Below are 122,397 nucleotides of genomic sequence, written 5' to 3' on the forward strand. Positions count from 1 at the left end.
TGTGATAAGAGGTAGTGCACGCCGATTATACACTTTCCTCATTTAGCACGTTGCTACGTTACTTTACATGACCAAGTTCAGCTTTCTAAAAGCATGACAAACCTTCTCTCATCCACCTCGTTGCAGGCATCTGAGAACAAAACACTGGGATGCGATATTTCTAAATCGCACCTTGAATTGGAATTCCTACGTGGAGAAGATGCTCAGTACCTTCCTCTTATTTGTATGCAAGGATTCGTGACTCCTTACAGAGGGAAGTCATGCGTGGAGCCCGTATGCCCTGGTGCGAAAGGCTGACTTAACAGCATAAATGGGAACATTGTGCTCAAGTTTATTTCCATCCTGGCTGAGATTTTAGGTCACTCATGTCAGGCACAAATGCTGTGGAGGTCTAGTGGACCAGTGGCCGTAACATTTAACTGCAGTGTCTTCAAAAGTGGTTTCCGAGTGTGTGGAATAACTGTACACTATTTAACTAAGGTTAGCGGATGAAAAATGTGATGGAATTAAATGGAGTCCCCAACTACCATTAAGTCACAGACAAATGCATAATTAAATAAATCAATAAAATCTCCTGAAAGGATTTAGATGCTGGTTTAATCGTGGAAGGAAACTAAATGACTCCAGCTTCAGAAGCAATCTGCAAAGGTCATTCTTTCACATGTTTCATACAGCAGAAAACATCAATTGAAATGCCATTTTAAAGGTTATTTGTAAGTGACATTTTCTTTTCAGCAGTGTATTGAGTGTCCTCATTTCAAAGTTAATGTTGACAATAATTGTTTAGGTAGTTATTATTTTCTAGGAAAGAGTGTTTCAATGTTTTAGACAACATGTCTCTTTCAAGACTGAATCTTCCTATTGGAAGATATCAGAATCATAATCAGAATCTGTATTTAGAGTGGAGGAATCCGATGAGCTATGAAGCTCTTTTTCACACATGTCCAGTATGGGCGGGTCAACAAGTTACAACAGCAGATGTCCAACATCCCCATTGGCAACTATGATATGCTGGATTAAGGCTCCCCATGCTGTCGCCATTCTTTCCGTGTTTCCAATGCCACAATTTTGCTTTACTCCTGTGCATAGTAGCTGATCTCATCGCTCCATCTCTATGCTGGTCAGAATTTTAGGCATGTTTTCTCCTTTGGCTGCCCTTATATCAACAGTCTTGCCTTTCGTCCATCATCCCTTCAAGCAGTGAGTCCTGCCCAAGCCCACTTTTCTTACACGTACGTCATCACTTTTTCTTCTGAAGAAAAAAATAAATTTACTTTATGGGTACCGAGGCTCCCACAAGGCCATGCGGGAGGGCGTTTGGCACAATTTGGCGCCAGCTATCATAGAGTGCGGTTATGTAGCTGCAGTTCTCTGCAGTGAGTACGATGTCTTTAAAACAATGGCTCTATGCCTCTCTAAATCAAATGAACGCTGAACCGCGCATTCCGAGATTCAACGGAGAACGGGACCCACCCTGCAACTTGCAGTCATCTCGGAACGGGAAAGGGTTAATAATGTCTCTCATTTCTGTTTTATTATCTGAACCACATTTTCCTCTTTTTATCCCTCAGTGTGACGGGAAGGTGCACTTCCAAAAAAAATGCTCCCTTGCCTATTCATTCCTTAGTTGTCAACGAGTACCACTTCACGTGACGAAATGTGTGACGATCTTAAGGATTCTTCCAAGGGATTAAGAAATTGCCAGCACTGGGTTACCAGGGTCACTAATAAAGATTGGTAACATCACATTCCTCTGTTGAGCATTGAAACACTTATTCTGTTTGCCTTCAACTGCTACATCCTCATGCATAAACATGATAGCTAACTCATCAAGTGCTGAGAACATAACAAGAACATGCATGTGCTCTGACACATGCAACATCTTCCAAAATGTAACCACACGTTTTGTAAGCAGATGCGGCAGAGCAATGCTCATTGTAGGTTCTTTCATTCATCTGTGTCCCCTTCAGTTTACTTCAGACGTAGAGTGCATCCTGCTAAAGTGTCTACCCGACTTTAATGTTTAAAAGGGCACTAAAACCCTGGCTGACAAGAGCCTGCTGCATTTCCACAAATATTTTCGAAACACCCGCAATTGTGTACGTGTGAAAACGCGTGAGTACATTCAACTTATCCAGCCCACCATCACCACCCTTCCGAAAACCCAACATACACAATGTCGCTGCAACCCACACTGACAATTATAAAGTTGAAGACAATGCTGAGGATGTCCTTGTGTGCAGCACATTCTGTAAAAAAATGTTTTACATATAAAGTATGATAAATACGATTGTTATGCACATGATTGATAACATCATTGCCAAATAATTTAGAAATGAATCCAAAATCCAAAAATTTCAGGCATGACAAACTCATTTACGATATTGACGATAAGTTTCACAAATTTTGTCCAATTATCTACGTGTGTACATAGGGCTTCCGTTTATTCAATTTAGATATTACATTCAACAAAATAACTATTAAGGCAACTACATCATGGGACCTCCTTTGCCAGTGTAATAAAGGACTCTCAGCCAATGTTGTTCTCCGTGTCCTTTATTGGGGTCTTGCTCGCACCGGGCGATGTCTCTGCTCCGACCGGCACCTTCTGCTTGCACCCCGCGATGTCTCCGTTCCGACCCGCACCTTCTGCTCGCACCCCGCGATGTCTCCGTTCCGACCCGCACCTTCTCCGCCTCGTGCCTCCGCACGTCGTCTGAGTCCTCCGCTCCCGCTCTCTCTCTCTGCAGCCACACCGCTGCTCGTGTGCTCCGCACACTCCGCAGCCCCCTTGCTGCTCCGTGTGCTCCCCGCGCACCCAGCAGCCACCCTGCTGTTCCGTGTGCTCCCGCACACTCTGCAGACACCCCCGCTGCTCCGTGTGCTCCCGCACACTCTGCAGACACCCCCGCTGCTCCGTGTGCTCCCGCACACTCTGCAGACACCCCCGCTGCTCCGTGTGGTCCCGCACACTCTGCAGACACCCCCGCTGCTCCGTGTGCTCCCGCACACTCCGCAGCCACCCTACTGCTCCGTGTGCTCCCGCACACTCTGCAGACACCCCCGCTGCTCCACGAACACCACTGGCCGACGGTGCCGTGACTCCTGCCTCGTGGCAATCGCGTCACTCCGCGCCAGCACTCCACGTGGCCTCTCCCTTCTCTATTCTGTCTCTACTCCCGATCCCCTTCCGGTTCTCCCCCTATATCCTCCCCCTCACGTGACCCTGACTCCTCCGCACGTGACCCTGACTCCGCCCACACTCACGTGACCCTGTCATTGCTCGCATTACACCAGTACCAAAATATGAGAATCGGTTTTCTCCTTTTTTCTGGCAACAAAACTGGTATTAAGATGTTAAAACACCAAACTTAAACCTTTTACAAGGAATCATGTCTGCATTAACCGCAATACTTGTGGTCAGAATGCAAACAAAAAACGTACTCTGATAATATATGCATTGTCTTTGAAACTGATTGGTCCACACCAGAGACAGCTTTCTTTTGAGCCTCGTCTCAAACGGTGTTAGACCAGAGGACGCCAAAAGGCATACAGCCCAAAATCAATGCACTATCAGAGTAATGAGGGCTCGGGGTGAGGTCCCATGATGTAGTTTCTCACCCCGAGGCCTCATTACTCTGATAGTGCTTGTCTTTGTGTTGTACGCCTTTTGGCGTCCTCTGATCTGACACCGTTTTGAGACGAGGCTCAAAAGAAAGCTGTCTCTGGTGTGGATCAATCAGCTTCAAAGACAATGCATATATTATCAGAGTACGTTTTTTGTTTGCATTCTAACCACAAGTATTGTGGTTAATGCAGACATGATTCCTTGTAAAAGGTTTCAATTTGGTGTTTTGACATCTTAACACCTGTTTTGTTGCCAGAAAAAAGGGGAAAACCTAATCTCAACTATTAAGGCATTAACTATGAGGAAGGATAGTGCATGGTGTAATGGCTGGCATACTGGACTTGCGATCCAGACATTTACCGGTTGGATTCACTCTCCCGGCAAGGTACTTGAAACAAAGGCAAGCTTCTTAAATCCTGCCCGCCTCTGTCCAGAGGTCGCAAACGGGTTTTGATTCCTTATGGGTACCCGTATTGTACCTGGCCGGGTACGGGTACCCGTTCCCTACCCGTACCCGTTGTTGTATGTGTCGGGTTATGAAATTTTGATGAAAATAATAAAAATTAATAATTTTCCAAAAAATGCGCAAATCGCAGTAATTATGTTAATGTGTGAGTTAATATGCATAAATTATGATAATGTGAGTAATTATATGCATAAATTATGATAATCACGGAGATAATCGTAGTAATTTATGCGGATGCTTGCGATTATGTTAATGTGTGCAGTTATGATAATTAGGCTCAGCTTCGTTTATCCAGAGTTATCAATCAGGATAACACGATTATCATCGATTAAACGTTTACCGATTATCCTAGTGTGTGTTATGATATTTTAGGTTTAATTTTCATATCTCATCACAGGATACAGTTATCAAGAATAAGATAGTTTTGCATGGACTTGGAAGGAACACTCGATATGCTTCTGTGATAACAATTTTATTCTAACAAGCATGTGACATTCTATCATGCAGGTTAAACATGCGTCCATAATTCATGAGCAAGATTATGCAATTAACGAACATGGATAACTAAAATACTTTTTCATTTGCGAGACTATGCATTTAACTAAAATGAATGAATAAACACTTATGCATTTGCGAGACTATGCATTTACTAAATTGAATAACTCAAAACTCTTATGCATTTGCGATATTGCGCATTTAACGAACTGAATGGCTAAAACCCTCCTAACAATCGTAACCTCTACCTTTCCACCAGGCATCTCATTAGTTCGTTTTTGTATCGATCACAATCGGTGACTGGCCGAGTTTGAAAACAAGCATGACACACTTCATTTTGCGGTAATAAAAAGCACTTATTGTATCCCAGAGGCGAAAGTATATGTCAATAGATTCATCGGCAAGTATAAAATTCCTTTAACGGAATGTTTGATATAATGGAGGGCGTGTGTGTGGGAGAGCGAATCTGGCTCTGTTTTAATTAATGCTTCGGCGAGACTTTATGACAAAGGAAACTGGTTTGACAAGATTTTCTCTGTGCTTCCTTGAGTCTGGATGTGGGGAGCGATACGACCTCTGTCCGTGCGAGTTGCAGCCGAGACTTTCTCCGCGGTGAGGTGAGCGGCGGCGCTTGGTTGTACTTGGTAGCTGACGGCGCGATGGCGCCTCTCTGCAGCTCTGACGGCGGCGCTCGTTCGGAAGACTTTGACTCTCTTTCTCCACGGCGGGATGACGAGTCGGTTTTGGTTGATGCTGGTCGATCTGGGTGTCGCTCGGTGTCGCTCGGTGTCGCTCGGTGTCGCTCGGTGGCGCTCGGTGGCGCTCGGTGTCGCTCGGTGGCGCTCGGTGGCGCTCGGTGGCGCTCGGTGTCGCTCGGTGGCGCTCGGTGGCGCTCGGTGGCGCTCGGTGTCGCTCGGTGTCGCTCGGTGGCGCTCGGTGGCGCTCGGTGGCGCTCGGTGTCGCTCGGTGGCGCTCGGTGGCGCTCGGTGTCGCTCGGTGGCGCTCGGTGGCGCTCGGTGGCGCTCGGTGTCGCTCGGTGATGCTCGGTGTCGCTCGGTGTCGCTCGGTGTCGCTCGGTGGCGCTCGGTGTCGCTCGGTGTCGCTCGGTGGCGCTCGGTGTCGCTCGGTGGCGCTCGGTGTCGCTCGGTGGCGCTCGGTGGCGCTCGGTGTCGCTCGGTGGCGCTCGGTGGCGCTCGGTGTCGCTCGGTGGCGCTCGGTGGCGCTCGGTGTCGCTCGGTGTCGCTCGGTGGCGCTCGGTGGCGCTCGGTGGCGCTCGGTGGCGCTCGGTGGCGATCTCCGCCTTTCCTGCGGGTTGTTCGCTGGTCGTCACTCTGACGAGGGGCGATGCTTCGTTCGTGGCAGGGGGGAAGTTGGCGTCTTTGTTGGCTTCACTCGCAGCTCGGCGACTCAGGGTAGCGATTCTTCTCAGGTGGTGCAGACCTCGGCTTGTAGCGGCACGTCGCTACTCCGCGAACCTCGTCATTCTGGATGACGAAAACTTCTTGACGATCTCTGGTGGGGCCCGTGGCCCGGACGATCTGTTTTGGATGGATTTTCCTTTGGCTTATATCTGGGAATTCCACTCAGTTTCCCGAGTTGTTCAAAGTCTGTCATAAAACATTCCTGTGGGTGTGAACCATCTGCGTCCGTGTGTGTGTCGTGTGCGTGTCCGTCCGTGTGTTTCGCGTGCGTGTTTGTCCGTGTGTTTATTAGCTTTGAAGACACAGCTGTGTGTCGTTCTGGAAGAAGGGGTGGAGGGGGGGCCTCGTGACGGCGCCACCTAAGTTATCCATTAATCAGCCCGATGATTCGCGTCGAGTTATATATATAAAAAAATATTCGAATCCATGTTTTTGTTACTGAATAATATTTGTCGCGAAAACCTACGCGTTAAGCGAGCTTAATTATTCCCCCCCTTGCTCGGGGATAATATCTTTTGTCTCACACAGCTTAAGTTGTTTTTGGTTTGGAAGTTGAAATGCGACTTATTTCCATTATGCCCAAGTTATGCCGAAACCGTGTTCACAATGTTTAATCTTGACCTGATCTCCCATGGAAATATTATTTGCTCGCGTGTGCAATTTTTGCTGTCCGTGTTGCGGGGAGACAAAGACGGTTGTTTCCCCGGTGGAAGCACCCGGCGCATGCGCTTATTTATTATCTTCGGAGGCATGTGTTCCAACCTTTATTGGGGCAATTTCCTGGCTTTGTGCCTGCGTGTGGAGATGCTCTCGGAAAGACAAAGACGGCCGTGTTGCTCGCTTCCCATGGGGTGTTGTGTTTGGTTAATTTTGAGAGGCTTCTCCGCCCTTAGCTCCTCTAGGATATCCACTTTAATTCCGTACTCATCATTTGACTTCTTGTGATTTTTTAATCTGATATCCCGGCTAGGAATTTTGTTTTGGAGCGAAATAGATGCCATAATTATTCTTTGATGCTTTCGGCCCGGCCGCGTAGAAATTATTTAAGGTAAATCATGTCCGTATTTAATTAACAATTGATGAATCGCGACTCTGGTGCAGACTGTAGTCTGGTTTTCAATTGGAGTGAGGATGGATACTGTTTGCTTACTTCATGGCTAAGTTGGTAACTTTGTGTATCTAACATGGTTCAAAGACCCGTCTGTGCTTTTTGTCGTCAATGCTGTTTCTTTGTTAAGAATATAATTATCTCTTCCTCCGTGGTGCCTGGTTTTGTAAGGCTTTTTAACGAAAGGGTGTCATTCTAACCCCCCCCCCGCCTGCAATTCTCCCCTCTCTTGTTCCTCTTGTGTGAAATTCGGGGAGTTTTTATGACCTTGATTGCCCTCTTTCATGCCCTCTTTCCTTTGAAATGAAGTATGCGCGCATCTGTGGAAGTGTGGGGGCGTGTTCATTCCACGTTGCCCCGTGTCTATTAAAAAACGATATTATATATGTTGGCAGAATAATTATTTAAAAAAATAATATAAAAAAAAATAAAAAGGGGGCATATACACAACAGTCCGCCCTTTTGAAAATTATCAGGGGTCGATTTGGCCACTGGCGAATTTTCAAACAAAGTAACGCCCCCTTTTTTGTCATGAATCCCATCAGCCGCCCTTACTCTCGGCGGTTATTTCTTACGACGCTCGTGCACGTATTACGATCTTAACCTGGTTACATTTGAAATTAGCAAAGAAAATAAACAACACGTTAAACATCGATATTGCGTTACATCGGTTCTCATCCATCATAACTACGGCGAATATTCATTTTTGTTTTTGTTAAATCCTGGGAAACGCTAGGTTGCGGTTTCGGACGCATTTCTTACGACGCGCGCGCACGTATTTCGATCTTGATATGGTTACATTTGAATTGAGCAAAGAAAATTCAACAAACGTTAAACATCGATATTGCGTTACATCGGTTCTCATACATCATAACTCCGACGAATATTCATTTTTGTTTTTGCTTAACATGGTTACATTTGAAATAAGCAAAGAAAATAACAACACGTTAAACATAGATATTGCGTTACATCGGTTCTCATACATCATAACTCCGACGAATATTCATTTTTGTTTTTGTTAAATCCTGGAAAACGCTAGGTAGCGGTTTCGAACGCATTTATGCGTTACCTTCCTCATATTGCCTGGTTTACCACTTATCACTTTGATAATTCGATCACGGTTTTCGGGTTCGTTTTTGTAGTTTCCTCTCTCACTCTCTCGCGTCGTGGGATTGTGTGGTGAAAAATTGTGCTGCACATAACCAGAATTCGCGCACACGACCCACTTTGACACTTGGTTCGTGGCATTCGCTCTCTCTGCGATGACATGCACATTTGCCGAGTCAGTGTGTCGATTTAATTCTGTGCCTCGTAATGTTGCCCTCTTTGTTTTTACGAGTGTGTTAGATTCCAACACCATTCCCGATATGTCATGAACATTCGTCTCCATTTTAGCACTCCGATCCGCATAAATTTTGGTTTCCCTTGGATATTTTTCATTCAAAGGCTCGCGCCTGTACTCCTCAGGGCGTGTCCCTGCTGTCTGTTTTTGTCTCTGCTGTCTGTTATCTACTTTCCGATCACACTTCAATTCAGCCCTGTCCATACATTCGATTTGTGCGTCATTTACGGGAGCACTGTCCACGTTTTTGCCCGCTCTGTCACTTGCAGCCTGCTTGTATTTCCCATTGAGCTCAGGGTTTAACAAAACCTCGGCGGGTGGGGCGGGTGTTGGCCGCTCGCTCGCGCTCACTGTGGGTGGTTCATCATGTATTTGGACCGCATTCTGTGTTATTCCTATATTCCCTCCTGGTATAGCCGGTGGAGGAATTGGTCGGAATTGGATCGATTGTGTTTGACCTCCCATCCTGCGATTCTCCTGAATGTTCGCATCCATACCTCCGCAGTCTGTGTACCACCTTCCCGCTAGGTGGTTATCTTGCCATCTCTGTGCGTAATTTGAACCTTGCGTGTGTCGTGGGATGGGGTGTTGATATGGTTCTGCTCTGAACCTCTCCCTCCTGCGATTCTCGTACATTTTTGGCCCAGTGTTTTTCCCATTTGGCTGCCAAATTTTTCCTGGATTGTTACTTCGCCATCTTTGTGCGTAATTTTGACCTTGCGTATGTCGTGGCATGGGGTGTTGATATGATTCTGCCCTTGGTCTCCACATTCTGCGATTCTCCTGAATGTTCGCCTCCGTACCTCCGCAGTCTATGTGCCACCTTCCCGCTGGATGGTTATCTCGCCATCTTTGTGTGCAACTTTGACCTAGTGTGTGTCGTGGCATGGGGTGTTGATATGGTTCTGCCCTTGGCCTCCACATTCTGCGATTCTCCTGAATGTTCGGCTTTGTGCCGCTCTCATTCTCGTGCCACCTTCTCTCTGGTTTATTTTGCCACAGGTGTGTGCGTATTTGCTCCTCCCTGCATTGTGGGACTGCTCGGTGATTTTTATTCCTCTCTGAGAGGCTGGGTTCCTTATCCCTCTCCCTGTGTTCTGGATCCGAATTATGATTCTTAGCTCTGTATAACCATGCCATGTACGCCTTGCTCTCTATGCGGCGTAAGGATGCAGTTTCTGGATTCAAAACCATTCTCACCCTTTCTGTAATCTCTGGGCTCAAGGATTCAAAAAACATAATTTTGAACATTTTATCTCCTTCGTGGTATTGATTCACATCGCCTGCGTAATACGCTCTTTTAAATTGTACGAGGTAGTCGCGTGGATCTTGGTCCATGCCCTGGGTCATCGATTTTACAGCATAAAACCCTTCAGTGAGTGTCGAATATTCTCCAAACTTCCGAATCACTGCCAGGCTCAGTTGTTTAAAATCATTTCTAACCTTGTGTGGTAGTGAATTTACCCATGGTATAGATTATTTATGTAAGCTTCGTTTCAACAAACTCGCTTTTTCATCCCGTTTCATCAGCCCTCTAATCATTGCCTCCTCTTCTACTGATGCGATATGTGTGTGTATATCCATAGTCTGATTGTGTGGGTCAAAATCGGGAATTCTGACTAGAGCCTTGTCCATCAATTTAAGGGTTTTACTGTTGAATAAGTATTCCGAAAGTTGATTGCCGTCAGCGTCATCATCAAACAAGTTATCATCAGGCAATCTGTCACTTTTATCTGTGCTGTGTCGGGCGTGTTTTAGCGGCGTGCATTTTTTGTGTGATCGCTCAGTGCTGTGTCGCTCGTGTTGCCATTTCCCTTCAGTTTTTGCCTCTGCCCATAGAGAAGGATGTCCTGTCGACTTTACTTTAACATTTTGCCTCCCTCTAGCTGTGAAGTTGTCAGTCTCACATGTTATTGTTTGCATATGTATCTCTCCATCCCTTCTCTCGAATTGTGAGGGTTTCCCTTTGTCAAGGATTTTTTGTTCGATATCCATAATTTTTGTGTGATCAGTCCCTGGACTCTGTCCACGTACCCAAGAGTGTGATTTACTGTGACTTCCATATTTATTCTGTGGATCCACGTCTGTGAGTTTCGCTGGTGTCGCGAGCACTGATTTCTCTTCCCTCTCGAGGGTGTGAGGACATTTTTCCTCGTTTCTTAGAGACGATTTCTCTCCTGTTTCCTTTCCGAATTTTTCCTCATTCCACAATCCCTGTCTGTATGCCTGTGTGGGAGGGCATAAGTCCTGTCCTGCCTTCTCTGCAGTTTTTGCATCGTGTTCGCCTTCATTACATTTTATCCAGTCAATTAGTTTCCCCCGATGTGTGTTCGTGTTATCGATACAGCTCCCTTCCCATATGTCTCTCTGACTGTACTGCTTTGTAACAGATTGGTCGGTACGTTTTAATACGAGTTCCCAGTACCCCGTAACCCATTCAAAAATTATTCTTAATCCCAGCATCTCAAAAGTGTGGTGGGAGTTACTTTGACATTTCCTTTCAGAGTGCATATAAAACAATTATCTCACAGAGTGTAGTCAATTTGACTCGAGCTATCTGTTATTTTCCGATTCAGAGTGCATACCTCTAACCCCATTTATCACAGGATGCAATCGGTTTAATACGATATTATCTTAATTCCACTGTCTCTGTTTCAACCTGCTATTCTGGGTTTTGACCTTAGAGGGCGTTTTTTTTTGTTTTACGCCCGTTTACAATCACAATGCAATGTTTGGTCACGATATTCTGGTTAACACGTAGTGATTCATTCCATCATCCATGCAAAACACTGTCTGCGAGAGATCCCGGACGAGCCCCCACTATGTTGTATGTGTCGGGTTATGAAATTTTGATGAAAATAATAAAAATTAAAAATTTTCCGAAAAATGCGCAAATCGCATTAATTATGTTAGTATGTGAGTTAATATGCATAAATTATGATAATGTGAGTAATTATATGCATACATTATGATAATCACGGAGATAATCGTAGTAATTTATGCGGATGCTTGCGATTATGTTAATGTGTGCAGTTATGATAATTAGGCTCAGCTTCGTTTATCCAGAGTTATCAATCAGGATAACACGATTATCATCGATTAAACATTTACCGATTATCCTAGTGTGTGTTATGATATTTTAGGTCTCCGTTTTCATATCTCATCACAGGATACAGTTATCAAGAATAAGATAGTTTTGCATGGACTTGGAAGGAACACTCGATATGCTTCTGTGATAACAATTTTATTCTAACAAGCATGTGACATTCTATCATGCAGGTTAAACATGCGTCCATAATTCATGAGCAAGATTATGCAATTAACGAACATGGATAACTAAAATACTTTTTCATTTGCGAGACTATGCATTTAACTAAAATGAATGAATAAACACTTATGCATTTGCGAGACTATGCATTTACTAAATTGAATAACTCAAAACTTTTATACATTTGCGATATTGTGCATTTAACGAACTGAATGGCTAAAACCCTCCTAACAATCGTAACCTCTACCTTTCCACCAGGCATCTCATTAGTTCGTTTTTGTATCGATCACAATCGGCGACTGGCCGAGTTTGAAAACAAGCATGACACACTTCATTTTGCGGTAATAAAAAGCACTTATTGTATCCCAGAGGCGAAAGTATATGTCAATAGATTCATCGGCAAATATAAAATCCTTTTAACGGAATGTTTGATATAATGGTGGGTGAGGGCGTGTGTGTGGGAGAGCGAATCTGGCTCTGTATTAATTCATGCTTCGGTGAGACTCTATGACAAAGGAAACTGGTTTGACAAGATTTTCTCTGTGCTTCCTTGAGTCTGGATGTGGGGAGCGATACGACCTCTGTCCGTGCGAGTTGCAGCCGAGACTTTCTCCGCGGTGAGGTGAGCGGCGGCGCTTGGTTGTACTTGGTAGCTGACGGCGCGATGGCGCCTCTCTGCAGCTCTGACGGCGGCGCTCGTTCGGAAGACTTTGACTCTCTTTCTCCATGGCGGGATGACGAGTCGGTTTTGGTTGATGCTGGTCACTCGGTGTCGCTCGGTGTCGCTCGGTGTTGCTCGGTGGCGCTCGGTGGCGCTCGGTGGCGCTCGGTGTCGCTCGGTGATGCTCGGTGTCGCTCGGTGTCGCTCGGTGTCGCTCGGTGTCGCTCGGTGGCGCTCGGTGTCGCTCGGTGTCGCTCGGTGGCGCTCGGTGTCGCTCGGTGGCGCTCGGTGGCGCTCGGTGTCGCTCGGTGGCGCTCGGTGGCGCTCGGTGGCGCTCGGTGTCGCTCGGTGGCGCTCGGTGTCGCTCGGTGGCGCTCGGTGGCGCTCGGTGTCGCTCGGTGTCGCTCGGTGGCGCTCGGTGGCGCTCGGTGGTGCTCGGTGGCGCTCGGTGGCGCTCGGTGGCGCTCGGTGGCGATCTCCGCCTTTCCTGCGGGTTGTTCGCTGGTCGTCACTCTGACGAGGAGCGATGCTTCGTTCGTGGCAGGGGGGAAGTTGGCGTCTTTGTTGGCTTCACTCGCAGCTCGGCGACTCAGGGTAGCGATTCTTCTCAGGTGGTGCAGACCTCGGCTTGTAGCGGCACGTCGCTACTCCGCGAACCTCGTCATTCTGGATGACGAAAACTTCTTGACGATCTCTGGTGGGGCCCGTGGCCCGGACGATCTGTTTTGGATGGATTTTCCTTTGGCTTATATCTGGGAATTCCACTCAGTTTCCCGAGTTGTTCAAAGTCTGTCATAAAACATTCCTGTGGGTGTGAACCATCTGCGTCCGTGTGTGTGTCGTGTGCATGTCCGTCCGTGTGTTTCGCGTGCGTGTTTGTCCGTGTGTTTATTAGCTTTGAAGACACAGCTGTGTGTCGTTCTGGAAGAAGGGGTGGAGGGGGGGCCTCGTGACGGCACCACCTAAGTTATCCATTAATCAGCCCGATGATTCGCGTCGAGTTATATATATAAAAAAATATTCGAATCCATGTTTTTGTTACTGAATAATATTTGTCGCGAAAACCTACGCGTTAAGCGAGCTTAATTATTCCCCCCCTTGCTCGGGGATCATATCTTTTGTCTCACACAGCTTAAGTTGTTTTTGGTTTGGAAGTTGAAATGCGACTTATTTCCATTATGCCCAAGTTATGCCGAAACCGTGTTCACGATGTTTCATCGTGACCTGATCTCCCATGGAAATGTTATTTGCTCGCGCGTGCAATTTTTGCTGTCCGTGTTGCGGGGAGACAAAGACGGTTGTTTCCACGGTGGAAGCACCCGGCGCATGCGCTTATTTATTATCTTTGGAGGCATGTGTTCCAACCTTTATTGGGGCAATTTCCTGGCTTTGTGCCTGCATGTGGAGATCCTCTCGGAAAGACAAAGACGGCCGTGTTGCTCGCTTCCCATGGGGTGTTGTGTTTGGTTAATTTTGAGAGGCTTCTCCGCCCTTAGCTCCTCTAGGATATCCACTTTAATTCCGTATTCATCATTTGACTTCTTGTGATTATTTAATCTGATATCCCGGCTAGGAATTTTGTTTTGGAGCGAAATAGATGCCATAGTTATTCTTTAATGCTTCGGCCCGGCCGCGTAGAAATTATTTAAGGTAAATCATGTCCGTATTTAATTAACAATTGATGAATCGCGACTCTGGTGCAGACTGTAGTCTGGTTTTCAATTGGAGTGAGGATGGATACTGTTTGCTTACTTCATGGCTAAGTTGGTAACTTTGTGTATCTAACATGGTTCAAAGACCCGTCTGTGCTTTTTGTCGTCAATGCTGTTTCTTTGTTAAGAATATTATTATCTCTTCCTCCGTGGTGCCTGGTTTTGTAAGGCTTTTTAACGAAAGGGTGTCATTCTAACCCCCCCCCCCCGCCTGCAATTCTCCCCTCTCTTGTTCCTCTTGTGTGAAATTCGGGGAGTTTTTATGACCTTGATTGCCCTCTTTCATGCCCTCTTTCCTTTGAAATGAGGTATGCGCGCATCTGTGGAAGTGTGGGGGCGTGTTCGTTCCACGTTGCCCTGTGTCTATTAAAAAACGATATTATATATGTTGGCAGAATAATTCTTTAAAAAAATAATATAAAAAAAAATAAAAAGGGGGCATATACACAACACCGTACCCTACCCGAAATGAGTGACAAACGGTTACTCACCAGTGACTCACGGCCTACCCGTACCCGTACCCGGCCGCACCAGGGTCGCAAATGGGTACCCGTATTGTACCCGGCCGGGTACGGGTACCCGTTCCCTACCCGTACCCGTACCCTACCCGAAATGAGTGACAAACGGTTACTCACCAGTGACTCGCGGCCTACCCGTACCCGTACCCAGCTGCACCAGGGTCGCAAACGGCTACCCGTACCCGGCCAGGTATGGGTAGCCGGGTATCGGGTAGGGTACGGGTATCGGGTACCCGGTTGCGACCTCTGCCTCTGTCCCACCCAGCAGTATAAATGGGTGCACCACAGTGTAAGTCTAACGGCGGGTCACATTCGGTGGGTTAAAGTTAAGATTCACCCACTGCTTCAAATATGCCTGGCCAGCATGGAAGAATAGATCACATACTCTCTAAGTAGGCTATCTACACCTTCTGCAAGTGGAGACCTTCTGCAAGCAGTAGCATGTGTAAGAAATTACAAGGGGGTGGGGGCAGGGGGGAGGACCATCAGTTAGAACTGTAAAAACAACACAATCTATTAGAATATCAGAACGACAATGCATCGATCAGAATGTGACCTGATGAAGACTGGGTCACTTCGTGCTCATCTGATTGGCTTTACAGTACAAAATACCCAAGCAAGTTAAAGGTGGCCAACAGTCAGTGCCACTGTAGTAGAGGTGGTTTATATAACCTCTTCTAAAATTGGATTTACAGGGTTCGATACGCCAACGAAACTGCGTTTTACATTTTTTGACATCAGTATAGCAAGCAATTTTTTTGTACGTAAATAGTATCCAGTAAACTAAAAGGGAGGATCGCCGATGGTCAAAATAATACGAGAGTGGCAGCCAAGAAATGGAACGTATCTGAGAAGACGTCCACCATGTCACAGTGGCTCGGAAACTGCACTCTGCACTCGGCAACTTGAGTTGGAATCCTGGCATTAGCTAACATTAGTGATGAGTGACATCTGAATCGGACTTGGAACTTCCCCAACCCCCCTGCCTTCACCAACCCAAACTGACCCGCGTGGCTAAAACAACCCCTATGATCAATATGGCATTAATAAACCTTCGCTTATCAGTGGATTGTCAAAGAGTTGAACGTTATTTTTTTATTTATTCTTCATGGGTATTTGTTACGAACTGTAAAACATGAATTGAAGTAAAATATATTCCTTACTTGGGAATTTAACCCATACTTCAAGAGAGGGGTGGCTATCTCTCTATAATAAAGAAGCATTGACCATCAGCACCTATTTTTATTGTATATACTGTACACACAATCGGGATTGGATTTTGCGGTTGAGCAATCCGATCTTATAAAACGTGAATTAGATCCTATCAGCTCCGAATTGGACTTAGGTTTTGATGCAACCAAGATGATTGGATTCATAGGACCCATACCATGAACCCAGAATAAATACTCAATGTTTATCAATTGTGCTATGAAGAAAGGCCATTGTCTGAAACGTCCCTTATTACATTTTCTTTTAGGCCAGAGTATAATTGACAACTGCGTTGAGTTTTTTTGTTATTTGTGTTCATGCACCACTGCCAATGCAGCATCACAAAATAATTTGTTTCATAATAACTACTGATCATTTGCTTGTCACGGAACATTTTAAGAATATATGATAGAAACTATACAAATGTTGAAGGCGTTATGATGCAATATATATGCACGAATATTTTCCTATTCTATTTTCAATAACATTTTTTTTCATGTCTTACTGAGGAATGATACGTGTGCATAAAACAAATAACAAACATATTTTTTAAATCACAGTTGCCATTGCAATGCACCGCAGATACATTTATTTCCACTCTCTCCGTGTCTGTGTTTGTCTCTCTCTCTCTGTGTATGTGTCTCTCTCCGAGCTTGCATTAACATACAGTTCTCACCTGATGAGGGATTCTTGTGTTGCAATCGAAACGTCGTGTTCTATCATTTATTTAAAAACTTATTTCTACGTGACTTCATCGAAATAACCTAAGAGTAATTCCTGCAGTCACGAAAGCTTCAAATCAAGATTGGAATATAAATATACACACCACACGTATTCCAGTGGCAGTGCACATGTGATGGAGTAAAGTGTGGGCACTCCCACCTCTTCCAAAACTATTACCAAGCGAGTTGAGGCCATTCCGCCTGCAGTGGGGTGAGCAAGAAATTGCAGGGCAGAACCTTTAAATGTTTATCATAGACACACGCTAAACATATCTTATGCACAAGAGAAAGATACATCATTCAGATGCACTTCACAAAATTGTCAAGCGTCACAAAACACAATTATTCTGCAAAGAATAATAATACTTTATAAAAGCCTGATTTGCCACATTGTACATCACAAGTATTAACTAAAATGCATTACAATAATATGTATTCATCAACCTCGTGCATCCACATACACCAAAGGTAAATACATCAATGGACTAACAAACATGCATCGCCATGGTAAGTACCAAGATCTATGTGAAAATAATTTTCTATGTGTTTTAATGAGGCTGATCCATTTATAGATATCCCACTCGTTCTTAACGACCCTCTTTACTTTCCTCTCAACAGGTTATTGATTATTGAGAAAGCGATGACTCCATAGCTTACAGTGGAACAGAGAAGGAAAGTGGTGATATGGACGGAGATTCACGGATCTCTGGCATACACGTATCAATTACCTCAATTTACGAATCATTTAGTGTTGTAAGTGTAATAAGAGCCTATGTCGGATTCACGTGGTGATCGGCTTTGCCGGTCCCGCTTTACAGCCAATGGGGGGAGAGCCTGGGAGCATGGCCTCGGCGTGATCACGGGATGTCAGCTAGGTGATTGGTTTTGCTGGTCTTGGCCTCAGCCAATGGGAAGACAAGTCAGGGGCGTGGTCCCGGGAGTTGATGGGGAATCTGGAACATTCGGTGCAGGCTATTGAGGATTGGCTGGAGTGTACCACGTGACCCAGGCGTTAAATAAGGGGAGAGAGGAGAGACACGTAGTCAGACATGGAAAGAAGAGAGAGAGAGGCCACGCGCGAGTGGGGTTCTGGGTGCCACGTGGCGGTGTCTCTGGTGGCTGTCTGCCCGCTTCCCGTTGCCTGCCAGCAACGGGGAGTGTTTGTGAACTGCAAAGAAGTGAAATAAAAGGACCGATTCCACAAGCCGTCTCCAGCGTGTTATTACATAAGCAAATCTGACCGGGCTACGTTGGACGAATTGTTATCAGTAAAGATAAAATATGTAACATGTGTATTACGGTTGTTGGGAGACGTATTGATGATTTAAAACACGATGTTGTTTTTAATCTGTCTCCCTATTATTTCCGTGGGGTATCTATAAATGGATTACCCTGTACTAATGGTAGAAACAAACATTTGAAAATGAAATGAAATAACAATCCTCCTTTCCTCTGCAGAGACACATTGGATAAATAAGACGAACCTCCAACGTGAGGATCGTTTGGGAAAAAAAAAACCTAAAAATAAAACCCCTATCTGCCCCTAATCCTTGGCCTTAAGGGGAGAAAAGACAGATATCAGCATTCAATGCTCGTGCATTAGCGGGCTCAGATCCCCCGTTCCCCCATACAACCCCGGGAAATCCCAGGACGTTATGGGGGGAGGAGATAAATAACCCTGTTCCTCCCACTGTGGAGCAGCAACCCTATCTACTTTTACGGGGGTGGGGGGGGGCTTAAAAAAACAAATTTAGCTAAATTACAGCTTATAATGTTGACACCGTGTTGTTCTTAATAGTCTCGTGTGAAAATATAAAAAAGCAATGGAAAAAAAGGTTAACAAAACACCATGATCCTGCTGTGATAAAAAAGAAATAACAACAGTGAGTCCACTAAAGTATTCCGTGAATGTACAACCTCACACTACGGCACAGACGTTAATGTACTGGAAAGTCATGAACTGGGACTGCCCTGGTGAGTGCGAATTATATTCTTGCGAATATAAAATCAAGGAAATATTGTGGCACATTAGGAATGGACCACTCTTTTAATTATTTCCTCGTGCAGCAAGGGAGTAAAGTGTGGTTTTGTGAAAGTCCTGTTGTGCTTTGCAGTGGTACATCGATGCATGTGTGTACACCAGCATGCGATAACGGAGTTGGGCCTGTGGGTGGCTGGCAGGGTTATTGATTAACCGCACTTGTACACCAGTCACGTGGTTAATGGCGACTCGGTTGAGGATTGCTGTGTGTGACACACGTGCTGTTGCATTTTACAGATTAACCACAATAAATGTGTTTGACCTCGATTTGTAGCATCTGCCCACTTCCTTAATTTCGAGTGCGCAACAATATTTTACTTGTATATGGATATAAAAGTAGCCTACAGTAGTCAGCACAAATTTGAAAAAGTAAATATCTGTTCATTTGCAAAAGTGTACCTTTTCCCCCATTTGTAACGCACCTAACAAAATAACTTTCTTTGAAAATATTATACATATAGGTGGGAAAAGAGGAGGTTATTATGCAAACGTAATAACATGCATTGATGCTTTATAAATGTGAGGTTCTGTTGCAAAGTTTGAGCAAGTGGAATAGTTTTGGTGACAGATGGATATTGGCTTTTGGGAGCACACATATTCCTCACAGCTGGAGATATGTCCTCAACAAAGAAAACAAATCTAGATTCACGGTGCCAGCACATTGTGATAAGACATCCTGACCTTCGCTTTCACATTCTCAAAAGTAGAAACGGACTACAAAAATATAGTGCTTTGGGATTTCTTTGCGTGTTAATTCTAGCCATTCTCAATCCGCAAACGGCTGAAGGCTTTATCACGCCATGTTGGTCACGGGAGCTATTTAACCATATTTCATCACGCTGGTAAATACAGGCTGGTAATGGGGGGGGGGTGGAAGTGAGGGTGTGGGGGCAGGTTGCCACTGATGTTAGCCGTGGCCGGGACTAATACTTGGGCTGCCAAATTCACAGCACAGCACGCTAACAACTGTACCATCACTCCACCCCTCTGTGCTTATATGCTACTGTAAGTAAAGCATAAATCTGATCATTTACAGACCTTTGGCAATGCACAGTTCAGAAATAACTCACCACTGATGTTAGCCGTGGCCAGGAATCTAACTTAAGTAACTGGGATCACAGTGCAGTGCACTAACCACTGCAATACCCTTACCCTCATATTTTCTTTCCAGTTCAGCTGCCAATACAAGCCATTATGTAACGGCAAGCTGGCCGTAACAAGTGTCGTTATAACTATTCAGCAATTATTTAAATGCCAAGGGACTGTAAAAAGGTAAGATTCACATTTATGATGAACCCTTATGGTTTAAGGGGTCTCCAGTTCCTGTGACAAGTGTGCATGTGTATGGTCACCAGAAGTATGTTTATACACTGTTGAATACTAGCATATTGACATTAACTGGACAGTGGTGGCTCTGCACGTGGCCTGTGATCCAGCACTATGGAGGTGAGGGTTGGCAGATCGAACAAATGTTGTAAAACTCCTTTTCCGTGGACATTGAGGTACCATGTCCTGGCTTTCCAGGAGAAGGCAGTCCAGCAAGCGGACTAATAGTAATCTTCTTGGTTCTTTCGGTAATGTCACGTAGAAGGGAAGTAATAAAATAATAAAAATAAAACATAATAAAATAAAATAATTCTCACGACGTTTCGGCTACAACGCAAGCAGCCGTCTTCAGGTGAAGAATGAGACACTACCAAGCTAGGAGCTTATATATAAGCTGGGTTGGAGGTGGAAGAGCGCCTTAACAAAAAGAATGTGCATATGAAGAGGAATTTAGCATATTCATGGGAAATGCGTAGGAGGTGGGTGGGGGGGTTTCATAGTCATATTATGCCCATGCATTATGCAGGATCAACAGCACCAAGGGGGGGTGCAGGGAGTAGCATTAACAAAGGAAAGGAATGTTAATAGTATGTAGCTGCAGTTACTAAACAACCACGTAGAAAACTAAAGTATAAACTACATAAAAAAAACTAAAGTATAAACTGCATAGCACCATCAGTATACTTACTATACTCTACAATAAGCTGAGTTACTAACAGCAAGTAATACATTACAATTCTACGTCGTAAAAATTATATAATATGCTTCCATCTAAACTTTATTCTCTTACATCACACGAGCATACACCGTACTATATACTGCCATAGATAAACCCAACATTAAATTATATACTGTATTGCTATAAACCACCTTATACATTTTAATATAACACTATGTATTATTCTACTCACCCTAATGTGTATCACACTGCTATATGTTTACTATACAATTACGATACTATATATTACTTTGTACATTGTATTAAGCATATAAATGTTATACTATTTGTTATTATACGCTGTACCATTGACCGTCGTGTCAATGGGTGAGTCGTGGTGGGAAAACTTGCAGCGGAGCAAAGAATCCATTCCCTGTGGAGAATACAATGCCAGTGAGTGGAACGCGGTCTGAAAGTCACCGTAAACGTGAACACAATCAGTTAAGATCCGAAATGGTTTATTACGTCCTTCCAATGATTGCTAAGCCAGAATCCATCTTCTCGGTTAAAATTGTCTCTGTGTTTGTATATGTGGATCGCCTCATGAACGAATCTCTCATGATAGCCAGATGGCTTGTAGAGAACCTCTGTCTTGGAGAAGTCAATGTCATGTGAGCCCACTGAGTTGTAACAGTGATCTGCCACGGCTGAGGTGTTTGTCCTACCGTGTTTCAGGTCTGCTTTATGTTCACGGATGCGGTCCGAGACATGTCGTTTGGTTTCCCCAATGTAACTGCTACCACAGAGGCAACTTAGTTTGTAGACGCCAGGGTACTGTATGTCTGGAACCACATCTTTTACAGACGGTACCAGATCACGGATTTTATGTACTGTGTTGAATCGGACCTGGATATTGTGTTTAATCAGGATTTTGGAGATCTTTTTTGTGACCCCAGCAATGTAGGGTAAGGTGATGGTCTTGAAAGGCTCCTCAATAGGATCCTTCTTGATGGTTGGAGTGATGGCTTTGCGGATTGTGTAGTCGGAGTAACCATTAGCCTTAAGAGCTTGGCGTACGTGTTTGAGTTCACTGGCAATGTGTTCCTGGTCGGAGATGCATTGGGCTCTATGATATAGAGTCTTGATGAGGGAATTCTTCTGGGATGGATGGTGGTGGGAATCCGGTTTTAGGTAAGCATCCGTATGGGTGGCTTTCCTGTAGACAGAGTGGCTCATTGAACCATCAGGTCTCCTTTTGATTAGGACATCCAAAAAGGGTAGCTTGCCATCTTTTTCGACTTCCATGGTGAATCTGATGGCTGGGTGTATGGAATTGATGTGGTCGAGAAATTGGTCTAGAGTAGGCCTGCCATGTGGCCAGATGACAAAAGTGTCGTCTACGTACCTCTTCCATAAGGTCGGGCGTGACATTACCGAAAGAACCAAGAAGATGAATCCCTGCAGTCACGAAAGCTTTAAATCGAAATTTAATAGTAATCTGTTTCCCACTTGTATAAATTCTCATTGACTGAAAAAATATGATAATAAAAAACAATGCATAACCCTCATGAAAATGAGGCCTACGACTCAGTGTGGCTATCCCGAAAGAAAAAATAAATAAATACACTCCAGAAGGTAATGTACTCCCCAATAAACAGATGAAAATATTGCATCTCATAACCTGCAGAATTCCATATTATGAGGCCTGCACAGCTGTAATCCATCCAATATTATGCCTTAAAATTGCATATCATGACGACGACATTAGATAAGGCTAGGGTGGCAGTACATTGCATGTTGCATTATTGATTACATTTTGCTTGAATACAAATGAAAGCAAATTTAACAGGGAAAAAATGTTAACGTGGAGAAATCCAAAATATAGTACAGGGTATCATTAAAGGTATCATCAGTTATTAAAGCATTATAATTAGACGGAGGTTTTAAGCTAGGCTGATAAAACTGTACCCACACACACAGCATATGAAGATTACATCGTACAGGCCTCATCCCTCTAAACCCTCCACGTGTCTGCCATGGTGTCGGTGGCGTGCATCATCGTGAGATTGAGAGAGTCCCACCGGTGTTCACCAGCATCTCCGTTGTGATTGATTGTTTCTGTTATGTGCTGTTGAAGATTACTCAAACGTTTCAGTTTTTGCTTTAGTTTTTTTTATCCCAACATTCGTCCACGCGGTTCCAGCTGCTCTGGTTATAAGTCCTTAATAGCGGATGGTATCTTTACAGACACACCATTTTTGAGGTTGGAGTTGGTCGTATATACTGAGTACAAATGTTAATGTATTTAAATGCCCTCCATTATCTCCATTATGGGCGAAGGTTTAAAGGCTAAAATTGATATTTAAATGTAAAGTCAACGATTTATGAGCAGCCATTTTGAAGATCAATTCCATATTTTACCAGAAATTATAGCTTCGCAATGAAACTCAATGATTAGGGTAAACGCAATACACAGTATAAGAAGCCACCAACAGTTACAGGCAAAATACAAATGGTATTATCAAACCATTTCACTAATCCAACATTAAGCATTAAAATATTTTACAAGGATTTTATAATGATGCTTAACCTTGGCATTTTAGAACACCAAGTAGTATTTTCAGGCAGACCCCGCTTTCACGACACAATGCATTCCTCGAAACCCCGTCATAAATCTGACCCAATGTTTTCCATAGACTGTAGAAACATCACATGTCGATGTGTATTCATTTTATCAGTCATATGTAACATGGTTTAATAGGTAAAAATATACGAAAACACTTGAGAATAACAAAATCTCCACGCCAAGTCACATCGGAACCAGACTGACTGTTCAAATGTGTTCAATCATGTACGAAGATGTGTTGTAAATCAAGTTTTTGCGTCACAAATCGACCCATGGTGGCATTACATAAACGTCGTAAATATGGGTCGTCATAAATCAGACCGTCGTAAAAAAAGAGAAGGCCTGTCTATACAATTAACCTGTTCTTCCATCAGTGGTTCTGTAATTGGATGACATAAAGGCACATGAGATTGAATTTGTTGTCAATGTGTGATATGTAAAAAAAAATGTACAGCAGCCAAAAGTTACTTTGAGACTGTACACGAAATTGAACAGAAGTTGTCATAATAAATATGGATTGCAAAGGTCAGAAGTTCCTAAATATATTATAATACAGTAAAAGCCTATCGCATTTCCCATACACATTTGTTTTCAATATACAACTGTTCATCTGCCAACTTAGCTTAAACATATACAGCGCAGCGACGGCGACGATGAGAGCCTTGCAGAAGATCAGCCACATGGCCGGACGATGAAGAGAGATGACGGCGATCAGCGACACAGCCAGGACCCAGGACCTGCAACAGCACCAAACCTCTGGTTCGGTCCCACTTATATACACCCTGGCGCGGCCAAGTCCCGCCTCCAGCTACGCCCCCTTCCAGAACCTTCGAGCAGGTGCCCGGAGCTTCCCGACTGACTCCGCCGTTCACCTTTACCCCAGATACACCCACCTCATAATTAGACATTACGTAACATGCCCATAACCGCGATTACCCCTTCAGACCGACAGGTCATTACATATGTATAATACAGTCTATTAATTGAACAAAATACAAATTTTAAATGATTAAATGTAATCTGTGTCACAAACGTATCTGTACACATCAATATACACATGCATGTTTATAAATGCTCTTAATTGGCAAAATAGGAGGCATTAGCCCTCACACAATTGTTCTCGTTTCAAGCAATGTAAATACATGTGCATAGAGGATCACACAAAATTTAAACTCTCTCAATTTACTTCACACCACGTGTGAGTGAGAGTGGCTCCACACCTCCACATACACTGAGGGGTTTGTTTCTTCAAAAGTAAAATGGCCAAGGGATGTGGCACAATAGAGCAGGCCATAACCTTCAAAGTTTTATGATAAGCTGTCATGGCGGGGTTTATGTACCGAAAGCTCAGCATAAAACTAGACATACAGTCAAAACATTTTTTTTGAAATATAGCTTTCATTAAAAATACACACACTCCTGAGTCAGAGCTACGGAGGATACCTTATGAATCCCATGACAAAATTAAAATGGCACTTTGCGTACCATTAATAAAGATTACTACAGTATCACATCGAGAATGTGTTTAAAAAATGTGTCACTTAAATCTCACAGAACACATGCTGTAGTATCCCATCACACTTCAGCATATCATTACATATGAGTTACTGCATGTAGAACTGCAGCATTACAACTTGTACACGGTAACAATGGTCACCATTTATAAAATCCAAATGTTTTATACTCTACAGTATTAAAACAAGTATGTTTTGTACATACCGTTCTGTAATGATAAAAGCACATCGTATGTAATTGCCTCAATTTATATAAATGTACGTTTTTTATTGCAATTCATATCCGAATCAATACATATAATAAATGAAATGTCAATTTGAAATTCCTATGGGCAACAGCCTTTCGAAACAGTCCCGGAAGATAACACTACAGAACTAAGGGGTAGCTCTTCAGACAGACCCTCACGCAACACTTGCATTGCTGACACAGAGCTCATAGCGTACATTAGCATGCGGAGTCACACAGCCAGATGGTATGATGACAGCTGCTACCTTACAAGGAAGTCAAAATTATCGGGACAGTTGTTTTTAGTAAAAAAGGAAAATGTCTCCCTCTCATTTTATCTCCGAAAATTTTAGACATCATAGTTAATACATGTAATATCATAATAATCGTCGTTATCAGCAAATATTATCTATCCACTACTGGATGAAGGTCTCCCCATACCAATGCCATCGCTCATGGTCCTGAAATGCCACAATCCATCTCGGTCCTGCACATGAACAATGCACCATCTCCACAGTGGATGTTGTCTTGGGGGTGTTCGTCTCCTGTGGCTGCTATTCTGTGAAATGTTTTGTCCATAGGCCATCTTCCCTTCTAGTGATGTGTCCTGCCCAAGCTTTCCTTAACATCTTCTTGGTTCTTTCGGTAAAGTCACGTAGAAGGGAAGTAATAAAATAATACAAATAAAACATAATAAAATAAAATAAATCTCACGACGTTTCGGCTACAACGCAAGCAGCCGTCTTCAGGTTGTAGCCGAAACGTCGTGAGAATTATTTTATTTTATTATGTTTTATTTGTATTATTTTATTACTTCCCTTCTACGTGACTTTACCGAAAGAACCAAGAAGATGAATCCCTGCAGTCACGAAAGCTTTAAATCGAAACTTTCCTTAACAGTCAACATGATGTCGCGTGTTTACTCGATGATCAATGTGTTTCGCTTTTTGGTCTCTCAGTATAATTAAAAGCATGCATGTCTAGATGCTCATTTGTGCACGTTTCAGCCCTGATTAAACTTTGAGCAGTTTCCATGTTGCTGAATGATGTCATAACATATGAAATGCAGTGATTGTAAACTTTGTGTTTTAATCTGTGCGTTGCTTTTCAGGATAAAATGTATCTTTCAAAAGGGACTCCGTCCTGCTCTCACTTGTACATTTATACGTATTGGTTCTTTCGGGAAAGTCACGTGGGTGAAAATAAAATAAAATAAAAATCACGACGTTACGGGCGCAACACAAGCGCCCGCCATCAGGCGGGGACGACCACAGCAACAAAACAATCGCTGAAGTATGTCAAAGAGATGGCTGTGACCAGGGATTATATAGCTGAGGGGGGGGGGGGCGAGGAGCCAAGGTGAGCGATTGTTTTGTCGCTGTGGTTGTCCCCACCTGATGACGGACGCTTGTGTTGCGCCCGAAACGTCGTGATTTTTATTTAATTTCATTTTCACCTACGTGACTTTACCGAAAGAACCAAAGAGTATGGATCCTTGCAGTCACGAAAACTTCAAATCTAGAATTGCACATTTATGTCATCAGTGTGATGCTCAGAATTCTATAATTGCCCGATCTATGTCCACCCAAAAATGTTCTTGCAAAGACATGTTTTTTTTTATAATTGTTATTATTTAGTACCGCATACTGTTGACAAAATATCAAAGTTGTTTAAACAAAAAAAGTAGTGAATTACAAACTAATTTCGGAATCAGAAAAACAGCAAGTGTATCAATTGTTCAGGATATATTCACGAAAATATGTTTAAATATCTATGGACGTAAATGTTTTCAGGAATAATTGAGAAATTAGAATACAGAACATTTTGGGCCTATTAATTTGAAGCCTAAAAAAACTATTAATTATTAAATCACACGCTCTGCATTTTTCGGCACTTTCCATTTAAACTGTTCTTGTTAATTGGATTTCACTTGTTCTGTTTGTTTTTACAAAAGCAGCCAATGAAAGCTCTTCTGCTGAATGCAACCCACATGTTTTTTTCACAGAATCTGTGGATGTGGCCCTAAGCACTGCAATTATGTTTCGTGCATTTAATAGTTTGTATTCAATTTATTTATTGCTCAAACATGTTTATAAAAAACAGGCACACTGCTTGTTTAACAAAAATAGAGCGACTATGATTGCCTTTGGGAATGGCCAGCCAGAAGGCACCCTGTGAACAGCATTATGTTGGAACCTTCTCAATGTTACATTTATTCAACAGCGTACACTTTCCCATCACTGTGACTGCTGTGCAGCAAACTGTGAAGAGGAAACAGCCAACCTTGGGCTCGTATAAATGTAAGCTTCCATGTACGCTAAAATCTCCTCATACCACAGGAGAAAGGATGATGATGAATTTAAACTGAACGAGAAGCAATTTTCATGACATGAACATTGCCAAAATCACAATAAAGTGTAAATATTATCTTACTAGCATCTTTGCCCGTCCTAGGACGGAAGCTGTAATATTTACGAAAAAATTGAGCAAAGTATAATTGTAAATTGTGTAAATTTAATGGCAGTGAATCTTGTACAAACGTATGTCATCGAACACTTCACTGCATTTCACTGTAGCACTGTATTAATGGCAGTGAATCTGGCACAAAACGAAGTCATATAACACCTCACTTTATGTCACTGTAGCACTGTATATAACTGACCTTCAATTTGTTCAAATTCACTGCTCTGATACTTTATTCTCTTCTGCTTTCAGTCGCTGGGATTGAAATAAATTGAAAATCGATACAATATCTGGAAAATCACCAAAAAATGTCTATTAAACCACAATCTAGAAGCCTAAATTAGACTTACCTTTTGGCTCAAATGCTGAAGAAATAAATAAATACACCAAATCGACTTTGTTGCTGCGTATAATTATTTATTAGATTCACTTTCAATAAAGAAACGTCAAACTTAAAGTGAATTTGCGAAAAAAATTTCCGCTCGACCTTCTGCGTGAGTGTAAAAATCCACCCGCTCATGAATATTAATGATGGGGGGGTTGCGCATGTTCAGTTCAGTTCATTTATTTGGTATTGCCCTGTGAGCCATGCGGCTCTTGACTCGGGTGCAACCGCAACAAACAAACACATGAACAAGAAAACATCTTAAGTGACTACACGAAACAGAAAAATCCAGGCAAAAACAGCAGAGTCTTCCAGAAAAAGCACCGTGTATTAACGCTGTGTGCAAAAATCCCAGTGGGATGCAAGTCAAACAATAACAACCATAAGACAATGTAGATTAAAGTTATCAGTCTAACTCTGTACTACAACAAACAAATATGGCTAAACCAAAACGTTTTAGAAATCACCAAAAAAAATGTGAAGTGACGTAACGCAACAAACAGACATTCACTCCACATGGGGGGGGCGAGGCACCTACTCCCCCTCCTCAGCATCAACTTACAACCCTCACTACAAAGGCAGAACCTTCACGTCACGCGGTCTCCGTAACGCTATTGAGACATAGTAGTAAAAAGGACGTAATGATGAACAAGGGAATATAACCTTTAAATTAAACAATTCTGTGTCACTGCGGCCTTACAAATTGCAAGGGTTAAGACTGGTACAATTAGGGTAGCTAAACGTGGTATGGTGAATAGGGATGGGGTATAGGCAGGGTGGTTTGTGGGTACCGGAATTACGGGGGTACCTGGGGATGGAGGTAAGGATGAGCCAGGGAGAAGACGTGGTGGTCTTGAGGAAGGAGCAGAAACCAGACAGGGAGGGGGCATGCTGATTAATGTGGAGGGGAAGTTTGTTCCAGTGCAAGGGGACAAGTAGCACAAAGAGAGGGGGGGGATGGTTAAGAGTAGGAGAGATTGAGAGCGGAGTGGGCGGGAGGGAACATAAAACGATGTTTCTGTCTTGTTAAAAAAAACACAAAGAATCATCATTCATGGGTTGGCCAAATAATTAAAAGTTTCACACTACAGTATATTAGAAGAAAAAAAGTGTTGCTGCCTAGCTACCTGACCGGTTGACGCTTGGATGAGCGGACGACTGCTCGTGTGCGGTGGCGACGTCACCCTGCGCATATCTGCGCGGCGATGTACCAGCATCCCACAGCATTGAGCAGGGTTCTTGTGGGCCGACGTTTCGCCTCGCCCGCCTGCCCCCCCTCCTCCACCCGCCCACCCGTGGATCCCGCGCAAATGCGCGGGCAGTGTTGACTGGCAAAGAGGGGTGGGAGTGAGCCGGGGTGTGGCTGACACGCGGGCGGGCACTCGTGCGGGTTGCGGAGCGACTGGGGGCCACCTGGGGTGGGAACATTGGGGACGGAGAGGGATCGTCATTTAAGGACGGATATTTTTAAAGTGCAATACATACAGGAATACCCTCAACAGCGCGACGAATGTTGAAATGACATAAAGCAAAGCGATTTGCGGGATAGGTGGAGGCGACGGCTGAGAGGCGACGGATAAGAGAAAGGAATGGGGGGGGGGGCACTGTCATCGACGTATGTGTGGGTTGAGGCGATGCAAATCGGGTAGTGGTGTTAGTGTAGTGACAGCGCTGATTGTTGTACAGCAGCTGCAACTGCAGGTGGCCACTTAGCGTACATGCCGCTGAGCATATACATGGGTGTGCCGGCAGGGCGGAGGAACTGGGGCAAGGGTCACGGTAGACCTCGTGGGGAACCCCCTGGAACCCTCTGGAGGATTCGAGAAGGGAGAAGCGGCTAGGGCGGAGCCAAGCCATGCCGAGGGCAATAAAAGCAGTTGAGAGCGAGAGCTCCGGGCTGCTGGTTCTGGGATTAGTCTCGTCGTCGCCGCCCTCGTCGCTGCCGCCTTCACCCAATCATTGCGCGGCCGGATAGTAGTTTGCTGTTCCAGTCGATGCCATTGGTGCAACGTGGACAGGGTCGTGTCTGGGCCGGGTCGTGCGGCAGCGTGGTCGTGTGAGAGAGACAGAAGGGGCCCGAGTGGTGGCGTGAACCCAACAACAACAATAAAAGGGGAGGAGGGTGCCTCCTGCGACTACCTCGTCTCCGACCGAGTGTGTGTGCGATGCACGCCACCCGTACACACAGACGACGCTACATTAGTAAAGTGACGGCGGATTTGCGAAAGGACGTAAAAGGGGGAGATGTTAACTGGGGTATTAATGTATTATATTATTTTATAAAATAGTTTTGCTGGCTGGCTGGCTGGCTGGAGGGAGGGAGGGACGGATGGCCCCACCCAATCGACATGCGGGCTACTGTTTTCTCTGGAAAGAAGAGCAGCAATGTTGTCCAAGCGTAGTGGGTGTGGGAAGCCGCTTCAATATGCCGTAATACCTCAGTATACGAAGTAGACGCGTTCCTGGGGCTTCGTTCATATGTTGAAACTTTTATATTGTATAACTTATGACATTGCTATTATGAGGATGCATTCTCAGCTTTCGCAAGTTATCATTTCATACTAGAAATACTTCATAACTCATCGTGTAAACAAATATATTTTATGTTGAAAATAATGTTATGTTTGATACTGTACAACATTAAAATAAAAAAACTGATTTACATAAAATAAACATGGTGAATTCTAGATTTGACGCTTTCGTGACTGCAAGGATTCATATTCTTAGGTTTTTTCGGTAAAGTCACGTAGGTAAAAAATTTAAAATTAATAAAAGTAAAATAAAATAAAAAATCACGACGTTTCGGAGGCAACACAAGCTTCCGTCTTCAGGTGGAACCGTCACAGCCCGACAGCTGTATCAAGTAAATAAGAGATTACAGGAGGTACCACTCCGTATATATAATGGTTGAGGGGGGGGGGGGGAAGGGCCAGGAATGGCCCACTTTTTATTATTATGGTAAGGTGCGGCTTGAGATTATGAATAGACTGCATAACAAAAGACTGAGCCTTTATTATGGAGAGGTTCGGTTTGTGACTACGCCTAGCCTACATAACAAAAGTGTGAAAAAAGAAAGCTAAACCTGGTAGAAAGATAAACCTGGTAAAACAAAACTGGCTGCCCATCAGTAACCTGCAATAGTTTTCTGTCAAATAAGATGGTCCAAATAAGTGTAGTTAAATCTTTTTTTGCATGGTTGATCACATCTTTCCAATGATTAAAGGTGCTGCTTGAAACTATGAATAGACTGCATAACAAAAGACTGAGCCTTTATTATGGAGAGGTTCGGTTTGTGACTACGCCTAGCCTACATAACAAAAGTGTGAAAAAAGAAAGCTAAACCTGGTAGAAAGCTAAACATGGTAAAACAAAACTGGCTGTCTATCAGTAACCTGTAATAGTTTTCTGTCAAATAAGATGGTCCAAATAATTTAACTACACAGATTTAACTACACTTATTTGGACCATCTTATTTGACAGAAAACTATTACAGGTTACTGATAGACAGCCAGTTTTGTTTTACCAGGTTTAGCTTTCTACCAGGTTTAGCTTTCTTTTTTCACACTTTTGTTATGTAGGCTAGGCGTAGTCACAAACCGAACCTCTCCATAATAAAGGCTCAGTCTTTTGTTATGCAGTCTACTCATAGTCTCAAGCCGCACCTTACCATAATAATAAAAAGTGGGCCATTCCTGGCCCCCCCCCCCCTCAACCATTATATATACGGAGTGGTACCTCCTGTAATCTCTCATTTACTTGATACAGCTGTCGGGTTGTGACGGTTCCACCTGAAGACGGAAGCTTGTGTCGCCTCCGAAACGTCGTGATTTTAATTTTATTTTATTTTTATTAATTTTAATTTTTTACCTACGTGACTTTACCGAAAAACCTAAGAATATAAAAACATGGTGAAAACACGTATTTGATTCTTATTTATATAGCAGTGTATATCGGTCAATGTATTAATTTCAGTGCATTTATTTACATCCTTTCATCTTAGCTTTGTGTGTAAAATCATGGTAAAAAGTTCAAAGTTTGATATAGCGATACTTTGTTTATTGAATATATGTATATCGAGGTTATGCTGTACATGCACAAGGTGCATATGAAATTATCTCTTAGCTTCACTGGTTTGGTGCACAGCTTTACTTAATACTTTTAGATATTTTGTTATTGTGTTTGATATTGGAGCCTGAGACCAAAGATTTTACAGAGACCCATTCTTTCACAGGCCACTATCCTCGTCTTAACTGGATATTTTCCAATCAGAAGTCTGTCACTAAAACCTGCTAAATATTATACCTGCACCATCGATCAAATCTGGGAGATATGACAGGAATAATCCCGCGTTTTAGACTGTAATTCTCCAATAATAGCAATTACGTTTGTCAAGTTCTTGTTTAATATAAATCTTAATTTAAATGTATACTGCATTGTTGCTATCGTTATTGGAGGAAGAGTGTTGCAGTGATTACTACACTGCTCAATGGATGTAAAGATTAAAGTAAAATTTCTCATCATGTTTAACATTAGTGGTGGGGGATATCTGAACTGGCCCTGGGCACTGACCACCTCTACACCAACCCACACTGACACATGTGTAGGGAGCCCTTCTTGTATGTATGTTGAACTTATTTCACACCATACCGTGATCAGAAGGACAACAAACCAAAAACAAAAAGCAGTTCTAAATAAATGAGTTCTCATTTTAGATTTGAAAGCGCACAGCTCCAGTGGCTTACTAATATCGGACGTTTAACTTCCTAATGATTACACAGCATTCATTTGCATTAAAACTCCACAACACGGACAGACATGAACATTTCAGAATGTTGCCTTTATCAATCATGTGAACAAAGCGTTGAAGCAAACTAATCCACGGACGTGAGGATAGGATAACATACTGTAATTATAATAATAAGCAGCAGGACGGTGATAGGCATGGCAACATGAGCCAACTCACCACAAAAGGATGCCACAAAACAATTTAAAAAATGCAGCAGAGTTGTGTTTGGCTTAACGTTCCTTCTACAAAAGCTTTATTGTGTGATACTGCATTGCATCATATAGAGCAGAATTTAGAAAGATTAGTGGAAAATAACGTCAGCCATTAGTGATCATGCCACTAATGTTATTTTGACCGATGGATGTAGTCGCGGATCGGGACAGAGAAAGAGCATTTGTGTGTTGGGAAGTGAGCTTGAAATACTGTTGCCTGAGCCCAGGCCCGAAGGCCGAAAACACCAGTAGTTTAGCATAAAAACAGAACGATTAAAGTGGTAATAGATAAGAATGAATACGTTTCTTGAGTGGAGCAAGATTGTAAGATAATGTAAAAAAAACTATTGCAGAAAATGCCAAAGTCAAGCAGCGCAAGAAAACAGAAAGAGAAGTGGTTGGATTTGCATTGTGCCGGTTGAACACAGTATGGATGAGCGCAAACAAGTCCTCAACATGGGAGGAGAAATCAATGAGTGACGTTCATGGGAACAGAAACCATGGTAGTAGTGATATAAGAGTGACAAGGAGGCAATTGACTGCCAGAGAATTTGTGACTGGAGTGAATCAGTGTGCATAGTTGTATTTACTTGGTTTTTCATTATGTTTTGAAAGTAATTTTTGCATCGTGTATGCTCCATCATTGTTTAATGCCAATTTTGAATATTGACATTAACGATTAAATAATGTCAGCTAATGCGTGTAAATACCATTTGAATCAGCAGAGTGTAAATATTTGTTCCGGTTATGTTTGCAGCATGTACAATTTGACAATATAGAAACCATTACAAACAATAATACGCTTACAAACAATCATACATTCATGTTTCATTGTTTTAATGAAATACAATGCATTCCAGTGTTATTGCGATCAAATATGCAGGCACCTTGGGCTACAAAAGAGGGAATTCCAGAGGGGACTGCCCATTTTAACCCATGCACCAGGACCCATGCCAACGACACAACACCATTGATGCATTCGCACCACGTATCCATCATAAGTTCACCTGAAGCAGACACAATCCCTCAATGCCATCCTTTACGGACCCCATGCAATCATTGTAAGCAAGCTCCATCTATCTTCTCTTACGATGAGATTTTAACAGCATTGCAGAGAAAGCAACGGGAAATACATTCATAGCAAGGAGGAAGAATAAGGAAATCCTTAATAAAAAAATGTTATCCATCTAAGCTTGCGGATTGTGAACCGCAGCTAGCTTGTGAACACGAGCACATGTTCTGATTTATGCGAGACGAGAATGAAAGTGCGTTGAGGACATCAATGTATGGCTTCGTTTTAGAGGTTGTTTTTACGGATCTGCAAGATTCAGGTCAATAGCAAGATGCAATTTCCAGTGAGGCACAACGAGCTTTAAAAAAAAACCCCAGGAACTATGGAAGCGCAAATCCTTTATATTGCTTCATGATAAGTGCTACGGGACATCGGTTCTCAAGGTCTGCTCTGTTGAGGCTAAGTGTGCGTTTTCATTTTCATATGGGTCTCACATTGTTTTATCTAGCAGCGTGAAGCAAAAGTACAACGTGAGTACGTGAGCAAAGGAGGCAGTCGGCGCGAGAGTGAGTCACCCATTCAGGGATATGCAGTTGCGCATGTATGATCGAGAATGCCAGTCTGATTACAGGGACGGTTACTTATACAACTTAGTCGAAATTTCCTGAGCCACGTGGAGGTCCGAGGTGAGAAAATGGACCAAAGCTTAATGGCGAAAATTTCGCCGAAAATTTGGCGAAAATTTCGCCATTAAAATGCCATTGTTATATTTATGATACATTTCCACGAAAAACATCTTAATCTATCACACCCAATATTGAATGTATCAGGACTAAATTGTGTGCATTTACGAGCAATTTATAATTTCGCACACGTGCCAAATCCGTCGCATTTATAACAGATGGCGACGTTAGGACGTTACTTGTAGATGTTGTATTGTATTTATTTGAATGAATGTATGTATGATGTAATTATGCATATAATTTACTATGTTTATTTTGTTTTCATGACCGTTGCTGGGCATAGTCTCAAAGGCCCAACTTGCCAACACAAAACAGCACTATTAATGTTGTCCAAAGTGGAGCAGTGCGAAAGAAGAAGCAGAAACACATTCCTGCGGAGGGAGCTGGTAGGAACGTTGGGTTTCTCGGTCAATGGCCAGGGTCAACGGCAGCGTGGTGTATTCCGCAAATATGTGAGGGCGGGCACAAGCCGGCGTGAGTAGGTTAAACGTTGAATTTTATAAGGACACCACGGGGTGACCAGCCCCTCCCCACCCAGCCCCACCCTCCCCACCCAGCCCCTCCCCACCCTCCCCTCCCCACCCAGCCCCATCCCCACCCTCCCCTCTCCACCCAGGCCCACTCCTTCCATTTTTGAATGCACGATGTGGTGTATGTATGTTGAGTTTTTGTCGCACCTTACATAGTCAACCGTGCTAATCGGAGGTACGGGAGAAGGACAATAAACTAAACACAAAAATCAGTTGTAAGTAAATGAGTTTTCTGTCTGGAATGAAAGTGCATAGCTCCAGTGGCTTCCTAATATCGGAAGAAAGAGCTTTCAAAACGGCCGCAGAAGCGCATTTGAAAGTGCGCGATTCAGTGACCTAATTTTGTTCTATGGGCAGCCAAAAGCCGCTGCGAAGATGACCGGAGTTCACGTGATGGTTTTATGCTCCTTGAGATCAGCCAGGAATTGTAGTTCATTTGTGGCAAGGACTTTGTGTATAATGAGTGTGAGATGGTTAAAAACAGATAGATAGAAGAGTGGTAAGGAAAAAGAGTAATATAGATGAATAATTGAGAACATATATACCGGCTAAAAAGAAAAATAAAGTTTGTCATTTTCAATTTTAGTCAAACTCTTTACAATGATTATATTTAATAATTGAGTGGAAAATATTAATTTTGTGCAAACAAAAATTACCCAACAAAGACAACATCACATCTGAAATAGTTTGTTTGACATATATAACAACACTCAATATATCCTGGCACTGTGGCACAAAATATTTTTTTTTCTATTGCAAAAAATGGATTAGCATGGTTGGCTACGTACGGTGCGAATGGAATTTAACATAAATACATACTCCACATTACGTTGTCGAGACGTGGTGACCTGAGATTATTTTTGGCCATGGTATCAGTGGCGAATGATATCTGAAACACCCCTGGGCTCCAACACTGGGCTGCAACACTGACTGGCATGGTGAAGTATAGTCATACAACTCACATATCTGACACAGTGTGAGGGAGACCTTCACCTTTATTCAGATTGGAAAAAAGCTTGAAGTAATTGTATTATTTTACAATCAACACTTGTATAAAAAATATCTCTCAAAAATTATCTGAATGAGCGGGTCATTATGACATTTACTGGCTGCCAAATGAAACATGTGCCCACACCTTGTGTTTTTTGCTATCTTTGAAAATTAGACAGAAAATGGCAACAGCCGAGCAAGTGCATAACACCGAATTCCTGCTCATGCTGCTCTGAAACAACGGTTACTGTGGCAACTACACTCATGGCCATTCCAATCCTAATTATATCACGTGCAGGCAAGCGCCAGTGCGTGGGAGGATGACACCAACTGTATCTACAGAAAGTGCGAATTTGTGCAACAGGGTTTTGCTACACTGCACTAAAGCCAAGCTCTCAATCGCCCAAAATTATTCAGGGAAGTGGATGTGAAAAAACACGTTTCGAGAGCTTTTGCAGAAATTATACATCCACAAAGTCGGAATAAATGATGCTATTAACTTTTTTTATTTTACCAGGTAAGAAGGCCCACTGAGCTATATACCTCAACGACGCGGCTTCTGTGGAAATGTATAGCAGCCAAATACTCTAAACGCATGTTTCTAAATGTGGTTGGAAAAACCGGAGAACCCCCCAAAAAAATCCACGCGACCACGGGAAGAACATGCAAATGGCTGTGACACCAACAGTGACATATAACAGGCATTTAACCTGACATTATTTTCTCCCTGCTATAGGTAGGCAGAGCAATGCATTACAAAAATTGTATTTACAATTGTCTTGGCTGGAGCACTTACAAAACCCAGACTACTTCCAAAAACAGGGAAAACAAGAGGTCTTTCGGAAAGCACAGTCGATGAGCACAATGTGTGGTTGCTCAGCTCCATACGCCCATGGGCAATGGCCGTCGGTTTGGTGGTGCAGTGTTTAGGGTGCTGTGCTGAAAAAAAGCTGGAACCCTAATCAGCTTCCATGGCTAACATCATCAGTGGCGAGTGTTTTTTTTTAAATAGTCATGGGCCTACTTTAGGTTAATTCAGCCTTAAATAAGTATGTGGCGTGGCGTGTAAACATCATCAATGGAGAGAAAAATATTGGCTCGGTGTGTGGTGCTAGCCACACCTGGCTAGTGAACTGTGCAGGCCTTAAATTGTGTTCCCAAATAATAGTTGCCCCGACAGCCTACAAGGCTATACGGGAGAAATTTGTCTTTGGTTGTTAAGCAAAATCACCAGATTTTGTAAACAGCTTTATTGACGTAACACTTTCCCCCCCTCCCCCTACATTACGTTAAAAATGTAGTGCAGAGCAGCTTGTTAGGACAATTTTCATCAGTATTTTGCACAGCAGGGAACGATCCTAATTAAAAGCACAGCAATTTAACTAACCACTGCCATTTGTTCGGCAACTTTCAAAAGACTCCCACCAACTGTTCGAGGTTGCAGTTACCAAGGTGCCTGTGAAAATATCTCCAATTAAATGGCTAATAAACAAAAATATGTAATGCACTCGAATGCATCACGGTAAATAAGTACCAGACGTCCTTCTTTAAAATGTTATTTACGTGCAGCATTTGGCTAAAGCAAAGTTAATTAATACTGTATAACACTTTTTTTATATATACTGTACTGTGCATTGTTTTAATCATGCCAAGCACAATAATAACAAAATCCTGAGTTTCAATGCACTGTCAAGGAGTTCCAAATGAAACTTTATCACTGGAAAATGTAGTTGTCTTACTATACAATTACATTTGTCATGATATGATATAAACTGCATGTACTGTTTATAGTTCAACTGGTACGCACTCTACCCTCGTTGAATAAATGGTAACATGGTAACACATGTGCCAATTCCATTACGACGATAAATAAAATGGGGATTTGTCGTTTCACTTGCTGCACACTATCAACAATGTGTCATAAATTCAGGAAAATCCTCTACTTGAAACCTGATATTAAATGTGCCAAGTAGAAATAATCTTCCTGGCATAGCAAACTTTAAATTAATACTGATTTGCGTTTTCTTGTGAGTTCTACTCCCAATTGACACAATGTGAAGCAGTCGCACTAATGTGATGTACACCTCTGCACATGATGTAAACACGGGCCAACTGCCATGGCCAAAGGCATGCTGCCACCACACTAATGACTGGTGCTGCAATAATAATCATTTACAATTCTACACACGCATTTGTGCGATGCTTTGTTGAGGCTGTTATTCTTATTTACTGGTGTACACAAGTTATGCCACGAATTAAATATGTCTCATCAATGTAAATGCATTTGTTATCCCACCAATGGCAAATGAATGCATAAATTCATCATTATAATACATAATAGAGGTTTTTTGGGATAGATCGCGTAAATATATGAATGTGTTGTTAAACCCGCCACCACCCGACACAGCCAACTAGTAATGGTTGTCACGTAAACAGAACATGCCAATTCGTCACTAGAACAGCACGCCGGTGTGTTGAAGCCACAACAATGTTGTGGCTTGGCTCTACAACACACCTCTTCAGTGTGTTTACCTTCACTGGCTGCCACTTGGCTATGCTCTGTAATCCATGTTTTCTTGTCTCAGTATAATAACAAGCATGCACCTCTCCATATTTCCTTGCACGCTTTTCAGATTTTGTTCTATTTGTTTTATCAATGGCCACGTTGGTGATCCATATGTCACAGTAGGTAAAATACATTGATTTTAACCCTTCGATTACACTATGTAACACGATTTTTGTCCCTGGGTAGTAAGTGTTATTTTTTTTTACTGCTTATGTCTAAAAATGATAGAAAATTGCTATTATTCCCCACAAACTTTGCTTTTCAGTTTTCAAAGAGTGCTCCAACCTGCTGTCATTCACCTTTTATTTAAAAATTTTGATCTCGGTCTGAATTCAATAACTGCCCTATGCACATTCTGCTGTATTATCCAGTTGTGTTCCTTTGACATTGACACTTTATATAAACTATTAACACCATTGCGTTCATGGTCTTTAATTATAAAATTTTCTTGCAAATATCGACAAAATGTATAACATTCAAAAGTGAAATGTGTGTTGTAAAAATGAGTGGGATCAATATAGAACTCATACATGTTAAAGATCAATGTCAAATTGATGAATTGGCACCGGATGGGGTCAGGAATATGTCGCAACACATACAGCATGTGATAATCACAATCTCTGCCCTGTGCCACGAACCTCAATAAATAGCCAATTAAAAACTTGTGAATGTCGGAGATGCACAGAGCAGAAATTGTAAGTGAATCGTACATTTGTGTTCCATTAATATGCGTAGTGTATCTTCACAGTTGGGGTTTGCACAAGTATTTGTGTGAAAATACAGTTGAATCCGCTGAAGGAATCACTTTTTTTTGGATGAAACCAGAAGCCACAAATGAGTCAAAGCTCCCGCAGCCCTGGTTGAGATTACCCAGATAGCAAAGCTGCTGCTCAATTAAATCATGTGCTCAGCACTGAACATGACCAATAATTACGTCCCAATATTTCATCTCGGTTTCATGCAACAATCTCGATGCTGAACATAAAGCAGGGGGCATAAGTGTGCAACATCAAGAAGGAGCCGCATGTGCTTCAGGTACACATTATGGCAAATAGAGTGCACAGGGCAGATTGACCTTTGCAACCTCTCAATAACATATATTTTAATTGGGTTCATTATCTAAAACAGTAAAAGATCAGGCAAATATATTTGTTAACTTTTGACAGAAAAATATGAGTACAGTATTAATAAGACTCATGATTTGAACAATTAATCATTTTATACTTTTTAATATAAAAGGAAAAAAAAATGCAACAATGTCATTACATGCATGATATATATGTATATTTATACGTGCATGCATCATAGGCACATTGTAATCGGCACTTTATTGTACTTTGGTATTTTCCCACCACATATCACTCGTGTTGATCACACAAGCCTTATGACTTTATATGTGTGTAGTGTGTATAGGTTTACAAATTGTATTCCTCGTAAACAAGCCGTGTTCACCTCTTCGTTGAACGAACCGGGTGAACTTTAAGGTTGGGCATATGCACTCGACAGCTAGACTCGTGTTACCTACAAATGACAAGAGCATTATATCTGCATCTCAAACTGAAAATGTTAAGTGCTCAAATGTGTAGTCAATGTTCACAATGAAATTGTGTTTAGAAAAATCCTAACCTTTTTTCCTCAAGTGAAAACATTCATTACTTGCACGCAAGTCATTTAAATGCACAAAAGTGAATGAGGGTTAGTGGAGGTTAAGCCTTCAATTCCTTTTTGGCCCATATTGCACGTCAACAGCTTATTATAACATTTTGATGACGTCCGGTGTAGCTCAGCTTACATGAGACGAGCATTCATTTCACATTCTTGCGAGAAATAAGGTTGCTCATTAGGCACCCATCACGTTCCGGTTCGGGATGCTCGTAATGTAGTACAATTGAGCTGTTTTCGTCGATACACGAGGTAGCATGGAGCTCACGTCAGCACAGAAGAGGACGGCTAACAGCGCTTTTTGTGTGCGCTTGATTGCATGTTCCTTCACACTTCATTTTATGGTAAAGCGCACCATCCATATTGGCCTTTTTCTCTTTTCCTGTAAGTGACCATTAAGACATCAACCTGTGATGAGAGAGCTTGTTCTGATAATTACAAAGTTGAACATAAATCATTACAAAAAGATGGAACAAAAAAATATTAATTGCCTGACTATATATTTAATCAGAAGCATGTTTTGAGTTTTGCTAATTAGGATATACACGTTGATACACGTGGCTTCCTTACCAATAAAGCACTAAATACAAATGAGTGAACTGTTGAGAAAATGCCTGCAACAGAACCCACTAAACCTGTTGATATTAGTTTACCCAACTCCAAATGAAGCTATGTCTTTAAGCAAGATGCTCTTGAAAAAATAACTCCAACATTTTCCTAAATTTAATATGCATATTGAAAACCAGGAAAACGGTGCAGGGAACATTGAATCTTGTAAGCGTGTTGTTCAATTTTTATACGCTGCCAAGCTTAGCAGTGTTCATTAGGACGCCGTCTTTCCGACAGCCCTGTTCTTCACCTGAGGACGGCTGCTTGCATTGTGGCCGAAACGTCGTGATCATTTTATCTTATTATGTTTTATTTTTATTATTTTATTATTTCCCTTCTACGTGACTTTACCGAAAGAACCAAGAATACGTGTTGTTCAAGTTTGATTGTCTTATTAGTATGATCTAAACAGTGCAAAGACACGTGATGGTGGCTCGTAAGAGGAGTAAACATTCATTTAACTTTGTCAGTGCTCACTTATGAACATATTTTGTCTGTGCATCTGCAATACAGTAGTTACACAGGTCTAATCAATGGCACAGTTAGAAGGGGTACGAATGAAACCAGCCCGATGCAAATTGTCTTGGCACAATGCCTTTAAAATGCCATTGCTACTTACTTTGCAGCATATTTTTCCATGTTGACAGTGAATACATAAATTGCACTATATAGTGAAATGTATTCTTTGGAATGTTTATCAGTCACTAGGAAAGTGAAAATGGACGGCAAAATTACTTAATGGGAATGTAAAGGAGAGCCGACACAAGGTTGCAGGGGGTTCGTATTTTAGTGCTTCTGCCAGTCCACTCTCGTCACCAGCCTTCTCGATCCGGTTTCCGACAATTCTCCCCTTTTCCCTGCCCGGTCTCTTTTTTATATCTCCTCGCCTGCTCCTCCCCCTTCCACTGTCACCGTCCGACTCCCCCTCCTTTTGACGGGAATCCTTCCCCTGACATCCCTTACAGAAACATTAAAATCTGCAGTGGCGGATCTGATCAATTTCCAACATTGCTCGAGTCTCTACATCTCAACAGAGAGGTCAACTTCTCCCCATGTGCCAATTAAGTATGGTCCTGCCTGTTACCCATCTCAACTTTTTAAGTGGCTGGTGACATTTTTCATTGAATGCCATTTATTTAACCACACTGGAGCTCTTTTGGACCCACAATTTCAAGGTTGACCTGGGTGTTTAAATTTAAATACTGACAGGTGTTTTTTTTTTGTTCACACATTTTAATAAAAAAAAACAAATCTGGGTTCGGCAGTTAAGCTGGAATAATAGTCTACTCTTCATACAAATGCCAAAGCCTTTGATGCACATTTAGAATGTATATGTAATTACCTGATACAATTAGAGCAGCAGGAATACAACCAATAAAAACTCCGTGAATAGTGGGTGAGTGGCAAGCACATTTACAAATAAGCTGTCCCAGCTGCCCAATTTGTCAATGGCTTGCTTGTCATTTTTATTTTATAACCAGAGCCACACCAAAGTGCTGTCCAGAAAAAAACGAGAGCTGACCTTTTAAAAAAAAATCTCCTTTAACAACCACCCATGCATACATACACATCTATTTATGTTTTTAAAGCATGCCGTACATGCATATCAGAAAAACATTTTGATAGAAGTCACTCAAGGGTTGAGCCAGAGTAGGAATTGAGCACTTTTAGGGTTTTGCAAATAAGCAGCTTTTGAGTAATGATTTCTGGTTACATGTTTCTTTTCCTATGAGCTTGTTATAGTCATCCGTCATAACTACTTGGTAAATGTTTAAGGATATTTTAGAACACGGCATGTATCATTGACCATTTTACGTGTTTTTTTATTTAAATGTTGCTTGCAATTACTTGTGATGTATTATCGACAGAGTATTATACAGTTATCTAATTACCCTGGGGGTCAGTATTAAGGTTAATGAACAATTGGAGGCAGGATGAGAAACGAGAAAGGCTATTGAGTAAGAAGTCACCGAATGTATACAATGTCTTGGAATCTAACGACTAACTCAGAGACATGGAGATGGAGTTAGTGCAATCCTGTAACGTGACCTTGTTTTAAGGGGAAGGCGTGCAAAAACACGTGAGGGTATCAAAACACAGTCAATGTTAAACTTTAAACAAATATTGAACACGAAACAGAATGAATAACAATATGATCTGATGTTTCTCTGGCTTTTAATATTTATGTATACGAGCACAGGCTGTCTCAACATTTATTTGACTTGACTAGAAATGTATAAGGCGGCTGAGTCCTCTCCACACCCCCCCCAACCCCAATAGGACAGTCATCGACATACGAACATGTTCAACTACTTGGCCTCGTTCGTAAGTCGAACAGTTCGTAAGTCAGAACACAATAATTTACTGTATTTAAATGCACATATTGTCAGTGTTATAAAATGTGTTGCAGTTAAAAAATCAGTATTTTTAAACTTATAAATACGAATAAATATTGTAGATTTGCACGTATAACGGTAATGAATATGTTATCGTAAAAAAAAACATCAAATAAAGTAACATCAATAAAAAAAATTGGTGATATTTTCACTTACCTTGAGTCCCGATGCTGGCTTGCTTGTCCGAAGGGGCGCAATGAGTCTCCACAATTGCAAACACACAAAAGGGGGCACGTGCACACGCATCAACAGACACATCGTACCAGGTACTCATTTGAAACTGAGTCGACCTAGGGGAGGCCCAGTTACCGATTCAGTTAATCATCACTGGTGTTGGTCGTGAGCGGGAATCGAACTCGGGTCGCCGGTTTGGTAGTGCGGCGCACTAACCATTGCCACTACTCGGAACACACAGGGTTTACTTACTCTCGAAGGGAGAAAAAGACTTAGAGGTACGAGCAACCACAGACAAGCGGAAAGGCAGCCAGGTGGTGAGATGCTGCCAACAACTGGCCAAGCTCTGCGGTCCTCCATATATGTGTAGATGTTAGAAGCCAATTGATGAGTGAAACCGGAGCACCTGGAGAAAGCCCACGTGCGTGAGGCGGCGCAACACTCTAACCCATGCAGATTGAACTGTTCGATGTGAAAATGTTGCCGTACTGCCTCCTCCTTGCAAACCAGGGCATAGCACCTCAAGCACCCATGGGAAGGGAGTCTCACAACAATTGTGTGATCCACGCACACTGCTGGATTAAAAGACGTGCATGGCCACCGCCGCCTCACTGCACTCTGTCACTATTAGGGGTGCACAACATGGTGTGGGGAGCCCTTCATCCAGGTTGACAAAGAGCTGTGAGTTATTTGAGGGTTTTTAAAATTATTATTTTGGGCTTCGCACGGTCTACCCACGTGTTTAAAAAATTAAACCGTTATCACAAAAACAAACCTGATAAATTATACTTCAGGCAATGATTTGAAATTCTCGTATAAAATGACAAAACAAAATATTGACTTGAAGCTTTCGTGACTGCAGGAATTCATATTCTTTGGGTCTTTCGGTAAAGTCACGTAGATAGGTTCAAAGAAAATAAAAAAATAAACGACGACGTTTCGATCGCAACACAAGCGGTTGTCATCAGGAAAAGGGGGTTAGCCTCTGAAGGAAACTGTTTATAAAGGTTTAAAATGGGCGTAGCCCAAGTGTCAGCAGAATGGGCTGATGTTCATGTAAGTGATGGGCAGCGACCACGAAGGTGGGGGGTTTCCCCAATTAAAGGACTGCCATGTAAAAATTTGCATGTTAATGTAAGAATGGAGAGCAGCCTCCACGGCGAGTGCACTGAGGTGGCTATGTTAATGCGAGAGATTAGCATGTTAATGTAAAATAACAACTAACATCGGAAGGTGGCAGGATGGGAACATCACAGCCAGTTATGACTTAAACTGGTTGATAACGTCCTTCCAATGATTGCTAAGTTTGTACCCATCTTCTCGGTTAAAATTGTGTCTGTGTCTGTATATATGGATGGCTTCATGGACGAATCTTTGTTGATAGCCAGTGGATTTGCAAAGTACCTTCGTCTTCGAGAAATCAATTTCGTGTGAGCCCACCGCATTAAAACAATGATTAGCCACGGCTGAGGTATTGGTCCTACCGTGTTTCAGATCTGCCTTATGTTCACGAACATGGTCCGACACATGTTGCTTAGTTTCCCCAATGTAACTACTGCCGCAGACACAGCTCAGTTTGTAGACGCCGGAAAATTGCATGTCAGGGATCACATCCTTCACAGATGGGATCAAATCACGAATTGTATGTACTGTGTTAAATCGAACCTGGATCTTGTGTTTGCTCATGATTTTGGAAATATTTTTGGTAACCCCTGCTATGTCTGGCAAGGTGATGGTTTTCATTGGTCCTCAGATGGTTCTTTCCCAACGGTTGGGGTGATAGCTTTACGGATTGTGTAGTCTGAATATCAATTCGTCTTGAGAGCTTGGTGTACGTGTTCCAGTTCACTGGCTAGGTGCTGATGGTCGGAAATACATCGTCGTAGTTTTTGATATTGTATTTGAACCTATCTACGTGACTTTACTGAAAGACCCAAGGAATTGGACAGAATGAATCTTTCGCAAAAAAAGTATTTCAGTGTCCCTATTGCTCAAAGAAACATAGGGGACAGCCGCAGGTCAAAATTTCCACATTGTTGTGGCGTGGTACAGGTTATCCTGAGGGAAATTCCCGTTGACTACTCACCAAACTGGTGCAGCCAATGGCATAGCTATCGACTGTGCAGGCATTGCAACAGCAGCAGCGACCACGGCCCGGAGGGACCAGGCACCGGGCCGTGAAGAGAGAGAGACGGGGTGTGATTGTCCAGAGGCCTCCCAGGTCATGCCTCACACCAGGGCCCATGCAAACGACGCTACACCACTGGTCGTGATTGCTTTTTTTTCCGTAGCAGTTCAGGAGGATGGGTGGATTGAGTTGACACCGAATTCAGAGCTTGCTCTCTATGTATACAGTACTGACATTTTTTTCGCACCGTACATTTCCCACTGCGCTAATTGGAGGTGGGGGGTTGAAGGACAATAACCTAAACATACAAATAAGTTATAAAGAAATGAGACTTTAAATCTAGATTTAAAAGTGCATAGCTCCAGTGACTTCCTAATATTGGAACAGCGTTCCAGATGGCGCGATGCAGTGACCGTCTTTGTTCAATGGCGAGCCAAATGCCACTGCAAAGATGACCGGAGTTCACGTGATTGTTCATGCTCCTTGACGAGATCAGCAAGGTATTGTGGTTCATTTGTGGCTTTTGTATCAGACAAGCGTTTTCCTGTCTATTGCACGGATTGCTCCATGCTTGTTTTTTAAATATATACAGTACTAATTTTTACTTTCTAGGTTATACATTCTTGTGGTTGTGACTTGATTTAAATAAACAATTAAATGTTTGAGAGGGTTTTTTGTGGGGGGATGGGGGTGGGGGTGATAAATGTAAAAAAAACATCCATATGTGCCGCTTGTGCATGGCATTTCACTTTGTATAAAAATACAGGGTGCGTCAAAAACATGTTAACGCTTAGATGGGACTATCGTTTATAATGGAAAAAGAACGGATAATACACTGTAACATGATAACAAATGTATGTTAATAGCTTCAAAAAGTCAAAGAGTCTCCACTTGTTCGCCATCATTCTCAGCACGTGTCTGGAATCTTTTCCAGGTGGTCTCCAGAGCCCGGAGGCACATTTCTCGTGGTATTGGTGCAAAATCTCAAAAGTGTTAACATTTTTTGAAGCACCCTGTATTACTTAATGCCAGCTTTCTAGCAAACCTCTGTGATGCTGTCCGCAGTGCACAATACTGGGATAAACATTAAGATAGAAACATTGGTCAGTGTCGCTGTTTATAAAATATATGACTTTAATGTCACATTATTATTGGTATGGATCAATTCTTGTCAGCTATTACGTCCATTTGCTCTGATTCATTATAACAAAACAGAGGGACATTTGCATGTCAGTGTTATTTTCTCAATAGAACAGTGTTTTATTGTAACATTCATGTTACTGTATTCACTGGATTAAAAGGTGCACATTTTCCCCTTGTTTTTTATAGCAAATCTGAGTTGCGATTAAACGGTGCCTGCCCAATGCAATGTGCGTTTGTTTGTTAAATAACTCAGTTCTTGCTTTCATAAGCAATAGTATTAATGCACTAAACAATTTTCATATACACAAGACAAAGACACCCAGTATAGCTAGTAATATACTAACAGCATAGTAATATACTGTTGGAGCAAGTGCTGTTAACGAGCACCAATGAATGCCAGTACCGCACACGAGGGCATGGGTGGTCAGCACCACGCCCGGCCGCCTTTATCTCCCTCATAGCAATGTTCACACGTCGCATCAGTTACTCATTTGAGGCTGAGTCGACCTTGGGGAGGACCAAGACCGTTTCAGAGAATCGTCACTGGTGGGTTTGTAGCACATGGAGCTAACCACTGCACTACTAGACAAAGACATCGCCCATATAGCCTTAATAGACTGTTGGGGCAAGTGCTGTTAGCGAGCACCTATTAAGCTCAGACTGCACCACTAGCACATACCAACACGCGCACATATACACATAGTGATACACAACACATATTCCCCATTTTGTCTGATAGACCGTTGCGGCAAGTGAATGGTCCAGCACTAACACACACGCCCGGCAAATAGCACGTGTGTGTACACGCTATTTGTACATAGCAACACGACATTGCACTCATTCTCCAAAGGTTTCAGAGGAATAGAAAAACAATTGCAAGCAGGTGCCGGGTACTGTAACCGTTGGAGAAAAAAAAATCAAAGCGTGGAGGTGCAATCTGTTGCGTGTTTTGGAAACTGGCTTTGAAAGTAGCTCTGGAGGTAAAGACCTGTCGACCACGCAATGATGGAGCACTTGCATTACTCTTAACCTCAGAGCAAGCAAGCTGCATGTGCTGATAATATAATTCACCACGTTTATGCCATTCGATGCGGCGGGCCGTATCGCCACAGGATATCCTATCTTCTTGGTTCTTTCGGTAAAGTCACGTAGAAGGGAAGTAATAAAATAATAAAAATAAAACATAATAAAATGAAATAATTCTCACGACGTTTCGGCTACAACGCAAGCAGCCGTCTTCACCTTTCATTTTATTATGTTTTATTTTTATTATTTTATTACTTCCATTCTACGTGACTTTACCGAAAGAACCAAGAAGATGAATCCCTGCAGTCACGAAAGCTTTAAATCGAAGGATATCCTATGTAGGATATTCCTCGCCGTAAACCAAGGCCGTCGAGGTTATTAACAAAAAATAAGAGTAATAACTCCCGCAGCAGTCGTTCTCAAACTTCACGGTGACTCGCATTATTTCTCACCTGGTAAAATAAAAACGAAATGTTTTCGTTTAGTTGTATAGATAATTGAGTGTGATATGAGGCCAACTAAAAAGCTTCTGTTTTTGCACATTTTCAAGATTAAAAACGACTTCACGTACCAGTGACGAAAGAGTCACGGCTTCATTTTGTCCACGTTTAATGAAGCCAGCAACATAGAACACAAGGCTCCATCTTTTGCAAAAAAAAAACCCACAAACAATGTCACTGGTATTGGTCAATCATCCCAAAGCTGAAACATTATCTGCAAATGACTAAATTGGGATTACACAAAGCAGCAACATTGCCCCCTTTATTGCGAAATCTTGGCAGGAACCTCCTGAAAAAAATGTCTCGTACTGTATATGCATTTTGAAGTTTAGAAAATTTAACAAAAATCAACTCCAGTGCGTTCATGTAATATGCAAACCCATAATGCATTTGCAAAATATATAAAGTTTCTCACATTTTGGAAACTGAAATATGGTTGTATATACCCTGTGATGGTTAAAGATTATGTATTATAATACGTAAATGGGTGGATCAAGTATATGCAAATGCAGGGTTTTTTTCAGTCAGTCTTTGAGCAATTTTACACCAACACAGCCTTCACAGTATTAATGAGTGCTAAGCATCTATTGTAGATCCTACGCAGTACAGCACTACAAGATAATTATTATCATATTGTAATAATACAAAAATATATTTAAACCATTCGGTTATTTAAATAAATGTATGATGTTAATTAATGCATATTTTCTGATTAACACTGATTTGTATCATATTTGCAATATAGTATTGTAATATTCTTGCACTATGAAATTCTGTGAAAAACACTCAGCACTGAGATTGATTTTGCAATGTAGAGAATTTTTTTCCAGAATTGTCGGAGATCGCCATAAATAACATTCAAGCGGAGAATGTTTAATTTAGTGCTTTTTTAATCATAGCCATCTTGCCAAATCAAGGAGATTCAGGGACGCTACGAATAGATGAGCACAGCAATCTGTGAAAAACCAATCATGATAATAGCAACTATAGCGAAAGGAAATCCGAACAGTTATCCACACTTATATGTTATAAGTAAATGCACCACCAAATCAGTGGTGCTTAAGGCTTTCCCATTGCTTTAGGTTGAGACGACAATAGGGAGTGGATTTGAAGGTGCACCAGGAGTGAACATTTGCAGTGGTACACCATTTGGCAATTCATCAAACAGCTTCAAAATTGAAGATCTCTTAAATTATACTCCCGCACACAATACTCTAAGCATGGGCGCCATGGTGGCGAGATGCTAACTACCTCACCTGGTATACAGGAGGTCGTGGGTTGGATCCAGACCCTAACGCCTGTATATTTGGAGTTTGAATGTTCTCCCCGTGGTCGTGTGAAATTTTCTCCTGGTCGTCCGGTTTTTTCCTCCACATTTATAAACATGCGTTGAGAGCATTTGACTGCTGTAAATCTGGAAATTTCCACATAAGCCACTTTGTTTAGCTATCAATTGTGGGCAGGTCGCTTCTGAAAAAGAGCTGTATAGCTCAGTGAGCCTTACCTGGTAAAATTACACTAGTTTAGTTTTAAATATAGATTTGAAGTTTTCGTGACTGCAGGGATCCATACTCTTTGGTTCTTTCGGTAAAGTCACGTGACTTTACCGAAAGAACCAAAGAGTATAGTTTTAAATAGTTGAGGCACAACGTCGGATTTAAATACTACGGGGCTACTCCTCACCGCCCTGTGAATGGAACCCAGTTAGTAATCATCGCAAACACCTGCCTGATTCATGATTCGCTTCGTTTGGGTTAAATCGTGTAGGTAACAAATGCAATTTCAACCACTACATAACCCTCCACCACACGACAAAGCCAATCAAATGAAGTTATCATGTGAGCAAAAACAGATCCCTCATATAGCCGTTAACAGATTGTTGGGGCAATTGCTGTTAGGGGAGCACCTATTAAGTGCGTTACGGCGCATGAATCAGTGACGTGACCAAAACCATGCCTGGCTTCCTTTATCTGCGAAATGCTCATATTTCCATCTTGCATCAGGAACTCATTTTCGGCTGAGTCGTTTCAAGCGCAGTGCCTTCACCACCGTGCCACCGCTCCATTTCCTGCGCGTTGTGCACAAAAACAAACTCTCCAGTCGAATGGGATCTACAAATGTAATCTCTCGATAAAAACTAATTTCGCCGACTGGACAGAATACATTAAAAAATAAAGTATGAGCAACCCTTACGGGCGACATCAACAACGTTTGTTTCTCACTTTATCAGCCCTGAGGCTGTACCCCAGCATCGCAGAGGCACTGGCTCACTATCATGGTCATTAGCCCCTGAGTCCCCCACTCGTGACAGAAAGTACGTACGGTACATTACGTGCAGCATTTGCACAGCTATCGCGATCTGAAAACTGCATTAACGAAATGTATTTAAGGAACTAAACACGCTGGCCATATTTCTTTTTTCAAAAGGGCTCAAACCAGAAAAAATACCAGCACAGCTGCCTAGCGATTAACCGGTATCCAGCCAATCCCTATACATTCTGCACGCCTCCCACAAACGGTATGAATGATCAAGTCAATGTCCAGTAAATCATGCTTTTAATCTGCTGGACATTAACCCTCTCATGTATGAATTATTAAAGCAATGAAACATTATTTACGGCGATTTTACGAGTCAAATGTGTTGGAATTGTTTATGGTACTGTTAAAGTAGTCATATACATCAAAGCAGTCCTTCCATGACGCATGAGAGGGTTAAATATAGTGTGCGGTCTACATAGTGACAATGATATGGAGCTGTACGGTGAATATACATTATTCAGTGCAGTTTTCATTCATGAAGTAACTGCATCTCATGTTTTTGGACAGGAGGAACAGTCACAGCACACGAGGGGTTTGGGAAAACTCAGGAAAAAACCAGGAGGGGAGAGGTTGGTTGATCAGCGCTTTCACGTGATCGGCCAACATTTCAATTATAGCCCTTGGTCAATCCACTGCTGGATGAAGACATCCCCACACCATGGCCTTGTTTGACCATACTTCACCATGCTCATAAGTGCAAGTAGTGTGGTGGGAGTGGGGGCACTCACTGGCCAGGAATCGTACTCGGTTCGGTGGGTTTTTTAGTGAACCATTGTGCCACCACTCCACCCTGATCGATGTTACATTTCCATAATGATGGAATTACAGTAAACGGGATATTTGTTACATTTTGAAATAAACTAGTCAGAAAAGATATATTGTTATTACTTTGGGTGGAGGCGAAGGATAAAAAAACGTGTTTTACTTTCCGTACCGGGAGATCGGAATGACGACCTCTGTCTGGTTCAGTCTTACAAATCATCACTTCCTGTGCAGAATCTGCATAAATGCCAAGACAAATAGGACATTCCTGACTTCTTCTGACCTGAAGATAATTCGCACATATTTTGTCCAAGAAACGTTTTCTTCGATGCTCAAATTGTTTATTGGTATTTCATGGAGATGAATTATCACTAATTGTGGAGTCATAAAAGCTGGCGGGAAATAAGATGGATAATAATGAACAGAATGGTGAACCTGACACACATACATCCTCCATTACTCACCTTAGTTATTACACAATAAAACAAACGTGCCTCATTGTGTTACCTATTCTGAGGTCATACTTTATGGCAAAGGAGAACTATGTAATAATGAATTTAATTGGACAAATCGATGTAATTTAATGTCCTGTTGGTCATTGTCTGAAAGAATCTATGATGCAATAGAGAGAATATGAGAATAGATTTTCCTAACATCTGGGCCATCGTAAATTGGGTGTGTAGCACAGCACTTACATATAAAAATTGAACATATTCATCTCATCCACTCATCCAACATTTCCAAGCTCGTAACACCAAGCAAGTTTGCATAGACACTTCACATTCATATGGTAACGGTTTTCTCATTTGTGTTCACTTTGCGTCATTGTCGTTGAAAAAAAGCCCTGCGGCTCAGGCTTACATGGTAAACTAAAAGTCGAAATACATATCCATTTCCCTCGCGACGTTTACGTGAAAACAAAGCAATAATGAGTTTTCCACATCCAGGGAAATACAGCGATATTCTAATAATCGATTATACTAAAAACATTTAAATTAATTTCCCCCAAACAAAACACCATTCAGGTGTTAGGTATTTCAGCGTCATGTAAAAAAAAGAAGCAAAGGTCCAGCCCTGCAATTGCTTTCTCACGCCACTGCCAGTGGAAGAGAGCTCTAGAGAGGGCCTAAAGAGGGTAATTTGTTCCGACATGGGAGTACCCTAAAGTTTACCCCACAACCTGTCACCTGCCGATTGACTGTGATGTACCCAATCATACTGCTGGGTGGGCATAGGCCAAGGGATTTAATAAGTATGCACAATATTTCAACTGCCTTGCCAGGAGATCGATCTGGCAACCTCTGGGTTGCAAGTCAAGTGTGCTAACCATGACACCACTGCAGCAGAAAAAAATAGCATTTGTTATTATTTATAGCACCATTCATTACCTTAGAAAGCAGGCCAAATATTCTACCACAAAATAGGCTCAGCTATTTTGCAATAAATCCCAGATTTTTCAAAAGAGTAAAAAAGACATATGTTAACGTCGAGCACACGAATGTGATTTATTTCTACAGTACACGTGTAACAATATATCGAGAATGAAATAAATCATTTATCATCAATGAGCAATGTGGATTCAGCAATACCTTAAAAAAATTCATCCATGCAAAGCAATATATTTCGCTTGACCTCATCTGCCTTATCTTAAGTCCTCTTTCAATTTATTAAACTCTTGTGAGCTCAGTGATCTTAGATTAGATTTATGGCTTCAATAGAGCACAGGATTGGAAGTTTTGCGTCCGTGTTTGTGTCTGCATGATGGTGTCTACCTGGCAATATTTCTCATTCCCATGCAAATTAAAAGACCAACAGCCTGCCTCTGCCTTTTAAGAATGTACGTATGCATGTCGAACTTCTTTCGCACTGTACGTAATCAACCGAGGTGCGGGGAAGGACAACAAACTAGGCAAGAATCATCACAGATAGCCCTTTGTTAATCTAATGCTGGATGATAACCTCCCCATGGCCAAGTTGCTCATGGGGTTTGTTTGTCAGTCCAGGTGGGTGACGGCGAGGGAAGCCATGACCAGATCAATCATTTCTTGTCACTGATGTTAGCGATGGTCAGGATTGTACACAAGTCGCCGGGTTCGTAGCGTGATGCGCTAACTGCAGCACCACACCACTCCCTGCCTCTCTCTAAATGTCGGCTCTGCCAATTAGCATAGGAATCATTGTATTGTTTAGATGATGATGTTTTAATAGTCGTGCAACCAACAGCAAATTAAAAAACAGAGCCCAGCAAAAACATTTCTAATTGTCTTCTCAGCAAGTGGTCGAATACAAGTGGAAATCAAGTTTTGAAGTTTTCGTGACTGCAGGGATCCATACTCTTTGGTTCTTTCGGTAAAGTCACGTAGGTATAAAATAAAATAAATTAAATCACGACGAACGCTTGTGTTGCGCCCGAAACGTCGTGATTTATTTTATTTTATACCTACGTGACTTCACCGAAAGAACCAAAGAGTATGGAAATGAGGTCTTCAGTGTAGTCCATTACGTGTTTTGCTCACTTTCGCTACAGGTTTCGTCAACAGGCCTTCACGCCGAATAACATCTGAAAGAGGTCTGCCCTTTGTGCGCGATGCACGTATGCCCTCAAGGCACTTGTGAGCATGAAGCAGCATTTCTGACATGGTTCATCTTCCATGTAATATATTGTTTCTTCCTCCCCTCTGTGGTTTTGACAGCTTCGGAAGTAGCGGTGGGATGGAGGTGGTTTTATAACCACGGAGGAAGTTGGATGGGAGGAATGGCGTCCCAAATAGCAGACCCAAACCAAGGCAAGAATTATTAGGGCATAAGGTGTTCTTTTTTATGTTTCAGTAACTTTTAATTGTCATCCGAGATCAATTAATGTGTTTACTTAGTGTTTATTGAAATATACATACACACAGAGTGTCCCTTTCAGTCCGACTGGGAGGGCAAGTGGTTTGTAAGCGAGCATGCACAAATTACAACAGAGCCTGCATGCGGTGTGAGAGGACTAGTGGCCACGGGAGGTAATGACAGGAGTATCAGTTGTGAGTGCGAAGGGACTGGTAGCTACGGTAATGTTCGAGAAGGGGGCGTGGTCAGGCGACGGAAGAGGACGGTGGAGTCTGCCGGTGGAGCGAGCGTCCAGAGTCGGCGAGAATGATCGAGAAGGGGGGCGTGGCCTCGGTTGGTATATAAAAGGGGGAGATGCGCGCGAGACTCGGGGGCAGTTGCAGTGGGGATCTCCGCCTGATGTCGAGTGAACGTGTCTTCAATAAAGTGCCATCTCAATAGAAGTGTGTCAATTCGTCATTACACATGTACTGAGTTCCCCCCGTATAGGTACACATACGATTTGGTTGACAAATATATATGCACGTTTTACAGGCATCAGAGCTACAAGCGAAATGTTGCAGGAAAATGTTTAAGTGGGTTCTGCAATCTTCAGTTTATATCAGATGGGGCCTGCTTTGTTCTGCATGGAAAGAGATGCACGATACTGTTTGCAAGCCGTACAAGTAATCATTAAAATGAACCATAACTACTCAACCTACACTGCACTGCTTTCCACAGTCATCAAAGCAGCTGCTGGCCGGTCCTAGTACACAAGTATTTGCACTGCAAACATTTGTATATTTAAATTTCGATTTAAAGCTTTCGTGACTGCAGGGATTCATCTTCTTGGTTCTTTTGTATATGTTAATTATCTGCAGAACGCAATGGTGCAATGTATGAATCTGTGACGTTCAATTGCAGAAGCAAAACATAATGATCTTGCTGTTTATGATTGCCATGAGATTAGCATCATGCAATAAAACAAGCCTAAATTGACTTGAGTGCTGCAATTATTTTCATGGCAGAGGAACGCGGACTCAAATTCCATTCCCGGGATTTTTTGCAGATTGTCCTGCTAAGCCAAATAGATTTGCAATGCTCACAAGGTCAGGCAGGCCTTGACATAGCCATGGTTACATTTAAATTTCCAATGCCACTGTTTTCAGACTCGTGCTGTAACAAGTAATCCCTCCCTCCTGCCCTCTGCTCCTTCACTATGAAGATTTATTATGATTCAGGATCACTATTTTAATCAATCGTGGATGATTTTGTCCAATTTTTACTGTCTCGTTCGTATTGTTTCTCGTTGTTTTTTGTCTTGTTAGTGCAGGGTTTTTTTTCACTACATCATAGGCAAATCATAGGCATGTAATTTTTTATTTATTTAAAAAACGTTCTTACACACGTAATTCAATTCATATTTTGCAAAACAATCTTCATCCATGGTCATTCCACTGCTGGATTAAGGCCTCCCCCAAGTCACCACAATCTCTCACCATTGTAAGCCTTAACAAAGGCGTAAATCGATTAAATAGTTACACTTCTATTAAAGATACGGTGGCCGTCCAAATGGGAAAGGTAGGGTAATGTACTTGCGCATCACCATATGGTTTGAACTCGATTGCAGCGTTACATTTTACAACGCATTCAATGTTCATTGCTAGAGTTTGAGGAATACTTTTTCAGGAGACTCTCAGAACAAATTCAATGTATAAGTTGCTGTCTGCAATCTGCATCGTGTGTGTGTTTATGGAATTGTGTGTTTGCGTGCACTGTGCTATAATCCGAGCAACCCATATTCAGTACAATTTAACATATGGACATGGTCGGATCCTTGCCTAGGTACTTTTAAAGATATACGATTATCAGGAACTGGAGGAAATATATGGCTGGGAATGATGCTAAAAATGTCCCTTCATGTGCCAAGATAGTTTTTTCTGTAATCAATGCTTGCTGACAGCAGTTGTGTTGACTTTATACATGTTCGTGTAGGTATGTGATAGTCCAAAGGTTAGTGCGCTACAAACCCGGCGACCAGAGTTCGATTTCCGCTCACAGCCAACACCAGTGACGATTATCTGAATCGGTTATGGGCCTCCCCTAGGTCGACTAAGCCTCCAATGAGTACCTGGCACGATGTGTAAACATAGCCACTTGGGAGACAAAAGCGGCCAGGCGTGGTGCTGGCCACCCACCCCCTCGTGTCCCATGCCGGCCTTCATAGGTTCTTGTTAACAACACTTGCCTTAATAGTCGGCTAAGACTATACGGAGGATCTTTGTTTTTGTGTGTGCGTTCGGGCTTGCATTTATGAACAATGTCAGAAGTATTACAGATTGCGCATTACATGTGGATGAAATTTCCTTTGAAAATGAGACTGGCTGTATTGTCAACAATGTCTGCGGTTTAATTGTCGACAAACAATGGTATGCGTTTGTTTTACAAATGCCATTAAAATGCAAATGTACATGCGGTAGAGAGTCCACTGGTTTTAATGAAACTTGAAAATGTCTACGAACCTGAAACAAATTGTAAGCCGAATTATCATTCAGCATACATTATTAATGAGAAAAATCACTGAATTTGAATATTCTCTTTTTGTTTGGTTACGTTAAGATATTAGTTTTTTTTATCTTCAAGATCTACTTGAGATCAAATGTAATGTAAATAGGCATGGTAACTCGTGACATCCTCCAACGTTACAAAACAGCTTCGCGGGCTTTCAGATGCACTTCTGCGGCCATCTGGAACGCTCTTCCTTCCGATATTAGGAAGCCACTGGAGCTATGTACTTTAAAATCACCTAGATTGTCAACTCGTTTCTTTAGAACTTCTTTTTGTGTTGAGATCGCTGTCTTTCCCCCGCACCTCCGATTAGCACGGTTGGCTACGTACGGTGCAAAAGAAGTTCAACATTCATATACATACATCCTAATATACACGGTCTCTTTAGTTATTCAATATATGAAAGTAGATTTGTTTTAAAGTAGTCAGGAAAACATTGGTAAATATAAATCTTGACCTTAAGCTTTCGTGACTGCAGGAATTCATATTCTTTGGGTCTTTCGGTAAAGTCACGTAGATAGGTTCAAAGAAAATATCAAAAAACTACGACGTTTCGATCGCAACACAAGCGGTCGTCATCAGGATCGTCATCCTCTCAGCTGACAAGGGCAATGCCACAGTCATCATGGACAAAACCACATACAATAACAAAATTCAGGACCTAATTAATGATGGTAGCTATACAAACATTTTAATGGATCCCACCAACAGCATCGTTACGAAAACCAACAATATTATCACCGATTCGACATCTTTAATCGAACCAACCAAGCAGTTTTCCTTAAAACATTCTGCTGCTAGACCACCCAGATTGTATGGCTTACCAAAAATCCATAAAGGTACACCCCTTCGTCCTATCGTCTCCACCATTGACTCATCCACCTACAAACTGGCCCGATTTCTGTCTGAGACCTTACAACCATTCACTGGTAAGACCACCTCAGCTGTACTTAACTCAGCTCACTTTGTATCGTTAATTAAGGACATTTCACTGTCTCCAGGTGATTTGCTCGTTAGTTAAGATGTAGTCTCTTTGTTTACCAAATCCCTGTGTTGACACCATTGCAATCATTAAAGATTTGGTCTAACAAGGACTAAATGCTGATGTACCGGCCCTGGTGAGACACTGCCTCACCAGCACTTATTTCACCTGGAATGGAACATTCTACAAACAAGTTGAAGGTTCCCCAATGGGTTCTCCCTGTCTCCAGTTGTAGCCAATGTTTTCATGGAAAAAAATTGAGACAGATGCCTTCCAAGATAGCAAACTACCATTTGTGGATGTTTTAATCGAAAAAAGACCAGATGGCTCAATGGAACACTGTATACAGGAAAGCCACCCATACGAATGCATATCTAAAACCTGACTCCCACCACCATCCTTCCCAGAAGAATCCCTCATCAAAACTCTACTCCATAGAGCTCGAAGTATTTCCTACCATCATCACCTAGCCAGTGAGCTGGAACACGTGCACCAAGCTCTCAAGATGAATGGATATTCAGATTACACAATCCGTAAAGCTATCACCCCAACCGTTGGGAAAGAACCATCTGAGGACCCAATCAAAACCATCACCTTGCCATACATAGCCGGGGTCACCAAATAGATTTCCAAAATCATAAGCTAACAAGATCCAGGTTCGATTTAACACAGTACATAAAATTCGTGATCTGATCCCATCTGTGAAGGATGTGATCCCTGACATGCAATACCCCGGCGTCTACAAACTAAGCTGTGTCTGCGGCAGTAGTTACATTGGGGAAACGAAGCGACATGTCTCGGACCGTGTTCGTGAACATAAGGCAAATCTGAAAAACGGTAGGACCATTACCTCGGCCGTGGCTGATCATTGTTTTAATGCGGTGGGCTCACACGAAATTGATTTCTCTAAGACGAAGGTACTTTGCAAGCCCACTGGTTATCAACAAAAATTCGTTCATGAAGCCATGCATATGTATAGACACAGACACAATTTCAGCCGAGAAGAGGGGTACAAACTGAGCAATCATTGGAAGGACGTTATTAACCAGTTTAAGTCATAACTGGCTGTGATGTTCCCATCCTGCCACCTTCCGATGTTAGTTGTTATTTTCGGCTCTCTGATTTTACATTAACAGGCTACATTTCTCACACTAACACAGCCACCTCGCGTACCGACCTCAAGGTTTCTGCTCTGCGAACTTCCATTAACATGCTAATCTCTCACATTACTCACATTAACATAGCCAGCCACCTCAGCGCGCTCGCCGTGAAGGCCGCTCAACGTTCTGACATTAACATGCAAATTTTTACCTGGCAGCCCTTTGATTGGTGGAAAACCCACCACCATCGTGGTCGCTGCCCACCGCTCACATTAACATTGGCTGCTGACATTTGGGCTACGCCCATTTCAAACCTTTAAAAAGGTTACCTTTAGAAGCTAACCCCATTTTCCTGATGACGACCGCTTATGTTGCGATCGAAACGTCGTAATCTTTTGTTATTTTCTTTGAACCTATCTACGTGACTTTAGCGAAAGACCCAAAGAATATTGGTAAACTTGTTTTAGGCTTTCAATTAAGTTCAGCAGCAATTCACTTTAATAGGACTACACACCTTCATAAAACATTTATTCCCTAGAAAGGCAAAGATTTATTTTAAGGTGTTTCACTCTGGTATTATTATGAATGCATGTTTTCCCAGATCACTTCATATTTAAGAACTCAAATGGCTATACAGTGCATGTGAATTATACATCGCATTCCAGTCGATAATTATAATCAACGCACAATACAGCAAAATATTACCACTGACACCAGTTCCTGTGCTGACAACCTGATTGGATTCCACTGTTTTAAATCATGTATTTCATTTTAAATTGCAAGATTACGCTGCAACTACACCCTTAGTATCAATTGCAAAATTAACACAAATATTTTTTGCAATAAATGTCGTCTATGGCATAACATAAACTCGTCGAAAAATAAAATTTCAATACGTTGTTTATTTTTGTGCATTGCATACATTAATATGCATCACGTTGAAACGGGCCTCGCAATAACATTGATTATGAGCTGCACCTAACAGCTTTTGATCTCCACCAGGAGGATTTTCATTTGTTGAACGTTTAGCCCCAGAGTTAGGTCAAATTAGTTATGTGTAATTACCAAATTTGTAAGATTTTAATTTTTTGTTTGGTCATCAATACTAACTGGTAAATGGCATCTTGGCAGCAAATGAAAATCCTTCCAAAGCTGAGGAACCAGAGAATATTTTCGCACGTTTTACCACAATAAACCATACATTGTGAAGCTCTATCCAAAGATCTCAGAAGAATATTAGGTTTGTTAAGATGTTTTGTGTGTGCATAACATGAATTTTCCACTTAGACAGATCGCATTTCTATGTGTTCTTAGCAGCACAAAATATGACTTTCAATCCTTATACCATATAGCTTCCCATTTGTTTGATTAATCCACGCTGCATCCACCAAGCACACACGGTTTGGTTGTTATTCCTGAAACGCGTTTAAAACTTACGTGCCAATGAAGCAAGTTGGTTCCATAACGGTCACAACTGCACAACATAATATGTTTTCGAGCTTCAGTGAGAATTGCAATCAGTGTTGATGCTTGCAAAATTCATAATCATAGCCCACCTCAAAACACCGCTGGTTTTGTATTTAATTAGAGATGCTTTATGGCTGATAGTAAACTTTATACGACGCATTTCCGTGCAACAAGCACACGACCATGAATGAGTCATGCACGAAATGTCATCACTCAGGTTAATTCAAATCGGATCCATCCAGATGGTAAACTAAACAAATATGCTCATTACAATTGCCAATCACACAAGCATCTTTGAATGTTTAGACATAATCCTCAAACGTTGACACAATCACACATGTCCCAAAACAATGATTATGACGATATTTGGAGGAATAGCGACATTTTGCAGGTGATGCCAAGTTTTGGTATCCAGCCGAGAGCTTTGGGAGATGCAGAGTGGATCTGAGAGATGTTTTCCGGGGAATGAGTAAGAGTTGATGGATGCTCACTCGACGTTCCAGTGTTTGAGGTTGTTCACCACATTTGCACTGGGGGGCCACCTTCAGTCTCCATGTATAGATTAGCTATTCGCAGCATCTGTGCAATGCTGTGATGCGGTTCATGGCTGGGGGAGTGTGAAACTAGGTGTCCTTACCATTTTCTCATCCTATGAGGTTCTTGTCCGATGATAATGATATAAATGTGCCACTCCGAAGACCACATTATTGGTATAAAGTCACACAAACGTTTTTAGCTTTTTTAACTGAAAACATTATTACTTTAAAGGACATGCACATGTGGCAGCGAGCAGTCAAACCACAATCAGAAGGTTCAATCCTGATTGGGGATCGACCCACCCCATCATTCCTTCTCGAGTTGATAAAACTACTGTCGTACCCATTCGTGAAAAATCAACAACGATTGTGTCATGGTGAGGCTGCAACCCACAACGAGACTGAAATTCCCACCGCTGGGCTCTTTGTCAAAAACACAGATGAGAGCTGGTTCGCTCCTCAATTGAACCGGGACACACCTTGACTGGATCAGGCTGCACGTGCAATCGAGTTTGGCTGTGGAACGTTGAGCAATAAAAGTATTGTCTTGCAACAACAAAAGGAAAAACCTGATGCCACATCACGTGAGTAAGCAAAGCTGTCCCTCATCATTTTGACAACTCTACAAAGAAAATGTATAGCAATATAATTGAGCGAATATCGTGTGCAAAGCAGACAAGACCAGATCACAAACAACCAAACCAGAGTTTAACAACATTTATAATACATGTATACATTTTAGAATAGAAAGAGTATATAGTATGTACACAATATTATATACTTAAAAGAGTATATAGTATCCATAATACAGGTTTTTTTTATAGGTTAGATCGCGTAAATATAAATGTGTCGTTAAACCCGCCACCACCCGACACAGCCAATTAGTAAGGTTTGTGATTTAAACAGAACATGCCAATTCGTCACTCGTACAGCACACCGGTGTGTTGCAGAGCAAATCCACAACATTTACAATCTGAGTGCGGCGTGTTGCCAGTAATTACAACTCGCATCATCAGACGGACAGCCAGATATAGTATGTACACAATATGTATTTTCCATGAGCACCTGCCAGTCTATCATACATGAGGCTTGCTTTTCAGCACACTATAATGATGTCCTCTTTTCATAAAAAAGTTTATTTATATTGTTTTCCTCGCTATACTTATATTATTGCCATCCACCAACCCTTGTTTTCAGAATGCTGGATTAAAGTTGTGCAACAAAGATATGTGCGCACTACGCATTCATCCATTAAAGCCGAGTCAACCTAGAGGAAGCTCAGAACAGGTGCCACGGATCTCTGCCATGCCCAGGAGTTGAACACAGGTCAAGGGCAAAGGATAGACCAATGGCTATATGTTATTTTAGAATTCCAAATATTTGCTAAGCGTTATTCCATTGTTTGCTTTGCCCTAACACTGCCCATTTTAGGCCATTCCATAATTTTGGCATGAGTGGTGACAAAGTTGGTGCACGTTTGTATGTAATTGGCAGTGCACATATTCCTTTGGTATCATCTAGGTTGCCAGGTGAGAGACCCTTAAGATTAATTGTCTATTTTTTTCTTAAAAGGTCCCAAAGGCTCTTCGAGAAAATTATATTTCGTACATCATTTTAAATTTAAAAAGTGGAATCGGTCCCATATTGTGTGAAAATGATCGTAATTTTGCTGAAAAGTGGAAGAATTATGGCTCAAATTACTGTGTATTGATACTAGTATAATATAGGTAACTGGGTGAGAACCCTTTATTATGAATCATTATCTACATCATTGTGACCTCCTTTGCCAGTGTAGTGGGTTTGTAAGGAGGCGGAGTCTTCTTCGGAGGCAACCCGTATTCATTGTAACAATAACAACAGTAACTCAAGGTCCCTACCACGAAGGGGTAATGGCCCCTTCTTCCCACAACCTAGGGAGGTACGGCCTCCGGGCTATCATGCCCTAACCACTGGGGCTAGCCACTCTTTAGCCCTCCGGCTAGCGGGATCTAGGGGAGGCTGACCCGACCTAGCCAAGGTCCTCGGGTCTCGACCGCTGGCCCACACAGACCTGGCCCTGAGAAGGACGTCGGGTCGGGGGATCCTCAGGGTCCTAGCCTATTGACCACTGGCCTCACTGAGCCCCGGCCCTTATAAGGACGGCGGGGCTTGGGGTCCAGGGTCCTATCTTCAGGTGGCTTCGGATCTTCGGCTTGAGGCGAACTGCCCTCCGCCGCTCTGGGGTCCGGCTTTTATGGGGCTCCCAGGGTCACCCCGCACCTGGCCACGCCCCCCATCTGGAACCTTCTCGAGGGACCTGGATTGTTGCGCAATCCGCCCAGTCCCCCACCCGGGACCCTGGGGTGTCCCCCTCCGGTTCCCAACCGTCCTCCCGGGATACCTGACCCACGAGTCCTGCGTAGCACCGGCCGGACTCGCTATTGCCTCCTGTTGGCCGCTGGCTTGAAGTACCAGCTCAACCAAGTGGTGGCGGCCTATTACGCCCAACAATTACCCACCACACCAGAACCAAAATATGAGAATAGTTTTCCCCTTTTTTCTGGCAACAAAACAGGTATTAAGATGTTCAAACACCAAACTGAAACCTTTTACAAGGAATCATGTCTGCATTAACCACAATACTTGTGGTCGGAATGCAAACAAAAACACATACTCTGATAATATATGCATTGTCTTTGAAACTGATTGGTCCACACCATTCTGACCACAAGTATTGTGGTTAATGCAGACATGATTCCTTGTTAAAGATTTAAGTTTGGTGTTTTAACATCTTAACACCTGTTTTGTTGCCAGAAAAAAGGGAAAACCTATTCTCAATCATTATCTATTTTTATATTTTACTAGGAGGTCCTGAGGGTGCTTAGTTGGAGAGGAAATTATTTTTAGTGGATCATTTTAAGATTTGGCATTTGATGTATGACACTGCAACGCAATGACCTACTCAAGTAAATTGTTTTTTTTTATGCATAGGTCACATGTGGAAATCAAACAGCTGACTTAATGTAAAGTAGACATTTAGAAAGTGCACTGCCCAGATACCTACAGTAAATGTCACATTTAAAAATGTATACCTCCAGAGCAGGGTGTGAGCAATTAATGGCAATTTTAACATGCAGTTTAATTCAATTATTGGCGATTGGAGCTGTAGGCATTAAAACTGCTAAACACGATAAGTCATTTCTCCAAAAATGGGTAGTGTAAGTGTTTGAGCACAGGAGTTCTTAAGTGGCATCTTAGAACAGTAGCCAGACATGGGCATTGACACAATGAGCTCCGTCGAATCCAAGGATCTAACTAGTGCCAGCTCGGCAGACGGACCCCTTAACCACTCAGCCATAATCATCTTAAACTTCCATATCTGGTTCAGGGCTGCCCGTGGAAATGAGACGTACCTCCAGCAGAGGATATATTTTGATTCATTCTCTTTTACTTCCCTGAAAGAGACAGATTTTCTCAGGATACCATAGAGAGTACAAATATATATATGCAAGATCAATGACAGTAATGATGCAGACATTGTTAAGCAATACATTTTGTATGAGGTTTTTTTTGTGACAGGGCCTGTGCTACTTAGAAAGGAAGGATTGTCTTCTCGTGAATGTAAGCCAAAAATAACGTGAATATCAGGTTATGACAGCAAGGTCTTTCCCCCCCACACAGGCCTTGGCAGCTCCTAGCACAAAGCTTATGGGTTGCAGCAGGAGCCAGGGAAGTGAAAAACAGTGTGTGTGACCCCATCAATTACTTTCCGCAGGTTACAGCTTTGCGTTCAAATTCTGCGTCACACCATTTCTTCATCTGCCTCGGCTTTGAGACAAGCCAGTGACACCACGCTGGCTGAAAAAGAGAAAGGTTTACTCTTGATCTGCGGTGCTGCAGTTAAAAATATTGACCCATCGCTCTACCACAGCTAAAAATACGTGCACTACTTTACACTACAACACGATGTGGAATAATGCAGCGTCGAAATGTGACTGAATATGAAGATGCCTTACAGAAAGTGAAATTAATATTTATGTAGGGAGGCATTCATAGTCATAGGCAGCGAAACAAGGAAGGTGGCATATTTATTTGAGAAAGATATATTCATAGGCAGGGGAGAGCCTGGGCTTGAACAGGACAGGGAGTCTACAGCATGGACAGTGGAGGGAATTTGAGTCCCACATGATGGGGGAAGCAAAACAGAATCAGAAGCAAACAGTCAATAGTTGTCCTATCGAGAAATACTGTAATAATGATGCGTTTGATATTTTCTCTTGCAAGCCTCACATTAGAGGGTCCTGCATTGGGATGCTTGGCCAATTTCATAAATAAGTGTTTGACATCTGACTGGGGTAAACCTACAAATGAGAGGGAAATGCTCAAACCTCCACATAAATGGATTCGAGAATCCATTGCTGTCCTGTAATTGTCTAACCATCTCACAACCCAAACCTTCAAGCTGGTATTCCCAGAGCCTCCATCCAAGTACAGTACTGATGAGATCAGGTGATTTTTTTTCATTGGCCGAATTGATTTTGACTACTGGAGAAGATCATTACATTTCCACCATAAGCTCAGTTTGCCAATGAATATGAGCACCGTGCTACGATAATTTCAACACGGAGGCACTCACTGACTTTATAGCATGGCTTATGTGATAATGATATTCAGATAAGGGGGTGAAATCGGTCAGGAAAAGGGCTGTTGTTCCATCCTCCATTTATTTTAAACGAACAGGTAGCATCTGCTGTTGCTACATGTGTAAGTGCGGGTGGGAGTGAAAGATTCGTGACTATGCTAAGGTGATTTTACGAAAAAAAAATGATGCTATACTGTGCCAGGTATGTTCTCTACAGTACATGTTGCATACAAATGTAATGTTTTACGATGGGAATAATAATAATAATAATACTACCATTGACATTTGTTTTGTGCAAAGCACACGATCAGAAATCAGTAGTTAGACACACCAATTCCCACAACTTATCTCCATGGAATAATGGTCTGTGTATAGATTACTTCTTTTTTATGTAAAGAAGCAAATATGGCAACGGGAATGATTAATTGTGTTATTAACACTCCACAATCACACATTATATTTTTTGTTGTGTAGTAAAGTTTTTGTATTAATCTAGGACTAATTTCTTACAGAAAAAAGTCCTATAAACATCAGGTACTTCGCCAGTATTGCTTCAAGCAAGTCTAATTCTGCTGATGTGACACTGCATGTCACAACCGGTCTAGAGATTGCTTGTGTAGTGGGTTCGAATTAGGTGCACACACACGCAGCTTGGAGGCAACACTATTTATTAAACGGTAAGTAACATAACGCTGTACATGAGGTGGTGACCACCTTCCTCAACTCACTAACACTCTGGAACACGACACAGACTGGACCAGGCAGGCAACGGCCTGCCTGGCCCAGGACGACGACTCGGGACTTGACGACCGATGATGTCTTCAACTTTGGAGTACAGTACAACAGCCTCGCTTCGCGTTCACACCACGCTTATATCTGCTTTGGCGTGGCCGGCTCCCCCCAGGCGTGGCTGGTTCTGTCCAGGCCACGCCTCCCTTCCCAGGCCACGCCTCCCTTCCCCCACCTCTGGGAAGGTCCGGATCCCTCCACCACGTGACCCCCCAGGCACCCCCTTAGGGCCCCCAGCCCTCGTACGGGCCGACACAGTAGTGACCGTTCTATGTCACTACATCACCCCCCCCCCCCCTGTATAAACACACAGCCGTCCCCGGCTGCAACACAACTGTGAAACATCGAAAAGGTGTGCCTCCGAACCAGCAACATCAATAAATGACCGGCAACCGATAAGAAATACAATCACATAATATATACAGAATCGACGAGGGTAAAAGGAAGGGAACCGCATAGAAAATGGGGAATTAACAACAAATATACATGAAAACTGGCTAACCCACTTACGCTCCAGCACAGCGCCCCCCCCCCCCCCCCCCGTGAGAATCACACATGCACCGACATGTGAGTGTGGCCATTGGAACGACGGCGTAGGCAATGAGCAAGGAGTCTGAGAGGCATGTAGAGCAGCCAGTCTTCAATGAGTCCATGTGGCCGGGCCTGGGGAACCAGAAGCGGCCCAACGGGCATGGCCCCTCCCCCCAGGAGTCAAGAACAGGAGGAGCAGGAGTAGCTGACGCATGCTCCACTCCCCCCCCAGTCCATAGCCGGTCGGCATAACCGGCGACTCCAAGGTGCCAGGTAGATACTGCCTCCTGTGACGAGAAACAACCCTCCTGAGGCATCACTCAACGAACATTCGCCTCCGCTCTTCGGACATGACAGTCACCCAATAGCACCCCCCCCCCCGCCTTTCCGACATGGTGTCTCCATCCTAAAACCCGCGCACGTCGGCCATATCGGGGGGGGAATTTCCATGTTAGCACCCCACCGCCTTTCCGACGCGGCATCACAACCAGTAGCATGCGTCGGCCATATCGGGGGGGAATTTCCATGTTACCACCCCACCGCCTTTCCAACGTGGCATCACAACCAGTAGCACGCGTCGGCCATTTCGGGGGGGAATTTCCATGTTACTACCCCACCGCCTTTCCGACGCGGCGTCACAACCAGTAGCACGCGTCGGCCATATCGGGGGGGAATTTCCATGTTACTACCCAACCGCCTTTCCGACGCGCGTCACAACCAGTAGCACGCGTCGGCCATATCGGGGGGATTTTAACCCAGTCTCTCTCCAAGACTCGCATCGCAGCATATAGCTGTACCGACCGAGCTGAGACGACCCATCGTTCACTTACTGCACAACATGCACCCTAACAACTGAGGGATACAGTCCCAACGTAACGGGACAACTCCAACTGAACACTACGAATCTCCAGCCCACTTTTTCAACGCGCCTCGGAGTGTCTCACTCTCCGGGCCATCAGGTCAAGCCATCAGACACAGCATGATGGGACCACACTCTCTGAGCCATGTGAGCGCACAGCCCACTAGGCTAGACAAGCCACGGAGTGTCTCGATCTCCGGGCTGTCAGGTCAAGCCGTCAGACACAGCATGACGGGACCACAATGTTCGTGTTAGACACGCAACTCTCACTGGGCCATCCTGGTCAGGATCTGCGCCCCAAGATAAGTGACAGCCAGCACCACAATTTCAAATCCCTGGCAACATGTCACCATCGCAATTTACCACCATCACAACACATACAATTTGAATTATGATCCCCCACAGAACTGATCCAATGCCGAACAGGTACGCACAATTTGTGACGATCCCGAATATTCAATGGTCACAACAATACACCTCACATCCCGTATCCGTACACATCATCTCCGAGACTCGCATTGCAGCATGCAGCTGTACCAACCGAGTGGAGAAAGCAACGCAATTTGACGGCAATTAACGGAAACGCACCCCAGATCCATGTAGAACACAAGGGGCATTCCCGCACAAAATACATCATCTGTGCAACAACGGACAGGAACCAACCAGTGAGTTTGAAACAAACTGAACCTGTCATTTCAAAATCCCCTTCAACATTAACCATGGGACTCAGGGCATTCGAATTTTGAGAGCAAAAAAAACTAGACCCAAACCCCAAGAATCGCCGAATTGATTAATACAGTATATGCAGTATACGAAGTTCGTACAGTCAATCATTTGGCGCAATGCTCCATCCAGTCCCCACATGGCAACACACACAATCAATACTCCAGACAATCCGTACATAGTAAATAATCACAAGCAAGTACCCAACAGTCCATACACTGTTAACAATTTCAAGCAAAGCTCCATACAGTCTGTATATTGGCAACAATGACGATCAAAGTTTCTGAAAGTTACACGTGACAATCACGAGTGAAACTCCCTACAGTATACACAATAACAATGGCGATTTCGCAACAAAACGACGTAACAACACGAGTCATTAACACGGCAACCTACAGGATATCAACGGAGCTCGGGACACCAAACAACGAATTAATCATTAACTACACCCAGAAGATACCGATCTCGACGCCGTAATTAACAACACTGTTACAAGCAGACACCCGCATGGAAGCCGCGTCAATTTATCACGCACACAACTGGACGAACACGCTCCGCAAACCAGCGAGTTAAAAAAAAACACCCGCGATCGCAACCCGGCACACGCAAGATGGGTGAAGTTATTATTATTTTTCTTGGGGCCGGGTGCTTGTCATGTCACGACTCGCCTGGCGACTGTGAATAGCGGAGGGCGGCAAGGTGGAGCACTGGGACGGCCCGAAGAATCTTTCATGGTGAACACGGCCTGCTCTTGCGAACCCATCCACCTCTCGCGCTCGAGCAGAAGACTGGAACTCCCCCTCCGCAGGCGTTGATGTCGGCGGGAGCGGCATTTCGGCAGCAGGAGCGGCGTTTTGGCGGGAACCGCGCCCCGACCAGCCGCCGAGTTGGCGGGAGTGGCGTTTTGGCGGGAACCGCGCCCCGACCAGCCGCCGAGTTGGCGGGAGCGGCATTTTGGCGGGAACCGCACCCCGACCAGCCGCCGAGTTGGCGGGAGCGGCGTTTTGACGGGAACCGCGCTCCAACCAGCTGCCGAGTTGGCGGCCCCACCGCGTGGCCCGCATGCCCGGGCCTCCCCCGCCAGCCCCCGCAGAGACGACGGTGTCCTTTCCCCACGGCTCCATCGCTCCGTTCCCGATGGCGGCGAAGCAGCGGTGCGATGGCAGTCCCGCCGCTCCGCGTGCAGCGCCATCTCTCTCTCTCTCTGTCACTGGGGCTGCCATCCCCGGGGCTGTCCGAAGGATGGTCGTCACACCATCCCCGTCATACGAAGGCGTCCAGGTGAGTTTTGTATTTGTTTTTCGTGTGCCCCTTTTACTTCCCTAGGATAACACCTAGCAATATTTATATTTCCACAACTTCTGACACCAAATGTAGTGGGTTCGAATTAGGTGTACACACATGCAGCTTGGAGGCAACACTATTTATTAAACGGTAAGTAACATAACGCTGTACATGAGGTGGTGACCACCTTCCTCAACTCACTAACACTCTGGAACACGACACAGACTGGACCAGGCAGGCAACGGCCTGCCTGGCCCAGGACGACGACTCGGGACTTGACGACCGATGATGTCTTCACTTTGGAGTACAGTACAACAGCCTCGCTTCGCGTTCACACCACGCTTATATCTGCTTTGGCGTGGCCGGCTCCGCCCAGGCGTGGCTGGCTCTGTCCAGGCCACGCCTCCCTTCCAAGGCCACGCCTCCCTTCCCCCACCTCTGGAAAGGTCCAGATCCCTCCACCATGTGACCCCCCAGGCACCCCCTTGGGGCCCCCAGCCCTCGTACAGGCTGACACAGTAGTGACCGTTCTATGTCACTACACTTGTATTGGACCAATGCTGCTCAGACGCACTCCCAGAAGGCGTTGTGTGAAACAAATGTGTTTAATTTCATGTAGAAGCAGAACTATGAGGAGCTATTATTTACATTCTCCACAATGTCGCTTCATGACCATTTGGCACAAACGTTCTGATGGTTTGAACTGGAGATCACAATCATGTAGGTTAATGACATTTTTTATGCAGTCCCATCTTACAAATCACAAGGGAGTGATTTGGTAACTCATAAAAAAATCCTATAAAATGTAGGTAAATCAAATTTGACAATGAGCACGACTAAGTGATTTACCACCTGTTTGCAGCAAGTATAAATTCATACCAGTTGAGTATTAAGCATGGGTTACAAAAAGCGAATCGAAATGGTGAAGCAACATTTGCATAACTTGATCATGAAAACTTGAGCACTCCACATATTTGACATTCACGTCTTAACGTGCCTTTTACTTTGCTTCCAAATCATTTGATATATTGCCACCATGCCTCCTTTATACTGTTGCGTTGCCTTTGTATTATGACGAGACATAAATTGCATGCCTGGCAACAGCACGTGACATCTCAACTGAACATTCTCGCGTTCAGAATCCAGTAGGTTGAGTTCCAATGTCACATTGCGCTTGCGAGGAGAATTAACGACACTCGTACAGCATTGTTCTTCAGTTGTCAATTCACGAAGCTTTTTTCATGAACATTTTTTTATTTCTTAAATGCGAATCCATATGCCTATTCAGACATGCTCTTCAAGACTAAAATATGACGTACAGTACCCATTACGTGTTCTGAACAGGCACAGTTAGCAGCATGATGATAGTCATTTTTCTCAGTTGTTAAATCAGGAAGTTAGCTATTTGAACTTTTCCAGCATACGCTAAAATTTTGCCCTGCATAACCGGCTTTCTAAATTCCCATTGCAACAAACTCAGACGTGCTGTTCAAGGCGAGAAGCCTGACATACAGCACCGATTGCATGTTCTGAACTCATACGACCGACGGAATAATAATGAAAGCCATTTTACCCACGCAATTTCATATCGAAACACTCCCGTTTTAAGCTGAATACATTTCACCACATTATGCATTCACAGCTCCTTTGTCCTCTTTGTCTTTCGTCACCAGGTCAATGAAGACAAAAAAATTCATTATTGTTGGAAGATGACACGGTTGACCCCTTTGGGATAGGCTGCGGAAATAAGAGGACCTGTGCCAATACAAGAATTGCAAATATGAGGCTCAAACTATGCATTATAATTTATGAAGTGGAGCTAAGAGATGGTGATGTGAAGACACCCGATTATAAGCTGTCATCTTATTCTAAGTCCATTGCACCAGCCATGATATGGACTTGCATGACTTAGGGTTTTTTTCTCAGTTTTATAACGACTAAGACAATTTTTTGAGTTCACGCACCACATTTATATTGTTACATGTAAGCAGAAACAAAAACATACCGAGCACATGTTTTCGTCTGCAAAGACAAATACAGACGTGTCTCGACGCACGGCGAGCGTTCTCCCCACGATAATTTGTTATGACTGCCAATTTAAAGTTAGACGAAGTTGTTCGTAAAATTAGCAATTAAATGTTCGCGAAAGGGGCAGGAGACCGACCGATCGAACGCGTTCCACGGCGCCGGGGTTGCGCACCGCTTTCCCGCAGCTGTTAAGATGTTTACCGGCTGTGCTGCATGCTGCGTGATTCGCCGTGTCGGGGATGGAAGCTTCGTGATGGCTCTGTAATCGGTGGGTGGTGAGGGGGGGGATAATTCATCGCAGACGCTGAGGACAGGAACCTGCAAGCACTGTGGTTATTCGTTCGTGGTAAGTATTACGTTTAATGCTTTATTACTTTGTTTTTTAATTCTAATTTGTATTTCCCACGTGAAATAAGTTGTTCAAGAGTGGGACATTTTGGGGCTGAAACCCGAACTCAACTTTTCACACGGTAGTCAATGGGAAAACGATGATCGTTTCACGAATTTTCGCTTGACGAGCTATGTTCGCGGAACGTTACCTTGCTCGTTAAGCCAGACACCCCTGCATAGCCGAGTCAATTCTGCTCACGGAACGGCCTTCACGAGGTCTGAGGGTTACATTTGTCAGCGTAAACGATGATCATTTCACTATTACACTGGAGCAGGGGGTCGCCAACCTGTGGGTGGCTCTTGAGCCTCATGAGGCTCTTTAAGGACTGCATCGTGACGTTATTTATTAAGGACCGTCTCGTATTCTCGTGCACTGCGGCTCTTGAAATATTGAGAGGTTTTTTTTGTTGTTTTACCGAATGCGAAAAAAATGTCTCTAGCCATGGTTGCCGACCCCTGCACTGGAGGTTTACATATATGGAAGTGCTTCAATCGATTCAATTTCTACAAAGGGACAATCTCCACCTACACGCGCAAAAAACACTGGTAATACTTGTGATGTAGAAATGCATGTAAATTATAACATTCATTTAGAGCCCTTGTTCAATCCACTGCTGGATGAAGGCTTCCTCACACCGCGTCGGCAATGGGAGTTGTTTCATCGTCATCCTTCACCACGCAGGTTGCTGCAGGTTGCTGCAGGTTTGGCGAAGAAGGCGCCAAGGACTGCGTTAGCGATCACTCTCTTCTCAAGCTGTAGCTGCGAATAAAGCACGGCTTATCTGTTTCATTGCACAGTGCTCTAACCACTGCAGCACTCTTTCCCCATTTAATTTACCAATTTATTTTATTGCCATTTTTTTTTACTCTTCAGTGGCAAGCACAAATATATTGGTGGCCGTTTGGTTTTTATCGAGAAATTCACCATTTGCAGCCAAGGCGAACTGAATCCTTCGTCTCTACGAAGTATATTAAATTAGTAACTTTTTTTTTAAGTCATCTGTTCTGTTTGTTCAATGGACGGCATCACCTCTGCCATAGGAATTTCCAATGCTCATCATTGCAGGCTCAAACTCAGGTCGCAGGGTTCACTGCGCAGTGCGCTATCCACTGCGCCACCTTCCTGCCCTCAATGAGTATACCCATACACTTAATTCCATTTCAGCAATCGCGTGGTCAAAATGCCTCATTAGTCGCAAGGCTAGTCACCTAGTTAACTTATGACATTCAATTCAAATTGCAGCACCGTCACTGAAATGCGTGCACACACAACAGCCCCATTATGCTGAACGAGACTCATGAATAACGTGGCCCCCGTCTTACTCTGCACAGGCCTCGGTGCTTATTAAAGTGTACAGTGTAGCAGGCTGACACCGAAACAAGCCATGACTACCAAGCACCCTTCCCAAGTCAGATAAGCTAACTGCTGTAATCAGATCCAAATCAAATGAGTGTCATTGCAGGTCTATAACGAATTGCTCTCGTTCTTGCAAATCCACACTCAAATTATATCTTGCCCATATTGAAGACTTTGAAAGGCATTGGAATCCCCCACACCAGAGTCAGACACAACCTGTGTACCCTAACACGTACAAAGCAATATGATTTCTTTAATATCAACCCATGCACAGTACTCGTACAATGAACCCTACGACAAATTAACTTGTTCAATATACACCACTGTTTCTGCTGTTAAAGAATAATTATGTTGCGAGAGTGCATGTACACATTGATATTCATCCTAATCTCCGAGCCATTTCTATATATAATTGCACTCGGCTTGTTTTAAACTGGCATAGTGACCTAACTAACAATATAATCATCATCATTATCTAGCCATGGTCAATCCACTGCTAGATGAAGGCCTCCCCAGGCTGCCTCTGCAATGTAATAGTCCACCTGTGGCACTTGCACATGAACCAATGTCACGGTTCTTTCTCCTCGGCGGACGTCCTCTGTGATAAATTGAATCCCTTGGCTGCCCCTCCATTATTATTCTTGACCATTGACATCATCATCCTTCTGGTGATGTGTCCTGCTCAAGCTCACTTACTTGTCTTAATAGACGTCATTCACCCCCACACGTTGTTCTCTCATGCACGTGTTAAACTTTCCATCTCTCAGCGTAACTCCCAAGCTTCCATAGAAGTGTAATGTATAGTGACTTATTATTAGTAGTAGCTCAGCTTATTGGAGAGTATATTGAGTATATTGATGATATTGATGGAGTTTATATTTTAGTTTTTTATCGGTTCACTATATGGTAGTCATTATATCGTGTAGTGTATACCCAGTTACTTAATGTTAATAGCTCAGCTTATTGGAGAGTATATTGAGTACATTGATTATATTGATGTAGTTTATATTTAGTTCTTTCACATCGGTTTATTGTATGATATTCATAATCAACGTTTTTGGGTTTAGATCGCGTTATTTATAAATGTGTCGTAACCCTCCACCACCCGACACGGCCAAACAGTAAAAAAGTGTCACGTTGACAAAAGACAAAGAGTTCACTGCTTTAGCCCACCGGTGTGTTGAAGCGTGAAACCACATATTTACAATTTGAGTACTCAACGTTTTTGGGTTTAGATCGCGTTATTTATGAATGTGTCGTAACCCTCCACCACCCGACACGGCCAATCAGTAAAAAAGTGTCACGTTGACAAAAGACAAATAGTTCAATTTTGAGTACTCAAATTGTAAATGTTGTGGTTTCACGCTTCAACACACCGGTGGGCTAAAGCAGTGAACTCTTTGTCTTTTGTCAACGTGACACTTTTTTACTGATTAGCCGTGTCGGGTGGTGGAGGGTTACGACACATTAATAAATAACGCGATCTAAACCCAAAAACGTTGATTATGAATAATATTATAATTGGTTCTTTACCCTTCTATCTGGCAACAAAACTGACACCTTTTTACAAGGAGTCATGTTTGCATAGACCGCAATACCTGCAGTCATAATACAAACAAAAGAACATAACTCTGATAATGTGCACTGTCCTTAAAGTTGATTGATCGACACCCGAGACAGCTTTCCTTAGAGCCTAGTCTCATATGGGTTGGACCAGATGACGCCAAAAGGCGCACAACTCAAAGACAATGCACCATCAGAGTATGAGAGCTCGGGGCGAGCATCTACACTATGGAAACCTCATTTGCCAGTAAAAATATGATAATTGGTTCTTTACCCTTCTATCTGGCAACAAAACTGACACCTTTTTACAAGGAGTCATGTTTGCATAGACCGCAATACCTGCAGTCATAATACAAACAAAAGGACAGTGCACATTATCAGAGTTATGTTCTTTTGTTTGTATTATGACTGCAGGTATTGCGGTCTATGCAAACATGACTCCTTGTAAAAAGGTGTCAGTTTTGTTGCCAGATAGAAGGGTAAAGAACCAATTATCATATTTTTACTGGCAAATGAGGTTCCCATAGTATGAATAATATTGGTCGCGAAAGCCTCACACGTGTTAAACTTATTGTATGATAGTTGGGTACTTGCAGTTCTTTAGCGTCAATATGCTAAATTCCTCTGTTGAAATATAAACTCCTTTGTCAAGGTGCTCTCCTCCTCCCACCCAGCTTAAGTACGCTGCCAAGCTTAGCAGTGTTCATTGGAGCGCTGTCTTTCCGACAGCTCTGTTTCTTCATCTGAGGACGGCTGCTTGTGTTGTGGCCGAAACGTCGTGAGAATTAAATGTTATTATGTTTTAATATTTAATTAATTAATTAGTTCCCTCCTACGTGACTTTACCGAAAGAACCAAGAAGACTTCCATGGGCACTTATTAGTTTTTGTTCAGAAATTGTCCTTGAGCGTCTGAAAAGAAAAATCTTAAATGTATCTCAACTATCTAACAACGATTTAAAGCTTTCGTGACTGCAGGGATTCATATTCTTGGTTCTTTCGGTGAAGTCACGTAGAAGGGAAATATTTAAATAAAATTTTTTTAACAATTAAATTCTCACGACGTTTCGATTGCAACACAAGCAATCATCATCAGGTGTAAAAACCACAGCAAGAAAATTTGATGATGATTGCTTGTGTTGCAATCGAAACGTCGTGAGAATTTTATTGTTTTATTTTTAATATTTTATTATTTCCCTTCTACGTGACTTTACCGAAAGAACCAAGAAAATCTAACGATGTATTTTTACATATGCCTTTGTTGTATACACTACTTATTCTCTGTACAAAAATCTAAAGTTTGAAGTGTTTTCCTGCAAGAATGAACACAGGGCGGTGCTCATCTTTTTTGACAATCCTGAGGTAATGGTGGAATCTGCGACATCCTCCAGCAATTTAACATGGACGCTTTCGTGGGCAATATTATTCATCAGGTTATTTTTGGTTACATTACATAAACATAAATGTGTCGTTAACCCACCACCACCCGATGTGCTGTAGTAACTAATTGGCACGTTTTGTTTCGTAACAAACCTTACTAATTGGCTGTTGTCGGGTGGTGGTGGGTTAACGACACATTTATATTTACGCGATCTACCCCAAAATTACCTTTACTCCTACATCGGGGCTACCAAATTCAGCTGACATCCAAAAAAGTGGTCGTTTTTTTGCCCAAATGCACAAAGGGTTCAGTTGACCTGGACTGAATAAAAAATATACGAAAAATGTAACAGTTGCTGAGCACAGGCTCAAAAACCCAAAACGTCAAGGGACCAGCAAAAAACAGCACTCTAAAAGAGTAACTTGTTGAAACGGCATCACCGCAGAATCCGCACTCACCGTGAAAAGATAAATATATATAATTTGGATAATTTAGATTAAGAGATTATGTAAATTGTGTTTTCTTCCATAAATGTTACTATCACCACTTTTACTCGAGGATGCAATACGTATAAGCTTTGCGACTTATGGAACACAGTGTTCCCTGCTGAAAAATAACCAATAATTGTCGGTTTATATGTAGGTGCAAAATTGCTTTTATGAGAAATTGCAACATCTGGTCGAGCAAATAATGAATAAGAACATTCCGAGAAACATATGTGAAATTATCTGTTACGTACTCTGTGGTTATTTCGGTAAAGTCACGTAGCTAAAAAATAATACAAATAAAAAATACAATAAAAAATAAAAAAAGTATGTAAAAAATACTTTTTTATTTTTTACTTTTATGACTTTTTACCTACGTGACTTTACCGAAAGAACCAAAGAGTATGGATAGCTGTTCCGTAATGCTTGCTTTTAATCTTATTACAATAATGTACAGAGCAGAAGAATGTTACGTACATGACCAATCAATTAACCGCCTACAACCAATGCATTATTTGTGCACGGTGCAGATGTAAATTTCCTTAGATATTCACGTATCCGACCTTAAAACAAAGATAACTTCCATACAGTCGAATGTTTGATGTCTGACATCCAGCCAGACCACGGTCTTCCTGTTCCCTAAGCACCTTCGAATGATTCCTCCATCACCATGAGTTGCAGTCGGTCACGTATCGATAATATTGCAGTTTTCTGTACCTGACCTGTATGTACACATGTTGAACTTCTTTCGCACCCTACATAGTCAACTGTGCTAATCGGAGGTGTGGGCGAAGGACAGCAAATTAAACACTAAAAGCAGTTCTAAAGAAATTCGTTTTCAATCTATATTTAAAAGTACATAGCTTCAGTGGCTTCCTAATATCAGAAGAGCGTTCCAGACGGCCACAGAAGCCCATCTGAAAGCGTGCGATGCAGTGACCATCTTTGTTCTATGGTTAGCCAAAAGCCGCTTCGAGGATGACCAGTTTGCATGATGGTTTATGCTCCTTTGACGATATCAGCAATGTGTTGTGGTTCACTTGAGCAAGCACTTTGTGCGTAATGAGTGATACTTGGCTTTGTATCCTTGATTATTTGTCTATGTCTATTCTTTCCAGGGCTTCTTTGTCCGCTCTTTGTGAGGCTTTAATTTGAAGGCAAACATTCTCCGTTTCTCTTGTTTGTGAAGAGTTAAAGTTTCACACCCATATTCCGTTGCTAGATAAACAGACGTGCTCTAACGTTTCGCTTTTGATGTTAACGAGATTTCTCTATTTTTCCATATTTGATCTAGTATCCCTAAAGACCGTTGTTGCGAAGATGATTCACGTTTTTACGTCATTGTTACTTCCGAGCATCTGCTGCTATGATGCTGCTCCTGAAATTGTGAAATTTAGTTGACAATTAATGGAAGCATGAGGAAGAATAATTGTTGCCCCTACATAATTAAGTGCTTGTAAATAGGTATAGAATATGTATCTCCTTCAACGCCATTCGAAATATTTAAAGTATAACATTTTTATTTTGAAACATGTTTGTAAGATCAGTTATTGTGTCCGGAGGTAAATATTAGTTTATGAACTTAAAATTATTTTTAAAACATTTGTAACGTGTGCTTTATAAGTAAAAAATAATTATTCTTAATTGAAAATAAAATTGACACAAAAGAGTACTGTAGTTTTATCTCTGTCAACAAATACAAACCTAATTATTTGACTGACTGGTCTTCCATAGGGCATGATCAATTGACAATGCCACTGATACATTTTCTTTGCTTTGTCCTTCACAAACTAGCCCTGACCAGCGTGGTGAAGTATGGTCAAAGCCCCCCCATTACGAATATGGTTTCAGAGAGGCCATCCAGCAGTGGCTTGACAAAAGGGCTGCAATAACTGCTCGTTGTTATTCATTCTGTATATTACAGGATTGTAATATTAAGGCTAAGCAAATTTGATTTACAAAATAAAACTAATATTGTTTTTTTAAACAGATATTATTTTTCATCTTTTTTAGCCATATGCAATTAATTTTCGAATAACAATTTTTATAAACATTTTTCGAGATATCTTCTTGGTTCTTTCGGTAAAGTCACGTAGAAGGGAAGTAATAAAATAATAAAAATAAAACATAATAAAATGAAATAATTCTCACGACGTTTCGGCTACAACGCAAGCAGCCGTCTTCAGGTGAAGAATGAGACACTACCAAGCTAGTAGCTTATATATAAACTGGGTTGGAGGTGGAAGAGCGCCTTAACAAAAAGAATGTGCATATGAAGAGGAATTTAGCATATTCATGGAAAATGCGTAGGAGGTGGGCGGGGGGGTTTCAAAGTCATATTATGCCCATGCATTATGCAGGATCTGCAGCACCAAGGGGGGGTGCAGGGAGTAGCTTTAACAAAGGAAAGGAATGTTAATGATATGTAGCTGCAGTTACTAAACAACCAAGTATAAACTACATAAAAAGAAAACTAAAGTATAAACTGCATAGCACCATCAGTATACTTACTATACTCTACAATAAGCTGAGTTACTAACAGCAAGTAATACATTACAATTCTACGTCGTAAAAATTATATAATATGCTTCCATCTAAACTTTATTCTCTTACATCAGACGAGCATATACCGTACTATATACTGCCATAGATAAACCCAACATTAAATTATATACTGTATTGCTATAAACCACCTTATACATTTTAATATAACACTATGTATTATTCTACCCACCCTAATGTGTATCGAAATGGTTTATTACGTCCTTCCAATGATTGCTAAGCCAGAATCCATCTTCTCGGGCGTAGAATGGAAGAGGTACGTAGACGACACTTTTGTCATCTGGCCACATGGCCGGCCTGCTCTAGACCAATTTCTCGACCACATCAATTCCATACACCCAGCCATCAGATTCACCATGGAAGTCGAAAAAGATGGCAAGCTACCCTTTTTGGATGTCCTAATCAAAAGGAGACCTGATGGTTCAATGAGCCACTCTGTCTACAGGAAAGCCACCCATACGGATGCATACCTAAAACCGGATTCCCACCACCATCCATCCCAGAAGAATTCCCCCATCAAGACTCTATATCATAGAGCCCAATGCATCTCCGACCATGAACACATTTCCAGTGAACTCAAACACGTACGCCAAGCTCTTAAGGCTAATGGTTACTCCGACTACACAATCCGCAAAGCCATCACTCCAACCATCAAGAAGGATCCTGTTGAGGAGCCTTTCAAGACCATCACCTTACCCTACATTGCTGGGGTCACAAAAAAGATCTCCAAAATCCTGATTAAACACAAGATCCAGATCCGATTCAACACAGTACATAAAATCCGTGATCTGGTACCGTCTGTAAAAGATGTGGTTCCAGACATACAGTACCCTGGTGTCTACAAACTAAGTTGCCTCTGTGGTAGCAGTTACATTGGAGAAACCAAACGACATGTCTCGGACCGCATCCGTGAACATAAAGCTGACCTGAAACACGGTAGGACAAACACCTCAGCCGTGGCAGATCATTGTTACAACTCAGTGGGCTCACATGACATTGACTTCTCCAAGACAGAGGTTCTCTGCAAGCCATCTGGCTATCATGAGAGATTCGTTCATGAGGCGATCCACATATACAAACACAGAGACAATTTTAACCGAGAAGATGGATTCTGGCTTAGCAATCATTGGAAGGACGTAATAAACCATTTCGATACACATTAGGGTGGGTAGAATAATACATAGTGTTATGTTGAAATGTATAAGGTATAGGGTGGTTTATAGCAATACAGTATATAATTTAATGTTGGGTTTATCTATGGCAGTATATAGTACGGTATATGCTCGTCTGATGTAAGAGAATAAAGTTTAGATGGAAGCATATTATATAATTTTTACGACGTAGAATTGTAATGTATTACTTGCTGTTAGTAACTCAGCTTATTGTAGAGTATAGTAAGTATACTGATGGTGCTATGCAGTTTATACTTTAGTTTTTTTTTTATGTAGTTTATACTTTAGTTTTCTACGTGGTTGTTTAGTAACTGCAGCTATATATCATTAACATTCCTTTCCTTTGTTAATGCTACTCCCTGCACCCCCCCTTGGTGCTGCTGATCCTGCATAATGCATGGGCATAATATGACTTTGAAACCCCCCCGCCCACCTCCTACGCATTTTCCATGAATATGCTAAATTCCTCTTCATATGCACATTCTTTTTGTTAAGGCGCTCTTCCACCTCCAACCCAGTTTATATATAAGCTCCTAGCTTGGTAGTGTCTCATTCTTCACCTGAAGACGGCTGCTTGCGTTGTAGCCGAAACGTCGTGAGAATTATTTCATTTTATTATGTTTTATTTTTATTATTTTATTACTTCCCTTCTACGTGACTTTACCGAAAGAACCAAGAAGATGAATCCCTGCAGTCACGAAAGCTTTAAATCGAAATTTTTCGAGATAATTGTATGTACCCTCTCATACGATGTTCAGTTTGTTGTTGCTAACAATTTGAGATTAGTTTTTTGGTTTATGTAACATCATTCTGTGCAGCATAATGTTATTGTTATTGTCGACCGCTAAGATGCTGCATATCAGCTATATGTTGGGGCTTTATACATTTAAGGGTTCTTCAGCTTTCAATAGAATGAGGACTTTCCCTTAGCTATTACTGAATGTACTAGCAAGGAGAACAATTCAAGATTTGAAGCTTTCGTGACTGCAAGGATTCATACTCTTAGGTTTTTTCGGTAAAGTCACGTAGCTAAAAATAAATAATAAAAATAATAGAAATAATAATAGAAATAAAAATTATAAATCACGACGTTTCGGAGGCAACACAAGTCTCCGTCATCAGGTGGGACCGTCACAGCTAGATTTAGTTACAGTAAATCTAGCTGTGACGGTCCCACCTGATGACGGTGACCGTCACAGCTAGATTTAGTTACAGTAAATCTGGCTGTGACGGTCCCACCTGATGACGGAGACTTGTGTTGCCTCCGAAACGTCGTGATTTATAATTTTTATTTCTATTATTATTTCTATTATTTTTATTATTTATTTTTACCTACGTGACTTTACCGAAAAAAACCTAAGAGTAAGAAGAACAATTTTCCTACACAGTTGCAAGGGTAGTGTTTGAGTTTGTGTATACTCAGGGAGGACTTCAATTGCATTACAGTTGCACGATTAACATACCGGATGCATTTAGTTTGTACACAAAGCCTATTGAATCACATTAAATTCGATTTCAAATCATGATAAATACTTTTAAGACCTACTCTTCAGGATAGCGCTGCTGCTTTCACCTTCACGATGTTTCACCTCCCATGTTGCAGGCATCGTCAGGCAGCATGACCCAGCTGAGGTGTTGCTCCTACAGTCCTGCTTATACAAGAAGTCCTGGTGACTTACAAGAATGTGATAAGTATTATTGATTCGTAATCACCGATTGCGTTGTAGATGTGTATTGTATGTTAATATTCCCCTCCACCTTGGTCCCAGATTAAAATCTGAATTTTTTTTATTCATCCGGGAGGAATCTGATGAGCTATGAAGCTCTTTTTCACAGATGCCCCGCAGGGGCGGGTCAGCAAGTTATTAGTTTCAATACTGGTTTCCGGGTGCTGCTGATTTTGACTCGTCCTTCTTGTTTGCGGTTCATGTTTCTCGTGGTCTTAGGAATTGCGATCGCTTCGCGGACTAACTGTGGGCCCTTCCGGCGAACGGGCAGCCAGCTCGCTAATCTTGTCTCGAAGTTGATGGTGTGCTGCTTTGCCAATGTGTGAGAAGCCACTGCTGGCTTCTCAGTGTGTTGTAGGCGCAGCTCAGCTGCATGTACTCTCTTGCTCCTCGCGGCTGTTCATGTGCCGCACAGGATAGGTGGATGGCTTCTGTTTGTAGTGGTAGTTGGTCTTTGGGTGATTTGATTACTTTCTGTATTTTCTGGTGGACTGTGGAAATGGTCTCTATGTTGTGTCTCGTGAGATAGCTGCTAATTATGTCAGTGGTGCCTTTGACATATGGCAGAAAGGCGTGGGTCTTGTCCATTCCTCGCATCCTGTTGACGTGGCTTAATTTGATGGCTCGCAGAATCTCTGTCCTTGTATATCCATTGCTGAGAAGTTACCCGTTGCAAGTGTAGCAGCTCCTCTCTCAGATGTGTGCCGTCCGATATTGTTTTAGAGCAATGGGTCACGGAGTGCAATACCCCTGGCTTCTGCTTCGGATGACTGACATCTTTATCTTGAGACTGACCAATGCAAAAGTAGCACTTTCCATATTATCACGTAGTTTTGCTGAGGTCAAGTTATGGATGTGACCTAAACTTTCTTTAATTCAATTGTGATAAGACAGAGATTGTTGATAGCCTCTCCATATTAAGTGCTAAAATTGGATGGGTTTAGTATGGGCATAGAGGGGACTAATTATGTCTTTCGCTGAGGTAAGAAACTTTGGTGTTATCCTAGAACCGGTTTGACATTTGATGCCCACGTACGCAATATTACTAAAATATATATATTTTTAAATTACGCAGCACAAACTCGATAAAGACCTATGCTGTCCCTTCCTGCTGTTGAGAGGCTGGTGCATGCCTTTTTTAAAATGAACGTTGGATTACTGTAATGCCTTGCTTGCTCGCGTTTCTAAAAGTGTTTAAATAGATTAAAATGTATTCAAAAGTCAGCTGCTCAGATTTGTCGTCTATCATATCTGCCGGGTACCACTACACCACATCCACACCCAACCCCACACCCCCACCCCTCCCTCTCCCCCCTTGCTCCTCCCCCTTTCTTACCTATATAACCTCTTAACACGGCAACTCTCTCTCCCACTTCAGCAAAAAAAATTATTGCTGTGGTTTTCCCACGTGATGATGACTGCTTGTGTTGCCATCGAAACGTCGTGATTTAATTTATTTTATTTTATACCGACGTGACTTTACCGAAAGAACCAATGAGTATGGATCCCTGCAGTCACGAAAACTTCAAATCTAGAATGTAACATGGACACTACAAAATCAACATAGTCAATTCATAAGTTTGATCAACACAAATATTCCTTTAAATGCATTGCAATATAACAACTAGCTCAATTATGGAATTTTCAAGTTGGAATGCAATTATACTGATCAAGGCTTACAATACAAACATTGAATGGCATTCCATTCCGTGCACGTAATGTTCCTATATATTGAACATATTTTGCACAGTACATATCTAACCATGTTAATCGGAGGTGTATATACTATGTACTGTAATAAACAATGGTAAGCATGTTTACAAAACATTTTATAGCGTGCATCATATATGCACAGATATTGGATGGCTTCGAGTACCAGAGTAAATTGGTACTTTATTTTACGGTATTGTAATTTTATAAGCGCACACAGCAGCCACCTTCAATTTATGTTGCACAATTCTAAAAATAAAACAAATTAAGTTGTCAAAAATTATATTGTCAAACAATTAATTAAATGTGACATGCAATCCAGATCATTGTATCAAAATGTGCGCAGTGTTTATAGATACTTAAGGCAACGGCTCTAGGAGGGGGCGGGGGACAGGTTTCGGCATCGATGCTGTGCAGGACACATTTAGAATGTGCGTGGGGAACATGACCGCCACATTGCGACGATAAAAACACAATAATACACATCGTGAATATACCCAATATTTGGCTTCGTCCATGTTGCGTTGTTACTCAAAAAGGCATTTACTGTCCATAAGTTGTAATTCAATTGAACCGTGTTGACTAGGAGCGTGGACATGATCTATGTCTCCAATGGCCTTAATAACCTGGGGGCGTGTTGGCTATAACAAAAACGTTGATGATCATTGTACTAAGAGAAAAAATATATATATACTGAACAAATAGCCATGCCTTATGTTGGATGTCTAATTCATTGTTGCAGGCAACTTCATGAATAACCTCACGTGTGAGTCACAACACTCCACAGGGGCTTTCTCTAGGATGTTTGGCCTTGGGTGCACAGGTATTTGCATGTGGAAGAAACCTCCACCCGTAAGAGAGGGTTCTAACGCCCCTTGTTACACTGCCACCTTGGCCACCTTGAATCCTCGTTTGTGCATATACCGCACGTGTAGTAATTCTCAAAGCAACCCATCAATCCCACCTCCGTAACACTGGCTTACAGGTGCACACCACCAATTCCCTCAATTTGCTAGGGTATTAAACCTCTTCGAGCAACGTCAAATGCAAACCTCAATAACGTCATTGTGCCTAACAGACACGTGGCGTGGGATTGTTGGTGGGTATTGCCATCGCGAACACGAGCCATATGTTGGGTCGTCATCCTGTTCCCAGCACGCGGAATCAGCCAGCTGTCACTCACGACGTGGGTTATAAACAAACTGTTCCCTGACATCAACAGCTGCTTATTACTGTGATGGATTTGCTTTTTTCCCATAGGAAATAATAGATGCTAAAAAGTTATATTGTGTTGCATTGACTGATGGCTTGAGATTCTTACCAAATATTCGACAACACCAACATTGTTTGTTTTCCAGCAAAATATTAGAACAAATGGTAAAGCGTGAGCATGAACACCCCCACCCCCCCCCATTGTATTAATTCGATGCAATACTATTATCCTGTTAATTATTCTGTTAATCTTATGGTCTTCGAGGAATTTCCTTCGTGTGACTGTCAAAGCAATTGGCATTTACAAATAATTGTAACCATGGTCTCGTGTGTTTTGGAGAACTTATAGTGACCCACATTTCTGAAATACTCTGCTCGTGATGGGATTTATTTCCATTGTGTTAATCCAACAGTTATTATGAGGAGCAGTATGACAGTATTTAGCTGCTCGTGTCTTATCGAGTAGACACTGGCTTTCTCCGGGGCATTTCGTGCAAATCTATTCCTCCGCACGCTCCCTGTGTCGCTATCGCATGACGGATTCTCCCCTTGTTTGCTGTGTAAAATATGAATGATCAACGTCGTGTTTTTGTAAAACTGCACATGCTTACCAATTTCAATTTCTAGTTGTCACAACCAGGAGTTTAATATTCACTCATTCATCACGCATAGTCAGCGAAGGAACGTGGCACCAAACGTGTGAGCTCTTGTGACCGCATTCGCATAGAACGCTTTTGCTGCTATACTCGTGACCTGAGTGATTTGCTTGATCCACATAACATGGAGGCGATCATGGGAGCGGCACCATTCTTTAGAGGGTCGCAGTCCACTTCGAACGTAAACTGCCAACGGAAGTGTGCAATTTTATGGAGTGTGCGCATCAAGATGGGCAACGTGTCCAAAAAGTAACAGCCGTCTCCCGCTAACTAAGCTCTCGGTTGCTATAAGATGGGTCGCAGATGCAATGGTGACATTTCTGACCAAGTCAAACCATCGCACGCCAAGAAGGAATCTTTGGCATAGCATTTGGAAGGACTGCAGCCGATCCAAGTTAGCTTAAAGCAATGTCCAGGCCTCCGCACCATACAACAAAACTGACAACACAGCACTGGTCGACTTAAATCGGTGCCCAGACTTAACTGTTTCTGGGACCAATTGCAGTTCAGACCATTCATTATTCCTCAGGCCAGGTCGATCTGGTACATGTTATCAGGTCTACTTGTCCATCAGTGGTCTGTGCAAGAGTTTAATAGATTCAAAACAAGGTGCTTAAAAAGCGTTACCACTTATATGGGACTATCGTTTTTAATGGAAAAGAACGGATAATATACTGTAACATGATAACACATGTATGTTAATAGCTTAAAAAAGTCACAGAATCTGCATTGGTTCGCCATTATTGTCAACATATGCCTGGAATCTTCTCCAGGTGGTCTCCAGAGCCCGGAGGCACATTTCTTGTGGTATTGTTGCAAATTATCAGAAGTGTAAAAAAAATGTAAGCACCCTGTATAATAAAACATTTACATTTGTAAATCAAGTGTGGATGAAGATGATCATATACGATCTGCTGCAACATACAAGTGTCCCTGTGGAAGAAAATAAGGAGTTTGAGTGAAATTAGGCATAGTGCTGTACAAACTAGCAAAATATATTACCTCAAAGCCTTGCCATTTGTAGGCCACCATTGCTTAGATAAAAATATTCGGTTTCCTACATAACTCAAATGTGCAACGTAGCAGTGAACAAAAAGATCAAGATATCCTCCTGGCCAAAGCAATTGATGTGATTATGCATCGCCAGCGTGTTATATCCTCTGCTAAATGCTGAATTTGCCGCACAGGAGATGCACGACCTCCAAGATCTTCCCCAACAGTATCCCACCATCTGCTCTTAGGTCTTCTCCTCAGTTTCCAAGGGTACATGACCACAGTCACATATTTCAAAGTTGCGACATTTAATCTTGTTGTTTAGGTCTGCTTTTTCCTGCAATATAAGTCGGGTTTGCCATTCACTCGAGGATTACTCCATAACAGTGCAGAATAAAAGAACACAATTTTCTCAACAAAATTAGATTAGGCTTTTACATAGATGGTCTGAGCTAGAGTATGGTAACAAGGTATGAGAGGCAATTTCAGATTATTGGCCACCTGATTCCAAGTATAGTCATCATAATGAACCAGGACCAATCCACTGCTGGGTAAAGGCCTCTCCAAGCCATCATCATCTTTCACGATCCTGCGGTGTAGCTAGTACCTGCACCAAATCCAAGTAGAGTGCTAATAACATTCCACCAATACCGATTAGATTATACATTGAGCCATTCCCAAGTAACACAATTACAGTACCTATTTAAACCAGTACCACCACATAGCAAAGTCATTATCAATAACCGTAGCCCAAAGACATGATGGGTTGTGTGTAATTGGCGATGACATATTTTTTATAACGTGTGTCTAATTAGGGTTGCCTTTAGAATTTAGGGGATTTTGTTTTTACCAGTGCAAAAATAATTCTGAGTAATACAACTGATATATTATAGCTTCAAGAATGGTAAGCACATGTTAAAATACTAAACTGAAAATCATTAAAAGCAATATACCTACTCTGCTAAAATGAAAAAGTGTAAGTATTTTTTTACATGTCAAATATGTTGCATTGAGATATTAATATAGCCTACATTAATAATGAAGACGTTGCAGCCTTTGAAATGCACAATTCTTTTCTGAATTATTTCACAGCACATTGATTTTTATGTTTCAGATGAATGCACTCACGAAATCAATACATAAAATAACTCCATTTAGCATAGGGGAAGAAAAAAACCATCCACAGAACTCACTGATCTACACTGAAAAGGTTCAGTAACTAAACACGTTGAGAGTTAATCAATAATGATAAATATAGTTCTACCAGTCACGTGTAGGCGTCAAAATGTAATAGAAGAAGAGAAAAAGCATTTCAATGGTTGTGAAAATAATAAACATGATCAATTTGGAAGATCAAAACTGAGGGGAAAAATATGCTTGTAAAAGTGAAAATGTAAAAGCAATGAAAGATATATCGATGATGATTTTGTCAATCCACTTGCCTATGGCAAAGCACGACGAACCCAGAGATCAAGTTCGATTCCATGGCTAGCATCATTGGTGAGTGATATTGGACGCAGTTTTTGACTTCCCCAACCCCCCTCCACAACCATCCTGCACTCACCAGTGTGGTGAAGTTATGGTCAAAATAACCCCCGAGACTGACACGGCAGGATTTGTACATGAGCATGAATAAAATGCCGGAATGTTTTAGCATAAATCTTTGTGGTATAAAAATGGATAAACGTAAAAGGGAGAATCTTGACTTAAAGCTTTCGTGACTGCAGGAATTCATTTTCTTGGGTCTTTCGGTAAAGTCACGTAGATAGGTTCAAAGAAAATAACAAAAAATAACAATAAAACTACGACGACGAAGCTGCGGAGGTGGCCATTGTATTGTGAGAGATTAGCATGTCAATGTATGTGGCCAGAGCCGGCCCAGCCACTAAGCGACCCTTGCAATTGCAAAGGGCCCCGTGGCCAGCAGAGGGCCCCCTAGAGTCACTGCTAGCTAGTGGGTGAAAAAAATCATACATCAAAGGGGCCTCCAACCAAATTTTGCTTCGGGCCCCCAAAGGTCTAGGGCCGGTTCTGTATGTGGCGGTGGCTCTGCGATCTTACATTGACATGCAAATGTCTCACTTTGACACCACTAGCCCCACCCACTTCGCTTATGACCCTTGGGCTACACCCATTTCAAACCTTTAAAACATCCTGCCTCAGAAACTTTCCCGCAATTTTATCCTGATGACGATTGCTTGTGTTGCGATCGAAACGTCGTAGTTTTTGGTTTATTGTTTGTTATTTTCTTTGAACCTATCTACGTGACTTTACCGAAAGACCCAAGAATATGGTAACAGGAAGGTATAGTATAATTGCACAGAATAGGTTAAACAAGATGCAAGCCATACTGATTTATAGATTTATATATGTAATATTTTAAAGACAATGGCTTCTTTTTTGCGGAATTTTAATTGCCATATTCTCGGGGTATTAAGATTCTTCGGAGTTTAAGATGCACCCCAAAATCGTACCTATTGTCAATAACGTTATACAGATCTACTCACACACACAATACCAGATAAGCACCAGCAGCTTTTGCATTAAAATTCTGCACGCAAAAAAGGGCATCTTGTAATCCAGAAAACGTATTCATCAAACTCTGATATTATTGTATGACATGAAGAATAAACAGATTTTTATTTGAGCTAATTTTCCACAGATGATTACAAATTCTGGCCTAATGAATTAAACTAGATTGAATTGATTTATTATGAAAAAATTTAAGTAGTGAAGAACAAATTTAGCCAATTTTCCTGGCATGCTCTTTTAAATCTCATACTTAATTTCCCTCACATATGCAAATTTAGTTTAGAGATGGCACGATTTCATCTTGCAAATTGGTGAGTCAGAAAAAATCTCTCTGCCAAAATTATTGTTTCTTTTATTTATTTGGACATAATATTCTGTAGTTTATATCTATTAAAATGGTTATGGAAATCGATTTGTCATATTTTTTTTATTTTACCAGGTAAGGCCAACTGACCTATATGGCCTTTTTCAGAAGCGACCTGGCCACAAATGATGGCTCAATGATAGTTCAACAAAGTGACTTATGTGGAAATTTATAGCAGCCAAATACTCTAAACTCATGCTTCTAAACCGGAGGACCTGGAGAAAAATCCACACGACCAAGGGGAAAACATGCAAACTCCAAATATATATGCATCAGGGTCAGGATCGAACCCACGACCTGGATACCAGGCGAGGTATTTTTTTACAATAAAATAATTCAAATTCCACATCATGCTCCCTCACAACGTACATTGCAACATGCTGACGTTCTGGAGGTATTACCAGGGACATCGACTGTATCAGGCACAATGGACTCATCAGAGCAGGCACAGTAGGGGGGGGGGTGGCCAAGTTAGATTGTATTCTTCTTCCTTGTCTCTGAGCTTATAGCTCAGATGCTCCAGTGCTGAAATTGGTACTAATGAATTCAGCCATTGAGTATGGGAGGGGGATTCGTGATTCTTCCATGTATTCAATATGGTTTTCCTGACCGCTATATTGAAAGTCCTCAACAAAACGTTCTGTTCTCGAGTCAGCCCCACTTCTCTTAGACCTCACAGGGTAGTTTCCAGACTTATTTTACAGATGTATGATGAATCTTATTGAATACCCCCATTATATGTTCATAGAGCTCAGCAATAGTCGGACATGACCAGAAAGCATGTTCGAAAATCGTGTGTTGCACCCGGGGGGCACTTCGAGCAGTCTGGAGATGAGGCAGCACCAAACTTGGCCCTCCTCTGACTAGTCATGTAGGCCACATGTAGAAATGTAAATTGGATAGTTCTCAGGGGGTGGGATCTGGCCCCCTGGGAGGTGGATTTCCAAATCTGGCTCCATGTCTTGTTGGGGATTGGCCGATTCGCTATTTGCTCCAATTGCGCTAGGGTCTGAGGTTGTCCACTACTCGTCCCTAACAGCAAAAGCCGGTATGCCTCAGATAGTTTGTATCTCTCTTTATCCGACTGGAGCCATTTTATTACTGCAGGAGGGGGTGCTATCAGATCTCTGCCACTTCCTCTGGTGATCACGTTCCGAATCTGAAGGCACTCATAGAATTGAGAATTTGGGAGGTTTTACCTAGATCGAATAGATTGGAATGTCCCAATGTAGCCATTATCTGCCAGAAGGTCCCCGACTCTATGAATCTGGGCTGCTTTCCAATCAGACCATCTGATTCCCTTGTTTCCAACTCGCAGTGCCGGATTATTCCAAAGTGGGGAGTAGGAGCGGAATCCCCTCGGGATCTGGGTTAGTCTGTTTCTGCATATCCAAAGCATAGTGGTCGCCATCTCTAGTGGATTTATGCCCAAGGGGTTTTCCAGGGGACGCGAGTGAGCGAGACCTTCCAGATTCCATGGCAAGACTGAGGTCTTTTCCCACTTTTTCCACACTCCTCTGAGATCTAATGCTTTATGGTATGCAAGCTGGCTGCGAGGTATTATTTTCCAAAATCCGGTCGAGCAACTCCTCCCTCACTCCTTGTCTGGGTAAGATGAAAGGAGAAATGTGGGAGTGCAATTTCAGAATAAAGGTTTGAGGGATCCGGGTTGGAATCATTCTCTGGCAGTACAATAGCTTAGGGAGGGTCATCATTTTCGTCAAGTGCACCCTGTTAGGAAGAGACCATGGGACACCATTCCACACTGCCAGAGAAATTTTTATCTCTTAGAGTAGAGGGGGAAGTTCACCAGAAAAATCTCACTCAGCCGACATGGCATGATGACTCCGAGATATTTCATCCTCTTGGGGCACCATTTGAAAGGAGGACAATGAAATCTAGAGGACCTGGGAGTCTGGAGAGATGGACATTATTTCTGATTTGTTTACATTTTGCTTATATCCTGCCACTTCTCCATATTCCTTAATCTCCTTCAGGAGGGCCGGGATTGAGGTTTCGGGTTCGGTGGTGGTTAATAGTATATTGTCTGCATAGAGATTGATGTTATTCTCTCGATCCTCGTAAGGATAACCCTTTGATCTCTATTCTTTTTCTCATCTTCTCAGCCAGGGGCTCTATGGATAGCGTGAACAGGAGGGGGGGGGGGGGGTAAGGGGCAGCCCTGCCGAGTTCCACGCGTGAGCGTGAACCTTCCTGAAACAATTAGGTTGGTGGAGACCATTGCGCAGGGGTCCGAGTACAATAGCTGGCACCACTTGACAAATTGGGTCAGTATCCCGAATTTATTCCATGGCGCTGAACAGGAACTTCCATTCTACTCTTTGGAATGCTTTTTCGCCATCCAAGTTAATGGCGTAGGCTCGTTTACTGTATTTTGTGGCAATATCAACAGCATTGATTAGGAATTGGGGGAGGATGGGAGGGATGGGGTAGGGTGACCCCAAATACAGGGCCCGGGGGGTGATTGCATTATCTTCTAGTGGTAACCAATAAGTAAATCTCCAGCAGTGACCAATTTATGAGCGTATGTGTCATTTCTTTAAGTGGTAAAAATATATATATTTGTTTTTAAGAAATAATAAAAACGTTCACACCAGTGTTATACTGCAGTACACAATCGAGGGGAAACACCAGGCAAGGTAGTTAACATATATTTATTTATCATATTAAATGATCGGAAGCACTAATTATCTTAGAAATGGGTATGTGTTAGGAAATATTATTTTGAAAGGGGTATTACTGTATATATGTAGAGGAGTGTCATGCAATGGTAGTGCACTGTGCTATGAGGAATTTGGTGACCAGAATTTTTGACCATGGTTAACAGTGATATTTGAACTGTTTCTGGGCCTAACCTCCTTAAAAAAATTACCTGACACTGACATTAGACGGTGCACCTCATATTCAAAGATAAACAGTTGAAGGTGGCTGACTGGCTTCGGGTCAGAGCGTATGTCCATTATTAAACTGCGTTCACAAGAGTGGCGATTTTAAGTCTTTTCACCAATATCCGCATGCACAGCTAAACACACTCATTCTGATTCTTCACAACTGAGTTAAATTCGAAATCTGAGGAAGGACTATATCGATGTCATTGACTATAGACGAACCACTCTTTGCAGGGCATTTGCACGGTGTGCCAAGTGTAGATGTAGGACTCGACATGAAGTCGCTCTGTGACTTCAACCTTTGAGGCTGCGCTCTGACACAGGTTGATGCACTGCTGTGATATACCAGCCCCTGCGAAACACAGGTAACACAATTTTAACATCCTCATCATCCATGGTCTATCCACTGCTGGATGAAGGCATCCCCCAAGCAGTCACCATCCCGTGCCGTCTTGTGATGCAACAATATGTCCCTGTACCTGCACACGAGACGATCTCATTGCTCCATCTCAGCGGTGGACGTCCTCACAGATGCGTTTCCTCCATCGGCCGCCTCTCTGCCATTACGGCTTCTAGGGACGTGTCATACACAAACACACTTACTCTTCTTAAAAGTCCAAAATGGGGTATAATTGGGGAATACAGTTGAAAAAGGTATTTCAAGAAGATATGTTATTGTGTCCAACTCAATCAAAATCAGATTATGCAAGTTTTCAATGGAGCTAGCGTAGGTTATATTTAAACATGTGGTTTATCAAGTATTTCCAGGAAACACCTGAAATAAGAACACGTCAGCTGCCATCGAGGAAAATTCAAACTAAACACACTGCCTTAAATTCCTCCACGTTACCTTTAGAGTCTCAACACAACAAAAGATGATAAATAGTATGTTCAACACTGTTGCACTGCTATTTGCTAAAATAAATGCGTTGTATTGTTTCGATGGAAGCTCAGCTACTGCCTAATAATGTCCAACCACTGAGTGCTTCCATTAAAAAATATCTTATATGCAGTTGCTGAATTGAAATAAATAACGTGCACATTAAAAAAAATTTACTTTTGCATAAGGAAAGAACAAATGTGAGCAAAATTCCATTTTAGTATAATGTACGAAAAGTTAGTCTAATATATTCTAATATACACCCCAACTAAGTTGTTTGATTTCGTCACATCCACTTATTCTGCATTTTTCACGAGCATATGAAAAAGGCTTGAAATATTTAAGCTAAAGAGGGTAAAAGTAGAATCATAATAAGGTGTTAATATTTGCATGATAGAATAGAGAGCTTTAAAACTGATTCTCTTGTAGATAACCGAATCAATGAGTGTTATATTCTGATCACAAAGTTATCTCTCATCAGCAAATACTGTAACACACGAGATAAAAGCCATTAATGGTTATATATGACTATAACCCGCTAACTTCGGCCCCCACTTCAGAGTTCTACCTTACTATATTCATTCTAAATTCATGGAACTACTGACTACCGACTCTGTTCTGAATTTATTTCTAAAACACTACTGTGTATTTAAAGGTCCCGTCATTAGCAGAATTACAAATTTTTACCACCTTGTTGAAGGGAGAAAAAATTTTGACTCTTTTATCTATAATGGTATAGGTGTCTCAAGCCATGTCTTCAAGTGTTGGGGGTGTCCTCACACCCATTGCACCCACCAGCTGCACCCCTGCCTTCATCACAGTCGCACATGTGATATAGTTTCCTTCCCTGCTGAGAGTTTCCATTACTCCCCCTCTCTGCCTCTGTCACCTTGTCGAATAGACGCGACTCACAGAATATTGCACACATTCAGTAAGGGGAACCAGGGGGTGTTGCCGATTTAAAAACCTTTTTGAGCTCCTGCAAAAATGTATTTAGACACTCCATCCTCGCTCACATCAATGATCGTGTGAGCTTTCGGATCTGGTCACACTGGCCATGTCATAGGAACACTACATTCATACCGACAACTTGGACGAGTGCTGATTACTGCTGGAGTTGTGCTCGTCCAATTTCTATTGCTTCTCGTGATGCGGCACGTGCATTTGGATATTCAGGGTAGTACACTTCACAATTCCCTGGTTCTGACTTCTGAGCATGGGCAAATGTAATGGGTATTTATTGGGATGTAATAATAACCTCATTCCCTAACCAACCATTTTCATGATAGCATGATGCATATGTAAAAAAAAATAAGCAGGGTTGTGCATGGATGGTGAGTGTTTGCATGGATAACAATCGTGCACAACAGGAGCTACATTGTGGGCAGCAGAGATCAGTATTGCAAAATCTATCATTGCACTGTACTTCTATGTTCCCTGTCTTCACCAACCCACACTGACCAGCACGGTGAAGTATGGCCAAATAACCCCAACGACCCACATTGCATGGCTAGGACTTCATCCAGCAGTGGATTGACAAAAGGACTGTACATGTACCCAAACTGATTATTATGTATTCCCTCACCGTTCCACGCCATTAACTTCTCCATCCCATATGTTAAGGTTTGAGGTCATTTTTTCGAAAGCAATCACTGGAATCAAAACAGACATCAAAAACCAAACATCCAGCTCAACAAGATCCTAATCTGTAAAGTCTAAATGTATTCTGAAGAGGAAATAACAGGTTTTTTAAAAATTCCAATTTGCTCAATAATAACGTTGAAAGGGCCACATTATAAATAACGGTTGCTTCGAAAGCCTCTTAAAGAGCGGTACATATTAAAACATGCAAGCTACATTAAAAAATGTATGCAATTTTTTCGGAGTTTCAAATGCTGTTTGCAACATCACCTGCAATCCAGAGGTCACAAATTCGATCTCCTGGTGCGGCAGGTGAAATAATGGGTAACTTTATTAAATCCCCCCCACCTCTTTCCACCCAGCAGTATAAGGGTCCACCACAATAAGTTAATCGTGTGTGATAGGATCTCAAGTGTGGGTACGCTTACATCTTCCAAGACATCTGGCTAACTTGGAGGAATCCAAACATCCCTCTTTTTGAGCTTCATAGACCTCCTTCGAGTGAATGCCCTTCTGCCAGCAATAGCAATGAGCAAATAATTGCAAGCCTGCACCTTTAACTTAAAAAAAAGAGACTGCCATGGAACACCGTGTTGCGTTGTACAACAACAATAACAACCAGTGTTTATTTCCATAATAACAATGCTCAGAGAGTCAATGAGGTCGATGTTTTTGGCTGAGTCAACCCAGGGTAGGCATAGGCTCCTTGCAAAAAAGATTACATCTCTCGGATGTTCCCTGTCTTTATTAACACGAGCGTGTTTCATTGAGATTTTTAATCAGCCAACCTACAGCTGAAAAACAAATATAATGTAAAGCTTAACTCCTGCGAGTTCCATTCATATGTGACCACTTTTTTTTAAATCTGCCCTTGATTAAGCCTTCATTTTAATCTACAAGTACCACTAAACCGAGCATCCAATTTAATGACATCCATTTGCCATGGCAAGTTAGCAATGTAGCATTAATTATAGTGGTGTTGTCAAGTTTTTTTTTTATCTCTACGTGAAGTTCTCTCAACCCCGCCACCCCCACCACCGCCCCCCACAAAACGAGCTGACCCAGGTCGTAATTGATGAGAAAAGTTTCCTTGCAGGAACAAAGCATGAAAGTTTGCTCAGTCACACAGCAGGAGCTGGATCACACTTTGTAATGCACCCCACGACAGGTAGCAGGGGTCGCTCCTATTTACAAGTCGTGTCCTACCAAATGCTCTTTGATACACACGTGGAACTTTGGAAGGCACACCAATGCCCAGAGTGCACAGACTTAATCTTTTGACAATCATATAAGTCCTTGTACTCATGTTTTGAGAGGCCTATCTTTTGTGCCAGCTCCAAATCAGGAACTGAAGTCAATTACTGTAATTTGATGATTTCCCTTAATATCATTTAATTGAGGTCTTTCTTAGCCACGGACAACCGACCACACTTAGGGGACCAGATTTTTGCTGAATTAACCCATTCAAGCAAGAACATTATACAGATTGTACGAGACATTCATTCAATCATCATGCATAGTCAGCGAAGGACCATTGTACCGAACGTGTGCCCTCTTGCGACAGCTTTCGCATAAACTGCTCTTGCTGCCATACTGGTGTCTCGATAAAAATATTTGATCCGCATATCGAGGAGGCGACCACGGGGGTGGTGCCATTCCTTTGAGGGTCGCAGTCCACTTCGAACGTCAACCGCCAACTGAAGTGTGCAATTTGCTGGAGTTTGTGCATCAAGGTTGGCAACGTGTCCAAAAAGTGACAGCCGTCTCCCTCGAACTAAGCTCTCAATTGCTATGAGACCGGTCGCAGATGCAATGGTGACATTTCTGATGAAGTCGAACCATCGGATGCCAAGACGGCATCTTTGGCATCGCATGTGGAAGGAATGCAGCCGATTCAAATCAGCTTGAAGCAAAGTCCAGGCCTCCACACCATACAACAAGAGTGACAAAACACAGCAATGGTCGACTCAGATTTGTGTCCAGACTTAAACGATTCTCAGACCAAGTACGGTTCAGACCATTCATTATTGCTGACGCCAGGCTTCCGGTGCATGACATCAGGTCTACATCGTCCATCAGTGTTCTGTACAGATCTCAGAGAAAGAGAAATTCCTCCACTGCTCTGCCATCATTGTCGTTGATTAAGCAGGGTGCTTCTGGAGGTCCGGAGCCCAAGTTCTGGACTTTGTTTTCTGCCAAGAAAAAAATTGTCTTTTTTTTCTTGAATTATTGTGGAAATGTTGGAGGACTGGTGTGAATATTTCAGGCTTCTCAACAAACAAGGCTGCATCATCAGCATAGTCGAGGTCAGTGAAATGGTGCCGGCCAATCCTGACTCCAAGGTCATGGGTGATGTTTTGAAATATCCAGTCAATCGGCCGACAGAAGAGCACCGGTGCAAAGACGCGTCCATGAGACACTCCAGATGTGGTCTTCAATCGTGGCAAAAGTCCAGACCCGATACCAACCCTTGCACTTGTTCATACTAATGGTTTTTGGGTTAGATCGCGTTAATTATAAGTGTGTCGTAACCCTCCACCACCCGACACGGCCAAACAGTAAAAAATGTGTCACGTTTACAATAGACAAACAATTCACTTTAGCCCACCGGTGTGTTGAAGAGTGATTCAACATCATTTAAAATTTGAGTACGACGTTTCGCTGGTAATTACAATCAGCTTCAATTTGCCAGAATGGTGAGGCTCTCCTCTTGCTCCCGGTCTTAAATAGAGCAGCAGCAGGGTGACGTCATCATTGCGCTTGCATGCAGATCTTTCACAAGCTCCAGCAAGATGCCAGGGACCCCAATTCCTCTAAAGGTAGACCAGAGAGCCGATCAATCCACAGAGTCAAAAGCCACTTTCAAATTAAAGTAAGCGGCATGCAATGGGTGGTCGAACTCATGGTGCAGTTCTACAAGTAGGCAGATTACAAGAACATCATCCATCGTTTCTTGACCAGCTGTGGATCCTGATTGATGTGGATGATGGTGTTTTGTCAGGAGTGATTGCAGCTTGGCCAGAAGTACACATATACGAAACTTTCCCGGTAATGACAGTAAGGATATCGATCTATAATTGCTGCATGCCGTACAGGATTCGTCCCCTTTATACAGATAAACAATTATGCTGTCTCTCCAATCAGCGGGTACCTTGCCGGACATCCTGACTTTGATGAAGAGCTGATGTAACAGTTTGCCGATAGGCTTCAGAGCACCCTTCAACAGTTCTGGAGAAATACCATCTAGCCCAGCTGCTTTGCCGTTGTTAAGCTTCATGATGGCATGCCAAACTTCCTCTAATGTAGGACGGTCTGTGTTGCTTTGACAGTCTGAGTCAGCATGGCTTGCAGCTGCAGTATCTGCCAATTCGGGACAAGCATCTGCTGGTGGATGGTTCAGTGCTGCTGCATAATGCTCAGTCCATCTTGTGAGAACTTCCATCACCGATGAGCAAGGAGAGCCATCCAATTTGGTGATAGGAGCCATGGCTGTATGGCCACCACCTCCCCATGTCGTTGTGTAACAGTCTCGACTCAACTTCATCAGCCAAGGAGTACAGATACTTCTCTTGGTCAACTTTTGCTCGAGCTCTGAAAATACCAGTCTGCCATGCAGCTGCCTTCTGTTCCAAAACCTGGAATGTGGAATTGGGAGAGCCAGGGTTTAATGGACAGGCTTTCGGAGACCTACCGTGGCTTTAGCAGCCAGTGTAATGGATGTACTAGACATGATATGGCAAAAAAAAATATGTTTGGGTGTTTAAATCGTAAATGTTATTTCATGACATTTTATACACCCTATGGTTAACATCAGTAGCGAGTGATATTTAAACCGGTCCTGGGCCTGCCCGCCCCCGCCTTCTTCACTGACTTGCATTTACCCACATGGTGAAGTACGGTCAAACAATCCTCACGACTGACGCCAGGTGAGGTGGTCTTCATCCAGCAGTGCATTGACAAAAGGGTTGTTACAAAGATGATGTGCATAGTTTTTAATACTATGCACTGAATACAAATATATATTTTAGGTCAATGTAATTGTAACATAATTAAGAAATGTAAATGTGTGCATGAAAAAGTAATTTTGTTGATGTCACATGCTGACTCCGTGCCCCTACTGGACATCTGCGAAATAGAGCTTCATAGCTCATCAGATTCCTCCCTTAGAAATAAAGATTTTGATTCTGTTGTACTACATATTGCATATATAGTGGTACGTATAATTTGGTAATGTAAATGCACGTTGATTTACATTCATTAGAGTTCTGTTGAGCCAACATAAACAAAACAATACAATTTGCAAATCGCCGTAATGAGCCCCCTGACATGAACCTAGGCAAGAAGTGCAAATGTCACATGTAATGATGCACTCTGTGACTCATTCATTTTCAATCAGAGTTACTTGTATTTATAAACCATGCATGTCTCCCACTCACACCTACGTGAAAATGTGAGCATACTGCGTTGTGTGCAAGCGCTTTATTTCACCATCGCCGAGTAGGGACCCCAAAAATACCTAAAAGACCAAGTGGCCGGCAACAAGTGGCATGATTAAAGGTGTCAGTCACAGGAGTCATTACGTGTCTCGCGTTGAGCGAAGTTATAAAGAGCTTGCGACAAGAGACGACAGAAGGGAAATTGAAGTGCATTATAAGAAGAGAGTGCAATACACAAGCAAGGGGATTTTTTTCGTATGATATACAACACGTGTCAACACTTACTTGAGGAATATCACGAACATCAACATTCTCCTCAATGGCCATTGCCTATCCATTGACGATTGAAGGCCTCCCCACATCGTCACCAACGCACATGATATTAATTTCACGATCATTAAAAATACAACTAACACGTGAGCATGAGATATATTTTTGGGAATTTGAAAAAAGATTTTAAGTTTGCAAATCCTGTATATTACTATTCATGAATGAAAGAGTACATCCTCTTTCATATATCTAATTGTATAGAAATTGATTGGCCAATCACAATAGAAAGTATTAGTTTAAAACGTTTAGAAATATTGTTGTTCGTGTAGTTTAATGTATTACGTATCCTGGTTGTATTGTTACGGTCTTGTAAAGTTATAAAATGGTCTGTTCTACGTTCCTCGTACATTTATTTCTGGATTTGATCTATTTTCACGATCACAGTCGTCTAAGCCCAACGAAACCTGGACTCATATTATTGGGTATTTCGGTAAAGTCACGTAGATAGGCTCAAAGAAAATAACAAAACATTTAAACTATTTTCTTTGAGCCCATCTATGTGACTTTACCGAAAGACCCACGAATATGAATTCCTGCAGTCACGAAAGCTTTAAGTCACGAATACTGTACTCGTCCACAGAATTAGTCGCATTGTAGACGAAAATTAATCACCTACGTGCAAAATTACCATTTCTTATTTTTTTTTACCGCTGTAAAAGTGTGTGCTTTACTGCACTGCAAATCAGTTGTATGTGTAATTAGCGAGCAAAACGTAGTGGTAACACACCACTGTATATTTATAGCACAACAGCAAAATCACGCTATGAATCCAACTATCTACATAATTAGCGGTTAGCCTGAATATATGGTCTGTCTGCCTGGGGAACTGCTCCTAGACTGAAGGATTTGGCTGTATTCTGAAAGCTCATGATATTTAGCTTACATTTAAACGATCATAATTATTACCACTATTAACTTCACCCAATTATGTTGCTAATTTGGCCTCTTGGCCTAGCACTATTTATCCACTCCCTCCCCCCGCCCTGACTGCCTTCAAAGCCTAATATGCAAAATCATATTCCAATGAAGGCACTATATTTTGGCAAACTCCCTAAAACTAATTTATAACCGTGGAATGGGTTTAGCAACTCCTAAAATGTAATGTTTACGAGTTCGAGCCAAGATCAAACTTAGCAACTGTGCAGCAAACATTAACAAAATTTACATCATTGCATATTTGTTTCAAGTTTAAAGCTTTAAAAAGAGTGGTAAAGATGAACCAAATTGATTTCTTTAGAAAACACGTTAAAAAAATTGCACACGTTGAAACAAGTTCCGCAGCTAAAAGCATTTACAATATGTTTTTAGAATGTCTTGAGCACTTCCTTTCAGCCGGCTCTGTTCAGATCGGCAAATCCAGAAAAAAACGTCCGCACCAGACACAGCACATCCATCATACCTCTCGTTCTATGGTTGCGGCTTCCAGTCACGTGCCTATGCAAGTCTCTCCGGTCTATCTACCCGTGGACCCGCACGAATAATAATGGGTGAGTATTTAAGCCCCGAATGTCAACGTGCATGTCTTCCATTGTCAGCGTAGTACCGTTGTCACAGCGAACTCATCTTTGACTGAGCATCCGCTCTCGTGTGCTTTGGAGCCCCAATTAACTGCAGGCGGCTCTCAGAAGCTGGCCATTTCTGATATCTCTTGACCTTGCAAGACTGTTATTCAAATACAATCCCGTGGCCCACGAGGCAATGCCATAGTGCACCGACACCATCAATTCTACCGCTTGCGTTACCAATTTAGGAGAACGCACAATTAAATATCCACTATTAAGTAATGTCTATGGCATAACATTCACGAATGAAAACATTAAGAGTATTGACCTGAAATATATAGAAACATTTGTTTTCACCTATGTGACTTTACCGAAAGAAGCAAAGAGTATGGATCCTTGCAGTCACGAAAACTTTCAAATCTAGAATGAAAATATTTGTTTTATTGTCTTCGTTTCACAAACACTTTGTCTCAAGCGGTTTACCATTCTTAAGATGTCAATTTGAACCAGGAGAATAATTTTACTTGCCACATATATACAAATGTCTGCTGTGACAAGTGGCTCATATATCTTAATGAAGATCTATGAGACACATTATACCTTAAAATATATAGCATTACCCTTACTGCACACGACATTTAACAATCATTCTCTATCAATCATTTATTCATGTATTCAGTAAATGTGAGCAGTGCTTATAGGCAACATTTTCAATCCTATGCAATTGGTTGACAACCCAAAATTGTGAATAAAAACAATGCATCAAAATGGCAGATAAAGAAATTGACCTTCATATGAGCAATCAGCAGGGGTCTGTGGTGAGCCACCTCACTTTCTCCTTCACTGCTTCCTGTAATCGATGCATCCCTCAAAGGCTCCCAGCAAAGTCCGTTCTGAACAGCTGCAACTCACAATCTCCTCCTCTGCACATTTTTTGGCATAGTCAATGGTGTGTTCTGTGATAATCTTTCATCCCAACCTCTTATATAACCTTTCTCAATTCAAGCAGGGTATTTACTCCAATTTGTTACAACTACGATAGTGCTACTTGTTGCTGGCCCTTTAAAATATTGGGCCTTTGGATCCGTGCTCAGCAACTGTGTAAAATAACCAAATGATAGCACGGTGCCTTGTTATTTTGTATTTGAGATGATGGTGTTGGATATTCTGAATGAGCAATGAGCACAGTTATGGCCATTTTTTCTTGCAACTTATACAACTTATACCAAAAGCATAATGTCTGGGCGGGGGGAGTCATATCACGCAATTTAAATGTGTCATTAAACCCTCCTCCACCCAACATAGCCAATGGATAAAGTTGTCACGTGAACAAATGTGCCAACTGATTACTGCTTCAGCATACCTTGTGTGTTGGAAAACAATCCACGCACATTTAAAAATGGGTACGATGTTCCACTGATAGTTACAACTGTTTATTGAACAGACCAACAGTCACCTGGTAAGAGCCATGATCCCCCCCCCACTCACACTTTTCCTCTAACCCTTTTCTGCCTTTTCCTTTTCAACTCTCCTGGTCAATCACCTTCTTTCCACCCTCCCTCCCACTCTCTCCACCCACTCACAGGATTGTGAAGTTGTCCCACTGCCAGTGACCTCATCCCCTCATCCTCCATATAAAATTCGTTCGTTTCTCGGTCCGCGTGTCCTGGTGATTATGTTATCTGTGAGTTATGCCCCCCACCTCCCCCAACTTGTATATTGGAGACTGCCAGACTGGCATCCCAGATGCTCGTTAGGGGCCGTCCATATATGACGTCACGCACCTAGGGGGGGGGGGGGTCAGACATTTGTGACGAGGGGGGGGGTTTGAGAAATGTGACGTCACATCAAAATGCGCAACTTTAAATAAATATAGACAGCACGTTCTACTTAAATATACTTTTTAATAAATACGCACTACAATGACAATAGTTTAAAGCGATTTGAAGCATGTTTTTTTTTTTGGGGGGGGGGGGGCAGAGCTTTGTGACGTCATATTTGAGGGGGCGTCTGACTTTTTGTGACGTCGTGTGACGAAGCGGGGGGGAGGGGTCAAAAATCGTCCAAAATCGCGTGACGTCATTAATGGACGGCCCCTTATCGTGTTATCGGCGCGCGTGTACTCAGCTCCCTTTTTATGCAGGAGAGATTGGGTGAATCAGACAGTCAACCATTAAGTGTACCTCGGTGATGTGCATTGGCGATGCCAGACCCTGAGCACCCCAGGTGACGTTTATCGGTGTGTGCACCCACCAACCAATTGTGTGCGTGTGTACGGGGATGAGTGATGAATGATTCAATATTTAATGTGGGGAGCGTTTTGCGATGACCCTGCATACGTATTGCAGTAACAATCTAACCTTGACAGCACATCTCATTATGAGAAGTCATCGGGCACAAAACTCAATACGTGTATTTTTTCTTGGTGCGAATGAATTTGCTTCAAGTGTTACAATTTATAGCAATATGATAATTACATCTATCACTCAATGTGCCTCATTGAGATCTTATCTAGACCAGTATCTCATTTTGAAAGAGAGACTTAGATAACCACTTTATAGTGCACAGGCACAATTTTCTTTGCTCCCCATTACAGTTATTTCCTAAATACATCATAGATCACAGCTTTTACGATTTATAGTACGATGTCTTGAAAATTACAATTTACACCAGGCAAGACGTTTTACTCTTTTCCTCCAGAAGGTAGTAGATAGCAGTGGAAATTAAAGGTCAAATGTGATCCGAGCCAAAAAAAATGCAGCACCTGAAGAAAACGTCGAGCTACTGAATATATGAACAAAATGTTATTGCACTGGATTTGAAACCTTGACTCAATGCTTCATTGAAATGTATTTGATTTTAACCTAATTACTTACACTTGACCTTTTTAGACATATCGATCAAGAGAACCAATCTCGAATCATCCCAATTGCCAATTGCATCCCTTTGGCATCTCCGTCTGGTGGAGAGCAAGACTTCCCATCCACCAGCCTTTGTATGTGTGCATTCTCTTGGTACCACAACCACTGCATACAAATAATAATCATGAGTGCCTTCGTTATTCGTGCCATGCTTATAGCGCGAGGCAATCACAAAGGCGCTGTGTCTAACAAGTGGGTATAGTTTGCCAGCATGGGGCGATGTTGCCATACGATTTTACCCAATTCAATAATTATTGTAGTGGGTTCTCATCTTACTTTAATTTATATAGCGCCTTAAGAAAGGCGCTGAGCAGAGAATTAGCAATTGTACAGTAAAACACTGGGATGAGATGACATGGATTGATGAAAATGATGGTGGTACATAATCAATATGATGATGATGTGTGAAATAAACGGTGATGAAAGTGACAATGAGTGGTTAACGATTCGTGAGTATCATGAATGGGTAGGGAAGCTGGGACGAGGGATGGTATTAATGATGAGGAATGGAGGGGCAATGGGAGTTGGGGTAAGCAAGGGAAAGGAAATTAATTTTAAGGGAAAAACGAAAAATCGTCAGTGAGGCCGATTGTTTGACATGTATGCGAAGTTTGCCCAGTTTAAGGGGGCTAAAAGCGAGAAAGAACGGAATGGCGTTTTGGGGAAAGGGATGAGTGGGAACAGACAGCTGGGATTGTGAACATAGATAACGAGAAGGAGCATAGAACGAGAAGAGCGAAGCAAGATAAGCTGGGGGCATTGTTGTGTAACTTTATAAAATGTTGATTTGAATAATTTTAACTATGACGACAGCACGCATACGGCACTCTTCATAATACAATTATAGGTACTCTTAGGTTTTTTCGGTAAAGTCACGTAGGTAAAAATAAATAATAAAAGTAAAAATAATAGAAATAATAATAGAAATAAAATTATAAATCACGACGTTTCGGAGGCAACACAAGTCTCCGTCATCAGGTGGGACCGTCACAGCTAGATTTACTGTATCAAGTCCATTGCAAAGTGCACAGTATATGTAGTTATGGTTTATACACATGTAGTATTAACCGGTGTGGCTACTAAATTTAAACCGCAATGCTCTATATCAAGCAGAAAATGCGCTACCACCTGGTTACACCCCAGAGCCTGATAACCCAGCACCGCTATCATGTATGACATGTTAAGAGTCCTCACACTAATCTTCCTTCGCCCTTTATTAAGGGGGTGGGGGGAATGGTGGCACAGTGGTTAGTGCACTGCACCTTGAACCAAGCGATATGAGTTTGATTCTTGACTCGGGCTAACATCAGTGGTGAATGATACCTGAACTGACTCTCAGCCCCAGCCACCGTCAATCCGCCAATGAATCAAAGCCATCCCATGCCACCCGTGACATATTTTTGTTTCTAACATACTGGCCAAACATACAAAAACCTGAAAACACCAACCCGTAAACACCAACACTTAAACACCAACACTTAAACAAAAAGCCGTAAACACCATCCCTTAAACAGCTTCCCTTAAAATGCCAACCATTAAACACCAATGAATCAAAGCCACCCCATGCCACCCGTGACATCTATTTTTTTATAACATACTGGCCAATGTAGGTTGGTGAAGGGGTGAGGGCAGGACCGATTCTGATGGCGCATATCACCGATATTAGTCGTGGACAAGAATCAAACTCAGGTAACAGGTTCATAGCTTATCGTGCACCACTCTTCAACCCCATTTCGCAGTAAACAAGGAACGGTTCCAACCACATGCCAACGTTAGCACTGGGTTGCTTGCAACTTGCACTGAAGTACATGCTAAAACTATCCCATGACTCCTGCGATCTGTAGTGATGTACATTTAAAGGGCTTCCCATTACAAACAGCATTGTTGTGAGCTTCCCTTTTGGCAAAATTAATTCTGAAATTATGCAAATGTGATCTAGAGCACAAACACACAAAACTACTTTTTTAAAGTAATATATGTGGCTAAAAATAATATAAGTGTACGTGTTTTAACCAGTTAAGAACTCACGATGATTTTATACAGTACTGTATGTACAATGACAAGTACAGATGACATCCAGTTGTATCGAACATTTCAAAAATAACAAATTCTTGCCATAAAATCACAGCACTAAATAAAGGTAAATTAGCAAGACACGTGTATTCTTGATTATGCACCATTTTGTATGTATGTAAATAACTGTATATAGTTACTTTCAACCTAAATTCCATTCCTGGATATGGCTAATATCGACGATGAGTGACACCTAAACTGATCTCTTCACCAACCAACACTTACCAGCATGGTGAAGTATGGTCCAACAACTCCCATGACTGACATGGCATGGGGCAGCCGTTATCCCGCAGTGGAATTTGCGAATGGCTGAAATCATTACTGTATTATTACTGTATTTAATTATTATTATTATGCATAATATACCACTATTATCACCGCCTTTACTGTTTTGTCCCATTCATGTGTATCAATCTTTGACTTTGAAATTATGCTGCAACAACAATTGTACACGGATGAAAAGGTGATATTTATCCTATAGCAGAAACGGTTATACCACTTCAGTGGCTGCTACTGCCACGGTCAATTCCAAGAGCCGAAGAAGCAGTCCTGCTCTGGGCGATGAGACATGATTTACTCTCCAAGCAGGGTGAGGTTTATTTTTTATATAAGGATATGCCCCAACATGCCTCGGCATGACAAATAGCACAAAAGAAGAGTGACAGTGCTTGATTGCAATGTCCCTGCGGGGAAGCCAATTGACACCAAACAATCCTGGGATGTATCCTCTCCCACTCTGATGGAGGCAGCCTATTGATGAGGAGCATGTGCGGTGCATATGGAGAACCCAAAATGAACTCCGCCGTTGCACATGCATTGGGACAAAAAATGGCGAAGTGGGTGCACGTGTGGCAACGTTGAAAACGTTGGAAGCGGTTAAGGAACCTTGCAAAGATATTTATTGTGATAATAATACTGTATTTGCCAAATAAATGTGGAAAATTAAAATTTTAAACGGTCAATGCAAGGCTTTTTAAACAAATTACGAAATATGCATGAAAATGCCTTTGTCGGTTTGCCTTAACCACTTTACCATGAACGAATTGCGATAAAAATTAAATGTCTCATTCATTTCAGAGTAGATTGCAGTTTAAGTTTTAAATACAGGACTGTAATCTGAATGTATCTTTACTTTACAAAATTATTTGTAAAGCGTATATTATTGCGGATGTCATTCGGTAAATATTAATTTCTCTAAATGTAAATGAGTTAGAAGTGACAGTGTGCAGTTGAAGTGCATGTACAGTTTTTAAACATGCTTTTAGGAATTACAATCTTGCTTTAATAGTAGTTAATGCAATACGAATATATTGCACTTCCGATTAGCATGTTACTATTTTTATCTTACTAGGTAAGGCTCATTGAGCTATGTTGCTCTTTTTCAGAAGCAACCTGGCCTTAAATAATGTGGACATTTCTCGCAACAAAATACTCTAAACATATGTTTCTAAATGTGGAGGGAAAAACCGGAGAACCTGGAGAAACGGCTTCGTACGGTGCTAAAGAAGTCCAACATATGCCATATATCCCCAAACATTCGGCGGCTTAATTTTCATTCCAAAAATGCCATGTTATATTTGTGTTGCAAATTGCAAATAGAAACCCAAACACATTGAATTTTGACTGCATTCATTATTCTAAGCCTCTTAATATTCTGTCAGGAACATGAACAAGTTGACATTTAATTTCATTATATTACTCTTTGGTACGTGTTTAGAAATTCATGTTACGAAACACTTTTTGGTGAAATACAAGAGGCATTTCCGGACGCTTTGCAGGCACAGCAGGGCAATACATACTGAAAAGAATGAGGAATGCGTACGCATAAACATTCTGCAGACATACGATGTATTTCCCGAATGAAGGGAGATCCAAAATAATCAATCACAGGCAATTGGCAAGAGGAATCTGTTTAGCCTCTACTTCAGCACACATCACAAGTACTGTCAGAGAGGCAACATATTTCTCCCATATTTCCTCCTTCATCCAGAGACGATATTGAAAAGTGCCGCTATTTGATCTCGACTGTCCATTCCTGTAATGCTCTTTCATCAGAAGTTCACGATGCCTCCTATTCGGTAACATTATTTACAGCCGAGGCAACTTTTCTTCAAACATCAAGCTACAAGTGCAACCACCGCGGCAGAGATGGCCACTCAGGCATCGATCGGTCTTCAGAGCCACGGTCACATGCACATGACGGGAACACAAAGGACCACAAGAATTTATACCCATTTGAGAATCCAAATGAGATCAAGGACTCTCCACACCACGTCAGTGATGGGGGTTGTTTGACCATACCTCATCGTGTTGGTCACTACAGCTTGATGGAGGGGCCCACCAGGATCAGTTAAGATTTCACTCCCCACTGATGCTCGCCATGGAGGATCGAGTCAAGGCCAAAAAAACCGTGACGGTCTGGTAAATGTGTAAGGTTTCCATTGTCGCACAAGAGAGAAAGAACATACATCCAACAAGAAACGAATGAATTTCGATTTTAAGCTTTCGTGACTGCAGGGATTCGTCTTCTTGGTTCTTTCGGTAAAGTCACGTAGAAGGGAAATAATAAAATAAAACAAATAAAACATAATAAAATACAATTCTCACGACGTTTCGGCCACAACGCAAGCAGCCGTCCTCAGGTTTCAGACGCTGTCTTTCCGACAGACCTGTTTTTCACCTGAGGACGGCTGCTTGCGTTGTGGCCGAAACGTCGTGAGAATTGTATTTTATTATGTTTTATTTGTATTACTTTAACAGGACCCTGCGGGGTGGGCTGGTAGGAATAATACTAATACCGGTACAGGGATATCGACCGCACACACACGCGCACACACACACGCACATACACGTACACACGCACACACACACACGCACACACACCGCACGCACGCACACACACACACGTACACACACATGCACGCACGCACACGTAATGAAGTTGTGTTGCTACGCTTCCAGTTCGCCGTGAATAACGATCCGAAGCCCAATAGCGCCTATTCATCACGCCGCTCGAGTGGGCCGGACACGCACACACGCACGCACACACACGCACACAGTCACACATATACACACACGCACGCACACACAGACACGCACACACACGCGCATACACACGCGCACGCACGCAAACACACACGCACACACACGCGCATACACACGCACACACACATACACACGCGCACACACACACACGCACCTCTCACCTGCAAGGCAGCGGTCGCCGCTTCTCCTCCCACATCTCTCGTCGCGGCAGCTGTAACGATGGTGCAAGTTTGTTTTTATCATCAATTCCTCCTCCACCCCTCCCCGCCACTGTTCACCCACCAGAATAAATGAGTTCGCCCATAGTCAGTCGATCAAAAAGTTTCGCCGTGAGGCGCCGGAAGCGACGGCCATCTTGTTTCATTCACATCGCAGGGGGAGCGGGCGGCCATCTTGTCGGACAGGGTCATGCCAAGTGTTTGCAGTAGGGGGCGATGTTGATACACGGACGGACGGACGGACGGACGGACGGACGGACGGACGGACGGACGGACGGACGGACGGACGGACGGACGGACGGACGGACGGACGGACGGACGGACGGACGGACGGACGGACGGACGGACGGACGGACGGACGGACGGACGGACGGACGGACGGACGGACGGTATAATCTATTGGTGGTCTGGTCCACTTCGTTCCTACCAGTATTATTTCCCTTCTACGTGACTTTACCGAATGAACCAAGAAGAAGAAACGAATGATTACATCTTATACACTGGCCCATTCATACAATCAGTGGGCTACATTAGATGAGAGGTAGCAGAAGAGAAGTGGAGAGAGGAAAAGAGGAGTACCTGGGCCAACCCTGATGTTTTTGTTGGCCGGGTAACATGCACTCTCGTGCTTGCGGAGCTGGTATTGGTAGAAGTTGGGCATTACCACTCAGAGATAGAATGGTAAAGCAGTGGAGGAGGAATTGTTTTAAACCTGTGGATATGCTGAAAGCAAATTTGAAGATGTACAGTTGCCAATGAATATAAAAGCCGAGACAAATGGCAAGGGAGATTGAGGAGACCTGAAGTGGGTGTTGTGTTGCAGAAGAAATATTGGAAGAAAAAGACAATACATACAGTATGTGCCTCCTGCTGAAGGAAAGGCATTGCACCCAACTGTGCTACGAGGTCACATGGCGTGAGATAAAGAAGAAATGACTGTAAACCAACAAGCCTGTGAATAATCATCACGGTGAAGACACGTCAATGTCGGACATTGACAAAAAAAAGAACGTAATTATCCGACACTTAGTCAAGATCCGACCACACCTACCGTTCAAGAAAGAGGACCATCATCATCATCACCACTCTACACGTCGCCAAGACCTCGACCACATCCTGGTAAATCACCAGCTGCATCAACCAGCTGGCTGCTGTGTCATCACCCGAGAGACGGCGTGTGTCTGTGTGTGTGTCACGAGTTCACATTCAACCCGGACGGGATATTCCTACACGCCTGCCATGTCACCGTCTCAATGCTTGCGTGAGAAATCGTCTGCTGCAGACTGAAAGCCGATGGTTGCCTTTGTTGCATTGTTTGTGTAGCCGGTGAGCGGTCACCTGTGATTTAATACCACGTATAATTGTGCACTCTGCTAATAGCTACGGTTAGCGAGGTGCGGTTTTTTGTTATTGTATTATTTAATGCAACGGTGATCAGGGATTGGACCCCGATCTCCCCATGTGCACAGCAGTGCATGGAGCACGTCCCCAATTTAGATGTGGGCTGACCTCCGGACTGCTGCTGCTGCGGTGTTGTGACGTGGAGGGTGTCTCTGGTCGCTCTTGCAGAGACGCAATTTGCCCTTCCGATGAACACATCAAAATTAAGTTTTGCCGTTTCACAAACCCACCTGGGGTTTCAGCTGTTGTGGAGTCACCCACTTCTCCGGGAAGACGGAACACAACGCAGAGGACCTACTCATCGTCACCCAACGTTACTCTTTTTTATTGTTGTTGTTGTTGTTGTCTATTTAGCCGACCTGTCCCCCTTGCCAGGATTCACGACGGAAGAAGAGGGATAGGGTGGATCGGCTACATTTGCCTTATCATGAACTTCTCTTTGTGCCCTGGGTTATGCCGTATTCACCTAAATTCTGACAATTAATTTCCTTTTTTTTTTTCTATAACAGTATCAAGTATTCTTTTGACTGAGTGCTCTGATTATGACTAAATAAGAGACATGGTTGTATTAATATTTGCGTGTGTGTGTAGTTGAACAGTGTATCAAATCCATCCATTCAATGCGAGATAGCTAAGAATATGGACAATAATGTTGGCTTCTGTCATTGTGTATAATGAATCAATCATACCCGAGACAAATAAAATATCAAAATAATTGACAGATACCTGCCACAACTACACCAGGCAAAAAAATAAATAAACATTCCCATTCCTCAACCGCTCCACGCATTCAACAGTAGTGCATATCCAATGTACATATAATAAAAATTCAATTTCTATATGAGACTTCTCTATTGAATATGCACAGTGTCTAAAGCATAATAAACAGTAGCGATCTCATGAGCAAGCATACTTTGCAGGGCATTTTATTTTAAGAATGCAGTATGCTGCAGATGACACCACTGCACCTTAATCTCACGATTTGAAAATATTTACACGTAGTTATATGTTTATATGCTACAAAGTTAATTTCAAACTTCTACCTGACAATTATGGTAACTTTTAACCAATTGCTCCGTTTAACTTTCAAGCTAATTGCTTTTTCCAGATGATGTTTTCTCCATGCGCGTCACATGTAATACTGCGAGTTGCAGTGTTCGTCGGACAAATGACATAAGTACAATGAGACTAACCGTACATCGTTTGAGATAAGTGCTCGAATGGTGCTATCGTGATTATTTATTTCTCTAGCCGCGTGCTCTTGAAATCGGTGCACTCGCAGTCATTTCTCTAGTGCGTCAAGCACTAGTCATCAAACTGTCAATATTATCCACAGTGGCAAAGATTATCGCTCGCATATTTTGCTACAATACAGTAATCCTCTGGGACGGAACGAAGTCGTACATCGAGGACCCCCCACCATTTTTTTGCAAAAAAATCTAAAAAATATATACATCTTCAGAAAAAATGCAAATAGATTCACAAGAGCGGAGTTGAAAACGCTGCACGTGTCCTTGCAAACGCAACGAGTTGGGCTTTGTTTGCTGTACGTTACCAGCAGTTAATTGGCGAAGAGCTTGGCGAGTCTCCCCCTCATTTGTGGCACGACCAGCGGGGCATGCTTGCCCCAGTTTTCCCTCTCCCGAGCTCCGCGTGTTGGTAAAATTGTTACTGGTAGGAACCCACTGGTTCCACCAGCCCAGAGGGGATTATTGTGTCCGTCCGTTCGTCGTGCAGGGAGGGGCTGGGTGGGGAGGGGAGGGTGGATAGGGGCTGGGTGGGGAGGGGCTGGGTGGGGAGGGTGGGGAGGGGCTGGGTGGGGAGGGGAGGGTGGGGGGTGGGAGCTGTGGGGCTGGGTGGGGAGGGGCTGGGTGGGGAGGGGCTAGGTGGGGAGGGGCTGGGTGGGGAGGGTGGGGAGGGGCTGGGTGGGGAGGGGAGGGTAGGGAGGGGCTGGGTGGGGGGTGGGAGCTGTCGGGCTGAGTGGGGAGGGGAGGGTGGGGAGGGGCTGGGTGGGGGGTGGGAGGGGTGGGGCTGGGTGGGGAGGGGCTGGTCACCCCGTGGTGCCCTTATAAAACTCAACGTTTAACCTATTCACGCCGGCTTGTCCCCGCCCTCACAGTCGGGCATATTTGCGGAATACACCACGCCGCCGTTGACCCTGGCCATTGACCGAGCAGGCCAACGTTCCTACCAGCTCCCTCCGCAGGATTGTGTTATCGTGGTGTTTTGTTGTTGTTTGCAGTGACAAAGTTATGTTTACGACCCCCGTTACGTCACCCAAACGACCAAGTGGCCTTAACTGGGCAAGAAGTGCAGCGTAAATCCATCTCCTTTGGGAATGAAAATGCAGATCGTAAGGAGGGGGTGGGGGTAAAGGTGGGAGAGATGAAACGTTAAATGGCGCGTTTGTTAGGGTTGGTGCAGTCCACCTTAAAGACCACTTTAAACCAAGCAGACAAGTGAAGGCTACTGTGCAGCAATGTTTTCCTATTGTATCCCCATCTCTGAAGTCCTGTAACAACATCCCTATGCCTCCAACGTTATATCTACCTCCGGTAACAAAGTTTATGATAATAAGGTGATATCATGGAACGCATGAACTTCGTTAACCGAGGTATTACGGTATTTATAAAGATATTTACGTCTAATCTTAAAAAAAAATCTTGAAGGTTTGAAACTGTTGAAGGTGACTTGATAAACATCAACTGTAAGTTTTTTCGGTAAAGTCACGTAGGTAAAAAAGAAAATAAATTAAATCACGACGTGTTACTTGTATCACTTCGCTGTATCACTTGATACAGTAATTTTTCTGTGACGGTTCCACCTGAAGACGGAGGCTTATGTTGCCTCCGAAACCAAAGAGTATGGACCCTTGCAGTCACGAAAACTTCAAATCTAGAATCAACGGTAAGCCCACACATATTAGGATGTAGACAATATTTTACACGGACAAATTGTTGAGGTGTACATTCTATATTTAGGAAAATTAATCTGAATTTTGAAATTGGTACTTTGGACAGCACTTTCATATAACATATAGTACTAAATATTTCACTGTGGCGGTTAGTCTTCCATAATTTAATGGCAGAATGTCCAATATGACAGCTACAGTCGGTTGCAAAACTTGCACTTAAAGACACCAGTGGCAATTTTGAGGGGGCTAGATATGCTCACAAGTAAGACTGATGGATGGACCTTACGCAGTACAGATACACATCGTAGTTGGTAGGAAAATAACTGAGAAACAATGCAGATAACAATTGTATACGACATTTACACATGTTACAAAGCAATTGCGTTTTACAAATTATTTCCTGAGACTCAAATGGCAGCATGGTCAATTAAACTACTGTAAATACCTAAATATTGCACAAAAATGATCTCTCAACCACTAAATACTGTAATTAAGCTGTTGATAAGTAATGCTTTATTGGTCAAAGGTAGTTTTTTTCCCACAGTACAAATGAGCCAAATGTAATAACTTTCAGTTTGGCATGAAATCTAGTGATCATTTCGCCTTCCTTTTTGAAATGGTGTAAGTTTGGCATCAAGATAACGATTTGTATTTGATAAGGTGCTTAAATGCTCCAGAATCTCAAACCACCTTATATTATATCTCATCGCAGTTATTCCAATGCCCAGCAATAATTAGTTTTTTTTAAGCCTATTCTGCATGAATGGAAATGCATAGAAGTGGCTTGGACAACTGTATTCTGCTGAAATAATCACTCCTCTTTCTTTTGCCTGATTTACACTTTAACGGTGACAAATTTCAGCACTATTTTTCATTATACTGATGACTTTAATCAAATAAATGTTTCACAAATATATGCGGGAAATGGCTAGAGCAATGGCGCAGTGCGACCTGAGTGATATCTTAAGGGTAAGCAACCACTGACCGATAATTGTTTTTTACCCTTCTATCTGGCAACAAAACTGACACCTTTTTTACAAGGAGTCATGTTTGCATAGACCACAATACCTGCAGTCATAATACAAACAAAAAACATAACTCTGATAATGTATGCACTGTCCTTGAAGTTGATTGGTCCACACCCGACACAGCTTTCCTTAGAGCCTAGTCTCACATGGGTTGGACCAGATGACGCCAAAAGGCGCACAACTCAAAGACAATGCACCATCAGAGTATGAGAGCTGTAAAAAAAGGTGTCAGTTTTGTTGCCAGATAGAAGGGTAAAAAAACAATTATCATATTTTTTACTGGCAAATGAGGTTCCAATGGTGTAAACCCACTGACCCTTCAGATAAAGTGGTGACGTCTTCATCCAGTCGTGGATTAACAAAATGGGCTGAAAATTAATGTAATGTTCATACAACCTGATTCACTTTCGAGAGAACCAATATGCGAATGTTTGCTCTCAGAAAATATCATTCCTTTTAAGTGGCATTTTATAATAGAACAGAGAGAATCTATAAGACGATGTATATGCGTGTTTGATCGTAATCTTGGTGAAAAATATCATAGCTACTTTTTCCAATTGTTACACTCAAAAACTAAGATCAAATTTCTTATGTGTGCAGTACTCTTCATCGGCCTATGCTTGGAAGATCAAAGCCAAGGTCATCCAATACAGTTCCAAGGTAAACATCATTTATTAAACAGAAAACCCTTAACTTACAATCAGAACACAAATATATTTTTACTTTTGGTCGACCCTATGTCTCTTTTTTTTTTTAAGTAAATTTCTTTCAGATTGCTGCACAAGATCATTCGTTACACGTGGGAGTAAAAAGTTATCGGCCATTTAGGAAATTAAGAAATCATGCCATTTCGCTGTCATGCGAAAAATCATTCAAGCCGGTCATAGCAGCAGCCTGAATTAAACCAAGTGGCTGACTGATTGAACGAGTGGCATGCAATCGGAAGGATGCAAGTTCAATTCCTGGTCTGGTGTTAACTCAGCCCATCATTCCTTTGAGGACATTAACTCAAGTACCGTTTTGTTGAGTTTATTTCAGAATCATAGAAGCATTACTCAATAGTTTCTCAATACAGAAAGTCGAATAATCTGATCTAGAAGAAAATTCAAAATAATATTCACAATCTATAGCTTGCAATACAACGCAAATTGGGTCACGATGTTATGTAGCTATGGCAAACACACTCAATGGAGACTAAAGGACAGCCCAAGCAAGGTATAACTAAAATAAAGATGGAATGCGTCCCTACACTTTTAATAGTGTAAAGGTTTAATATATGTAATAGAACGTTGTAATGCTATCATTTAGTGTACTAAGAAGCCAGCAACCTGAGTTTGGATTCCAACCACAGTCTTAGTCCCTCCCTTCACACATAACACATTATTACATTATTAAAGCATCAGATGCTACCTTGTTGTAATGGTTAGCACACTGCATTTTCAATCCAGAGATCGCTGGTTCAATCTCCCCGTGTGGCAGTTGAAGCAATGAAATTAATTCTGAAGCAATGAACACATGTATTGAATCCGCCCTGCCTCTGTCCATTTAGCAGTAAAAATGGGTACCATTTATACAGCAGTAAAAATGGGTACCATTTGTGTATCAGACCTCCCCTCCCCCCTCTCTGTCCATTGTGTTGGCGTGTGCAGCGGCAACCGCGTCCAAGCCGTCGTCCATTGTTTTGGCCCCGCTCCCCCCCGCTCCCCCTCCCGATGCGTTGTGCTTGGCGCTCCGTGCTGTCTTTGAGCCCCGCCCCCCTCCCTCCCGATACGTTCCATTCATTGGCTACCACATTCTGATGAGCCCCCCCTCTCCTCCCCCCTCAACTCGCTTTTAAGGGATTACATCTTGAATCATTGCCTCACTTGATGCAACTAATTCGGCTGTGACGGTCCCACCTGATGACGGAGACTTGTGTTGCCTCCGAAACGTCGTGATTTTTGTTTTTGTTTTTATTTTATTTTCATTAATTTTGATGTTTTACCTACGTGACTTTACCGAAAAAACCTAAGAATAGGGTACCATTTACACTGCAGGCTGTTCTTGTTTTTTTACCAGAGGCTTCTTATACATTATATATACACCAAGTTATCGACAGAGAACAAAGCATTTCAACGTTATTTCACAGTGCCTTACCAAATATCAGGACCAATGTAAATTGAATGTTGGCATCAAACCAGTAATATGTACACATGCAACCCATTCGTCGGTGCACTTTTGGACGAGGGACTCCCCTCGCTGTGTGGGTAGGCTGGACAGATCGGGTTGGTGAAGGTGAGGGGCACTGAATTGGGAGCATAAACGTGCAGTGCAACAAGTGATTGTGTTGCACGGCCCTCTCTTCCCCACCATGTGACTCCCCGAGGCCTCGAACGACCTGTTAATGTACAGTGGTAGCCCATCCAGGATAAAATACGTATTTATACTGGAGGAATCCGATGATCTATGAAGCTATTTTTCACGAATGTCCAGTAGTTTCACGGATGTCCGGTAGCATCCAAACACTATTCAGACCCATCCTGTTAAGTCACTTAGATCTAATACGATTGGGCACATTATAGGTGATTTGGTCAGAGGCTAACTGGAAAAAAACACATTACAACACAAGTCATCCAGACTCATTTACTAAAGGTGTCTTATAGGCTACTGCGTGACTGAGTAGATGCATGAGTGTTTCTGCTGATTAAACCAAATCGGTAGACTGGACAACATTCAATGCATTTGCCATGTTTAATAAACGTCTCCTCATGCAGTCACGAGTGCCTAGGTTAAAGCCAAAGTCACTGTTTAATAAGAAATGGTTTAACCCCAAGAAAGCACCTAGTGCTTAAATTCAGAATTATCCTCAAAGCCACATAGCCACATAAGTGACTCGATTTGGGTACAATAATTCCGTTTTAAGAAAGAAGAAACTCTAGTAAAACATCAATAAATATTGTAAACAGTCCAATTTTACCCATCCAAAATCAGTTTGATGGTAGATGATACAGCTACCACGTGGTTTCAATACACTCGAGAAGATGCACAATTTTTCCATCTCTAAAATCTTACAAATCATCTACAAAAATTATCCACATTCTGTGTTGAAGTAATGTCACAGTGGCTTTCTTATTGCACTGTGAACCTGGTGACAGGAGTTTTATTCCTGGCTACAGATAACAAGAGTGGTGAGCAATATCTGAACCGGTCACGGTCCCCTTCTCCAATATGCACTGACCAGCATGGTGAAGTATGGTCGAACGGACATGGCGTGAGGAGTTCTCCATCCAGCAGTGGAATGACAAAGAGCTGTAAATCATCATTTAGATGCGATTTATAATGTATTCTGAAGTCGTCTAAAATATTCCATCAGATCACATCATGGTAGTTGTTCAAAATCTAAATTTTAGATTTACCAGATTAAAATGTACATAAAAAGGAGGCAGTGTGTGTATTTTATACATGATGGGTATAAAACATCAGACTACAGTTTAAGACAGATTATAATTCAGATTTTTATGATAAACAAGAAGTGTAAATGGAATTTGAGTAATTTCAACCAAGCAAACAATTGTGCGACATTGTGCATATTCAATCGCTGAATACTTTCAAAGATTTAGCCTTTCAAAATGTACAAACAGCAATGTGAAAGCTTAAACCTTTTCAATAAAATATACACATTCTAAATATTGCAACTTTAAAATTCTGTATTTAGTCATTCTTGGTGCTGTGCGGATTCACCGAGGTTGTGTTTCGGTTGTGTGGAAACATTTGTCTCTCGTATCTAATAAGAGAACACACGTCATGGGATTTTTTTTCATGAAATCTCAGTTAAAATATATGTGTATCTTAAGAAAACTAGATTTTTGCAGCCTGTTATCTAGTAGGATGCACATGTTGGACGCTGCTGGTCACAGCTTTAAATTATATGACTAAAATTGGCAGCAAATGGTTTACACACGCGATGAAAAAAAAACCGCTTGGAAGTACAGCTGGGCTACAAAGCTCTGTGGAATGTTCCACAGCCATTGGAGTAACGGATCCTGTTCTCTAAATCGCACTATGGTGCAAATAAATTAAGGCGATTATTGCAGAGTAGTGAGATGCTGTTGTAGTGTAATGCCTCGGACACCAGACTCATAAGGGCGTCAGTTCAATCTCCCGGCACGACAGTTGTGGAAATATATTCATTCTCTCCGTCTCTACCAACCCAGCAGTCTAAATGGGTGCACCAAAATAGTCAATCGCAGAAAAATGTGCGGTGGGATAAATGCTATGAATGTATAACTCTTCTCAGACATCTGCCCAGCATGAAAGAGGAGGCTTCAACACCCTCCGGGGGGGGGACTTTCTAAAGGTCTCTGTAGTGGGGGGGGGGGCTTTTTGCCGACGATGGCGTGAGCAAGCAATTTCAGGGTAAATCAGTTTACCAAGCAAAGGCTCGTCAATCACCCTGCCTCGTTCGCCAAGTGTGAATTGCAGCTGGAAATGAATCCGAGAATTACAGCACGGAAGTACATTTGGGTTATGAATCCCTGCTTGCTTAGTGCCTTCTCTCTGTGTTGGCTGGATGCCATTATGAAGCATTAACGTTTTCATTGCTGAACAAATGCATCCGTATTACATTAGGTTTGCATGTGTACACAATATTACAGTAGGCTAGTCCCTTGTTTTTCTATTATATCATTGTAATGAATATTTTATTGCATTCCCCTTGGTACATGTTGAATTACACAAGTATATCATTGTTGCAATAACATCCGTTGCTGCAAGTGTTTGTGTGTATGTATGTATGTGTGACATGCTACACGTAATGCAATAGTTTGCATCAGATATGTCTGCACGTCTCGGATTGAAGCCAAAACGCCTCAATGCTCAAACAGGCATGAAACAGTGCTAATCTCCATTGGGTGACCTGAGCCAGTAGTGGAAATTCCATATTCCCATGGTGGGGAAATTACAATTACACAACAATCAAACACGCATCCGGACACGTGAAGTGAAATATAAATGCAGATTAATCATAAAAAGCCTGGGATGAAACTTGAATATATGCAAACACACGTAGTCAGAATTAATTATGGTCCTTACCCTATCATAGATGAGAAGTGTCTATTAAAGCTGGGCAACATTGGCGGAGGTCATTGATGTCGCCTTGTGCGAACTCTGCATTGACACGAACCCTGACCTCCTATACTCACTCAGCCGATAGCAACCCGCTCTCCGTCGCAGTGCAGTTGTCAAGGCAAGGCCTGCCGTCCATGACAGACTTTGTGCCTCGCCTAATTTGCCTACCGGGTAGACTGCCCCCTCATCTCACTATTCCCTTCAACTCACTCTCCGCCACAGCAACCAAAGCCCCTCGTTAACCCTTGAGTGGGAGACCCTCTGCTGCCCCTGTGATTAGAAACTGCTTTCCCCCATCCACTGATGATATTGACTACTGGCCCCTGTTTAGGTTCGGGCTCAAGATCTCTCTCTCCCTTCCCCATTGTTGATGATGGTCTCTTTCTCTTCATAAATTATCCAAATCAATAAACTAAACTATATATTTTAAAAATATGCCTTTTTTATCTCCAGGACACCCATATCCCACTATGTTGTACAGTAACTAAAGACAAATAAGTGGTATACAGAAAAACATGTATTGTGAAAATGTTTTAAAGAAGACTCCTCAAAGAATCCATCAAGTGACCTTATTATCCTTTACAGAGTCGAGATTGTCCTTTCCTGTATAATGTGCAATGAAATTGTCACACTATAGTAAAACCGCACATTTGTATTCTCATATTTTATACACATGCAGCGCAAATATATATTTATTATCATGTATGTTTTTTTTATGCAGGCATTGGAGACTGAGGTGAGATCATAAACTCACTACAGTACACTTAACCCTAACACTGCTTTAATCGTGCATAGCGACATGGATTCCAATGAAAGAACTCAGCAGTGTGAGTTAAGTGCTGTGACCTCTAAGCCATTTGGTCATACACAAGCAATATTCTGTTGTTTACCTTGTTACCCATGTTCAAATCATTTTTGAACGAGCCAAGCATTTGCAGACAAATGTTTTCCAGTGGAGTTGCTGAATAAACATTCATTATTAAGCAGCCTGTTTATCATTTGTGTAGCATGAATCAGTTGTATCATTAAGACAGGATAACCTTTTAAGATATTTGCATTATAAATTAAGTTTAATTTTACCACACTTGTGCAGCACTGGGAAAATATATTTCCTTAATATTTTTTGTTTGTAACACTGCACTGTCAGTGCATATCAATTGACTCTTTGTTTTTTATAATTTCCATTTGTATCTTGTGTCTTAATTGTAATTGAAGGCTGAACACGATAACCCTGGCATGCTATTGGGAAGGCCATAAAATATGTTATTTTTAGGGGCAGGTTATGCCATCGGTAAATACGTAATATGTAGGTGAGAGACAAGTTGAGGATAATGGTAAATAATACAAAGTTGTAGACTCGAACATGTTTTATATTGTACAGGGAAAAGTACCCAAGTGGAGACCTGACCATTGAACTCTGTTTACCATGGAAATTAGGTGATATCATGACCATCATTATTGAAGCCTTACCAATCATAAAAAAAAATTACATTTGTCAACAACAGTGGCCTTAAAAGGAAACAATATATCGGTAACATTTCAAGCAATGGCCCTTTATAGCAATTTTTTTTTTTCAATGTCACCATATTTAACAAAACAGCATGCTATTCCAATTTAAGTTTTACATGCCCGACTTATGGGATTTAGATTAATATTACTCATGAATATGAAACCTGTTGCACCATTCATTGCATACACGGTACAAGATTGTGGTTCAATTAAACAATGTAACTTAATAATATATCCATGGGTTAAAATACCAGAGCAGAGGATAATTTTAGTTAAATCAACTAAAAATGATGACCAACTAATTTATCATTGTCGCGCCCCTACAGGCCATGGCCAGCGTGATGCAGCTGATGATGCAGATGACGTCATGAAGCCCTGCCTATCACCTCCCGTCCAGCGGCACACGCAGGGACTGTGGAAATATCTTCGCAGGTTTCCTCATCTGATGAGAGTAGTTGAGTAAGCAAACCAATAATTGACGGAGTAATCGATTACTTAAATAATTGGATAGCCCAGCTCTGCAAAATATATTGATCTGCTAATTGGATTGGTATTAACCTGCTAAGGTAGACCAATACAATTATAATTAATTGCTTTAATGAAACCACGAATGACAATGTTTTATGGGGGTTTTTATGCGCCGCATTTTTTACATTTAATAGCGAGTTATTTGTTTTTCATATGATGGTTAACAAAAGCCTCAGGAGTATTAATGCTCATTAAAAGAAGATGGTT

General features: G+C 42.2%; 1 long non-coding RNA gene across 1 annotated transcript; it reads right to left on the reverse strand.

The window, feature by feature from the left end:
* Nucleotides 1–29,188: 29,188 nt before the first annotated feature.
* On the reverse strand, nt 29,189–120,302 carry LOC144932220 (uncharacterized). Its single transcript, XR_013636866.1, has 5 exons — nt 120,118–120,302; nt 93,138–93,230; nt 71,848–71,905; nt 43,452–43,469; nt 29,189–29,202 (listed from the first exon to the last, which is right to left on the reverse strand). It is a non-coding gene; the product is annotated as an uncharacterized LOC144932220 (long non-coding RNA).
* Between the last annotated feature and the right edge of the window lie 2,095 nt (nt 120,303–122,397).

This window comes from Lampetra fluviatilis, chromosome 5, assembly GCF_964198595.1.
Source record: "Lampetra fluviatilis chromosome 5, kcLamFluv1.1, whole genome shotgun sequence".
Taxonomy (NCBI): Eukaryota; Metazoa; Chordata; class Hyperoartia; order Petromyzontiformes; family Petromyzontidae; genus Lampetra; species Lampetra fluviatilis.